General features: G+C 47.4%; 11 protein-coding genes, 3 long non-coding RNA genes, 1 other non-coding gene and 2 pseudogenes across 30 annotated transcripts; 11 read left to right on the top strand and 6 right to left on the bottom strand.

The window, feature by feature from the left end:
• The first annotated feature begins 1,713 nt into the window (after positions 1-1,713).
• On the top strand, positions 1,714-7,410 carry LOC120708295. 2 transcript variants are annotated; one of them, XR_005689314.1, is made up of 3 exons: positions 1,714-1,800; positions 1,871-2,180; positions 2,841-7,410. It is a non-coding gene; the product is annotated as an uncharacterized LOC120708295 (long non-coding RNA). The 2 variants fall into 2 exon arrangements; XR_005689313.1 differs by having other exon boundaries at positions 1,783-2,180.
• A 9,722-nt stretch (positions 7,411-17,132) lies between these two features.
• Positions 17,133-20,761, bottom strand: LOC120708291 (receptor-like serine/threonine-protein kinase SD1-8). Its single transcript, XM_039993490.1, has 6 exons — positions 19,176-20,761; positions 18,601-18,983; positions 18,302-18,512; positions 17,979-18,216; positions 17,741-17,891; positions 17,133-17,639 (listed from the first exon to the last, which is right to left on the bottom strand). The coding sequence occupies exons 1-6, from the start codon at positions 20,485-20,487 to the stop codon at positions 17,334-17,336; spliced, it is 2,601 nt and encodes an 866-aa protein (XP_039849424.1). The 5' UTR covers positions 20,488-20,761; the 3' UTR covers positions 17,133-17,333.
• Positions 20,762-21,838: 1,077 nt separating this feature from the next.
• LOC120708293 (G-type lectin S-receptor-like serine/threonine-protein kinase At4g03230) lies at positions 21,839-30,113 on the bottom strand. 7 transcript variants are annotated; one of them, XM_039993498.1, is made up of 12 exons: positions 29,993-30,104; positions 29,566-29,760; positions 28,974-29,312; positions 28,645-28,824; positions 27,885-28,049; positions 27,252-27,766; positions 26,580-26,681; positions 26,286-26,473; positions 22,994-23,204; positions 22,660-22,897; positions 22,430-22,580; positions 21,839-22,362 (listed from the first exon to the last, which is right to left on the bottom strand). In XM_039993498.1, the coding sequence occupies exons 6-12, from the start codon at positions 27,763-27,765 to the stop codon at positions 22,063-22,065; spliced, it is 1,704 nt and encodes a 567-aa protein (XP_039849432.1). In that variant the 5' UTR covers position 27,766; positions 27,885-28,049; positions 28,645-28,824; positions 28,974-29,312; positions 29,566-29,760; positions 29,993-30,104; the 3' UTR covers positions 21,839-22,062. The 7 variants fall into 7 exon arrangements, with proteins under 7 accessions (XP_039849432.1, XP_039849430.1, XP_039849429.1 ...); XM_039993496.1 differs by having other exon boundaries at positions 27,252-28,049; positions 28,134-28,824; positions 29,993-30,113; XM_039993495.1 differs by having other exon boundaries at positions 27,252-28,534; positions 29,993-30,113.
• Positions 30,114-32,437: 2,324 nt separating this feature from the next.
• Positions 32,438-33,293, top strand: LOC120708290 (calcium-binding protein PBP1-like). The gene has a single exon (XM_039993489.1). It carries the CDS (start codon positions 32,616-32,618, stop codon positions 32,976-32,978), a length of 363 nt encoding a protein of 120 aa, XP_039849423.1. The 5' UTR covers positions 32,438-32,615; the 3' UTR covers positions 32,979-33,293.
• Positions 33,226-35,072, bottom strand: LOC120708289 (frataxin, mitochondrial-like). 2 transcript variants are annotated; one of them, XM_039993487.1, is made up of 5 exons: positions 34,595-35,072; positions 34,076-34,148; positions 33,908-33,955; positions 33,717-33,811; positions 33,226-33,515 (listed from the first exon to the last, which is right to left on the bottom strand). In XM_039993487.1, exons 1-5 carry the CDS (start codon positions 34,843-34,845, stop codon positions 33,389-33,391), a joined length of 594 nt encoding a protein of 197 aa, XP_039849421.1. In that variant the 5' UTR covers positions 34,846-35,072; the 3' UTR covers positions 33,226-33,388. The 2 variants fall into 2 exon arrangements, with proteins under 2 accessions (XP_039849421.1, XP_039849422.1); XM_039993488.1 differs by having other exon boundaries at positions 33,717-33,805.
• A 9,135-nt stretch (positions 35,073-44,207) lies between these two features.
• LOC120708288 (universal stress protein PHOS32-like) lies at positions 44,208-48,288 on the top strand. Its single transcript, XM_039993486.1, has 2 exons — positions 44,208-45,207; positions 47,691-48,288. Exons 1-2 carry the CDS (start codon positions 44,436-44,438, stop codon positions 47,696-47,698), a joined length of 780 nt encoding a protein of 259 aa, XP_039849420.1. The 5' UTR covers positions 44,208-44,435; the 3' UTR covers positions 47,699-48,288.
• A 381-nt stretch (positions 48,289-48,669) lies between these two features.
• Positions 48,670-51,495, top strand: LOC120708287 (annotated as a pseudogene).
• A 12-nt stretch (positions 51,496-51,507) lies between these two features.
• Positions 51,508-55,313, top strand: LOC120708286 (pentatricopeptide repeat-containing protein At1g09900-like). Of its 6 annotated transcripts, XM_039993483.1 has the most exons (4): positions 51,508-53,851; positions 54,028-54,487; positions 54,638-54,737; positions 54,904-55,297. In XM_039993483.1, the coding sequence occupies exon 1, from the start codon at positions 51,652-51,654 to the stop codon at positions 53,668-53,670; it is 2,019 nt and encodes a 672-aa protein (XP_039849417.1). In that variant the 5' UTR covers positions 51,508-51,651; the 3' UTR covers positions 53,671-53,851; positions 54,028-54,487; positions 54,638-54,737; positions 54,904-55,297. The 6 variants fall into 6 exon arrangements, with proteins under 6 accessions (XP_039849417.1, XP_039849418.1, XP_039849414.1 ...); XM_039993484.1 differs by lacking the exon at positions 54,028-54,487 and having other exon boundaries at positions 54,904-55,313; XM_039993480.1 differs by having other exon boundaries at positions 54,638-55,297.
• A 777-nt stretch (positions 55,314-56,090) lies between these two features.
• On the bottom strand, positions 56,091-61,984 carry LOC120708285 (diacylglycerol kinase 5-like). 2 transcript variants are annotated; one of them, XM_039993478.1, is made up of 13 exons: positions 61,782-61,984; positions 60,599-60,809; positions 60,355-60,477; positions 60,116-60,244; positions 59,291-59,376; positions 59,070-59,193; positions 58,352-58,400; positions 58,126-58,208; positions 57,934-58,001; positions 57,689-57,763; positions 57,062-57,149; positions 56,827-56,946; positions 56,091-56,579 (listed from the first exon to the last, which is right to left on the bottom strand). In XM_039993478.1, exons 2-13 carry the CDS (start codon positions 60,794-60,796, stop codon positions 56,262-56,264), a joined length of 1,461 nt encoding a protein of 486 aa, XP_039849412.1. In that variant the 5' UTR covers positions 60,797-60,809; positions 61,782-61,984; the 3' UTR covers positions 56,091-56,261. The 2 variants fall into 2 exon arrangements, with proteins under 2 accessions (XP_039849412.1, XP_039849411.1); XM_039993477.1 differs by lacking the exon at positions 61,782-61,984 and adding an exon at positions 60,896-61,180.
• A 7,132-nt stretch (positions 61,985-69,116) lies between these two features.
• LOC120710765 lies at positions 69,117-70,313 on the top strand. The gene is made up of 2 exons (XM_039996355.1): positions 69,117-69,328; positions 69,764-70,313. Exons 1-2 carry the CDS (start codon positions 69,199-69,201, stop codon positions 69,967-69,969), a joined length of 336 nt encoding a protein of 111 aa, XP_039852289.1. The 5' UTR covers positions 69,117-69,198; the 3' UTR covers positions 69,970-70,313.
• Positions 70,314-86,411: 16,098 nt separating this feature from the next.
• On the top strand, positions 86,412-88,491 carry LOC120708284. The gene is made up of 2 exons (XR_005689312.1): positions 86,412-86,572; positions 87,892-88,491. It is a non-coding gene; the product is annotated as an uncharacterized LOC120708284 (long non-coding RNA).
• Positions 88,492-89,691: 1,200 nt separating this feature from the next.
• Positions 89,692-93,573, top strand: LOC120708282 (cyclic nucleotide-gated ion channel 4-like). Its single transcript, XM_039993474.1, has 7 exons — positions 89,692-90,534; positions 91,185-91,400; positions 91,641-91,960; positions 92,069-92,177; positions 92,289-92,525; positions 92,621-92,707; positions 92,815-93,573. The coding sequence occupies exons 1-7, from the start codon at positions 90,001-90,003 to the stop codon at positions 93,325-93,327; spliced, it is 2,016 nt and encodes a 671-aa protein (XP_039849408.1). The 5' UTR covers positions 89,692-90,000; the 3' UTR covers positions 93,328-93,573.
• A 52-nt stretch (positions 93,574-93,625) lies between these two features.
• Positions 93,626-100,063, bottom strand: LOC120708283 (external alternative NAD(P)H-ubiquinone oxidoreductase B3, mitochondrial-like). The gene is made up of 10 exons (XM_039993475.1): positions 99,854-100,063; positions 97,245-97,506; positions 96,858-97,064; positions 96,216-96,466; positions 95,678-95,894; positions 95,484-95,588; positions 94,648-94,917; positions 94,416-94,537; positions 94,072-94,191; positions 93,626-93,976 (listed from the first exon to the last, which is right to left on the bottom strand). The coding sequence occupies exons 1-10, from the start codon at positions 99,946-99,948 to the stop codon at positions 93,889-93,891; spliced, it is 1,737 nt and encodes a 578-aa protein (XP_039849409.1). The 5' UTR covers positions 99,949-100,063; the 3' UTR covers positions 93,626-93,888.
• Positions 100,064-102,653: 2,590 nt separating this feature from the next.
• LOC120708281 lies at positions 102,654-112,647 on the bottom strand. The gene is made up of 2 exons (XR_005689311.1): positions 112,052-112,647; positions 102,654-105,016 (listed from the first exon to the last, which is right to left on the bottom strand). It is a non-coding gene; the product is annotated as an uncharacterized LOC120708281 (long non-coding RNA).
• Positions 112,648-116,042: 3,395 nt separating this feature from the next.
• On the top strand, positions 116,043-120,594 carry LOC120708279 (probable 1-acyl-sn-glycerol-3-phosphate acyltransferase 5). 2 transcript variants are annotated; one of them, XM_039993472.1, is made up of 4 exons: positions 116,043-116,255; positions 118,030-118,762; positions 119,011-119,141; positions 119,893-120,517. In XM_039993472.1, the coding sequence occupies exons 2-4, from the start codon at positions 118,137-118,139 to the stop codon at positions 120,324-120,326; spliced, it is 1,191 nt and encodes a 396-aa protein (XP_039849406.1). In that variant the 5' UTR covers positions 116,043-116,255; positions 118,030-118,136; the 3' UTR covers positions 120,327-120,517. The 2 variants fall into 2 exon arrangements, with proteins under 2 accessions (XP_039849406.1, XP_039849407.1); XM_039993473.1 differs by lacking the exon at positions 118,030-118,762 and having other exon boundaries at positions 116,052-116,255; positions 119,893-120,594.
• A 1,153-nt stretch (positions 120,595-121,747) lies between these two features.
• TRNAD-GUC lies at positions 121,748-121,819 on the top strand. The gene has a single exon. It is a non-coding gene; the product is annotated as a tRNA-Asp (tRNA).
• Positions 121,820-122,329: 510 nt separating this feature from the next.
• Positions 122,330-126,104, top strand: LOC120708278 (annotated as a pseudogene).
• Positions 126,105-137,816: the final 11,712 nt, after the last annotated feature.

Genomic DNA, 137,816 nt, shown 5'->3' with positions numbered 1-137,816 from the left:
GTTAGAAAAATTAGAGAATTGTGAGATTGCCACCGGAAGAGGTTTAAACCAAGAAAGTAGACTTGCTAGGCCTGGAGATACTAGATGGGGCTCCCATCTTAAAACATTGCTTCGTATTTTGGTTATGTGGGAGGCTATATTGGAGGTGCTTGAGATTGTGAAAAAAGATTCCATTAAACCTACATGTACTGATGGTGCTTTTGGTCTGATTAGTAAAATGGAAAGCTTTGATTTTGTGTTCATCATGCATTTGATGATTGAAATATTGAGCACCACAGATACTTTGTCACGTGCTTTGCAAAGAAAGGACCAAGATATTGTCGAGGCAATGCATTCTATCATGAGTGTGAAAGAGACCTTGCAGGATATGAGGGACAATGGATGGGAGCCGTTATTCAAAAGAGTGAAGTCATTCTGTGATAAAAATGAGATTGAAGTGCCAGATATGGATAAGGAGGTAAATGCTAGAGGGACATATGCACGTAGAAGGCAAAAGGTAACAAACATGCATTTCTACCATGTTGAGATTTTTCTTGCTGCCATTGATGCTATTTTGACCGAGATGAATCATCGATTTAGTGAAGCTAGTTCAGAGTTGTTAGTATGCATGGCTTCACTTAATCCAAGAAACTCCTTCTCTAATTTTGATGTGGATAAACTTGTGAGACTTGCTGAAATATATGCTGAAGATTTTGATGTCGGTCATCTTGCGGTGTTGCCAAGTCAACTTAAAGCATTCCACCAACGTGCTAAAAGAAATAGAGAGTTTCTTGGGTGCACAGAACTTTCAAAGGTTGCTGAAATTATGGTCAAGACAACCATGAATACCTCTTACCCATTAGTTTATCGGCTCGTTGAGCTCACATTGATACTTCCAGTGGCAACTGCTTCGGTTGAGAGGGTTTTTTCAGCTATGGCTCTTTTAAAGACGGATTTGCGCAGCAAAATAGGGGATGAATGGCTCAATGATTTGATGATATGCTATGTTGAGAAGGAGATATTTAGAAGCATTAGTAGTGACAAAATCATACATCGGTTTGAAGATATGAAAAAACGTTGTAGGCTTGTGCCTAAAGACAATTTAGTGGTATGCTTAAATCTATTTGAATTTCATAATTTCTTGACATTATTATTTGCTCGTTCACTTATTTATTTTGTCTTGTGTAGATTGTTCCTCATGGGGAAGATTGAAGAAGAATAACGGGTGTCATTGTCAGCACGCCTCATTATGTTTTGGTTTCATGTTTTTTAATGGGCAAAACTTCATATTCGTCTTTTGCTACTTCTCGTAATGTACTTATCTATGTTTTCATGAACATTTCGTTCTAGTATTGTTCTAGATTGTATGCTGGCAGTTGGCTTCAGCCCCCTATCATTTTGTCCTGGTTTCGCCCCTGTCCATAGCTATACGCAGGCGCAAGCTGCGAGAGGACCAGCTTTATGGCGTGTCATTGGAGCATCGGATCCGACCAGGACGCGCGTCGGCTCCAGCTAACTGGCCAGGACAGCGTCCGGCGGCCGCATGGCTGCGGGCCTGCGGCACCTGCGTGTCGATTCTGGTCAGCGGCCAGGACACGCGGCGCCCGTCCGCGGGGATGTGGCACTCTGCGTGTCATCTTCCGCCAGCGGCCAGGACGCGTGCTACTCGTCCGTAGGGCTGCTTCAGCTTGCCTTGGCGGGGGCTCCTGATGGTTTCCAGATTAAATGAAAATGGAAGGGGCTTTTCTACAAAATTGCCTGCAAGCTTCCGTTGCATCTGGTGGACGCGAGCAAGCAGATCGCATCTGTCTACCGAAAATGGTACGCCCATACCCCCTAATCCTAGCCGCAACTTCCCCTTCCCTCTCAGTCAGCCTCTTTCCTCCCCCAGATTCCCCACCCGTTTTCACGCAGCAGCATGCGGCAGCGCACATCTCGCCCAACGACTGCGCGGCGGCAGCTCCCCACCACCATCGCCAGTGCTGGCCGCAAGTCCACGGCTCTTGTGGAGGCCTGTCCTGCTGGCCGCTACGTCCGGCAGGCTGCCGAGCTAGCCGTAAGCTCTGGACATTCCGCACTGCTCAACCTGCTGAGATCGATCCGTCAAGTCATGGCAGGCATCAGCCGTGTTGATGGGTAGGTTGAATGGAGCGTGGAGCCTCCTCTTGTGCCTTTGCTAATCCGGCTAGCACATGGCAAAGGTGATTGATTTGGTTTTTTTTAATCCGATTGGATATTTGTGTGGCTATAGAACAAAAGGAGCAAGGATGGTGTCTGTTGACTGATTTTGGATTTTTTTTCATCAGATTTAGGGATCCCCCCCCCCCCCCCAAAAAAAAAAAATTAACCTTTGGATTTCAGCAGGGGCTGCGGCAGCTTTGCGGCGGCTCCGGCAAGTGCGCTCAGTGGCCGCTCGCTGGAATGCGCTTAGTAAATAGTGTAGAAGATCTAGTAATTTTCATTGTGTTAGGTAATTAACATTGCCAAACACTGATTCTTTGATATTTGTTTCATCGTTGTGCAGAATTTTGTCGAGATAATGATTTATGATAACTAAAAAATATACAATTTTGGAAAACTATGGAAAATATATTATAATGGTACTGTAAGAAGGCATACATGATGATGTTTATTAGTACATCCTAATTTTTTTCTATACTACTGTTGCGGTGGTGCCTTTTACTCATAGCTTGCGCTGGAGTGTTCCTTTGATCTTATTGGTCACATCTTCTCTGACTGCTATGTGTGCACACCTACACAACAAAAATAATTAATTTATGGTAATTAATTAACTGTTGTAATAAATAATAAAATGGCAATATTGTATTAATCGTTATATACCTAAGATTTATATCTTGCAGGAATTCTTCTAATTCTTGATGATCTGTAAAGAGTTGGAGGATCATCTTCGTGCACCGGTATGTTCTCGAGCTTATTCTTGCTTTCAGTATTCTCCTCTGTTGGAATGATGTTGATATCAGTGATGATCTGAGCATTTTCCTGTTCTAAACTATTTGATTGCTCTTCTTGCTACATAAGAAAAAGGCTTGTTAGTTTAAATATTAATTGAATCAATATAGAAGAAATATGGGTATGTTCTCGACCTTATTCTTGCTTTCAGATTTTTTTTCTGTTTGAATGATGTTCATATCATTAATGCTCTGAGCATTTTCCTGTTCTAAACTATTTGATTGCTCTTCTTGCTACATAAGAAAAAGGCTTGTTAGTTTAAATATTAATTGAATCAATATAGAAGAAACATGGGTATGTTCTCGACCTTATTCTTGCTTTCAGAATTTTCCTCTGTTTGAATGATGTTCATATCACTAATGCTCTGAGCATTTTCCTGTTCTAAACTATTTGATTCCTCTTCTTGCTACATAAGAAAAAGGCTTGTTAGTTTAAATATCTACTATTGATTCAATATAGAAGAAATATGTGGTTGTTAAAGTACCAGATCAGTTGTAATTCTCGGGTCCATCATAGTTATGTTGCCCCTCTTTTTTTTGTAGGAACATTTCTTCAACTTTTTTCTTGGCTTTTCTTTAATATCCTCTGATGAATTAATTTTGATACCAGTGCTGCTATGAGCATTTCTCTGTTCTGAAGTACCTGCTTGTTGTTCCTTCTACATAAGAGAAAAAAGCTTGTTAGTTTTAGTATCAATATAATTAATATAGAAGATGAAACCTGTGGTTTTTGCAGTACCAGATCAGTCGTAATTTCTGTGTCCATCACAATTTTGCTGCCACTCTTTCTTTTGTAGGAACTTCTCTTCAACTTTTGGATTCGCCTTTTGGGACCTTTGACACCATCCTTTAACACCTTAGACTTGCTTTGTTTTACTGGTACATCATATTTATTTTTTTTGGTATTCCTGAGAATAGATTTCTTATTGGTATGGTCGTAGTTGATATCGCTGTTGTCTTCAACATCTATCTCTTTTGAAATAGGTAGGTTTTGCTGCTATTAAAGAAATAGTTAGCACATAACTCAGTTAGCTAATCAAAATTAAATAATATTTTAAATTCATTGGATACCTGATTACCTGTTTATTTAAAACTCCCATATTGATATCGTTGTTGCCTTCAACATCTGTCTCTTTTGAAATAGGTAGGCTTTGCTGCTATTAAAGAAATAGTTAGGACATAACTCATTTAATAAAAAATAGATAATATTTAAAATTCATTGGATACCTGTTTAGTTGAAACTTCCATGTTGACGGTATTTTTTCTTCTTTTTATTTTTCCATGAGCAATGTTTTCTTCTGACCTCTTCAAACTTTTGTTAGCTCCTTTCAGTATCTTAGTCTTTTTGGATATTTCTGGGACATAACGTTTCCTCTGCTGGGTATGATTGTAATCAATATGGGCGTGTTCTTCTAGTCCTTGTGCTATGTTTCTTGATTTGGCATGAGCTCTTTTAACTTTCTTCCTGCAAACTTTACTCCTTTTTTCTTTTTGCATTTTTTCTATGCAATCTTCGTCTGAGTCATCAATTACTACCATAGCTCTGTGTCTTCTTTTATTGCTAAGGTTGTCTTTCATTGATGTTGAAGATTTTTCTCTACATCCAATGTCCTGTCCACTATCTTCCAAAACATCAAATTCAATTGATTCTGATGTATTTTTTGCAAAGTGAAGCTTTCATCTTATGTTCCTGTCAAATGACATTGTATATGGTTAGGAAATTAACATGAAAGGAGGAGAAAAAAATTATTTTCACATTACAGAAAATGACTTTACCTCTAGAACTGGATCACTCGTATGCTTCAAATCATAATTTCCATTTAGATGTTTGCTATGTTGTGATTCTTCAACATCAAATAAATCTGATATATTTTTGTTATGTGTGTCTTCATTGATGTGATCCTGCAAACAAATTTATAGGGGCAAATAGTTTTGTAGAAAAATAGAAATTAATTGTAGTGATGAAAATAACCTTACCTTCTCGGCTTGACAATTTGAATATTGCAACTCTAGCTTTTCATCTGGTTCAAAAGTTTTCTTCACCAGATAGTATTCTTTTCCTTCTGTCAAATTTTGCTCCTTTAGCATGAAACGGAAGATAAGTGTTTTCCCACATAGTTGTTGAATAACCTTAGGGATTTCTTCAAATTTCCCATTAAGTGAATCTAGCAGATCTGTGATGGTCATCTTGAGCATTTTTTGTGCTTCATCATCAAATATACTGCAGGTAGTGGTTGCTGTGTGGTCACTAATTTGGAGTCGAAGCCAATACCTGTTATAGCATGTTAGTAAGCGTAAAATTGTAAATCACATGATTGTTTTTTCACCAGCACCTTTTTTTTGTGTATATATAGGAAATATTTCTAATAACAATAAGAATACCTAGGAGTTGTTGCTTCCGGACATTCATTGCATTTTCTACAATGATACTTGCCGGCTACTTTAGTGCACATTTTGTTGCAACCATTGCATGACATGTACCACCAAGAAGAATTTTCTAGTCGTTCAATTGTAGCTCTTGATGTGAACACAAAATCCTGAAATGTCAAAATCATGTTAAGGTAAGAAAGGCTTAGTGCTCACTAAAAAAGATTAAAATCATAAATTTTTCAAATAAATAATCAGATACATGAATTATATATTGTACCTGATCTGATGGGTTGTCGTGTCTCATCTGAGTAATGTCCTGTAAAGTTCTTCTGTTATAAAACATTTGTTCTTGAATGGTACCTTTTGTACTTTTATCTACCTCCATTAATTTTGGTACAGTTTCTTCATATGGAACACTACAAAATATGTGGTATTAGGGTACAATGAAAAGTTAGTTCTGAATTTAAACTTGGTAGAATGAATAAAGAGAAATTTTTTTTGCATACCTGTCAATAAGCTTCCAGGTTTCAGGTATATCTAAGTCTATATATAATCTTGTGCCATTGGTTGACTTTAGAGATAGTGTACCTATTTAATAATTCATAAAAGTATGTTAAATTTCATGAATGCAACTGTCATTGTGTATATTTGAAATTATAATTTACCTTGCAAACCTTCCACCATTGTTGATGTTACTATAACGATAGTGTGTTTGCCAACAACATCCTCATTCAGAGAATGAGCTAAATCTCCCCATAAAGTTATCCTGACTGTATCATCCCTGAAGTTATGCCATAGTATTCGATTATTACATCAAATGATGGTAATATTATTTCATGTTCCTTCTTATTAATTTGAAGCAAATGAAGAGTCTTACTTTGATATAAGAAGTTCAATCTCCCGAATATCCCTTTTACGTGGATTGGCAGTATTTTTCATTATGATCCTAGATTCAAGTTTCTTAATCTTTGTGAGTAATCCAATAACATCTGCAATAGTAAAGAAAAAGGATCAATATATTAAAAATCCAGAATCTATACATAATTTTAAGATATTTATGATACAAATACCTGAGCATTGTTTATATATATTTTTCCGTTCTAGCAGTGTATCTCTAGATGCAAACTCAAAGTAATACTTTCTAAAATTGTCTGAATCTGCATCCAATTCCTTGACATTTGTATTATAGACAAAAACTATTTTTAATAGATTTTTTATTGGACGATATCTGGCATCTTCTTGGACTTTGAAATTGCTAAGAGCATAGATAGATCCCTCAATGATCCTTGGCTTATAATTGTCAATAAGATTTTTCCAAATAGTAGCACGAATTGTTTCACCCTGTAAAAGAAAATAAATGCTTTTATAGTAAGTACTTAAACATATGATAAGATTTATTGACAAAAGAAAAAAATATGTTGCAAAGAACAATACCTGTTCATCCATAAGAATCATATCTAAGCTCATAAGTTTATCTGTTACAAAATTAATAATTCACATATTCTTATAACTCTCACTTTAATGTTCCATGACTGCCCAACTGTTGTCAGTTGTTTAATTTTTTTGTATGTCATATTTTTAGTACCTGTAAAATGTTTTGCAAAAAGATTATGTGTATCTATACGACATGAAGAAGAGGTGGCATGGGATAATACCTGAGCTTGATGGAGAAAGATAGTTGTAGAAGTAATCTATATTTGAATACCTATTTGTAAAGAGATGATGCAACTTCAATTCCTAGAAAGTACTGGTAGCTAGCAGCACGAATGGTTGGCAGAGGAAGTCTCCAACGCCACGGGCCCTCGGCGTCGTGGTGCTACCCCGGCGTGAAGGGATGTCGAAGATGGATGGACAGATGATTTCGTCCGATGGCAGCTGACACAATATTAGGGGGGGTTGTTTGAAATATGCTAGTTGGTAATCTATTTATTTACATGGCTGTTCGAGTTACTATGGAATTACATGGCTGTTCGAGTTACTATAGAATATAAAATGTTATTTATTTATATGGCTAGAACTCTTGTCCGAGTTACATGTGCGTACATGTACCTGCTATGGAATATCAAATATTTTATAAATTGTTTTAAGCCAAGTCAGAATCATTATGTCATGGTTGGACTTCTTTTTCTGTCCGAGTGGATCCCTTCCTATGGTTGGACTCCTTTTCATGTCGTGGATCCCTTCCAATGGTTGAACTTCTTTTCATGTCCGAGTCATCCCTTCCTAATAGATTTTTGTCATGGTTTTTTAATAACATCGAATAAATTGACATGGACTTCTCTGATTATTTTAGACCGTTAGATCTTCGTATAATCCGACGGTGCAAATTTTTTTAGATTAACGTGAGAATTTTTAGACTCTCTCGGCGAACGTGGTGTCTTTTTATAAATATCAAATATTTTATAAATTGTTTTAAGCCAAGTCAGAATCATTATGTCATGGTTGGACTTCTTTTTCTGTCCGAGTGGATCCCTTCCTATGGTTGGACTCCTTTTCATGTCGTGGATCCCTTCCTATAGTTGGACTTCTTTTCATGTCCGAGTCATCCCTTCCTAATAGATTTTTGTCATGGTTGGACTTCTTTCCTGTCCGAGTCGTTCCTAACAGGTTTTTTTAATAACATCGAATAAATTGACATGGTTTTTTTAATAACATCGAATAAATTGACATGGACTTCTCTGATTATTTTAGACTGTTAGATCTTCGTATAATCCGACAGTGCAAATTTTTTTAGATTAACGTGAGAATTTTTAGGCTCTCTTGGCGAACGTGATGTTTTTTTTTATTTTCTTTTAACACTCTTTTAAATATCAAATATTTTATAAATTGTTTTAAGCCAAGTCAGAATCATTATGTCATGGTTGGACTTCTTTTTCTGCCCGAGTGGATCCCTTCCTATGGTTGGACTCCTTTTCATGTCGTGGATCCCTTCCTATGGTTGGACTTCTTTTCATGTCCGAGTCATCCCTTCCTAATATATATTTGTCATGGTTGGACTTCTTTCCTGTCCGAGTCGTTCCTAACAGGTTTTTTTTAATAACATCGAATAAATTGACATGGACTTCTCTGATTATTTTAGACCGTTAGATCTTCGTATAATCCGACGGTGCAAATTTTTTTTAGATTAACGTGAGAATTTTTAGGCTCTCTCGGCGAACGTGATGTCTTTTTTTATTTTCTTTTAACACTCTTTTATTAATATCAGGTTTTTTTAATAACATCGAATAAATTGACATGGACTTCTTTGATTATTTTAGACCGTTAGATCTTCGTATAATCCGATGGTGCAAAGATTAACGTGAGAATTTTTAGACTCTCTCGGCGAACGTGGTGTCTTTTTTTATTTTCTTTTAATACTCTTTTATTAATATAATAGATAGATAGGGGACTTCCCTCATGTTCCATAAAAAAAAGAAACATGCCAAGTGGATGCGACTAGAATCAGCAGTTCGATCGCCGCGCCAAAGGCCAGCAGTGGACGTGGATATATCGCACCCTGCCATCGACGGTGGCGAGAGCTCGAGCATCCAATTCACCGTGGGAACAGAAGCGGAGAGTCTTTCCGGCCGCATCACGGCGATGCGGCCGGCTGCGGCGGCGGAGCAAGCAGTGCGTCTGGACGACAAGATGGAGCGCTGCGTCGGAGAGGAGGAGGCGTCCAACTATCCAAGCGCTTAGCTTGTATGGCGGCTCCCCCTGATTGATCCCGACCACAGAAAACGGATCGGACGGCTCCACACAACCGGGGTGGACGGTAAATGAAAGGGAAAAATCCATATTTCAACCTCCAACTAACACGTGTGTCTGATTTTCAACCTCGAACCGCAAAACCAGACATCCTGCACCCTTGAACTATTGAAACCGTGCAAATTACCCCCTTAAGTCGAATTCACCCCGGTTTTAGGCCACCTCACCCGTCCGACGTGGCGCTACTTGTCCAGTCAGCTCTCTCTCTCTCTCTCCCCCTCCGCTGCCCGCCCCCGCTCCGCCTCTGGAGACGCCCCCGGAGCCGTCGCCCTCGTTGCAGGCGGGGGACGAGTACCACACGCCACCGCCGTCGCTCGACACGTCGCCGCGGGAGGAGGCCGGTTTGCCCCGCGGCGGGGGGGGGGGGGGGGGAGCGCCCGCCAAGAGCCCGCATCTCTCGCCCGTGCGCCTCCCCACGCCGCACCTGCTGCCGCCGCCGGCCTCACCATCCAGCCAGAACCGGCAAGAAGGGGCGGCTGCTGCGGCCGCGGCGCCGGCGCGCCCGCAGCTTCGGCTGGCAATGGGGCTCTTCCGGCCAACACCGGCGCGAGGCCATTAGCACGGCCGCCATGGCCGCGAGCACGCGAGGCCACCAGGTAGGCAGCACGTCAGGCCGGCACGGCTGCCATGGTTGCGGGCCCACGAGCCCTCCGGCGGGCTGTGCATGTGACCGGTGCGGGGGACGTGCGGGCGTGCGAGGCCGCAGGCCGGGCCGTGCGGTGCGTGAGGCCGGCACGGAGACCGCTCGTGCTGCTCCCCATCGGCGGGTGGCGGCGCCGCCGTCCTGTGCGGGCGAGCAGGGATCCCGAGCGGGCGGAAACTGGCGGCCGGTGCGCGGGGGCGACCGGAGCTAGGCGGGCGGAGTTCGGCGGCTAGAGTCCTTAGGGCCGGAGCTCGGCGACTGGCGTCTGCAAGGCAGAGCATCCGTGGCCGGCGAGCGCAGGGAGACAAGGGGAGTGCCGCATGCATTGGTTGGTGACGTGGACCAAAACCATGTGCCAACGTCGGATCAAAACCAGGATGGTTTGGGTGGGGGGGGGGTAATTTGCACGGTTTCGATAGTTTAAGGGTGCAGGATATCTGGTTTTGCGGTTTGAGGTTGAAAATCGGACGCACGTGATAGTTGGAGGTTGAAATATGGACTTTTCCCTAAATAAAACTAGCAAGGTGGCCCGCGCAAATAGCGCGGGTAGCTAGCTTTTGTTTTTCTTTATTCTCCACCTATATTATACTATAGTGGATGGACCTTTCACCTTTATGGACTCGTGTTAATTTTTTCTCTTTATTCTTTCAATTATAGTTGTTTCTTGTAAACTAATGCTATTAAATTGTGCTTCTCCGTAGCCATTTTGATAATTTTTTAGGGTTGTTCTCATGCTCCCTAAACAACATATGACCAATTTGGTAGGGCTTTGGTAGGGCTTCATCTCTTTCTGAAATTGATTTATTTTGGGCTTCTGAACCGAAACTATTTCAAAAGAATATTTTGGCAAAGTGGCTTTTTAATTGTAATATGATAATTTTGGGTGAAGCTGTTTTATTTTTACCTATATTTACCAAAAAACAGTTGGAGAAATTATTGAAGAAGCCACTAACAAACACACCCTAATAATTGTCAGGGGTTAATATGGTATTGTCAAAGGTTCTAGCTAGTGTTTCATATATTGATAATATACGATGAAGAGCATATCAAGGCTCAACAAATACCATAGTCATGCCACTACTTAGCTACTAATTCATGATGATTGATTTCTAACATTTAATATTTATTATTTGTTTGTTTCTTGACTGAAAGTAGAAGCATGCATCTTTCTAACATTTTCCAAACCAACACTACACTAAAACTGAATGTTAGATGATGTCAATTGTCGTGATATAGTAGTTGTACTCTATTATGCTAGACAACTGATCAAGCAAGTCGTAGATAGGGGGGGTGTTTGGTTCCCCTGGAATTTATTTTAAGCTTTGGCGTATAGGATGTTTGGATGCTAATTATAAGTACTAAACATAGACTAATGACAAAACAAATTCCATAACCCCTAGGCTTTTTCGCGAGACGAATCTATTAAGCCTAATTAATCTATGCTTAGCACATATTTACTTAGTCCATATTAAGGCTAATTATGGACTAATTAGGCTTAATAGATTCGTCTCGTGAATAAACCCTAGGCTTATGCAGTTAGTTTTATAATTAGATTATATTTAACCTTTCTAATTGGCATAAAAAAATTGATGTGTCTCGGCTTAAAATAAGCCCTAGTAAACCAAACACCCCCTAATCGGGGCAATAGTTAACTCATCATAAAGGCAACAAAAGAAGTTGTAGCAGTAGTGATAATACCATAAAAAATTTAGCCGCATGTGCTCTTTATTTATGTAATTCGCTTCCAAATATCAATTGAGACTGGAATACCATTTTTCATTATTTTTCCTTGTAGTTTATTTATTTATCTATTCAGTATTTACATGACCTTTATTTTATTTCCTTCCAAATTCATGTAGAATAGTATATTTTCTTATTATATTATTGTTAAGTTAAAGTATATGCTAAACATATTCAACGAAATATTTGGATTAACTTAAAACATCATATTATTATAAAATTAATGATGTATATATTTTACTATTAGCATGGTGATTTCAAACTATACTTCTAAATGTAGCTTAAATAAATTTTATTTTGTTTTAAAATTCAATTCTTTCTCAATTGAATTTGACACATATTTTAATTTTGCTATTTTTTCATAATTCATCTACAAATTAACTACTAATTGTATTAATTTTAATTCTAGAGTTAGCTATTTATCAACCATTTGTGAATTTGTAATTTCTTTTTTAATTTGAATTTGGTTATATATTATTTGTATTTGACCTGCAACCCAAAAGCTTTAACAGTGATAATATTCATCTTTAAATTTTTCAAATATCCCCGCAACTTCCATCAAGTTATATGTGAAGACATCATTATTTATAATTAATCTAGCTAGTCAAACAAACACACTATACCCACAGTTCGACCTACATGTGGCATAGTGATTAATATACATAGAGTAAATATCACTTTGGTAAATATATCATGGTTTATGCAGAGGAATATAATATACAACTAATAAGGGTAGCTTCTAATTTGATTAAAGTTCCCAATATACAAATATCTTTAATAAATCCAGTAGATAATATCATGATGTTTGTACGTGACTGTTGTCACTTATCTCAATGTATGCGAACCAACTCAAGCAAGCTGCTAGGCACTTTAATTGGATGCTAGTGCCATGAAGATAAGGAAGAGGTTAAAGATATGGAGATACATGGCCTGCTGCAAATCTTCATTGTGATGGCCTCAAGTGCCATATCTAGGTTCTGGCCCCGCTTGCTCGGTAGTCTAGAAGGTGCCAAGCCACATGCAAGTCTAAAAATGTTTGACCCACTTGATCTCCTCTTTAGAGTTCACTCTGTTCGGATGGCTGTGGCTGGTGCTGATTTGTTGTGAGAAAAAAGTACTGCTTGCTAGCTGTGACTGGTCGCTGGTGCTGATTTGGTGTGAGAGAAAAATATTATTGGCTGATTGCAGCCGAATAGAGTAAGATGCTCCAAAAGCATTCGCTCACTGCAACTTTGCCGCACCAAATCCTTCCTGGTAACAAATGCCATGGTGGCAGCTCGCATGGTGAGGAACGACGTGTTGAAGCAAAGATATTCCAAATCTTGCTTCTTAATCACTATACAAATCAACTACTATTATTTTTATTTTTTTATTTTTTGAATTTATCAATTTATTAGTCGTATTCGACATGGACTCGTATTCATCATGAACTTTTTGGTCAAGTTCTACTTTTTTAAATTCTGAATTTAGCTAGTTAGTAATCATATTCGGCATGGACTTGTTAGTCATGTACAAATTTTCTTTAATTTTTTTAAATCCGAAAATAGCTATTTATTAGTCGTATTTGATATGGACTCCTGAGTTAGTTTGGACTCCTCTGATTATTTTAGACCGTTAGATCTTCATATAATTCGACGGTGCAAATCCTTCTCTTTTTTAGATTAATGTGAAAATTTCTAGACTCTCAGTCATGGTGGTTTCTTTTATCTTTTTTAACACTCTCTTATTAATATAATAATAGATACGGTCCACCCTGGTATCTGGAATCCCGTCCTCCACGGGCGTGGCCAACGCCACCCGCCGGAGCGCTCGGACGCGGCGACCCGGAACGCATCACGGCGACGCGTGCGCTTCGAAACTGAAGAGATCACCGGAGGCTGGCGGCGGTGGAGGAAGCAGTAGCGGCAGGACGACGAGATGGAGCGCCGCATTCTTGGGATTGGGAAGGAGGCGTCCAAGCGCTTCTACGGCTCCGAGCTGATTGCAGAGCATCGAGGCGAGTAGGCGACCTCAATCGATACAGGAACTTAAAATTGGAAGAACAGGAGCTCGAACCTGAGATTGAATGGAGCTCTCGTTTCTGAATACTCTGCAGGTTCTCGGTTTGGAATAAGGAAAAGCTATTCCCCATAGCCTGATCCTCGGCGCGCGTATTCCCCAGAGCAACGTTCAGGATTCAGAAGTGGCTCGGTGGTGGTCTAGCTCCTGTCGTCGACGAACATGGCCTGGCTCCTACACCCTCCCCGGGAGGGTGTCTTCAGGTCTCCTCGTCCTCAGCACGGTCATGTGGGCAAGATCTGCGCGCCGCCACCATGGCTGTGGTTGCAAGCACCTCGACCACTGCCATGCCTCGCACTGTCCGCACCTCTCACCGTTCTGGGCTTTGTCTTTTGCCTTGCCTATGCTGCTATGCACCAGATGCCTCAGATGTCAGATCAACCACCGGCCGGGCCTCCGCCCTCCGACGTCAGCGCCACCGCCGTCGCCGTAGACTCCGATCGGCTTGGGCCGTCGGTGTGGCAGAGTCAGATCGCTGGTTGGTGTTGCCCCACCTCGCACGAGGAAGCCAACTAACCCGTCCCCGGCGCCAGTTTGCTTCGCGCGCGCGCAACAATCTGTACGCCGGCGAACATGGCACTGCACGGGAGAGGGGAGGCCACAGCCGGCGAACATGTCCGGCGGGGGCGGAGCAAGCAGCGCGGCGAGGCCGACGAGATGGAGCGGCGAGGGCGACGTCCAAGCGGCTCTACGGCGTCTCCCCTAGATTGATCCTGACCACGGGATACGGATCGGACGGCTTCGAGCTTACCCTGGGACGGTATCTGGAATACCGTCCTCCCCCTGGTCGTGGCCAACGCCACCCGCCGGAGCGCTCGGAGGACGCGGCGGCTCCGCGGCACCAGGCATCTCAGTTTCTCGGCCGCACCACGACGCGGCGCCGGCGGCGTGGCTTCCTTTCCGCCGCTCGCGTCCGGCCGGCGAAGTACTCCCGTGCAAGGCCGCCATGGCAAGAGATGCACTTGCCTATCCGCCGTGCTCGGCCTCGCCATTGACCCCGAGCCCACGGGCCGCAGTCAGCCACAACGGCGTTGACGCTTAGGCTGCCGCCAGCCCTGCGCCGCCGTACAGAATGTAGGAAAGGGGACAGCAGAGATGGAGTCCAGCTGCACGGGCACGGGCACGCACGGCATGATCGGTGGGGACTGAGGCAGCTCTTCTAATTGCTCCAGATGTTCGGCAAATTTTCACTTTTTTCTGAACACATAGTTTCCTCGTCGTGTAAATTCAACATGTCAATGAAGATGCGATTCACATGAAATGTGGTTGCAGACTATTCAGAGTTCGGTGGCAGCGTGGCGTCCGTTGGCACCAGCCATGACTTGTGGAGTTGCAGATCGCCATGCTCGAAGGCGTTGGCACCGGCGGCCGAGAGGATGGGCGCGAGGAACATATCGAGGGCAGGATGCCAATGATGATGAGCGCGCGGCCGGCGGCCTGTGCAGCATAAGTGCGGAACATCAGCGGAGCTCGCGATCGCGGTCGACATTGCTGCGGCAGCTCACGGTGGATGTCATGACGGCACCGACGAGCCGCGCCGCCCTGCGTGCACCAGCACGGTGGAAGGGGTCTGGAACGCGCGCAGAGAAGGTTTTGAGCTCGCGTTCGAGGCCGTGGCGGCAAGGTCCTCCTCCACAATCCCGGCGAGGTGGCCAGCGGCGCGAGGCGGCGGACCCGTGGGGGGGACGGTAGATGAAATACCGTCCGGGGTGCCCCTGGGCCTGTCCTGGTCGTTAGATCGTATATGTACGGCCAGCGTTCGCCTGGCGGGACTCTGACGCCAGACTGTTGTGCTGCACTGCTGCCGCTGCTCGCCAGCGTGCGCTCGCCGTCGCATGGTGACTTCCGGAGCGTCCTCCAAACTGTCTCTGCTGCTCTCCCATCCAACAGTCGCTTCTGTCAAGACGTATGCCGCGCTTGCCGCAGCAGCAGCACGCCGTGAGCAGCACGCGACGCGCCCCGGGAGGCCTGGACCGGGACTCCTTGATGCAGCGGCGGTCGGGGCTCCAGCGGACCGCGCCCGCGTCGGACTGTGCAGATGGACGGAGATGCCGGTGGCGGTGGTGGTGGACGTTCGATCAGCAGGCGGACGGTGGTTGCCGGGTATTCGAATGGGAAGAAGCGTGCGGCTGCACGGTGACGACGCAGATGACGACGGCGTGCGCGGCATCAAGTATTTGTATCCTCGCCGATTGCGGCGCCGGCCGCGTGGCTTCCGTTCTGCCGCCCGCGTCCGGCCGGCGAAGTACTCCTGTGCAAGGCTGCCACGGCAGGAGATGCACTTGTTGCCTATCCGCCGCGCTCGGCCTCGCCATTGACCCCGAGCCCACGGGCCGCAGTCAGCCACAACGGCGTTGACGCTTAGGCTGCCGCCGGCCCTGCGCCACCGTACAGAACTCAGGAAGGGGACAGCAAAGATGTAGTCCAGCTGCATGGGCACGGGCACGCACGCCATGATCGGTGGGGACTGAGGCAGCTCTGCGAATTGCTCCAAATGTTCGGCAAATTTTCACTATTTTGTGAACAAATCGTTTCCTCGTTGTGTAAATTCAGCATCTGAACGAAGATGCGATTCACATGAGATGTGGTTTTAGATTATTCAGAGTTCGGTGGCAGCGAGGCGTCCGTTGGCTCCAGCCGTGACCCGTGGAGTTGCCGAGCGCCATGCTTTGCGCCTGCAAGCGATCCCCGTCAGTCACCGAAGGCGATGGGCATATGGCCTTCAGCCGGATCGCGGCGGCCGAGAGGATGGGCGCGAGGAACATGTCGAGGGCAGGATGCCAATGGTGACGTGCAGCATAAGTACGGAACGTCAGAGGAGCTCGGGATCGCCGTCGACATTACTGCGGCAGCTCACGGTGGAGATCATGCCGACGGCGCCGACGAGCCGTGCCGCCCTGCGTGCACCAGCACGGTGGACGGGGCCTGGAACGCGTGCGCAGCAGATTTTGAGCTCGCGTTCGAGGCCGTGGCAACGAGGTCCTGGTCCACAATCCCGGTGAGGTGGCCAGCGGCGTGAGGCGTCTGGACTTTGGGGGGACGGGAGATGAAATACCGTCCGGGGTGGACGGTATTTCAAATACCGTCCACCCCCTGGACCTTTTCTGGCCGTTAGATGTATATGTGCGGCCAGCGTTCGCCTTTGGATTTCGTAAGAATAGCGAAGGCCCTTTCCTCCTTCCTCTTGACTGTCGTTGACTCGTTGTCCTCGACCTCGCGCTAAAGCTCCGAGCCTCCGCCCTCCGATGACCGGCGCGGCGGCGCCATGGCCAGTGCCCAGGGCGGTCCGAGGTGTTCTGGCTTCTGCGGTATGCCTGCCTCCGGCGACGGCGAGCGCCTTCAAAAGGACGAGGAGGAGGCTACTACCTGGCTTCTTCGACCGCGGCATTGACTCCGACGCCAGACTGTTGTGCTGCCGCCGCTCGCCAGCGTGCGCTCGCTGCCGCATGGCGACTTCCGGAGCGTCCTCCAAACGATCTCTGCCGCTCTCCTATGGCGGCTGTAACCCGCGCCGGCGGGCGGCGGCGCTGTGGGTGAGATTCCCCCCCAATGGTTTGTGGAGAAAGCAACGTGGTCGGCACAGCGCACAGAGGAAAAAAAAAGAGACGTAGCGCTGAACGCTCACATGAAGTCGAATGCAGTAGCTTATCAACGCAGCAATCTTTACAGACTTTTCGATCGAGCTTTACATGGAAGAGTGGCCATTGGACTTGAAACAAACAAAGGGGAAAAAAACAAAAAAAATACAGACAAAATCTGACGCTCAATGCAATTCTCGCTTGACCAAGAAAACATTAAGGAGAAACAGAAATCTGCACAGTTCCAAGCTACCTCGGCTCTAGTCTGGTCACCGTCACGTAGTTGGCGGTGGCGCTCCGGGTCCGGGACGACTCCGTGTCCGACGACGTGCTCATCCCGGGGTTCACTCCGGGCTCGACGGGCTCCGGGAGCGCCGTGTTCTCGCTCGCCAGCATCGTCACCACCGACGACATCAGCGGCCTGTTCCTCGGCTGCGCTTCGACGCAGAGGAGCGCGACCTGGACGCACCGCACCACCCTGCTGTGGTGGAAGCTGCCGCCCAGCGCCTCGTCCAGCAGCTCCAAGCTCCTCCCTTCTCGCCACAGCATCCACGCCTGAAAATCCACCAATAGCATATGAAGGAATGGCTTGGCTATTCAAAATTCAGGAGAAGAAAGGAAAAAAAATTAGACAAGTCTTCTTGCTTGCTACTTACGTATCCTAGGAGGTTGACATCGAGCTCGGGTTCGTAGGAGCCACGGTTCCTCTTGCCGGTGATGATCTCCAGCACCAGCACGCCGAAGCTGAAGACGTCGGATTTTATCGAGATGAGGCCGTCCATGGCGTATTCCGGAGACATGTAGCCACTGAAAAACTCCGAAAATTCAGCTCAAAGATCCAACTTTCAAAAAGAATTGAAACACACATGAGAGCTAGCGAAGGACACTACTCACTATGTCCCGATGACCTTTCGGGTGTATGCGGTTGTCTGGTCACCTCCAAACATCCTAGCGATCCCAAAGTCTGAGATTTTGGGGACCATGTTTCTGTCCAGCAACACGTTGCTAGCCTTGAGGTCCCTGTGGATGATCCTGAACCTCGAATCCTCGTGCAGGTACTGCAGGCCCCGCGCGATCCCCACGATGACGTCGAACCGCTTCTGCCACGTCAGCAACCTGCCCTTCGTCTCATCTGCGTAATGCGTGGACCGCCGTGAATCACCTGCTCACCTGACCTCGTACGGATCCAAGGTGCTCCTGTGTAGAAATGGACTGACCGAAGATGAAGGTGTCGAGGCTCTGGTTGTGCATGTACTCGTACACGAGCATCCTCTCGTCGCTGTCGATGCAGCAGCCGAGCAGCCTCACGAGGTTCCTGTGCTGCAGCTTGGCGATCAGCTTCACCTCGTTCATGAACTCCCGCGCCCCCTGCGTCGATCCCTGGCTCAGCCTCTTCACCGCTACCTGCTGCCCATCCTCAAGGACTCCCTGCCATGGATTCGTCGCAGGTCAGTATAAGAAATGATGTGGAATAGTCGGCGAGCTAATTTTACTGTACTAAATTGTTTTCGTTTACCATGTAAACAAGGCCAAATCCGCCTGCTCCAATCTTCTTGTGCTCCGCGAAGTTGTCCGTGGCGACCAGGATCACCTCCAGATCGAACAATGGAAGGTCGACATCTTTGCCGGCGTATCCCATCTCGCCCGACGCCTCGTCAGGCTGCTGCTGACCCCGTGCTGGGCTCAGCGAAGGATGGCTCCTGGGCTGCCTGTACGGAAGCGCAAATTCTCCGGTAGTGCTCTGCTGCACTGACGCCATGCCGTCGCTGTCACGCTTCTTCCTCCCCTTCTTCATCCAGAAACAGCAGTAGCCAACCGCTGCCAGCAGGAGAAGTACACCGGAAATGGTCGCGACGACGATGATGATCAGCTTGCCCTTGTGTGAGCGCTGGTGGTTATCTGCAACCAATGCAGGAAATGGTCAGGCGTGATGCGGGGCAATGAACAGCCGGTCTAACACTGGAAGGCTTCATGGAGTACCTGACTAGAGTACTTCAAAAAAAGAGAGTGCTTAATAAAGATTGTAAAAAGCAATCCAAAATTGTAAGTTTGAAGTGCAGAATCGAGAGAAATTCGAATCGAAACCAGAACCTGCTGCGGCCTTGAGGGCGTCGATGTCGGCCTGGGCGAGCCGAATGTACACGTCCTGCACGACGATCGGGTACTGCCGCATGTCCAGCAGGTCGACGGTCCAGAGGACGCACCCGACGCCGTCCCCGCCGCTGTTGTTGGCGGCGGCGTACGCCCCGCAGCTGCAGTTGCCGAGGCACGCCTGCCGGCACTGGTCCAGCGTCATGCCGGCGTACACCGTCGCGTCCGTGGCCTGCGGCAGCTTCATCCGGTTCACCACCCAGAACCCGTCGCCGCCGCCGCCGTCGCAGCTCAGGCTGGTGCTCCGGACGCACCCGCCCGACCAGTCCCGCTGGCCCCACTGGTCCGGCGACCGCGGCACGAACCCCGGGAGGCAGCTGCAGACCGGGGAGCGGTCGGGGTCGCAGTACCCGAACGCCCCGCACTTGGCGTACAGGTCGCACTGGTCCGTCGGGTAGTACCAGAAGCTGCTCCACGCGCCGTTGTTGAGGGAGAAGCGCTTCAGCTGCGCCGCCGCGCCGTCGACGACGAGCCGCGACAGCAGCGACGGGTCGCGGATGAAGTAGCTGTAGTAGGTCTCGTCGGCGCTGTACACGACCCGGAAGGTGAAGGCCTGCGCCTTAAGGTACGGCACGCCGGTGAGGATCTCGCCGTTCCACGGCCCGCTCGTGTAGATCCTCTTCGCTCCGCGGAGGAGGAAGAACTGCGGGAGCCCGCCGACGACGAGCCTGAACGTGACGTCGCCCGGCGACGGGTCAGATGGGCTGCGCCACGCCGTGATGTTCCGGGCGATGCCGGCCCTGGCGTCCACCCCGAGCTTCATCCCCGGGAGCAGCGTGTCCGTCGGGTAGTCGAAGCTCTGCCACGCCACGCTGCGGTCGGAGCCGCTCCCGTCGGCGCTCAGGACGAGGTTGCCGCTGTCCAGGAGCTGCGCGGCGGCGCGCGCGGTGACGTTCCCGGCGGTGGGCGCCGCGGAGGACCACACGGTGCCGTTGTTGCCGTCGAGGATGGCGAGCCGGCCGGCGGCGGTGAGCTGGAGGGCGGCCGGGGAGCTGCGCACCGGGCTCTGGCGGTTGGCGACCCACACGACGGTCGTCGGGCCCGGGATGCTGGCGTACCAGATGCCGAGGTACGTTCTGCCGCCGGCGCCGTCCGGGCTGAAGAAGCCGAGCGCGTAGACGCCGCCGGCCGAGACGATCGTCTGGTTGCCGGTGAGGGTCGTGTTCCGGTAGATGCTGTCGGTGGATGCCGACGGGGTGAAGGCGGCGGCGGCGGCGAGGAGGAGCAGAGAAGAGAGCGTGCGTGGCCTCATGCTGTCTCCGGCCCGATTCCCGAACGGGGGCGCCAAACCTGCCGTTGACCTCTCCTCTCACGGCATGGCCTTATGACTTTCCCTTTGTGAGACAGCCTGCAGCAGTCTGCACGGGCGGGTGGCGGTCGTCGTGCCCACAAGACGGCAGGAAATGACCGCGGCGGCGGCGGTGTGAGAACGCGAGGCTGTTCGCGCATTTGTTACGCCCACATGGCCACGTCCATGGCGACGGCTGCAGGTGCAGGCGAGCAGCGGCAGCATATGAAGCTTGGTCAACGGCTCGACGCTCGCGAGCAGGGGCAGCTAGCTGGCGCCGGCCGGTCAGATGCCGCGCACGCCGCCGCCAACAAACCGGCTACGCACGGCCGGGCTTGCAGGCCGTTGGATGGAAGGTCAGCCTGGGACCAGCTTGGGGTTGCGCGTGCAGCGCCCTTGCACAGGGATACACAGAAACAGTGCGGCTCTTGTTTGCAACTACAAAGCCATGCTCACGGGTCGGATGCAACTTGCAAGTGCAACTAGGCATATCTTATTGCTCTTGACCACGAGAAGATAAATTTATTGCAACTACGAGTATACGACACGACAAACCTAAATAAAAAATAATGCGCGCTCTGGGTGTGTGGATCTAGCTCAGTTCGTAGCTGGAAGCCTGGAGTGCAGGCTGTTTAACGTGCCCAACAGGCAACAGGCCAGAGCACTCTGAATTGTTAACTGTTCACCCGCGAATAGCTAAAAGCGTGGCCTTATCTATGCCATCGTCATGCTGTAAATTGTACTCGAGTCAAACAAGAACCAATCAAATCTCAAACCATCGGTGTCATGCAACTGATGGTTTGATCCACTTGCACACATTTGAAACACTTGTTTTTTTGTCAACTGTGTGCAATAAATGGAACACACCCCTTAACTCTCTGCACCAATCAAAAGTCAAAAACGAAGGATAGATGCATATGAACAAGCCGCGGCTGGCATCGTCCCAGTCATCCTCTAGATAATGGGTGATCCCCATCAGCAAAAGTATTTCTGGCGATTCAGTTGTTGTTCGGATCCGCAGGTGTTGAATTTTGACCAAGGAGACTGAAGCGATAATTGGAATTCAGAACCAAACTGTGAGCAATTGTCCTTTGAATTGAAAAGCAAGACAGTAACAGCTACTCTACTCTGCTGGAAAATTCAGTACCAACAACGGGAAGTTGGCATTGTGATTTCCGAAAGCCAAAAAGTCCTCAAAAGCCATAAACACCCTGCCATATGCTTTTCAGCTTCTGGCTTTTAGGGGCATTTGATTTTTGGACATCCTGAAAGCTAGTAGTCCAAAAAATGCTCAGAAGCCCAAACAAACAGGGACTGAGTCACCGCAAGAGTCCAATTAATATTTGGATATCCAAAGTTTTGCTCCAATTGAATCCAAAAGTCCATACACAGCCTTTTTTGAGACAAAAATTCCATACACAGCTTGGATGTCAAGGATATGGATATCCACATCTAAAAATGAGTGAAATGCAAAGGGAAAAAAAAATGTCCGGCTGGACTTTGGATTCTCAAAATCCATTCCCACGTCCAGAGACAATATTATCTACCATCCAGATTGGTGATTGTTATTTCGTTCAGGGAAATGGATTCCTCATGGACAACAGTTTCGGATGGAAGCACAATGGAGAGGAAAGCAGGTTGTCTGGGATCTGGTATGGTGATGCTCTCACTAGTAAGCATAGATGCAACCTCGTTCATCGTGGGCCGATCAGAAGCCTTCTCCTGGACACACATCAGGCCAATGTGAATGCATCTATGTACCTTATGCTCGGGACATGCACTTCGGTATGATGGATCAATGAGATCAGACCATCTATCTTCTTTCCATAATTCCCAAGCCTGAACAAAAATCCAGTTTCAGTATCACATAGTGCATCATAAATTACGAGAAGATACTTTTGCTCACATGGCCAAGCAGGTTAAGTGACTGGCCACGTTGGTGCGATCCTGCATTTCTTGTTCCACTGATGATCTCCAAAAGTAGCACACCAAAGCTGAAGACATCAGACTTAATTGAGAAAATGCCTTCCATTGCATACTCGGGAGCCATATAACCACTGAAAGAATAATAGTCCAATCAATTCAACATTTAGTTGTCCATATACACCATCGCAAATTAAAGAATCCAGAACTTACAATGTACCAACAACTCTGTTCGTATTAGCTTGAGTTTCATTGGAGCCAAATATTCTTGCCATGCCAAAATCAGAGATCTTAGGGTTCATATCACTGTCCAACAGGATGTTGCTTGCTTTCAAGTCCCTGTGAATAATTCTTAGTCTAGAGTGCTTGTGAAGATAGAGAAGACCGTGAGCAATTCCTTCAATTATATGCATTCGCATTGCCCAGTCAAACACCGCTCTTCTTGATTGTTCTTCATGAAAACAAAGTAGATTCATTCATTTGAGAAAAACAGAAGAAGAAAAAAAACTACAGAGCAGGAATGCTAAGAAAGGAAGAGAAAACAGACCAAAGAGGAAGAAATCCAAACTTTTATTTGGCATATACTCATAGATAAGAATCTTTTCTTCCCCTTGAATGCAGCAGCCTAAGAGCCTAACCAAATTTATGTGTTGAAGCTTGGCTATCAGCAGGACCTCATTCTTAAACTCAACTAATCCCTGTCCTGAATTTGCTGCAAGTCTCTTAACAGCGATGTCCTGACCTTCTGATAAATTGCCCTGAAAAATGGTTTCAAGAGTATCCAATATTGGAAACAGAAGATATGTCTTGAAAGACTTTCAAGGAAAATAATTGAATTCTATGGAGCTTACTCCCCTAGGGAAAAGCTATATATTTAAACAGTTAGATCAAATTACTGTTGACTCTTAAATTTCGCATTCTACAGATCAAGAAAGGAAGATTTTTTTTAGAAACTCAATGCCGTAGGAAGCAGAAAAATGGTCCTGAGTCCCAATTCAAACAGAATGATGTAGGGATGTCAATTGAGTATGCCGCCTGCTTATTTTGCCTGTGGCCAGGGCCCACTGCCACATCTAGCATAGAATTTGCTCATCGCCTATGTCTGCCATCTATGGGAATGCCTACCAGGTCAATACCTCACAGTTGCAACTTGCAAGGAACTGGGCACAGATAACAGCATAGGTATTTTCAAAAAAAAAACAGCATAGGGGGTCTAGGCATCTAGCACCAACGGTACAAGATACCCGGGGAGAAAAATAGAATCAATATCACGTACTGTAGGTTTTCAAACTACAAGATAACGTTACATGTCTATATAAACTTGATAAGAGTAAATTTCAGACAACATCACTTTTATGTCCTAAACTTTTGCAAATCGACACCTTTTAAATCCATTCACAAAAATGCACAAACTTTGCCATAATATCACAAAACTCCTTTTTTTTCCTAACACCATTAGCTTGAACATCAATTGATACCCCACACCCATACATAAGGCACCAAGTTTTATGTGAACGGAACTACTACTTTTTGTCTTGCAAGCCTGGGTTTGTTAGTTGAAGTTGAAACCAGCAGTGTTAACTAAAAGTATATGTGGTGATACGCAGATACGGGTCTGTATTTCTGTCAAATAAGTTACAAAAATTGCAGATTTGCAATATGTGATAATTTTGGACCACACAAGTTTTTCTCTCTCTTAAATTTCCTCTAAACATGTCTGCAGGCATATAAATGGGCACTAAGGCTGCGGAACATTCCTATGGCCGCTGCGCATCTCTCTATTTTCTTGGCCATGAATATGCCTGAGAGCATGAGCCTGGGAATCAAGCTGCTTGTAATAGGGTGTTTACACATGTAGCCAGTGCATTGAGTATTATTGGGAGGCTTGCTATAATTAATGTTGGGAACAAAGATCCAGTATGATGCTGGGAAATTTAGGAAACTATTGGTGTTATGGTGCAGTAGGAAGGAGCAAGTGATGGAGTTGGGGTGAAGGAGAAACAAGCAGGTGTAAGGAGCTAGAATAGGATTAGATATGAATGGGGTATGGGGAGATTACAGAACATTGAAGGTGTTAATATTGAGTTGCATGCACCAACCAATTCAACTTAAAAGCTTAAGATGATGGGAAGAAGTGGGTAATTTACTTATACTTCAACAGTTAAGCAAACCCTGTTTGTGTAATGATTTACCAATTTCAGATAATGCAAATTACCTCATATTTCTCCATCTTCGTACACATCATAAACAATTTTGGAGCGTTTATATAAGACTAGAGCATTTTAAGGGCTCCATGTTGAAGTATGAATTGCACACCTCTCCCTATCAATTTAAGCTTTTGGGTTGAATTGGTCTGTGCATGCAATCAATATGGTATCAGGGACAGAGGTCTCGAGTTCGAATCCTGGCGGGCGCAATTAAATAAAATAATTGTAGCTGACTTCTAATTTCCACGTTTAAGGCCTGAGAGAGCCTACACGTGAGGGGGAGTGTTGAAGTATAAGTGAATTCCTCACATCTCTCTATTAGCTTAAGCTTGTGGGTTGAATTAGTTGGTGTATGCAACTCAATACTCCCAACACCTCAATTTCAGCTATCGTGAGGCTCATTAGATCTAACTATACAACAACAACAACAACAACATAGCCTTTTTTCCCAAGCAAGTTGGGGTAGGCTAGAGAAAAAATCGGGTGTTATTCTGCCCTCTAACACCCGGATTTTTTATTACACCATCATTACTCGGAAATTTATGTGAAGTAATATTAATTCCAATATAAGCCAATTGCAAGTGTAGTATAAACAAAAAAACAGGTGTCATGAGGCCTTAAAACACATGGATTTTTCTTATCTCATATTCAGTATTCACCGTCCCAAAATCACAATACTTGGTACACATTTGAGGCAGCAGGATTCATGTGTTGGAGCCCTCAGAAATACCCCAACAATTTACCGTAACATATCCGCTTACATATCAATATTCCCGTTTTGCTATCAAGTTACTCCTGGTTATCACTTTTCAAGAAACAATTTTTAACAAGAACTACCCGGTAGATGCTTGAACCTTGAGGTATCTGCTCGATATTTTGGTTTCCCACATAAACAACCACAGGAAGAAAGACAAAGAGAGGCAGACATAGGTGATGTTGTGCTTTTGGGCAACAAGTTATTTTTTATTTTAAAGAGACTTGTTAAATTAAACTCGGCATATCTTTTCCATCGTAATGGTCTTGTCCACCAACAAATGACTCCAGTATTCGTTCCAACACTCTCATTAATAGGTCTAAGCATGTCTATTCTTCAATATCTAATAGTAATATTTTGAATGGTTCTTACTTAAAAATCCATATGAGGAAAGGAACAAAAGTTAACCTAACAATCTTTTTTACAGGACCTAACAATCCCAGTTTCCATAAGTAATTTGCATTGCACAAGGGATTTAATATAGAATAGTATTAATATTTTGAAAATTAATTGTTATTTCTTGTCAATCAGAGTTGTATACCCTTTGTACACTTCAAATGCACAACACCATAAAAGAAAAGTTCCAAAGGGGGTTTCGCCTGCCAGGAACAAGCAGAGTATACATGGATGGATCCAACATACATCTCTCCTCTCTACTATGCTCTCCAAGTTTTCTCCCTTGCAAATATGACTCTTCCAAATTAACCGGGTAGGTGTGGCAGGGGCCTAGATTACTGTGACTTGACTAAAAATACTGCAGATGCATATTTAAAGCTTCGTTATAATTAGCCCACTTTTCCTTCAACACAAGTGAGTTAATGTTGAAGAACATACCTCCTGCATATTCGAGAAAAAAAAAATGTTGAAGAACATACTACCTTGTACACAGGACCAAACCCCCCTTCTCCAAGTTTATTCTGAGAAGAAAAATTGTTGGTAGCATTTGCAATTTGGGGGAATGAAAACAACACTAAGTGTGAACCTGCATCCTCACTCTCCCAAAGTTTGATCGCACTATCCGTATCCAGAGCCATCAAGGAGTGGTGAACATGTAGGTTCCCTTTCCCTGATTCATTAAAAAAAATCATACATCAATAATACTGTGCACATTAATGACATGAAAATTTTCCATCTGTTAGCAGTAATCAACTTATGACGAATTATTTTGTCACCTCTGCTTCTATGTTGCCTTCGCCAAAGAAAATATGAAAGGGAGCCAAAGCAAAGTAATGCAATGGTAGGAATAACGCCAGCCATCCAGAGCATTTTGTGACCTGAGAGGAAAAAATAGCTATTTGTTTCACTTGATTCCCCAGCATTTCCAAGTTTTCTAAAATTATCATCAATCAAATCAAATTTTCAAGCAACTAGCTCAGTCGTCCCATAGTATATGAAACTCTCTCCAGTCATGAAAAAATGTTGTCTGGTGCATGGAGTCAACTATTCAGCTTGAACATTTCAAAACGGTACGAGTAGATTGTTGCTATGTCTTAGGGCCTGTTTTGGCATAGCACCCACTCCAAGAATTTCTGAAAATGGTAACTCCTAGGTCCAGAAATTCTTGGAGCCGGAGCTGTGCGCATATTGGGAGTATATAGATGAGCCATGTTCTTATTTTGGATTAAACGTAAAATTTTAAACCAATTTAATTGATCAAACAAATTCTAAATTCTGCATGGATCTGGAAACTGCAGCTGTGCCAAACAGGGCATTATCAATATATTGCTACATAACTAGAGGTCAAAGTTATGTTTTAAAGGTGGGACTGGTGGTCCCAAACAAAACTTTTGCGGACAGGGAGAGTAAATTGCAGCTAGGATCATCCTACAAAGTAAATATGTTACCTGATTTACCCCCAAAGGATAATTCTGAGTAAGCCAGACGAAGGCATATTGTTCCTGCTCCATCCCCATAATAAGCATTTTGCAAGTTCATAAGATCAACATACCACAAGCTGCAGCCTTCCGATTCTGAATAAGCATAAGCTGTGCAAGAACAGTTTCTCAAGCATGCAAGTTTACATTCTGTAAGGCCTACCACAGGCAGCTTCCTTCTATGGTCAGGAAGTCGCATATTAGGTATCTCAAGGAACTGGTCAGTGCTACATTGCAGTCCAATGACCCTTCCACACCCATCCCTGGCGTATCCGTTGGTATGTGCTACTATGTTTCGTGGCTCAAATCCTCTTAAACATGAACAATTGGACACTGGATTGTTGTTGCACACACCAAAAGGTCCACATAGGTTAGGCACTTCGCAAGTACTTGGATGTTTCCATAACAAACTCCACGACTGTGCTTGGGAATCAAACTGCATGATGCTTAATGATCCAGTTGAATTCAACACAATCTTTGTCATCCTGTCAGATGGGTTAGCGGAGTATGTGCAAGAGATATCACTGGTATGGTTATTACATCTGAAGAAAATAGGGATATTTGTAAAAAGTTTAAGTTCTGGGATGAGAGAAAACATGTCACCGTTCCAGATTCCACTGGTCCAAAATGTATGCCCGCTCCACCAGATAAAGAGTTGTGACAACCCAATAGGATCAATTCCAAGATTGTAGTTCCCCACTGCTGGGTCACCACTGCTCCTCCATGAAGTAAGCGATTGGTTTGTTCCACCAAGCCCAATCTTCATTTCTGGAAGCCATGTATCAGAAGGATAGTCAAAACTCTGCCATATGTACCTTGATTGGTTAGCCATACTACTCATGACAAGATTACCAGAATCTAGGATTGTGGCCTTTGTGTCTTTGGCTCCCAACCCATAAGCCACTATAAATGATCTGCCACCATGTGCAATCACCAGATTTCCACTACTATCAAACATAAGGACTCCTGAAGCATCTAATAGCGGATACCCCCGGTTAGCTACCCATACAATTGTTCTTTCTGCTGAGTTGTTGTACCAAATACCAACATAGCGGTAGTTTGAAGCTCCAGGGAAGAAACCAAGCACAAATCTCTTTTCCATGGATACTATGGTCTCCCCATCTGGAAGTGATTCATTTGCAAAGATGCTGTCTCTTCCTAAACATCTTGTTGTCCAAACGGACATAATTAGGAAAGTAACAACTCTTACGAAGCAGCTACTTGTCCAAAACATTTTCTTCAAGCACAAGAAGCTAGTTGTGAAGCACAATAAGTAGGTGTCCTTGTAAGCCAGTTTGAAGCAAAGAGAACTAAGGCAGGGGCTGGAATGATGAAGTGAACAATACAACCATTACTCACATACCTCAAGATCCAGCCAAATCCGTTTAAAAAATAAAGATCCAGCCAAAGAACAGATCAAGCGGAAACCATGGAAGCAGAGTATTTCTTCTTCTGCAGTTCCATGAAAATAAGTACTAGTAGAGTCCTCTGAACAACCATACACGGGACTTTTCAGCTTGAACTTTCCACGGTGGTATAAAGTCTACGTTGCAGTCAACACATAGAAACGAAATTAATACTTGGATGGGACTCAAAAATCAATATCAGCCAAGGGTACAAGACAATGAAAATGGACTAGTGTTGGAATAAATGATGTTGTCTGACTAGGTCAAGGTGTAAGTTTTTCCATACCTCTTTCGATTCTTCCAGGTGAAACTTTCCTGCAATCGCTGTGTGTGGCCCTGTGGGGTGCTGGTGGGCTCTTTTTGGGTGTGGGTAGGGGGTGAAGAAATTGTTCGTGCAGATATCTCCAGCATCATGAACATCCAGAGTTGCCGTTTGAACTTTCCATGGTGGAACTTTGAGCCAACTTTTCAATTGCCAGTCAAGCAGTAGTCACTAGTCAGTGCTTGATAGTGACTGAAAATGTCTATAGCAAGTCAAGGTCCATGCTTGTAATACAGATGATTGGGCAGCCGGTTCTTCCAATGGAGGGGGATATTTTGACAGAGAACTGACAATCTTTAACTCCTGCAATCATACGCCAAATTTTCCAACTGTTTGATTTGACCAAAAACATTCAACCCTATGAACGTTTTGAGAGAAAAAAAAATGCATAGGAGATAAGAAATCGAATAGAGAACAGGTAACTCCAGCTTCCCAGTCAAAAAATTTGAGTACTATGCTACACAGATATTACAAAAAGAACAAGTATTTTTTTTATTAATTCCTGTTAGGTGTGAATTGATGCATCTGGCAGCTATTTGTGGGTCTGGTGAACTACCTCATACCGCTGCTGCTGTTTATGAACCATGAAGTGTTGGTTAAATGCCGAGATACCATCGCCAGACATTTGGCCAAGTGGAATCCCGGCTTTCAGCCCTTTCTTGAAATAGAGAGAGAGAGATTTCTCTTCTTCCTCTTCCACCGGCATAGCCATTCCTTTTTAGCGCGATCTGTCATCTTCTTCCTTGGACCCCTTCCAATTTCAGTAACGGCGTAAATGAGCTACCACCGGGAAGTACAGAACAAAAAAAAATAGTATAAAATCATATCTGTAGCAACAATTCTAATTGCGAGCATCGCGTCACAATATCTTAAATCATGCCACTAATAAATCGGTGAAATAATTCACTCCAACGCATCCTGAGACGGTGAGACCTCCGCCAAGAAAATGATGAGACAAGACTGCCACTACCAGCTTAGCTCACCTCCGTCGCAGGCATTCTGGTCATGACGGAGTCGGTGCCCACACGGCACGGCTGCGCCCTGGCCCTGCGCAGGCGGCGCGACTGGGAAGACCGAAGACCTCGCCTGCTCCATCGGCGTCACTGCGTTATTCGTCGACGGCCCATCCGTTCTCATCACGGCACGGGAACTGCCTCAAACCGGTCCGGCCCGGGTCCGGTTTGGACCGGTAACAAACCGGCCCAAATTCAAAATTTAAATTTAAATTTAAAAAAAAGAAAAATTCTCAAAAGATTCTTAAAAATACTTCAAGGTGCGACGAATTTAATGGTGTCAAATTTTCTCAAAAATTCGTTCATTTAGTATAGTTTGCGGGGATTTGAAGTTAAACAAAAAAAGCATGCATACAAAAATATACTAATACAATGTAAAAATAGTAAAAAAAGAATTGGGAGTTCATTTAGACTAAAACATGTTATACAAATATTCATTTAGTATATTTTACGGGCATTTGAATTTAAACCAAAAAAAGAAAAAAATTGAATTTGGCCGGTTACCAGTCAAACCGACCGGTTACCAGCCAAACCGGCCGGAATACCGGTCAAACCGGCCGGAATACCGATCAAACCGACCGGTATACCGGTACGAACCGGTTGTACTGCGAAATTTGAATTTAAATTTGAATTCCACCGGTACCGACCGGTTTCCGGCCAAACCGGACCGGTATACCGGTACCAGACCGCACCGGTTTGGCCGGACCGGTCGGTAAATAAAACCCTAGATCCGAAACCGACTAGGGCCCATGATACCGCAGTCAACAAAATTGGCCCAGGGTCAGCTAAACCACAAGACAGCTAGGCCCCCGTTTGGAGTGGGCTCAGGCCGGCTGTTTATTTTGAGAGCCCGCCTGAGTAGAACTACTGATTAATGAAAAGAGTTCGGCCATAAACGAGCATGAACGCAAATATTAAGAGTCGCTCGTGTGACTGGCAGTTAAATCATCACACAAAATTTAATAACTATCTTTTATTCTAAAACAATTGTTGGAACAATTGTTATTGTTCATGCAACAAATTAAAATTATTCCGGAAAAAAAATTGTTCCGAAATAAATTTGACTGATTTTCACAAGTGGGTTTATTTGTTGGATCCGTTTTGACCCAAAACACTGAATCAGGAGTGGGAGGGGCGCGTACTGCTCGGAGTAGCCCCCAGCAGTAATGGCAAAGATCGTGATAAGAGCAGAGTTTGCTATTTATGTGTCAACCCTGTTATTTAGGTAAGTACAGTGGTGGTCATTTTTCTATTTTTTTGGCTAAGTTCCTCTCATCTCTTTGCCTTTAGTTTACCGCTTCCTACATCTTTCCTTGTTTAAGATGATACTTTCTATGTCCCATTTTTATCGTCAATATTTTTACTTACTGAAATTGCGGATCCAATATTTTGTAAGCAATATTGATTTTATATTTTCACGCTGATTTAATATTTCTTTATTCAACTTTTTTTTAATTATGACTGGTTGGTCAATATTTTACAAGAAGCATTGATTAAACACTTTCCTGTTGACTCAACTTTTTCATTGATTTATCATCTTATAATTTAAAATAAATATATTTTTCTTTTTAGATGACCACTACTAATAAGCTAAGTAATGATCCAAACTAAATACAAATCCCAAAGGGAAGCAGTTTCCACCATATTTCATTGGAACGAGTTGCAGGCAGCAAGCACGCTCAAAGGAGCGGTGATGGGCAAGGACGAGAGGACTGCTCTAGTGCTCTTTATTGCCGTTTTCAGCAACTTCAGCTTCGTGAAAAAGAAGGCACGCAATTACAAACGATGGCGAAAAGCACTAGGAAAAGATTATTTTGCTTTCTTAGCGACGGCTTTCTTCAATTCGAGTAGCCTGGGCGAAACCAAGCCCGAGATTGCTTCATGGCAAATATGCTGCAATTGACAAGGAACCGTAAGCAAAATCCAAAATCGAGCAAAGCCTTGAACGAAATTTCCTGGGAATTATGTCAGAAGACCGTTCCATAGTGCAGCCTCATCGGTTCATACTTGCTAGGTTGATTCAAACTTGTCTCCTGTCTTGGAATCAAGGCAGCAACAATATCCCTTGCTCGTAGTCAATTAGTGGCCTGACACTTTGGGCCCACACGTGACACCGTCTAGGATCCTATCATGAAGGATCAATTAAAAAAAACGAGAAACCAACGCCACCTTCGGCTCTTCCCCGCTTCATTTGTTAACCAGCCACCTTGACCTGCTTGTGTTCATACACAACTTTCCATCACCGCCCTTATCCATTTCTTATGTGATAGTTAAGCCCCTGATTCACAAGTCCACTGCAAAAAGAAACATGACCCATTCAAGCAACTAGTCGTGGAAGCCAACTCTGTCCCTGTGTGCTATTTCGCAGAAACCAAGCGAAAACCGCCGGATGCAGCAATCGCCAGGAGGAGCAAAGCCTGCAATTACCTGTACTTCGGTTGGCATGCAACGGGGAGACTGCTTCCAAGAAGCTCATGGACTCCGAGATCTCCTTCCACCATCCCCTTATATAAACTCCTCTTCCTCCATTGCCCATCAACCACAATCCCACGCATAATTCTTGCCATCTATTCCCAGATCTTCGATCTTCACCATGATCTCGCGGGATAATTCCAGTATGGGCTCAGACAAGAGCTCCTCCGTGCAGTTTCAGGATTTCCTGCCGTTGATGGCGAGGAAGCTCAGCGTGGAGGGGCTGATTCAGGAGCTCTGCAAGGGGTTCCAGCTGCTGATGGAGCCCAGCAGGGGCAAGATCACCTTCCAGAGCCTGAAGCGGAACGCATCCAGGCTCGGACTAGGTGAGTTCCGGGATGATGAGCTCCTGGATATGATGAGGGAAGGGGACCTGGACGGGGACGGAGCGCTGGACCACATGGAGTTCTGCATTCTCATGGTCAGACTGAGCCCGGAGCTGATGGAAGAAGAGGCACACAGGGCGTTTGACTTTGAACACTGATGCAATTTGATCCTTGTTTCTTGAATACAACAGAATACAGTGATTTGTCGTCAATTTGTTTGTCCAACTCCATTGTGGTTCTGAATTTTGAAACTCAAATGTAGTCTAACAGACTGACATTGCTCATATTATAGGATTCTAACACAAGGTAAAAGAATAGGCTATAGAGTGCCACGAGGATTCACTTTGCAGTCACTGCATGTAAGACCACTTCATCTCTAGTCTATCAATACAAAGATACTATGTATTGTGATCAGCAAAGGGAAGTTATTTATTCCAAAGTGTGCAAATGTGTAGAACAACAAAATTTTGTGATAAACCATATTACAAGAGTGTTGTCCACCACATACTTTACCTCAAGCACACTACTCTCCGTCTAATCTAGATGTGTGGCATTTCCAGTGATATTATTAAAGTTCTACTGGGGTACCACAGAGCTCACCAATCTCCTTTTCCAGAAGCTGCACAAGATTTGCTCCAGTCCGTTTGTATATCCAACCATCTGTTGATGCATCCCAATCAAACCTAGAAGGCCCACTGCATTGATATACAATAACATCTTCACTAAGAATAAGCATGTTATCTACAAGTGCAACACAATATCAACCTTGAGCTTAATAAAGGAGGACGTACACTGTCTATGACAAACAAGAACAAGATAATGACAGTAAAATCCATGTATCTTATACATGCAATTAAACAAATAGCGAATAAGAAACTAAGATAGCATTGTAGTACCTCACAGGTGAAGATAACCAGATTTGTCTGTTTGGTGTTTGCTTGTTTACAACATATGTTCCCAAATCCCCGAGCCTCAATGTCAAAACCTGATTCTGGAATGTCAGAGTAAAAGAAGGATGCATCAATAATCCAATGTATGAAGACAAATAATAGTAAGAAACGATGCCCCATCGCTAGTTGTAACTAACCCCGTAGTCAATGTCGAAACCATCCATTTGAATGGAGTCACCATATTCCTAAAACAGACACAAGAATAACAATATAAGCTAAAGGTATTTCGATTTAATATCTTCAGTCTTCACAGAGAAGCTTTCCTTAAGTGCTAAGACCTGAAGGCCATATCAAAGATTCATTACCTCAAGTTTTTCAAGCAAATCGTGAATCGTCTCATCTGCTAATTTATGAAACTCGTCCTCAGGCATTATCAACCTGTTTAGTGTACACAATCATAAGCACCAACTATCTGACGCGACAAAATAACAAAGATATTACAATGCCAAAATAGACTTATGCATAAAGCATAGGCCAATAAACATACCAAATATCGGAATTTGTATTCTAAATTGCTGCGATCAGCTTATAATCAGTATCCAGCCCAACTCTCCACATTTTAAAACTCTCGCGCGCACCTGTTGATTTCAGCCACTACAATCTCACCCAACAGCCTATTATCCACTATTCCACTGCCACTATATTGACAAAATTGGCAGCGCTCAAGTAACTAATTTAGGCCTATCAATTGTCACAGGTAGACCACAAATCGCAACAAAAATTGCTGTAGATAATTTCTCTATGGCCCTCATTCCCACTTGAAAGCTTTGGAAACTACTCTAGAATGCATCAATGGACTAAGACTGCGAGGTCGAGAAACCAACTTGTGGTCCACCGCAGATGAACCGGGCGCATCTCCAGCGGACTGCGTCGCGGGGCGCGTCGACGAGATGGTCCTCGAAGAGAAGAGGTGAGCCACTGGAGACTCGCCCGACTGCTGCGCCGCGGCAACGGCGGCCGCGAGGGAGCGAGAGGTGGCAGCTTCAGGGAGGCTGGCGGCCCAGAAGAGTTGCTGAGTGCGGGACCGGAGCCGCCTCCCGGAGGTGAGGCTCAGGAGAAGCTTGCGCGACGCCATGGCCGCCGCCGCCGCCGCCGCCGCCGCCTGTGTGTATGTGCCTACTGCCTACGCAGCAACCTTCACAAGTCGGAGAGGTGGCGGCGTGGCGCGGCCCTGCTCCGACGGCCACGGGCGGTGGTGGCGGCACGGCGACGATGGAAAGCTCGCGTAGGGCCGCAATCAGGTCACGATGGCTCCAGCAAGATCCAGTGGGAACCCTAGGCTGCAGTTCCCTGGACGCTGGCCCATCGCGTGCCAAAGTATGGGCCGTTTTGAGCTGGACCCAACCGAGGCATGGCAGCGCAGCCCACCAGCCTTTATTTTGTGTGACTTTCTTCATCATTGCTAGAACTTTATATAGCACCCCTAAAAAAACATATATAGCAAAAAAGGAATTATTTTTTATTTCATGATAACTTTAACATCCCAAAAATCCATAAATTAAATCACACGCTAAGTTATTTTCAAAATTATTTTTCATCGTTGAGCTCAAGACACTCCTAAAGCCCTAAACTCTAAATTCCGGGAATTTTTCCAGTCCCGAACGACCGATGTCCCATCTCCTTTTTCCTCTCCGCGCGACGCGCAGCGTGCCGCCCGACAACGCGCGCGTGGCCGACCAGCCCGCGGTCGCCGCCGCGGATTTCGCTGGCACGCGCACGATCTCTCTTCTCTCTCCCTCTTTCCCTTTTTCTTTTGATTTTTCCGTTTTCCTTTTTCTTTTCCATTTTCTCTTTTCTTTTCTTTTTCCTCCCTCCTCCCTTCTTCTCCCTCCTCTGCCCCGCTCCCGCGCCCCCCCCCCCCGAACGCCGCTCGCTGCCGCGCCCTGCCCAGCCGCGCGCCTTGCCTCCTGTGTGCGCGCCCCGCTCGGCCTGTCCACGCACACGTGCGCGCGCGCGTGCACACGCGCTTGCCGCGCACGCCGCGACGCCCGCGCCGCACCATGGCCGCCCGCCCGCGCGCCGGCCCTGCTCCTCGCCCGCGAATGCACGCACGCGCACCGCGTGTCTACGCTGCAAGCCGCGCCACTTGCTGCTGCCGCCCTGCCTTGACGCTGCTCCCACGTGCGCCGCCTCGCCATCACTGCCGGCCACGCCCACGCACGGCACTACTCGCCGCACCGCCCGTCGTCAACCACAGTGCCGCTGGCCCGCTCGCCAAGCCTGCTCGAGCTGTCCCTTCACCCTGAACCGGCCTCGCTACCCGTGCCGCCGCGTCACGACACGAGCAAGTAGTCGGAGCGCCATTAAAGGCACTCCGCGCCGCTCGCCGGCCGCCACCGCCGCGCTCGACCCTTCCCACCGCCTTCCCGCGGCTATAAAGAGGCCCTGCCCCGCCTCCGAGCTCCGCAACCACCACCACCACGAGCTGCGCCTCCTCCCAAGCCCTAGCGCCGCCGCCGCACGCAACTCTACTCGCCGCCCGCCGGCCACCGTGGACCGACCCCATCGCAGCGTCCCAGCCCGAGCCTAGGTGGGTAATAGGTCCCTCTTGGCGCCCTCCTCCGTTTCCCTCTCCTTTTGGCCGCCACCGAGCTCAACAGCGGCGCCACCCCGGCCGCCGCCGCTCACCGCCGCCCGCCCTAGTGGCCAGGCTACCTCGGGCCGCCTCTGTCCGAGCTGCGGCCAGGTATCAGACCCCCGCACCTCCCCGCCCCTTTCCCCCTCACTCCCGGCCGCCACCGTGGCCCAGAACGGCCGGATTGGCTGCCGCCGACGCCCTAGCACCCCTCCCCTGTTTCCCGGTCGAGAGGAAGGGGATGAAGGGCAGTTTTGCCCTTAAGCCCCTCCCTTTCCGTCTAGTTCCTAAAGAGTCCCTTCCCCTTTTAGCCATTTTGCAAAAGAAACCCTTCCCCTTTATATATTTCAAAATAAACCCTTCCCTCATATAAACTTAATTCTAAATAGACCCCTGACCTTTCCAGAATGGTCCAGATGTTTCCAAAAATTATAACCAGGCCCCTGTCTTCCCGAGAATAATTACAAACAGGTCCCAGACTCCCGATTTAACCCCTAAACCTTCATGTAACCTATCATTTCATGCGCCAAATAACCTCAGATCAACCTGAAACTTTATCATGCCTCTCATGTCATAGTTTTGTCCATGCCATTAGGAAACCGCTCAAAAATATTACTCCGAACTCCATATCTTAATTATTTTCGATTTGAGCTCAACGATAAAACTTTTATTTCTGTTTCTTGATTGTGTGCATGTTTGTATGCATCGTAGATCACGGTGTGAACGAGGGAGAGCCCGCCGACGAACAGTTCTGCAAGCAAGCAAACGAGGACCAGTTCCGCGACCCCGAACCCGAAGGACAGTGCTTCGATCAGGACCTCCTCGAATGCTTCGAAGACGGCAAGTTCAATCCCATCCTTTGATGCATGCTTCTGTCCTAGTTTTTATAAACATAACCCATTGGCCTGTTTTATAAAATTGCATATGTTTTGCCTGCTGAAAACACAGTTGGATAGCCACCCCTTGATTTGTTATAACCATTCCTTGACCACCTAGATTAATGTCTGATCTTGCTTGGACGTTAATCGATGCTAGAACGCTTAGGACCTTATACAACTTGTTTTATAAAGAAAACGTGTGCGTGTGTGTGGGAAGGGAGAAACGTGGAATTTCGAAAGATGAGTCTAGACGGGATGGATGGCATTTCTGTGTGATTTGCCGATTGGTGTGCTCGTGCCTGTGTGGCAGAGCAAGGAAGGGAGATATCCATCTTGTCACCACTAAGGACTGAGTTGGTGTGTCATCTCACCTAACTCCACTATCGTGCAAACCACTCGACCGTTGAATGAGCAACGGCTTAGCATAAACCCCACTAGTTAGTCTGATAGCCATCAGGAGAGCTGAGGGCAACGGGTGATCAAGGAGAAGGGATTAGCTCTGTGTGACTTATGCCCCGGTTAGAACCTCTGTGATAGGTCGATAACCCCTTGGTGCATTCTGTGATGGCTAGTCAGGTCTAGCTAAGGTGGGTAATGGCTTTGTTGGGATCTGCACCGACACTAAGGTGATCGAGTTGCGGTACCCCGCTTGTGGGTAAAGTTGCACACCTCTGCAGAGTTAAGAATCTATTCAAATAGCCGTGCCCACGGTACTGGGCGAGTTACGGTGTGGTCACATAACTAGTGTTTATTTTGGGATGGGTTGGCGTGAGTTGTTTTGGGAATGTGTCTGGCAGTTGTGCCGTGTGCTACGGCGGATGAGGAGTCCGGTAGCAGCTAAAATTTGGATCCTGTGTGGATCAACCCTTTGTGTTACTCGGTATAAGAAAACTGGTTTTGGAAATGTGTTCTTTCAAATGAACCCTTGCATAAAATATTGCTTTCCGCAAAAGTAAACCTTAACCTTATTCTTGATTTACCTTGTGCATTATACACTGTTTATTCCCCCTCCGTGGGTGTGGTTGGACTTGCTGAGTACGTTTGTACTCACCCCATTCTTAATTTTTACAGAGAAAGACCCAGACTTCGTTCCTGACGACGTCGAGTAGGGTACCGTCCTGCACCCAGCTTTGCCTGTGGATTAGTGTCACCCGCAGGAGATACCGCATGGCGCAAGACTCTGATGACCCTCTTTTTATAATTAATGTCGTTGTGTGGATGTGAGTTGTAATCCTCGCGATAGTGGCGCTTCTCTGCCCATTACTGCGTAGAGTTGTACGGTGATGAATCATCTGATGTAATAAATGTGTCATCAGCCTCCTGGGACTGATGTTTGTATCACATTTAAATCTTCTCTTATGAGGGCACGCTTCAATAACCAATACACCCACGCCTACAAAAAAAAAGTACTTATATGAGTTTTTTCAAAAACAAAATCACCATTTGATTCTGTGATTCATACGCATACCTGCAGAGGTTCTGCAGCTTTTTCTTCACAATATATGATGAGACTTATTTCAGTATCTGCTCATGCTTTCACCTTTTCTAACGTAGCAACAAGTGCCCCGGACAGAATTTTAGGTAAAAGGATAAGGAAAGTACCATAGGATGTATCTAAAGATTTTGTTCCTTTTTGTTGGGTGGGGGGGAGGAGTTGGAGAACCGCTGGCTTCTGATTGTTGAACGGCAGTTGCTCGCCCACGACGCGCCACTACGACGCCGGCCGCAGCGCGTTCCACAACCACCGCATCCACGATGCTGCGCTCCCGTTCGTCGCCTGCGCCAACGGCTCCATGCAGAAGGCTCGCTCGCCTTTGGAAGACTCGCTCACCACGCGCGCTTCGCGCCCACGCAAGCCTTGATTGGCTCACCCATTGTACGCTATATATGTAACCATATATGAATGAATACAGTGGTCGTTGATCCAATCTCTCTTCTACATGGTATCAGTGACCGAGTTTTCAACTCTGGAGAACCCGTTCGCATCTGCTTCCGCTACTCCCTCCATGGCTTCCCCTGTTCACTCTTCCTCCTCCTCCGACGATGGCGAGCCCCTTCTTCATCCTGCGCCTGCCACCGTCGTACAAACCCTCTGCATCCGCTCGCATGTGCCGGTCGTGCTCGACCTGGCCGAATCCAACTACAGCCAATGGCGATCCGTCTTCGACTCCACCCTCGGCAAGTTCGGCCTCACCGCGCATGTTACTTCTCCGGCGCCAATCGCTCACCGCGACGCCGAGTGGGTGATGCTCGACCACACCGTGGTCCACTGGATCTACAACACCATGTCGAAGACCGTCTTCGACATTGTCTACCAGCCGCACGCCTCCGCGTTCTCCATCTGGTCCGATGTCGAGGGCCTCTTCCGCGACAACGAACTCCAGCGCGCTGTCCTCCTCGAGGCAGAGTTCCGCAACCTGCAACAAGGCGACATGTCCATGATGGATTACACCACCAAGCTCAAGAAGCTCGCCGACAATCTTCGTGATGTCGGCCAACCCGATGAACGACAGTTGCTCGCCCACGACGCGCCACTACGACGCCGGCCGCGGCGCGTTCCGCAACCACCGCATCCACGATGCTGCGCTAATGGCTCCCGTTCGTCGCCCGCGCCAACGGCTCCATGCAGAAGGCTCGCTCGCCTCCGGAAGACTCGCTCGCCGCGCGCGCTTCGCGCCCACGCAAGCCTTGATTGGCTCACCCATTGTACGCTATATATGTAACCATATGTGAATGAATACAGTGGTTGTTGATCCAATCTCTCTTCTACACTGATCTTGTTGACAAGCAAAAGCTAAGGTTATCATCACCGGATTGTGGAAAGCAAGGGAGAGATAAGCAAAGCGTAAAGTGAGCAGTAGCTCAGTATGAACATCTCATCCTCCCCTTTTTATTTGTTCATCATATTCATTCTACTCGCGATGAGAAGGCGAATATAATATTTCGTGCATGCCACTATGAGGGCGAGCGCATTTCGTGCTCTTCGCAAGAGGATATCGAACCATCCCCGAGAGTGGCAGGACCACCACTGGTCGGGGAATAGCTCGTGCAGGAGAGTGCGATCGATGGAGTGATGGAGCGACACCATCACAGGCAGCACGGTCGTCCCCCTCTTGCTTTCGTCATCAATAGATAGAACAACTCCAACCACGCTTTCTTCACGCTCTGCTGCTGCTGATGGTTCGCACGAAGGGACGCCGACGATGCTGGGAGGCCGGTGTGCCACATTTCTTTTCCGATCGTATTCTACTGATGATTAATCGTGACTTGTGAGGTAGCAGGATCTTTGGACATGCTGGAAGAATATCCGGGTGGAACTTCAGGGGAAGAGACGCTCGTCCTAAGCCTCAACCACCTGATGATGGAAGAACGCCGGACGGCACGGCACCGGACGCCGGTGGTGCCACCGCCCCTGTCGCACCCGCGCCCCCGTCCCCTGCGGGTTAGCCGGTTTGGTGCTCCGCCGTACATGGCGCGAGATCTTTTTTTTTAATAGGAAATGTTCCCTTACTCACTGGCTCTAGGCAAGTCGCCAGATACCAGAGCAAGTACAAAGTCTGGAGCATAATTCATATACATACATGATCCCTTCTCTAAAGTACACCCATAGCTAGCTAGACTATCAGCCACCTTATTACATGATCTAGCATATACAGAGACAGAACAAAAAACAAATTGAGACATCATAAGCTCATGTATCTGCCTAAACAAACATCCATTTGGACTTCGATCAAAGTCTGTTGACATAAGTGCTCTTCCCACAATTGATGCATCGGTTTCTAGTACTATTCTTGTCATTCCCAAATCAGCGGCTCGTTGAAGACTATACTTAACTGCTAGAGTTTCAGCTTGCAAAGCATTTGCAACTCGAGGAAATCTTCCAGCTCCCCCTTCCAGAAACTTACCTTCACAATCCCTGACGACAAAACCCCATCCTCCAGCCCTTGTAGATTCAAAGAAGGAGGCATCCACATTAATTTTATAATGATCAACAGGAGGAGGCTTCCACTTGGGAGCTAGAATATTTGGCTTTGTTATGCACTTGTTTGCCATCTTCTCAAATTCCATCATGTGGAAGGAAACAGAATTACTGATTTCCGCTGCAGTGGCCATCCTTTCACCCACATTCACCTTATTACGCGCTGACCACCAACGCCAAAGCCATATAAACACTCTATTCTGATCCTTTTGCTCAAAATTCAATATTCTCATTACAGTTTCCTTCCCAGATCTGCATTGCTCTAGTTCAGCCCTTATATGCTCCAAGTTCATCATTCGCCAACATTCCTTAGCCATCTTGCATTTGAAAAAATAAGTGGCCACAATCCTCATCTAATCGATAGCACACAGGGCAAACAGTTTCAGTTTTTACTCCTCGCCTAGCCAAGTTTCGCCTTACAGGAAGGCTATTATGTGCCAGCTGCCATATAAACATGTTGACTTTGTTTGGAAATTTCAGCTGCCATATTTTGTGCCAGTTACACTCTGCATTACTACTCGCAGCCGTTGATGATGATGCATCCCTTCCCAAATTTTGATCCCGAATCTAAATAGCTAGCTTATAAGCTGATTTTACCGAAAACTTCCCCATTGGATCAAAATGCCATGCTGGCCAGTCAACCATATCTACATCAATTGGAATTGTCAAAATCACACTAGCATCCTCTGGCCAGAAAGTATATGTGACCAATTGTTCATCCCAATCCCCTGTGCTAGGATCAATCAATTCCGAAACTTTGGTCAGGAGCGATGAACCTCTTGGTGTGATTAGTTTTCTTATGCATCCACGAGGAATCCATGGGTCAGCCCAGATATTAGTATTGTTTTCATTACCAATTCGCCAAATCAGACCTTGTTTTAGGAGCTGAAGTCCCTGCAAAATACTACGCCATGAGTATGAAATGCCTTCTCTTGCTGTGCATTGCAAGATAGTAGTGTTTGGAAAATATTTCGCCTTTAGAACTTGGCCACATAGAGTATCGGGGCTGGTTAAGAGTCGCCATGCTTGTCGTGCTAGCATTGCCATATTAAACAAATGTAGATCACGAAAACCCAGACCCCCCATCTTCTTTGATCTCGTCAATTTCTCCCAGCTTAACCAGTGTATCTTGTCCACTTTGTCTTGTTGGCTCCACCAATACCGACCAATAATTGTGCTTAATTCATCACACAAACCTTTTGTTAGATCAAAGCATGACATCGCATAGGTCGGAATCGCTTGTGCTACTGCTTTTACAAAGATCTCCTTCCCTGCTTTAGACAATAGCTTTTCCTTCCATCCTTGAATACGTGCCCAAACCTTTTGTTTAATGTATTCAAAAGCTTTCTTTTTTGATTTACCCACTGAAACTGGAAGCCCCAAGTACCTCTCAGCGCTTGCCTCCCGATTGATGGACAAAATTAATCTCATTTGTTGTTTTGCATGATCTCCAGTATTTGGGCTGAACAAAATAGATGATTTATCTTTGTTTATTACCTGACCGGATGCTAGTTCATATTTACACATAATTTGCTTCAGTGCTTGAGCACCAGAACACACTGCCTTCATGAGAATTAAAGAATCATCTGCAAAAAAATAGATGATTGACCCGAGGGGCTTCACGACGTATTTTAATTCCTTCAATCTTCCCATCGGACTCAGCTTGCTGCAACAAAGCTGATAGACCCTCTGCGCAAAGAATAAATAGATAAGGTGACAATGGATCGCCCTGACGCAAACCCCTTTGAGGGAAAAAACGATCCGTGTACTCACCATTCACCTTTATGCGGTATGAAACTGTTGTGACACACTTCATGATGAGATCTATCCATTTCTCTTGGAAACCCAGTTTTTGCATCATTTTCTTCAAAAAGGGCCATTCATTTCTATCATAAGCCTTGCTCATATCGAGTTTGATAGCAGCCAATCCACCAGCCCCTCTTCTATTATTTATGTGATGGGTCAGTTCATATGCCAAAAGCACATTGTCCGTGATCATACGGCCTGGTACAAAACACTTTGCGAAGGAGAGATAATATCCGGTAGGATCTTTTTCAGTCTATTTGCCAGCACTTTAGAAACCAATTTGTAAAGAACATTACACAAGCTGATTGGCCTCAAGTCCTTTAATTTCTCCGGTTGCTTGACCTTAGGAATGAGCACAATAATTGTATCATTCCAGCCCTGTGGCATATCACCGCCATTCAGCACCTCAAGCACCTCCTTCTTCACCCGTTCACCAAGAAGTTGCCAAAATTGCTTGTAGAAAATTGATGGCATCCCATCAGCTCCCGGCACTTTCAAGTCTCCAATACTCAATACTCTGTAAGGCTGCCCACACCTCATCGCCAGTGAAAGGCGCTAATAAAGCTTCATTCATCTCCGGTGAGACACGGCGCTGAACACACTGAATAACATCACTTTCACGGTCAGGTGGCTGAGATAAAAACAAATTTTACGACGCAACCGGATCAGGCGACACTAGATCTCGCCTGATTGACCGGCCGCGGCCGCCGGCGCGTGACGCAGACGGCCCCTCGCCTCCTCCTCCTCCTCCTCGGAGACGGATACTAGATCATGTGGCAACTAGTACTAGTGTTTGGCAACTTACGCGTATGAACTGGCGGCAACTACGAAGGACCATGTGGTAATAGTAATGCGTTTCCACGCCGGCCTTGCTGAAGAACAGCCACGTCATGCGCTCGAGATTGGCCATGGCCATTGACCAGAGCGGGCAAGGGCGCAAGGCATGCCCGTGGATCAGACCGCCATCTGGAAGTGGAAACTGTCAGCAAAATAAACAAATGAACACCAAAATATGCTGTATAGCGGCAGTCGGCAGAAGCACCATTTGCCAATTTGCAAGGAATTCCCAGAAGAAAAATCATCACACGGGTGAAAACGAGCTGGAAAAAGGATAAGAAAAGCGAAACAAAAAGGACAGACAGTGGGGCACCACTAGGCCGCTACGTGTACACCAAGCTATTCTTCCCCAAATCTGCAGAGACAGAGGGCACTCGCACAGTCGCACTCACCCCTGGGCTAGTTGGCTTGTGTCCCTTCCCGTTCGAACCAAAACCCTCTCTCCCCTCACCTCCGTCCCGGATCAAACGGCCACCGGAAAATCCCCGAAAAATAACTATCAGCTCGTCGCCAGAGTAAACGCCGCGGCAGAACCCTAGCGCGCCCTCCCTCCGAGATCGGCTCCCCTCCCGCCCGCCCACCCACCCCGCATGGCGGCCAACCCCTCCTCCGGCGCCGACGCCCCCCCGGCCCCGGCGCCGGTGCGGCTCTCGGCGGCGGCGCAGGTGGCCGCGATCCAGCCCTCATCCCCGCGCTTCTTCTTCTCCTCGCTCGCGGGGACCAACCCGGCCTCCCCGCACCGCCGCATCGCCATCGCCGTCGACCTCTCCGACGAGTCCGCCTTCGCCGTCAAGTGGGCCGTGCAGAACTACCTCCGCCCCGGGGACGCCGTCGTGCTGCTCCACGTGCGCCCCACCTCGGTCCTCTACGGCGCCGACTGGGGCTCCATCCCGGTCTCCGTCGCCGACGAGGCCGACGCCGCCGAGGACGCCGCCGCCGCCGCCCAGGGCGGCCCCACCGAGGAGGAGCTGCAGAAGAAGCGGGAGGAGTACTTCGACGCCTTCACCTCCACCAAGGCGCAGGACCTGGCGCAGCCGCTGGTCGACGCGCAGATCCCCTTCAAGATCCACGTCGTCAAGGACCACGACATGAAGGAGCGCCTCTGCCTCGAGGCCGAGCGCCTGGGCCTCTCGGCTATGATCATGGGGAGCCGTGGTTTTGGTGCCCACCGGAAGGGCGGCAAGGGGAGGCTTGGGAGTGTTAGCGATTACTGCGTCCATCACTGTGTCTGCCCTGTTGTGGTGGTTCGCTACCCGGATGATGCTACAGGTGCTGGTGGAGATGCAGCAGGGGTGATAGATGAGCTGCACACTGTACCGGAGGATGAGCCTGTTTACCACGACGCCCCTGAGGTGCAGAAAGGTCTGCTCCCTTCCTTTGCTTAGCTCCTGCAGTTTTGACTTTGCATGCTGATTGGCTAGTTTGACATGAAGAACTTTCATGAAATGATTAAGTACAGACATATCACTATATCAGATATGGAAGAAAATGGTAGTGCAGATTGCAGAATTAGAAGTTTCATACTTTCATTAAGGGATTTCCTTCAGCAACAAGTTTCATGGCCTAGTGTTGTTTCACGGTAGCTTGTGTTGAATCAATCCACTTGCTTCAGACTTCTGTTAACAGTTAACAATGCTGGTGTGTTACTAGATGTTTGACGCTGGCAGTTCTCTTAGAATACTGAGATAATAACACTATGCTGCAGAATGCATATATTCACTGATAGTCTTTAATTGTTTCTTACCTTGCTTAATAAACAGCTTGCGTGTGTTCGTGATAGAAAAACATTATTGGCTGATTACTTAACGAAAATAAGGAAATGTTTTCTCAATTTGGAAATCTGACCTTGCATAGAGTAAGCAGAGGAAATGAATATTGCAGTGGAATTAGTGCCAATACTTATTTTCTTGTGTTGGATGTGACCCTTACATGGAGGGAAGGGGTAGGGTGCTTATTTATGACTCAATTTCAATGAGATGTCTTGCTATGTTATATACATGTAGTTTTTAATCATGAATGTGGATAGAATGCTACTAACTCTTATTTTAGCCTAAATTTTCCTATTGTTCAGCCCATGTCAAAATGGTTGGTTATGCTTACTGGTTAGATGTGTGCGGACTGCAGAAGTTGCTCATTGTTACTTAGCCTTATTTCCAATTTAATCAAAATAGTTCAGTTTTACTTGATTCAAGTTAATCTCTCTTTAGGAAGGCCTAAAATAGAACTTATTTCCTTGTCACCTTCATATCGAAGTTGTTACAACTTCAACGTGTTGCCTTTTGGATGGTTTTATCTAGGGATGCTGACAATTCAAAATCATCACCTACTTCCAGTGTAAATTATCGATTATCTTTTGCTCTTAGCTCTTTGTGCTTCTGATGGAATATTGATGCGGCACTTTCATCATATCTTTGGTATCAATATCTTCCTTCTGTCTTTTGATACCGTATCCCTTGATAAGGGGCATGCCTTTCTGTAATTGACTTGAGGTTGCCGGTTACTTCTAGAAGCATCTCATGTTATTCTAATTTCTTTTATTGCCTTGATGTTTTCTTACTTTCTCTCTTGTTGTTACTTCTTCATAGCTGCGTAACATACTTGCATAATAACTGCCATTGCCATTATTGAATATTGATCGAAACATTATATTTGTTCCACTTATGCTTTATTTCAACTGACCTCATAATGGATGTAGTTACTGTTGACTGTGGTCTGATATGTCTAGGACATCTGCGGGACTTCTTACTTGGACATTGTTGTTTGATAGAAATGGATCTGGATTAGGGGCCTCATTAGTTTGTTGGCACTGTTGCTCGGTAGTGCTGGCTGTTGAGCAAGTAATTTTTACTGTAGATGTTACTTGCTGCAGCCACAGCCACAGCCTAAAAGAGCTGAAGCGAACAGATCCATTCTAGTTGGCAAATTGTGACAATTAGCTTTATGGAGTATAGCATGTTTTACTTGCGGAAAAGTATAGCAACAAATCAAAAAGGCCCTGGACAAAGATACTTTCTCTACACATCTGAACTATATATATATAATGTGCTAGGGTTAGAAATGTCCTAGTCATTTCTAAGTGCTGGCAACTTACTTGGGAAGTTGGGATAGTTTGAGATGCCAAAGATGCTTTGGTCCATGTGTTTGTGCACATTAATTGTTCATACGTAATTATCCATAAGAACAAATGATATTTCATCATATTTTTGGTGTACCAACTTGTAGCAGTGCCTTTTGAATATCTTTCAATTGTATGGGGCGATTCGATGAAACCATGCTTATGGAGTATATGCTGGTGCTGATATGTGATGCCATTTTTAAGGGATGATTGGATTCATGTAATTGTAATTTGTAGAGTTTTGAAAAATGCCATTACTATTTTGATACCTGGGACCATGCCATTATACAACAACAACAACAACAACATAGCTTTTTTTCCCAATCTAGTTGGGGTAGGCTAGAGATGAAACCCGAAAGAATAATTTGAGTATAATTTGAGTATTTTTAAATATGCCATCACAATTGAATTGTATTATGAATTATAACATCTGTTTTGAAGGAGCATTGCCACTACATTTGCACTGTGTTCACTTTTGTTGTTTCATCCGTTTACATGTCATTCATTTGCTATCTTGTATTGCGTGTTGAGTGTACCTGTTTGGCATAGGCATAATCAGTCGCTTACTCATATCAGATTGCCAGGTTTCATTTTCTTGAGCCTCGTGTATTCTCACTTTGAGAATCATGTCTTTCAAATATGTGTCTGTTATCAACCACTCCTGTGCTGGGGAGGTTTGCTTGTTGCTACTGGATTTGGATTTTAATTCTGCTGTTTTGGTGCACTGCAGAAAACTGAGGCAATGGCAGCAGCTGAAGCACAAAGGAAAACATGCAGCTTTTAGCAAGGGCATCCTTGTGTACGTGAAGATGCAACTGGTTGTTTATCTTTGCTTCTATGTCCACTGCGTATCATAAACTGGGTTGATCAGCAGGCTGCTTGCCGTTTTGAGTTTCATATCGGAGTCCTAGATCATCGGAGTCTTTGTTGGTTTGTTTGTGAGATATTTATGTTGGCGATGCAATGTAGAGTACACTTCTTCCAGTAGGCTGGAGCTGTCTTATTATGGTCTACGGATGCTTATGCTGTGCTCCCGAATCTATCTTGTTTTGCAAGGCCAGTTGACCGTTGTATTCTCTCGTAGTTGTCTACACGGTATCAGGACATCTATTCAGCTTGCTGCTGTAATGGATACTTGGTTAATGGAGGACCGCCACTTCTCTGTATTTACTACTTTATTGGATGGAATAATTGTCTAGTCGAACGGTTTCAGCTGCTAAAAACACGAGCTTGTGCTTGTGGGTTTCATGTCTGTATTTGTAAGACCGGTCTGTGAAGATTTTATTAGAAATAAATTTGTCAAAATAAATGCAATGTTGGCATTGCCATGCCCGATGCTTGTTGGTCGCAATTTTTTTTACAAAAATCCTCGCTTGCGATTTGCGAACCTACAGCTACAGCACATGTTGAGCTTAGGGGTGCAAATGGATAACTTTTAGGTGCACTTCTAATTTTCTTTAGTTTAAAATTTTGTACTATTTTTTCAAAATGTGTCTATTTAAAAAAATAGTATAAAATTTTGAGCTAGAGAGGGTTGAAGGTTGCTCTAGGGTTACCCATTGGCACCCTATGTTGAGCCATGTACACGTTAGCCTGGAACTTTTCGATATTTTTTTTTAACTTTTCGATTTGGGACACCGACACCGGGCGGGCTCGCGCGGTCGCGCCCATCCGCTTCTTTCCCTCCTCCCGTTTCCAAGCGAAGGCCAAAAACTCCAGGGTCGCAGCACAGCAACCGCTCGCTGAAGCGAGGGGCATGGGAAGCATCAGCTCGGCATCGCCATTGGGTGAGGCGGGAGGCGGCGAGCCATGGAGGAGGGCCTGGTGTCTGTGGACAGGTTCTGCGCTGGCAGCCAGGCCTACTTCCTGACGCACCTCCACCAGGACCACACCCGCGGCCTCGCCTCGGCGGGCGGGTGGCGCCACGGCCCGCTCTACTGCTCCCCGACCACGGCGCGCCTCCTCCCCGCCCGCTTCCCCGGGATCGACGCCTCCCTCCTCCGCCCGCTCTCCCCCGGCGCCTCCGCCTCACTCTCCCTCTCCTCCGACTCCTCCGACAGACCCCTATCCCTCCGCGTCACCGCCATCCCCGCCCTCCACTGCCCAGGTATGTTACCCTCACCCTCCCCTCCGCTCCCGATTCGCTCCCTTCACGCGCTTCTCTACACGGCTGGTTCTGAATTGCTGACCCGCGGCGCGATTCGGCTGCGGTCTTGGTCCCTCCGCTCAGGCTCGCTCATGTACCTCTTCCGCGTGGACCTCGGATGCATGCTCTACACGGGGGACTTCAGGTGGGAACTCGGGTGCGACAGGGCGCGGCGGGCGAAGCAGGCGCTTCACGACGCGCTCTGTGGGGATACTGTCGATTTGCTCTATCTGGACAACACCTACTGCCACCCGTCGCTCAACTTCCCTCCGCGCCCCGTCGTCGCCGAGCAGGTCAGTTTCGCTTAAATCAGCGTGATGAATCGATGATCGTGCCAATTTATGTCGTCGTCGCATGATGTTTCCGTTTGACGAACCTTCGGGTCCATTTCCGCATGATAACGATGTGCTTACTCAAACAATCTAGCATCTAGGACGGCTTCAAAAATTTGCAAGGTAAATTTCAGCGGAGCACCAAAGCCTGAAAGTCATCAGAATCAGTAGATACACTTATGTGCACATTTTAGAGCCTGTCGTGAGTTGTCAATGAGAAATGGTTGGTTGCTTAAATCTATCTACTCTAGATTCAGTTTTGCACGCAACTTATTCATGATTCATGAAGCAACTTATATTAGTGACCCCTTAAAAAATTGGTGTAGCACTGTAGCATAGCATAGCTTGTTGCTATTCAGGCCAAAATGTCACTCGTGAAAAAGTGAAATCCTAAAGCTGCAGCAGCCAGCAGGAAGAGAAACCATTAAATCATGCAGTTCATCATGCCTGAGTGAGCATGGATTAGGGATGGATGCCCTACTAGTGCTGCCATTGTGAACATGCCAACTGCAATAAGATGTCACTAGCAACTTGTAAGCAGATTGCCGACGCTTATGTTTTTGTGTGCTGAATGCACTGTACTGTCCAGAATAGAAATCAATGCAGTTCATCATGATGTGATTGCCGAATGCTGATGCTTATGTTTCTTAATATTGAAATGCAGATGGTTAATATCATTCGGGCACATCCTGATCATGAAGTTATCATTGGTGTTGACACTCTTGGGAAAGAGGACCTGTTGCTACACATATCTAGAGCACTACAAACAAAGGTTGCAGCCTCTTTTTCTCAGTATACTAACTCCATGTATTTTCCTTAGAGCCTTGATGGCATTCTTTTGAGAAATTATTGGAATGCCCTTGGCAGATTTCTTACTGAGTGATGTTCAATGGTTAAAGTTAACTTGCTTCAGTATCAGTGTTTGCCCTGATCAGCCTATGTTTATGTGTTTTTTCTAAACATTGCATGTTCAGCTTCCTAATTCTGAAATGTTTTCCTTCGATTTTTTTTTCTATCAGATTTGGGTATGGCCCCAGCGCCTACTGACAGTACACCTTCTAGGGATTGATGAAAACCACGAGATCTTTACCACGCAGACCAGTTTGACCAGAATCCGTGCTGTTCCAAGATACAGTGTCACTATTCAGAGTCTTGAAGCTTTGAACACGGTGTGTCCCACCATAGGGATCATACCTTCTGGTATTCCGTGGCTTTGGAAGAGTGGGGAAGGAAAGGTCAAGCCCAAGGGTAGATCACCAGCAAAGTCTGTTAGGCGCAAAGGGCGAGATGAAGGCCTAATAGAAATGGACTTTGATCCCTTGTCACCACCAAAGCTGTTTGACAAAGATTCTTACACCTTGCCATATTCCGAGCATGCTTGTTTTTCAGAGCTGGAGGACTTTATGCAGACAGTGCGGCCGTCAACATTCGTAGGAATTGTCAGCACATCATTCTGCTATGTGAATCCCCGTCACCACTTCAGACATCTTTGTTCAGATAAGGATGACGGACTCCGACAAAGAACAAGGGCGGAGATACTGATAACTTAACACCAAAGAGAAGGCAGAATGGTTCAGCGACTCCTGAAGAAAGGAAGGTCAGGATCTCCAGTTCAAGTCTGTATAGAAGCAAAGTTACAAGGAAGAGGAAGGAGGGCTGCGATGCGAGGATCGATGGCACTGAAGAACTCGTAGGTGTCGCCTGAGTTATCTCTCCCCAAGTAATATTATGCTCTCCTGTATAAAGATTAACAACTGGGTGGTGAAAGGCTTGAAAAGCAGTGAGATGGGATGTGCTGTTCAAAGTCCAAACTGAACGGCTTGCTGGTCTGGAATCTGGATGCGGTCGCTCCATCTGTTCTTTAGAACCTTGTTTTGCTAGCATGATGCATTTCAGACTCGTTTGGGCTGTAGATTGTAGTTCCTTTTGTGATGCTGTCCAATAGTTGCTATTGATAGTGTTGGTTATTCGTGCTGTATATATGCGTCATCAAAAGCGAGTGGAACCTGTAAACAAACTGTAAATTTGGAGTTCTGGACTAGCCGAAGTCTGAGACAGAGAGAGGCAGCCCAGCCCGAGCTGTGAGGAAGGAACCAACCGTTACTCATCTGATCCGGTCCCGCCCAATCTCCACGGGGAGTCACCATGACGATGCTCCACACACCACACGCCCGCCTCGCCGCGACCACTCCCACCGCTACCCGGTCGCCACCATGGCCGCGCTCCTCCCCTCCTCTGTCCCCTTCCCCCACGCCTCCTTCCCCAACGCAAAGCCCCACCAACTCGCCACCCCCGCCGCCACGAGGCCCGAGTCACCCAACGCGGCCCCGGCGCCCAACCCCGCCAGCGCCCGCCTCCGCCGCCTCATCGCCCGCGAGGACCTCGCCGCGGCCGCGCGCCTCGTCGAGCGCTCGGCCTCCCGCGATGGGGAGGCCCCCGACGTGTACCTCTGCACCAAGCTCATCCGCAACCTCTGCCGCCGGGGCCGCACCTCCGACGCCGCGCGCGTGCTCCGCGCAGCCGAGGGGTCAGGCTCGCCCGTCGACGTCTTCGCCTACAACACCCTAGTCGCGGGGTACTGCCGCTACGGCCACCTCGACGCCGCGCGCAGGCTCATCGCGTCCATGCCCGTCGCGCCCGACGCGTACACGTACACGCCCCTGATCCGCGGCCTCTGCGACCGCGGCAGGGTCGCCGACGCGCTCAGCCTGCTCGATGATATGCTCCGGCGCGGGTGCCATCCCAGCGTCGTCACCTACACTGTGCTACTCGAGGCGTTGTGCAAGAACAGCGGATTCGGGCGGGCCATGGCGATCCTGGATGAGATGCGTGCCAAGGGATGCACACCCAATATTGTCACCTACAATGTCATCATCAATGGCATGTGCAGGGAAGGCCGTGTTGATGACGCCAGGGAGCTCTTGAACACGCTGTCCTCTTACGGCTTCCAGCCTGACACTGTCAGCTACACCACCGTTCTGAAGGGCTTGTGCGCTGCTAAGCGGTGGGATGACGTCGAGGAACTCTTTGCTGAGATGATGGAGAGGAACTGCATGCCGAATGAGGTGACTTTTGACATGCTAATCAGATTCTTTTGTCGAGGAGGTATGGTCGAGCGAGCGATTCAAGTTCTTCAACAAATGGCGGAGCATGGATGCACAGCCAACACTACCTTGTGCAATATTGTCATTAACTCTATTTGCAAACAAGGGCGGGTTGACGATGCCTTCAAGTTCTTAAATAACATGGGTTCCTACGGGTGCAACCCAGATACCATTAGCTATACTACAGTGCTTAAGGGCTTGTGTCGCGCCGAACGATGGGATGATGCCAAGGAGCTTCTAAAAGAGATGGTCCGAAAGAATTGCCCCCCAAACGAAGTGACATTCAATACATTTATCTGCATCTTGTGCCAAAAGGGGTTGATCGAGCAAGCCATTATGCTTATTGAGCAAATGTCAGAGCATGGATGTACAGTGGGTGTCGTCACATACAATGCTCTTGTTAATGGATTCTGTGTGCAAGGACGTATTGACAGTGCCCTAGAATTGTTTCGCAGCATGCCCTGCAAACCCAATACCATCACATATACTACTTTGCTGACAGGTTTGTGCAACACTGAACGGTTAGATGCTGCTGCAGAGCTCGTAGCTGAGATGCTTCATAGAGATTGCCCTCCAAATGCAGTGACTTTCAATGTACTCGTGAGTTTCTTCTGTCAAAAAGGATTCCTTGAGGAAGCAATTGAACTGGTTGAGCAAATGATGGAACATGGTTGCACCCCTAACCTGATTACATATAATACACTACTTGATGGGGTTACCAAGGATTGCAGTTCAGAAGATGCTCTGGAGTTGTTGCAAGGCTTGGTCAGCAAAGGGGTATCGCCAGATGTAATTACATTCTCTTCAATCATTGGTGTCCTCTCAAAAGAAGATAGAGTTGAAGATGCCATTCAAATGTTACACGTAATGCAAGACATTGGAATGAGACCCAAAGCTGTGGTGTATAACAAGATACTACTTGGTCTCTGTAAAAGATGTGAAATAGATAATGCTATCGACTTTTTTGCCTATATGGTATCTAACGGATGCATGCCCAATGAATCAACCTACACTATACTTATTGAAGGCCTTGCTCATGAGGGTTCGTTGAAGGAGGCCCATGATCTACTGAGTGAGTTGTGTTCAAGAGGAGTTGTAAGCAAGAACTTGATAGAAGAGTGGCATTAAGGTTTAAGATCAAACTGTGCATATCCTTTGAGTCGTGACCGAACTGGACCACTAAGTGCGTATTCATTATCCACGGTAAACTGGATGTGGATTGATGGCTGCCTTCTGTGCTCAAGCTGCAGTGCTTCATGTAGATAGTTGTTTGATGGCCCATAACTTCGTACAGAGGAACCATGACAATGTGAGTTTCTGCTTAGATGTATTTATTGTACTTTCGCCCTGGGGAATATAAGGTTTCCAATTTTAGCTTGCTCTTATACCAAGAAAAATGTATACTGTCATGTATTGCGAAAAACATTCTATATTTGAATTGGCTTAGACTGTAGAAATCTCACTAACAACACTAACTTTATTCAGGAACCTTACTTAGAAGTTTCAAGACGAGGCCAAGAGATGAATCTGGACTAAAGCACAAGCAAAAAAGTTTGGTGCTCATAGATTTTTACTTTTACAGTAAAGAATGCAATCCACTTTTTTTTTTCTTGACACTCTTGTGTTTTCAACTGACACATTGACTTGTTAAACTGTAATGCATCATACTTACGATGCTTTTGGGCTTTTCTTTCATCAACTATGGTATGTGTACTGTTGCTTTTCCCTCCAGGCCTGTGCGAGACAGTAGCTTTTATTTTTATTTCACTCCGTTGCTCAAGAGTGCAGACGACAACATCCCTCATTGATTAGTGGTTTTACCCAGGTTTCTGTCACTTAAAATTGGCTTGTCAAAGAATTATTAGAATATAATGTTATCTGGATTTTTTGACTTTGAACAGGTTAGTGTGCTTTTACCATCTTCATTACCGAAAATTTGTATGCTGTAAGTTTTTTAGCTCCCTTTTTTAGTAGCTGTAGGTTTATGGTGTTATTTTTTACTGGCCTCCTGGAACCTCAGAATCTAGTGCACATGCTTTATCCTCAAAGAGTCAATTCTGGTATCAGATTCTAACGCTATTATATGTTTCAAAAGGTGATCGTTGCCTATGATGGAGATGTAAAAAACTAATCAACAATTCAAGATGCAGCAGACCCAAGCAAGTGGTGGAGGAGATCAGGGACCTATTCTGCAGGTAAGCTCATAATCATGCAGTAACCTTTTATCATTCCATTTCAGCACGGCACTTAAATTGGTTGGTAAGCCAACATGGTGACCAATGAACCTCATGAGATGCTGAAGATCAGAACTGAACAAATTTAATTGCCCAGATGCCCAGATTCTAGTGTCCGATTTTACAGGTAGAGGGAGACATGGTCAATAGAGTTATCTTCAGAGAAGCTGGGTTCTATTCTAGATGCACACCAGCTTTGACAGGTTGAGGGAGACATAGGTGTCAACGGAGTAATCTTCAGAGAAGCTGGATTTTATTCTAGATGCATACCAGCTTTAACGAAGTTCAGTTTCAGCAGTGTCCCAGGAAGAGTAACCAAGTGGCGCATGATTTGGACAAGCATGGCACGGCGGTGAAGATAGAGAGTTCAGGTGCTCCCGTGCACCCAACGGATTGCTGAAAATGGGTGAGATGAGTGTCTGAAATGCTGTATCCAGGGTTTGTACAGAACGTGGTGGCTAGAGATTTGTCTAGCACCAGGGTAACGAAAATTCACAAGAGAGTCAATCCATTGCATACTAGTACAGTTTTAAGTCGCATCCCTCGTGCAGCCTGAAAATGCAACGCGCTGCTGTACCTGCCACTGAGATGATTTTATAAGTCTTTTACTTATTTAAAATAATGATACAAATCCAAGTTAGTAATGCTGTATCTTATTTAAAATAATGATTCAAATCCAAGTTAGGCCTTGTTTAGTTTGCGAAATTTTTTGAGTTTTAATACTGTAGCACTTTCGTTGTTATTTGACAATTAGTGTTCAATTATGGACTAATTAGGCTTAAAAGATTCATCTCGTCGTTTAAAGTTAAACTGTGTAATGAGTTATTTCTTTCAACTACATTTAATGCTCCATGCATATGTCCGAAGATTCGATGTGACGGATACTGTAAAAAAAATTTTGGGAACTAAATAGGGCCTTAGTAGTTAGTACTGAGCTCAGTTCAAATCTGCCGCTAGACTAATCAGCTACGATTTCTAAGATTGAAATACCATTGCTTCGATGAGTCGCTGAAGAAAAACTGCATTGAAACGTACTCCCTCCGTTCTAAATTATAAGTCATTCCAAGAATTTTGGAGAGTCAAACCATCTCAAAGTTTGACTATAGAGAGAAATATAAAAATTTATGACATCAAATAAGTGCACTATGAAAATATAGCTAACAAAGAATCTAATGACATTTAATTGGTATCATAAATGTTATTATTTTGTCATATAAATTTGGTCAAACTTAAAAAACTTTGACTCTCCAAGATTCTTGGAATGACTTATAATTTGGAACGGATGGAGTACTGTACAAGCTGGTCAGTCACCCAGAATCCTTGTATGGCTGTATGGCACAATACAACTTTGTTATATCAAAACCAACTTGTCAACCAAAGTTATCTTACATGGACGCCTTCCAATCATCCGTAAATTAGCGCATCTACCTACTTCCTACAGCCTACGCAAACAAACTGTACAAGGCTCAATAGAAACATGACCTTTTATTGTTTGTTCACATCGCCCGTGTACCGAAATGACAAGGCGGCCCCAAAGTTCCTCCTCTCCATCTCGAAGTCATCGTCCGTGTCATCGCTGGAGCTGGACTCTGGATGAATCGTTGAAATAGCTGGGCACGACTCATGGATGCCTCTGGCTATGCAGTCTTTGGTCGCGAGCATCTTGACCTGCCCAGCATGGGAGATCTCTACCACGACCTTGCCGTCATCTGTCGGAAGAGGCTGTTTCCAGGGCTCCCCATCCATTCTCATGTAAGCATGATCGGTTGCACCTCTGAGGAACTCGAATCGAACACGGTGAGCCTGTCAATGAAGAGAATTTCAGTTTCATGAACATGCAGAAGCATAAAGGTTTGAGTTAGCTCCAGAGTGCAGTTTTAATTTTTTCTGTCCTGCTGCTAAGGCTCGTAGTTGAACTGGCATTTGAATCCCTGGCCTGTCCCTAACTACTTTTCTGCATCACTAAGATCCATCTAATGACTGATATTAATGCATGTGGGTTTGGATGGGAAAAATACAGCAACTAATGATCCAGTCTGCAGTTGCAAACCTGTGCAAGACGAGTTCCATGGCCTTTTGGGGATAGCAAGACAAGCCCATGCCAAGCATCTTTGAAACCCACAATCTCTAGAAGGCCATCATCCACAAGCGGAGGCATTACCAAGTCTCTCTGCAATGGTATAAAACACATGAGAGAATCAAATATGATATTCACCTAAACAGTTTTGTTTTGTGGAAAGTTCTGGTATAAAATAAGTCTTGTACAAGGAATGTCTTGAACTCACTTTTCTTTGCTTCCTCTTACTTGGTGTTCCCCAAGGGTTTAGTCCACCAGAGAAGCTAGGCAAATTGAGACAAACAATGGACCGGATACTGCATTTGTGTATAAAAAAAAACTTTGTCAGAGCATTATAAAATAGTACCTGACTCTAAAGCAGTAATCTGGCATCATGTCACCAAGGGCAATTATCTGAAGATTACTATAAGCATCTAATGCTTCTGCCATGATGTGTGCATATTAGAAAGATGGTTCAGAAGACAAACATGATTATATGCTACAGCATTATCTATTCTATAACAGAAATTTCAATGTTCCATCAGCGGTCAACATTGATCACATAGCATCCAAAACTCTTTGATATGCTCACCATTTATTTACCATTTCAAAATATTGAGTTGGTGATTGTGCAGCCTACCATCATCACTTTAGAGGACTTTCTACATATTTATTTACACATACATATGTGTGTAAAATGTGTGACCTATAATATGAATATTTTTGGCTTCATGCATGTTGAAATTTTACACGTAACTTCTAGATTAAGCGGCTCGAGTACTTGTTTATTTGACATCAGATAACAGAATGGCGTGCGGCAAGTTGATATAGACAAGGAAGAGCACAGCAGCCTTACCTCTGCGGAATTTCCAATGTTTCCCATTTTCCACATTTCTTCATTATCTTTACTTTTGCAAGGCAAGCAATGTTCCTGAAGCCCGGTGAAAAAAATGGGGAAGTGAGCTGATTACAATGTTATTAACAAGCCATGTTTTTTAATGAATAGAACAAACACCAAATTTCTGAACTGCGACTTGTAACTAATATTCCTTTTCACAACACAAGACAGTTCCACAGCCAAAGTGCCACCAAGGAAATTACCGAGACATTGGATGAAACAGAGAGGCACAGAACCATCCTTGCGTGCATGCGAGCTTTAAATATTGTTTCTGCAGTACAGAACAGCAAAGAGATTGGTTTCTGTATGGCTAAACATATACGTAAATCATAAATAACAATGAATCATAAGGAACAACCAGCACTACGAAAATTGAGAAAGCACAGCAGCTTCACCTGATTGGACAACTGATTCTTGAACTTCTCTGGATGCAGTTTCCTCTCAGAATGAAACACATAAGATACTTGGGCATCCATTCCTGTGACAGAATAAAGAGTCTCTTTCAAACTGCCTCTTTAGGTAAGGAGAGTTTCTTCTGTCCATTTTATAAGAAGAGCAAAGAGAAAATGTATTAACAACTACCAAGCAACCTAAAATTCACCTTTTGGAAAAGGAACTTACCCATACTGAAGTAATTCCAAAACCCACCACGATATGTGTAAGAATATTCCTGGGAACAAAGAGAAAAGAGTATAACCTTCCAGGTTCAAAAAAAAGAGAAAAGAGTATAACCAAAAAATAGCATAGCAAAATTCAAAAGATTGATTTTTCTCGTACTATTTTTTTAAAAAATAATTCTTGAACTTTCCTCATATTCTTTTTGACATGAATTTTATATTCGATAGCTGGCATTTACACGACTCAACTAATGGAGAGAGAAAATATATAGCACAAAACAACTATCTATTCAGGTAGATAAAAGAGGAAAAGTAAAAAACGACAGGCATCATTCAGCAAGTTGAAAATATTAATTAATCATTATGTAATATTCAACAAGTTGTAAAGATCCCAGTTAATATTTTGAATCCAAGAAATGGAGTACGTAATAGCACGATAGCACGAGACTACATGCAAAGCGTATTTCAAGAAAGGAATTATATTTTCCTTGATGCATGATATGTGCTATCTCTACCTCTCTTTTCTTAGAAATAAGCATTTAAGATATTAGTCTAACATATCAGCATGGCAATCAAAATACATTGAAGGTGATAGATCATATTCTTCCAAAGGAAAAAGGGGGTAAACAATAGCTGTGTCCAAAAAGAAAGCAAACTGTAACTAAATGCGGTAAATATGCTTGCATTAAGGGAAAAAAAGGGGTAATGTCAGGCATCGATACCATATCTTGTGGATCTGTCTTTGGCATGCGGCGAAATGCATGCAAAGAATGAGGCAAGTCTGGAGGTGCAATTGGATCGCAAGGCGAACCTTTTGGGCTTTCCATTCTCATGACAATATGCCAGCTGAATAATTATATGATTACCAGTATTAGTCAACATCCATATACCATACGATGATTTCATACTGAAAGATAGCAAAGGCTTTAAAAAGCAAACCCACCTATCAATGTTGATCTCTCTGGATTCTCTTACCAGTTGAAGAAATGACATGACCGAATCCTGATCTGTTCCAGGGTTTCTCTTCCCCTGCATATTAATTGTTTGATATTATTGACATCTACTCATATAAAGTGTTCCATAGGAGCTAGCAGCCAACAAAAGAGCTGGCTTCACAAAAGGCAACATAAAAAAGGACTTTCCTAACCACCATCAGAAAACAGTTGCTTATCTTAAAAGATTATGTAAAATTCTACGGACTTACTGAACATGCTAGAAAGTTGGAAAATCACAATGGAAGGAGAAAAGAACTACATAATATTTCATCTCTGCGTAAGGTCTGAATTCATTAGAGATCTTATCATCAACTATATATGTCAAAGCAGATAAAACATAAAAGGATCATGCAAGTACAGAACACTGCAGTAAAGATTGTCTAACGGGAGGGGGGGGGGGGGGGTTGGGGGGGGGATTCGACCAGCAGGGGAAAGCCTCCCGGGCATTGCATATAGATAGGAATGCTGGTCTAGAAAAGCCCTGAACACTGTACATATGCATTGGTATCTGGGCCAGCAACATAGTCAGCCAGGCACAGGACCAGCACAACTGCACAAGATACAGCCAAGCAACACCAGGTCGGTGCCAACAGGCAGCCAGGATTTCCAGGCCCAATGCCCCTCTACATGTTTTGGGTGGCGAGCAAGGGACCTTTTTTGGTGCGAACTGGGATCAAATACCGATCAGCAGCTCGCAACTATGCTCCGCTAACGCTGCACTACACGTGCATTCACAATAGGAAGGAAAAAGATTGAATTGATCTTAAACTTACCCATCCAAAAGAATATGGCAAGTTATTTCCAGTTCCCAATGGAACTGTAGCAACAGGAGGTGGATGTGCTAACTTAAGATCAGATACAATTCCAAGCAACCAACCAGCCGTTCCATCACCTCCAGCAACCTAATAGGATTTCCATGATATAATAGACACATGTTAAGACTATCCAAATAAACAAAAATACAAAACAATGGTGGAAATATTAGCAAGAGATATTGCCTGGTTGCACTCACTATTAGTCTTAGTCTCCTGTAGATTTCAGAAGCAAGAGTATCACCACCATGCTTGAGCCTTTCCAAGTTGCTATATAATTTGTGCAAGACCTTATCTGGAGCTTCATCAAGCAGATCGAACACCTGAATTTTACACAGTTAGGCCTGACCGCAAAACGACAATTTAATTTACTGCTGTAAAAACGTAAGATCATTATCAATGTGATACCAAAAGGGTACATTTGCAGAAATAGACAAGGTCTACCTGAGCATGGTTGAGAAGCTTACGGTATGTGACAATTAAATTACGTCCCAACTGGCCACCGCTTTTGGTGTTGATAAAAACAATAACAGGACATGTTGGTATCTGAGAAACATGCTCCACTGGAGACTCCGGCGTGAAAATATAAGTTGGGATATATAACTCTTTCATCATGTTATTTCCATCAACGTTTTTCTCCATTGAAGTCTGCAACCTGCAATATTCATGCTATGTTAGAAACATGATTATACACTGCAAGGCTAAAGGTTCTAATGTTTGTTTTGACTTATATGTTCTTACACTCGGAAATTCTAGCTGGTAAATTGCAAATGCAGCACTACATTTTTGGCGAAGGGTGTGATTCCGTTCTATTCCAAGTGGTACATGCTTCAGAACGGGCAATATAAGATCATAAACAAAACTAGGTGATACTGAAAGCAGTTCATGTTCATGGTCAGCTGCTTTGAAAAGAGCCTGCCCATGACGTACATCCCTTCAAGTGCACGGAAACAGATGCCAGTCGCTGTCAGTCTGACAATAAGACTTACAATCAATTATCTGAAGAAAAAATCGCTGTTGTTGTTATTGTGCCAATAAAATCACGTCACCTGTCAATATCCTACTAGAACAATCTAAAACAAGTAGCCATAAATCCTTTCGCGGAAAAAGTAGCGATAAATGATGAATCGATCAAAAAAGGCCCGAATCATTTCATATCAATCAAAGCAGCCGAATTAAATCGGGAATCAAACCAAGGTGCACTGATCATGACAACTTATATAGAAAGTAAAAAAATCAATAAACTCAATGATAAACCACAGGTAACACTACAAATGCGTAACGAACCTCAACGAGATTGTAGAACCCGGAGCGCTCAAACAACCGACAAGATGCGCTCTACTCAGCTAGAATCGAATCATCGTCGAAGAACCACGGCGGAAAACCCCACCCATACCGGGCCAGACCAAAAGCGCTCGCGCGCGCGCTCCTATTTGCAGAGCTATTCAGGACCCCAAACAGCGCGCGTAAAACTAAACACACGCCGCCACAAAACACACAAAAACACACACAAGGTTCCCTTCGCAGGATCGCGCGGAACCTTCCGCTACTGCCGCGTAAAGCAGGATTCGAAACCTCACGAGACAGATTAACAGAGGTTCCAGCTCAGGGGGTCGCGCGCGCTCACCTGGGGGGCGGTAGGGAGGGATCCGAATCGCTTGCGGCGGACGGCGCAGGGGGCCCTGGAGCGAGCGGCGCCCTGGGGGCTCTGGTCGGGCCGGGGGGCGTGCCGCGGGCGGGGGGAAGGAATGTGAATGGGGAGATGGATTCCTCTCTCTCTCTCTCTCTCTTCCGCGTGCTGTGTCCTTGAGCGCTTGAGCTCGCGGAGGGAAGAGGGGGCGGGTTGAAAAACACACGGGGGTGCCGGAGCGCGTTGCGCGGCTAGGTTTGTTTAGGACGTTCCACGGTCTTACCAATTATTTTCCGACGAAATCTTACCAATTTGAAGTACTAAATAAAATTTATTTAAAAAACATTTTTTACAGATGAGTTGTAAATCGCGAGACGAATCTAATGATGCTAATTAATTCATGATTAATTAATAATTAGTGGATGTGTCGTGGGATTTCTAGGGTATCCACAGCCGGGTGGCGGAACGCACCCGCCTATTCCCAGTGAGGAAGAACTCGGGGAAGTACTAGGCAGTTAGGCTAATCTAACACTGAAGCAGGCACGCAAGAACACACGATCTAGAGTGGTTCGGGCCGCCGGAGCGTAATACCCTACATCCACTGGGTGTAGTATTGTTCTTGGTTGGGAATGAACCTATCCTCTGCCGGGTCTTAGCTTTCACCCAGTTTGAGGTTTTCTTCTAGCGGCGCCCCCCCTTTTATAGACCAAGGGGTGCGGATACATTGGACGTTGGGGCCTCGACAAGTGGGCCCAACGTGCTGTGCAGCATACTGCGCAGAGTACTCAAATGACTACAGTGGTTACGAATCTTTCCTCCGATATGCTTCCATGCCCTGCTGGCTCTCTGACGAAAGGAGGTCTTCTCTTGTCCCGTCAGCAAGGTGACCGTTGGGGGAACGTAGCGTGCGGCGTGACCTGTTGAGGCTATTATGTAGGCGTCATAATGGGTGGAGCCGAGCCGTCGTATCCACCTGTTATGGCAGACTGACAGGCGCGGCGTGGGCGGCGCCAGCGGTTCCACTATGCACCTTGATAATACGCGATCAATAGTGCCCCCTGGTCAAAGAATCGCCTCGCCTTCTACTGCATCAATGCGGGCGTCCACCTTCCTCAATGAATGCAGTGGTGGGTGAGGCTTAGTATGGAGACCAAGCGGCCTTGTACACGTGTCCGTGCTTGTAGACACGTGTCGGCTCCGGACCACCCCGAGGCAGGGCGTCGACTTCTTCCCTTAGCGAGGGGTCCGGTTACCATACAGGGGGTCCGGGACCCCATGAGGGGTCTGGGACTTCCGCGGGGTCCGGATCCCCCGAGACGTCCGGACCCCCGGCTGCTCGGGCTGCCCGCCTCTTCCGGGGCACGCGTCGCTCCCGGATCTTTCCCAGTCGTGAGGCAGGTCCCGATCCGTTGCCGAGAGATCAGGACTCCGGACCACAGGGGTCCGGCTGTTTGGACGTAGCCAAGGAAAACTTCAAGGCCCTTGCCTAGACATAGCAAGAAGGGGTACCCCAGTCCTGGGGTACCGACAGGATGGTTACTGTAGCATCACTATTGCAAATCATGGATTAAGTAGGCTTATTATATTCGTCTCGCGATTTACAGCCCATCCATGCAAAAAGTTTTGTAAATAGACTTCATTTAGTACTTCAAATTAACAAGATTCCTTCGCAAAATTTTGCGTTTTTGTGTTTTTGCGTTTACGGGGTGGGAAATAAACAAGGCCTTAGATGCAAAATCTTTCTCTTCAAATTTTACTATTCATCTATCACATCAAATATTTTGCCTCATGCATAAAAAAACTAATTGCATAGTTTTGATGTAAGTTGCGAGACGAATCTTTTGAGCCTAGTTAGCCTATGGTAAGACAATATTTACCACAAACAAACAAAAAGTGCTACAGTGTGCTATAGAATCCAAGGTGATTCTTTCTACCACCTTTTGCGGATCTAAACACTTGCCTCGGCTGCCACCTGCCAGGCGGGCGAGCCGCCTCGCGCCGCTTGGTCCACGCGCGGCGGCGGCGACACGTGGTCGCGCTGCGGGCCCAACAGAATGATGCGGATGCGGGCGCCGCCGCGCCGGTGCAGGGACCGTTGGAACTCGGTCGGTTGGGCTGTGTTTAGATTCCTGGAAAACGGGTAGAAAAAGTCACATCGGACACTATAGTACTCTGTAGCACATTTCGTTTGTTTTAGTAAATATTGTCATACCATGACCTAACTAGGCTCAAAAGATTCGTCTCGCAACGTACATCAAAACTATGCAATTAGTTTTTTTATTTACCTATATTAGTACTCCATGCATGGGTCATTTGCTATATTTAATGTTTCGATGTGATTTCGATGTGATGAAAAATTTGGAGTTTTTGTGGGATCTAAACACACCCCTTGTCTTCTTGACCTGTTTGGTGTGACCGCCTGGCATGTGGCCCCGGGCGCGGCGTGGGGCACTCGTGTCAGGTTCGTGGAGCTGGTGGAATGGTAGCCTGGTACGTACTGACTTTTTTCAGCCTCTGGCCCTGTTTAGTTCCCTTTACATGTAAACACAAATTTTTTTTGCGAAGGAATTTTACCAATTTGAAGTACTAAATGAAGACTATTTACAAAACTTTTTACACAAATGGGTTGTAAATCGCGAGACGAATCTAATGATGCTAATTAATCCATGATTAAGCAAATAATTAGCGGTTGGTTACTGTAGCATCACTGTTGCAACTATGGATTAAGTAGGTTCATTAGATTCGTATCGTGATTTACAGGCCATCCATGCAAAAAGTTATGTAAATAGACTTCATTTAGTACTTCAAATTAGCAAGATTCCTTCGCAAAATTTTGCGTTTTTGCGTTTACGGGGTGGGAACTAAACAGGGCCTCTTTCTGTTGGGGTGGTTGATCCCCGTCGCCGGCGGAGTAGTTCGTTTGTCCATGGGCTTTGGCTCGACTCGGAGAGAAACCACGCTAGTACAACCTAGGTCGCGTTTGGATGGTCCTTGAAAAAAAATTATGAAAATTTTTCAGCCCTTTGACCACTAGTTAGAAGTATTAAATAAAGTTTAATTACGAAATTATCTCCACAACTATGGTACTGCAGCAGTTATTGTAGCTAATGAAGCTTTTGACCGTACAGTCTGAGGATAATTAGGCCTGGTCACTGTAGCATCACTGTAGCCAATCATGATGGAACTTAACTCATTAGATTTGTCTTAAAAAGTTACACCCACGTGTAAAAAAATTTTACAAATAAACTTCGTTTAGTACTCCATGCATGCATTCATGTTTTTATAAAAAAAAATTCAGGGCATAAACCAAACACGGCCCTAGCGGGCAGACCGGACGTCCCCACTCCCGACCCGCCTGCGGTGCGGGCTCCTCCGGTGGCCGAGATTTTCCTCCCTCCCTCGTACCCGCCGGCACTTGGGCACTTTGCAGGTGCGGGCAGTGGCGAATCCAGCCCACACAATTAGAGGAGCTCATCTCCCTTGTCATCTTATTCCTCTCCCTCTCTTCCCTTTAATCTCTCCTTCTTCATTATTTCTTTCTAAAAATTAAGAGAGGGCTTAGAGGGGGATCCATTGATTTTGGGAGGTAGGGGGGCTTATCCCCCCGATCCGCCCCTGGGTGCGGGCACACGCCGGCACCGTGTACGTGGTGCGTCGTCGCTCGGCCCGGGGCAGACCAGATCACCAGATCAGTGTCCAGGAATCTTGGCAGGTGATTCGCCGGCAGCTCCCACGTGAGCCCCGATCCCTGGCTGGGCTGGTGGCTGTGTACGTATCTCTAATCTCGAGCTTTTTGTGGGGGCGAGCGTGTACCCTCAGGTTGGCACTGATGATCTGACTTCCGAGATGTTACACGCCGCCGTGTTTAGTTCCCCATATTTGGAATTTTAAAAGAACATCTTTTCATATTTAAAGTACTAAATATAGACTAATTACAGAACTCATCTATAAACTACGAAACGAATCTAATGAGTCTAATTAATATATCATTAGAGCATGTTTACTATAACTTTATTATAGTAATTTAGTGTTTAATCATGGCCTAATTAGATTCATTAGATTCGTATCGCGATTTACAGTCCATTTGTGTAATGCAATTTTTTCGATTATATTTAATACATCATGTAGATGATTTATAAAAAATTTGGAATTTTGAAGAATGGATTTAAACACGGCCTCAAGCAGAAATACGAGTAGTACCTGAAATCTCCCGGGCGTGGAAAAATCTCCGTGGCCAGGAAAGACGCAACGGTCACATCTGCATGGTGCGTACGATAAGCACCCAGCAACTGACGCTACGTCCGTCTTTTACCATGGGCAAGCAAAACAAGCAGTCACGATGCTCAAACGGTTCCAGTTTTGAAGAAATCAGTTTACGAAAAGAACCAAGTTGGGCGACTTAAGTGGCGTCGGAAAGTAGAGCGAGGATAGTAGGGCCTACCAGCGCGGAGCGAAAAATTCTTATTCGCGAACTCGACGCTAGCGGGCGGTGCCCTTCTCTGTTTCACGAGCAAGAGGAGATTCCTCACGATGTGACGGAAGCATCTCCGTTTCCTTTTTCCGGGCCCGTGCGTGCGCCGGTGCTGGCCAGGTACTCGTGTTGAAAAAAAGGGATCGGAATGTGGAGAGAGCGAACATGTTAGCTGAAAGGTGGTGCCGGAAGCTCGTGCCGACAGTGTGGCGACATTGTCACGGCTTGGCTTGGTTGGTGTCCGGCGGATGCGGCAGTTGTTGACGTCTGACGACTTGGCAGCCGACGGAATTTCAATCGTCGACCGCTTCGATGTTCTTGATCTGGACAGAGAGTTGTGACAGGATCTGTAGAAAAATCAGTTCCATCATTGAGGGCATCTGGACTGATGGGCCGGCTGTCATCCTCGGCTTGGTGGTGCGCGAGCAGCTTGCGGGTTTTTAGAGGTGAATCACGCGTATTTTGGGCCAGTTTGCCTGCTGATGGTGCTTTGTTCTGCGGGTCGGCGGCGGGCCGTGCGCGTTCGGTTGGTGTGCGTCAGGCTCATGTGCCACCGGTTGCGTTTCGCGGCTCCCGTCAGGCCCATGTGCCCAGGACCTCTAAAACAGAGACAGATTAGCAGGAGTGGTGCGAAAAGCCTTTAGCCTAGTGGCTACAAGAGCCTCGGTAGCATCTGAGGTTCTGAGTTTGATTTTCTATGAGAGTGAATATTCTGAAATTCAACAGCGTTGTGCATTCAATGGTAGACCTATCTGTGTCATTGCATCCAGACGTTCCATTTCCACTCTGTTCTGCTGGCTGTGGGTTTTTTCCACCAAGGGCCGCGCCCGAACTTCATTACTTCAAGAAGTAACGAAATTACAGAAGTACCAGTTTATAGGTTCCGCAAAGAAAAGAAAAGGAGTAACCAGCAGATTGCTGTCCCGACCAAAAGGCTAAGGAGCCAGAGTCTACCAAGCGGGGGACACAGCCACCCAAACCGAAACAAGACCAAAACCTAAGCCAACAAAGACTACCACCAGCCGGGAATGCAGAGGGCAAAAAGTATTGAAACTATCTCCTGCAGAAAGATGGAAGCCAGCTCGCGTCTACCGAAGAAGAACCAAACCCGCGTCTTCAGGGGGAGCTTTCCTGTGGGTGGAAGGACAGAGCAGTGTTCTGCTGGCTGTGGGTAGTGGCTGGTGCTGATTTATTGTGAGAGAAAAGTACTGCTGGCTGGATGATACTGATTTGGTGTGAGAAAAAAAATACTATTGGCTGGTTGCAGCGAACAGAGTGTTCGCATGAGGTCAGGATCGTTGCCTGGCAGCAACTGCCTCGTCCAGGGTCACATCCAGAAGCTCTGAAACAAAAAATGTTCAATTTACTTCCTTTAAGTTAAAATTTGAACAACCCTCTAAAATTATAGATTGGTTCAATTTGACTCTAAACTATGCCATTTAGTCCATATAAAATTTATCTTTTTTATTTCTCCATACACAGATTGAATTTTAATTTAAAATTTTTCATGATAGTAGTAGACATCATAGTGCATATTAAAAAATATTTTTATTTTGTTATCACTACTTTTCATATAATTTTGAACTTTAATGATTAATTTATTATTAAATATGCTAATCTACCAAAATAATTATAAAAATTATGATGTTTTTTTCTAAAATGTGTTATGATGTATACTATCATCTTATAAAATTTCAATTTAAAACTCCATCTATGCATAGAGAAATAAAAAGAATAAATTGTATTAGAGTATAGTTTTGGGGTAAAATTGAACCAAATGATAGTTTACAAGATTATCCAGACTTTGGCTATAGTTAATGGGAGTAAGTTAGACTTTTTCATAAATTATAAATCCAAAATCATGGTCGAGAATCCTTGCTTGAAGAAAAGGGAGAAAAGCATGGAATAATCCAGGTCATGCGCGCTCTCCGGAGGTGGCCTATCGTAGAAAGCGGAACAATATTTTTGATTGTTTCTGATTCATAACAAAATTATTCTACATTTATAAAAAAATTGTTTAAAAATCATCCATACATATTTAAGTCTAATTTTATTTTGACGATCTCGTCATAAATAATATACTAGTTCAATCAATTTTTAATTTGCATATTTAAATTGGAAAACATATTTTTTTTATATTTCTATGTTAATTTTTCCTCATAATGGGTCACGTGTCTGCCCCACTTATCCCTCTTCTGCGACGGGACGAATCATGGTCACGCGCTCTGCTCCGCGAGTAGCTCCTAGAAAAAGCAGGCACATACATATGGCATTTAAGAAAAATATCTCGGCCTAATAAAGTTTTGCATTTCATATCGCTGCTTTATATGACTTGTTCGTTTCCCAGTTCAAGAGCTCGAGCAGGCAGGTTTACGTCGATCAATTCGAGACAGAAAGGGTAAAATTTGGCCAGGAGACGAGCGAGAGACCTTTCATCCTCCTCACAAAAGCCTCAGCGTATCCGTAGGAACGAACTGGGAACACAAGGCAAATATTTAATTATAAGGTGGTTGCTTAGTCAAAATCCTAACTGTAGATGCAATTATGGATCACATGATATTCCATTCCAAGTGAGTTCCATTGGATTCATAAGCACCCACTTCATGTTTTCACTTGGCCCCGTACGTGCCAAATTGCCGGAATAATCGCAAGTGCGCCCCGACGACACGTCCACGAGCTGCATCTCTGGATCACCCGTCCCAGTAACGGTATTCCCAAAGGCCGTGCGAGCCCGCTTCTTGCGTCGTCGTCGTCGTCATGTCGCGCGCACGCTAGCTGGGCCACGCGCACGCTAGCTGGGCCACGCGCACGCTAGCTTAGCTATAAGAAGGAGCGAGCCATGGCCTCCGTCCTGCAGCACGAGAGCACGCCGAGCACAAGTCGGGCTGCCACACAATATATCCCTTTCTTCTCCACACGCTAGCACGCAGCCGTACGTTCGCAATGGCCAAACACGGCGCCGCCGCCGCTCTCCTGGTCGCGTCCCTCCTCGTGGCCGCCGCCCTCGCCGCCGGCACCGACGCGAGGAGGCCTCTTAACGCGAGGCTCGCCATAAATCGCGGTGCATCTCGAGGTGATAAATAAATTACTGAATAATGTTACCACGCTAGCTGGTACTTTCTATATTTTTATTTACATATCGTATTAGTTTTTTGAGTAAAATGCATCGTCGGTCTCTGAACTTGGCAGCAGGTGTTATCCAGATCCACAAACTTCTAAAATGCATATCTAAATCTCCAAATTTGCTAATTGGTTCACGTGAAGTCCAAATTACCACTAGACTTGTTTAATCACCGGCGTGTCAAATTGACTGGGTGTTGACATGAACCTGATATGTGGCCCCACATGTCAGATCCATCTCCTTTCTTATCTCTCGCTTAGATGACACCTGAGTTTTATCAACTTCAACCGATTTTTTTTAAAAAAATGGAAGGCGGCGCCAGCATGAAAATAAAAATGGAGAGAGTATCTGTTCATTCTCTTACTCTAGAAAGTGTTCTGCTGACAGTTTTCGCGGTGCACGAGGAGGCCGTGGCGGCGGTGCCGACGCTGAGCTGCAGCAAGGTGCACGGGGTGCAGGCCGGCGAGACGTGCTTCACCGTGGCGCAGGCGGAGGGGCTGACCCAGGACGTGTTCCTCAGCTTCAACCCCAACATCAACTGCCAGAGCGTCTTCGTCGGACAGTGGGTCTGCCTCGCCGCCACTTCCGCTTGATCACTGCTTTGTGCTGCCTCGTCCGACGACCCACCGTGTAACCACGGTCGTGTCATGATCATGATGACTACGAATAAGGAGAGGTTAAGCTAAGTTCCCTTGTGTTCGCCTCCACAAGCCGCCAAATCAAATTTCTGCTGAAGTGTGATTGAGGTTGGCTGTCAGTGTCAAACTTTCCTGTATTCTGGGTGACGTGTCACTCTTCATAAAAATTTCCATGAAATGATTCCATCAGTCGTCCAATTTTTGTTATGTGCCGCGTGCCGTGTGCGTGTGTCACCCGTGTGTATGGCTGGGGTTATATATTATAGTGAATTGGACGACCATCTGACGTTGCTGAAGAAGTTCATTTCGTCATTTGTATGCATGCGTTTGTGGCTTTTCAAGTTAAAACGTAACGCCACAAAGTTACACTTTTGGCGAAGGCAAAGATTGTTCAATCAAACTAAATGCGTTGTTTCCACTAGTTCAGCTTCAGTATTCCATCGTATTATTGTTAGGGGAAAAAGAGATCTTGTTTCTCATGGGTACCAACACAAAAGCAATGAGCAGGCCAGACCATTAATTGAGGGGAGTGAACTATAAACGGGGAGTGAACTATAAACGGGGTCTATTCCTCGCGCCAGTGCATGGGGGGCGACGCGTCGCTTAAGGTGGTCATCGCCGCCGTTGGTCATCTTCTTGGTCTCCGGCGGCTCCCACCGCCGGATCCCACCACTCTTGCCCCTACTTGTCGCCTAGCTACCGCGCCCCTCCTCGCCTCGTCTTGGTCCCTAGCCCACTAGCTATCAAGCCGCCGCCCCGCAATCCGTCGTCATCGCCGCCGGTCTTCACTGCCACCCCTCCCCCCTCTTCTAAATTCGGCGAATACCACAACCCCTGGCAACGCCCATCCCCTAACCCTAATCCGGCGGCGACGCTATTACGGTGGCGGCGGCGGCGCGACTGTGATGCCTTGAATCGCAGTCGCATATGCGATGAATAGAAAATTCCGGGTGTGAACGCCCTGGGAAAAGTGGGGCAGGATATTTTTCCTTAACAAACTGCCATTGTTAGAAAAAAGATGTCCTAAATCAGTCTCTCTATTTTCCCCAACGATTATTGATTTGTGACAATATTCCACCTCAACTTCCCATCTATTTAGAGGAGTTCCTATTCGCCCAATATTATAGTTGTATTGGAATAAGCTTATTGCGGAATTGTAAAATGACGTCTCCCAATAACTAATTGAAATGGTATCGGATCATCTTAATAACGCTTTATTGGGAAGGGTTTATTGGATATCAACTAGAGATGCTCACTACCTCAATAATAGAGAGCGAGCCTTCATAACACATCATCATTCTAGCCCAATAGAAATCAAATTATACACATCATCACTTGATATCAGGCAATCAAAGTGCAAGCATGTGACACATTGATTCACATGCAGATCAGAATGATGAGGTAGCCCCTAGATCAATTAATTACTCCATCCGTTCCAAATTGTAGGTCGTTTGACTTTTTTGACCTCAAATTTAACCACTCGTCTTATTCAAAAATTTGTGCAAAATATTACTTCTTTTGTTGTGGTTGCTTTATCAATATACAATTTTCGAAAATAACTTAAATTTGGCAATATTTGCATAATTTTTTTGAATAATACGAGTGGTCAAACTTAGGATTAAAAAAGTCAAACGAACTATAATTTGAAACGGAGTTAGTAGTAGTATTTGGCTTGTTGCATTTCCTGAGGAAAAAAAGAGAAATCCAGTTTCGCGCGCGAGCGCTAGCGAGCATCCGAGCGGTCGAATTTCCGACCGCATCCCGGGCGTGAGTTCCCCCGGTAGCTTATATTTTTCATTTCCTTTTTCTGACGAATTCACACAACAGCATAATCCATCTACAATTATCTCAGTGGGAGAGGTTGGAGCTGCCGAGCTGGCCGCTGGGCACAGAGCAGCCAAGGTCCGTGCTGGCTGTGGGGCCTGCACGCTGCGCCCAGTAGCTTCGGTGCGCCGCGCGACCCGACGAAAACGAGGGCGCACGCCTGCTGAGGTGGTTCAGCTGGATGTACGCCGGCGGTGAGCTCAAGCTTAAGCGTAGCGGCTAGCAGCGCTACTGTGTGGCAGCAACAAGTTTCCTTTTATTCGAAATTTTTGTTTTAATATTTTTCTTGTAAACTTTTATCATAATATTTTTATCCAAATATGTTATGCATAACTTATGAACCTAAATTTTGTTTTAATATTTTTTTCTTGTAACTTTTTTATCATAATTTTTATTCAAATATTTTATGCATAACTTATGAACCTAAATTTTGTTACCGTACAACTTATTCGTTAGAAATTTTATGGACAAATATTTTGCTCTTTATGCACAATTTGTAAACAAAAGTTTGGAACTTAAATTATGTTTTTTTATAAACAAAGTCATATATAACTTTTTGTTGTATATCTTTTTTAAATAATTTTTTTCATATATTTTTTACATTGAATGAGAAAAAAAATGGGTGCCCGGGGACAGTGCGTAGGCCTGCAGCTGCAGCAAGGGGTCTCGACAAGCTGCTACGCCAAGGGCAGGTGTGCGGAGGGGAGGGGGCTCAGTTTAATTAGATTAATTGCCTAATCTTAAAGGAAAACGACAAAAGAGGAAACGTGGAGCAGTGGGACTATGGAAGGGTTGTCTGATCGTTCGCCAGGAGACGTGCTGGACGCGCCGCTCTCTTGCACTTCGATTTTCGCCGTGTGGGGAAAGGGAATATGCAAAGGGAATATGTAAAGGGAATGACACCCGATCCACTAAAAAGAAAAGTCAGCAGTTGTCCGAGATCGCTCGCCAGTTCAGTTGCTGGCGCGCGCTCGCTAATTAGCGAGCCCCGGAAAAAAATTGAAACTTCAAATCAAATATTCATATTTTAGGATGGAGGGAGCACATAATACCATGATATCAGTGTATGGGAGCAGCGAAGTAGCAGGGCTGCAGGAGACTAGCCGCCCGAAACAGCCACGAGGGCCGGCACCCGCACTCCAGCTCGCTCACCCAGGACGACCTGCAGGCTAAAAACCCTTTCCGGAGGGTTTTCGCACACAGAAGCTGCCCTAGTTTCAAGGCTAATCAAACCTGTATGAGTTCGTCCGTACACCCTTGCCATCAAGGCCAATTGCTGAATTTTTTCTCTCTCTCGAAAAGAGGCCCATCCCCTAATTCCATTCCAATCGAGAAACGGAATTAAAAGTTCAAAAGCACACCAGAAGGATACCAAAGTCCCCACTACCAAGCACTCCTAGGCAGAGACAAAACCACACCATGGCCAAATGAGCTCCATTGGAATCATAACCACCCTCTTTTGCATTGTTCAGTTGGTTCCTGGCCAAATGGTGAAGGATAAGCCGGCTTACAAAGAGTCAAAGACACGTCCACGAGTACCATCTCCGATTCACCCGTCCCCCTTGTAGCAACATCCTTTTCCTTTATTTTTTTTTGAAGGATCTTGCAGCGACATTCCCAATGCAAGTTTTTTTTTTGAAATGGATTCCCAATGCAAGGTCATATGAGCATCTAGCGACTTCGTCGTTTCGTTGCGCACATTTTATTAATACCCACAATCGCTGCTGCACTGCTATAAGAAGGCGCGAGCAGAACCACATCGCACCACCAAAGCAGTAAGCACGCACACAACCCAAGCTTTACACACGTACGTGCTTACACACTTCCAGCAGCACCATCATCTGCAATGGCGAACCACCGCGCCGCCGCCCTCCTGGCGATCGCGTCCCTCCTCGTCGTGGCGGTCGCCCTCGCCGACGCGAGGCTCACCGTGCACCTCGACAAGCTTGGACGAGGACGAGGTATATACATGGAGACATCACAGGCATGCGTCTGTCAGTGTCGGGATTCTATTCTAACAGTCGGAGCTTGCGCGCAATGAAATCTCTTGCTTGCAGTTTACTTCGCCAGTGACGCCGCGGCAGTGCCGGCGCTGAGCTGCAGCAAGGTGCACGGGGTGAAGGCGGGCGAGACGTGCTCCGCCGTGGCGCAGGCGGCGGGGCTGACCCAGGACGTGTTCCTCGGCTTCAACCCCAACATCAACTGCGAGAAGGTCTTCGTCGGCCAGTGGGTCTGCCTCGCCGCCACTTCAGCTTGATCAAGCAAAGTCTGCCGGCGCGCAGCCACTCTTTAATTTCCCAGCAGCTTATTACGACGTTTGTGCTATGAAATAAAGGAGGTTTCCTACTTTCCTATAGAATTAGCTTACTGCTGTGAGCCAAATTTGCTAAGGTTGGCTCTTGGCTGTGCCACTTTATTTACTGTATTCTGGAATCATGTATTACTCTCCGTGTGAGGCTGCGACAGATTTGCATTGAAAGAAATTACATTTTTCCAACGGTTGGTGTGCTTGTGTAGTTGTGTTTTCACTCTGCATGCACATTTGTTCATCATTTAGTGTGGTTAGGGTGATGCTACCAATCTCTAACTTACGAGATGATTTTTCTTGAAAATACTAAATACCAATATAGTAGGCTTGCCCGGCAGAGGTGATGGGTATAGAACCATAGAGGTGTGGTGGTAAGGTGGTGGAGGACTACCGGTTAGCTAGAGTAGGTGCAAGGTACCATGCATGAATCGTTTGGTATTGACATAATGAATTAATGACGGAGGGTGCTGGCGAATCCGGTAGTGATGAACAACCAAATATGGTGGGGGTGGGGGGGGGGGTGCTATAAGTGTCTGTGTTGTAGTATTGTGTGCTGTTAAAAGAAAATGAGAAACGAAATGGTACCTAGCTAGCTCATCGAGATGGTATGATAGTGTGGGCTTATGATGAGAAGATCGACGAGCTGAGGTGGTGATGGCAATTGGCAAGTGAGATTAGGTCGCCACCACGTTATGCAATTGAGACAAACAAGACGGAAATGATATAGACTAGGATTAAGTGCTATTCATAATATAAACCATTGGATGGCTCGAATCAAAATCGGGTACAGTAACAGGTTAAACATACCCGATTGGCCACCTATTGATAGCCCCTTTATCTTGAACTCTAGTGATCCGTCAAATAAAATAGTCCCTCCGCACTGGCGGAGCGTCACTTGGGGCCATAGAGGGCCATGCCCCCCCCCCTGTCTGGTAAAAAAAAAACAGAACTGCAATTCAGCCCACAAACATGAAAACAACAAAGGAAACATCAGCCTACTCGGACGAGGCGACGACCTCGACTGTCGGCGTCAGCCCTTCGCAGGATGAACGCGACCAGTGAGCCAGATCTGCGTCCGCCAATGCAAGGGGCTGGGATCCTTCGCTTCCTTCATGGTTGACGGCCCCCTTCCACTTTGCTTCACGCTCCGCCACTGTCCCTCCGTCCTGAAATATGAGGCATTAAATGGTTCAAAGTTTATACTTCAATGTAGCGAATTCTAGAACTTTTGAATAAGTATAAAAGAAAATCATTAAATTTTCCTTACCTCTTAGCTTCGTACTTACCTTTTTTTATTCCTTCCTCCCCTGCTTAATCTTAGGAACAACTTTAATATAGTTGGTAAACGAAGATGAGAGGTCAAGTTGACAAGTACCTTGACCTCGTATATTGTGATGAGTGATTGTCGTGATGACTTGGAGGTTTTGGCGTGTTAGCTTGATTTTGGCTTGTGTTTGTGTCAGGCTAACCGCTGTGTGTGCGTTTTGCTTATGTTCTTGTGTTTCCTTCTTCAGTGCCCGTGTGGAGCGTTAGGTGTTGACGGGTGGTCAACACGTGGAGTGGACTAACCGTGGTGTAGTCGCGACTCTGTGGAGATTGCGCCGTGTGCTTGGTCTTTGGTTGCAGGTACATGGGCGTCAAGTGTCGACGGAGAGCTGCCGTGGAGGTGCTGTGGCCGATGGACCGTGCGGTGGACGGCGGTGAAGGGCAGCCGGGACCGGAGCTCATGCCGGGCGGTAGCTGTGGCGTCCACTCCTGGATCGAGGGCACAAGCGGCGACGGAAGGCAGGTTTCTTGGTTTGCGCCACAAAACCAAGGAGGCAGACGGCGGTTGAAGACGCCAAGTCATGGAGGCACGGGCGTCGGTCTCGGGACTGGTGGAGGCGACGGGCGTCGACGGCGTCTAGGGCCTCGCTGCGGGCGAGGAGGTGACGGGCGTCGGGCGGCGTCTAGGGCCGTCAGAAGGCCGAGGCGGGAACGGCGTCTAGGGCCACGGCGTGGAGGCGGGAATCTTCCCACGCGAGGAGTTTTGGCGGTTTTCTCAAAACCGGCCATCTACCCGGGTTTCACGAACCTTCCAAACCCGTGGACCAGATCTTCATCAAGATGGCGGCATCGTGGAGAAGACTTCGTTCCGAAGAAAGAACCTCAGCCGTCAGATGGGATCGTGTACATGGGGATGCTGCAGACCAACCGGTCTGACCGGTCTGGAACCGGTCTGACCGGTCTTCGCGGGTATAAATACCCCTTCACTTGTATTAGGTTAGTGCGGCTTTTGTATTCCATCCGTGGATTGTTCTGCTCCTCCCAGGCCGGCGCCCCTGTGTCTCTCTCCCCGTTCTTCTCTTTAGAGTAGGATTTGATTATGGATTTGTGAGACTTTGTATTGGATTTGATTGGGAAAGGAGGCCCCATCCTCCTTGTGCCCTCTGGGCTTTTGAATCAATCCAATCCCGTCCCTCTTGTGCTCTTTTGTGATGGATTTTCGTTTCGTTTTTTATGCACATGATCGTGACGGTTCGTAGAGCTCTTTGTAGTGATTCCCGTGCCCCTAGCTTCGTGCCAAACCCTCTGGAATCACGAGTTCCTACGAATTGAAGTTTTTGAGTTCTTGAGAAAACCCCAATCCTTCTTGATCTTCCCTCAAATTCTCAAGTTTCATTGATCTTCTGGGAAAGATCTCTTGGGGATATGTTTGCAGGTTAGTTGCGGAGGTGTCCTCCAAGTTTCGCTGGATTTGGACTTCGTTTGCTCGAGATTCTCCTTTTGAAGTCTTGTTCACGGGTTTTTCTGGGTGGCACCGGTCAGACCGGACGGCAAGGCCGGTCAGACCGGTCAAGACCTGTTCAGGCCACGACCGGTCAGACCGGTCCGTTGCACCGGTCAGACCGGTCCAGGCAGACAGTTCTGTCTCGTTTTGCTTCCGCGAAGTTTCCTAGGGTGTGCTGCTGTGAGATAGCTAGTTCATAGCTATTCTCACATACCTTAGGTTGAAGGTTTGCGGTGATTTTTGGGATATAGGCCGACGGATCGATTTCGAGAGAAATTTTGATTGGCTCCCATTCACCCCCCTCTAGTCGCCAGTTTCGGTCCCTCAATCGAAGATCTCTCGAGGGGTACATGCATCTTTCATTCTCTTTCTTAATCTATCTTAGAATCGGTAGAATACCTTATATTATAAGACGGTGAGAGTATATGTCTAAATTGCCAATGGTAGCACATAATACAAAGTTAAGGAAGTGATCGGCCATATGTGACAGTCCCACACTTGTCACTATGTTTTTTTTTGCGGGTTGTCACTATGAAAAATTGATCCAACACACTCTCTAATACCTGCTACAAACTATATATCAACACTTGTCTCTATAATAAATTTAATTTAAAATGGCATTGCTCGTATATATGGTTTTGTACGCCTTTTATCTAAATATTAATTCAGGTCTCCGTCCGCGTGGCAAAGTGCTTGGAACTATAAAGGTAAATGAATAACATGGACAAACATATAATAAAGAAATATATTAAGAGCTGTCACGTGCCTTCTATCCCAATACAATTAGCGTGTTGGGAGAGCATGTACTCTCCCTTTATTCGTAGGGAGTTAGGGTGAAATATTTGGGTAAAATAACTTATGAGCAAATGAGAGGTATTGTGAAACTGTTGGAGCACATCCTTCCCAAATAATATTCGTTTATTGGGGAAAGGGGATCGGACAGACTGAGATGCTCTTAACGTGCTATGGTAATGTGATAATCCATAAGCATGAGCGTTCGTCTTGGCAAAAAAATATCCATGAGAATAACCAAAGAACACATGGCACAAAACACAAAGACACAACATATAACCATTTTCACGCCATATCTGTTACAGGAAAAGAGTGACAAATGGCTCCATAACAGTACAAGGAACGTAGTAGAAAATTCAGGCGACCTTAGTTGTAGTAACTAAGGCTACCCGTAGAGGTAATAAGCATACATAATTAAGAGACCTCCTTATTCATTGCACAACGACATTCTTTCTTGGCGAAATAAAAAGCACGAACCTTAACCTCCTTGTACTCAGGCTTGCCTGCAAGCTCGGATCAGGCGCCGGGAACTGCAGCGAGACAGACCCACTGGCCGATGAAGAGGTTGTCGCAGTTGATGTTGGGGTTGAAGAGGAGGAACTGCTTCAGGGGCAGCCCGGTAGCTTGCGCCACCGCGAAGCACGTCTCGTGCTGTTTCACCCCGTACGCCTTCTTGCAGATCAGCGGCGAGGCCGCCGGAGCCGGACGGTGTGCGTCCGCCAGGGTGATCACGGCGATGAGGAGGAACGCGACAATGAGAGCAACGGCGCCACGCTTCGCCATTACAAGTGCTGTATGTGGGGCACGTGAATGAAGCTAGGAATAATAAGCATTGCAGATAGGTGTGTGTAAGGTGGAGGCCTTGAGCTCTGCTTTGCTGCTGCGACTGCGAGTGGCTTGCATTGGCTACGTTGGAGTGCCTTCTTATATAGCATAGCAAGTGCAAAAATAGGCCAAAAGGTGATTACGTGTAGGTGACAACATCAAGTGTGTGCAGGGGCGAAGCCACGTTCATTTAAGGTGGTGCACAGGCACCAGGGTCCAAATCAAATTACAGTGTTGTTTATTAAAGCTTTGCTTGGAAATTTTGAGTCTAGTGTAAAAATGATGAAGTCGGGCACCAGGGTCTTTCTCTGATCTAGCTTCGCCCCTGAGTGTGTGTATCTTCGGTATTCCATGACCTTGGAAATGGAGCTGCGGTCAATTACTGGTGATACTACTTACGGACATGTCTTAGTTTGTATTGTTGGTCACATTTGCATGGCGGCCATTCTTTTCCTTGGGTGAAATAAATTGAGTTTAATTTCTACCGGCTTTGCTTGGGAAGCCAAAAAAGGATTTCAGGCCAACCATTCTTCTTCGACTCTGGCCAAGGACCAAGCAGCTAGCTAGCCTGTGAAAGCAATCTCAGGGAGTTATAATTCCTATGAGAGTACATAAATAATATAATATATACCATCTAACTTTGAACGTGTAACTTACTAGAACTATGGATTATTACCCATGGACCGTTTTACAAGTTGTCATTGACATGAAAGTCACAAGATTACTGATTTTCATCGTCTAATAATAAGTAGGCCTTAGATAGGGAGTTTAGTGTTTATAATAGCGCATCCGTATATGCTATGCAACGATGATGCTAATTAAGCCTTCAGTTGTCCACGTACTGGTGGATACTAACAAGACATTGTGATAATGCACTAATCTGTTCGGCTTGCATCACTGGTTATTGGTTAGCAATGTAGGAATTATTAAATCGATAGACGAGGCTAGCTATAGATAAGGACTAAGAGCCAGAAATGACACAGGCTAAGCCCAAGACAAGCGTGATGATTAGGGATGCAAGTCCCACCTTTTTTGGGTCATTGGGTCGACCCAAAATTTGATAAAATGAACTAAAACGGCATGCCATGTAATTAGTTTGGGAGAAAAAATGAACTAAAATGAAAAATCCAAAAACACCAATGGATGATTGATGTGACTAGAACATTTTAGTTCATTTTTTCTCACTAGGGATGCCATGTAATTAGTTTGGGAGAAAAAATGAAATTAAAAATGAACATGCATTTGATCCCCCACATTTGATAAAATAAACTAGAACGGCATGACATGAACTAATTACAATGGTCTAAAGCCATCCACTTGCATCCCTAGTGATGATTGATGTGACTAGAACATTTCACACGCTTTGCACGCCCTATCATATAAGAGATGAAAAAAATAAGAATACTATAGATATAGCTCACTTACATTTTAACATTTATAACATCACGTGTTAAAATTGCAGGATATTCATATATTTGACAAGAAAAAGACAGAAAATGAAACTAAAAATCAGAGAACGCTACTACAGAACATGCCTTTGATCCCCCACATTTTTCCCGATCACCCTCTTTAGTCCCGGGTCCAATAGCTTGGGGTGGCAGGGACCTTTGGTCCCGGTTGGTGGCTCCAACTGGGACCAAAGGTACCGGACTTTTAATCCCGGGTGGTAACACCAACCGGGAGTAAAGTATGACCCTTTGGTCCCGGTTGGTGATTCCAACCCGGACCAAAAGGGTCTTTAGTCCCAGTTGGTGGCTCCAACCAGGACTCCAACCAGGACTAAAGGGTTCTTTACAGGTTAGTTTAAAAAGAAGGCATCACATGGAAAGTCATAAGTGTTGTGTAGGTGGGGTGGTAAGGACTTTTTACGCGAGGCAAAAGGTCATGAGTTCGAATCATACTAGGTGCAGAATAAACTTTTTTTGCATTATATGTACCCTTTTGTCCCGGGACTAAAGATCCGAGTCTTTGGTCCCGGACTGATAGTCCCGGTTCCAAAACCGGGACCAAAGGGCCTAATGAACCGGGACAAAAGGCAGGTTCTGTGCCAGTGAATGAAAAAATAAGAATACTATAGATATAACTCACTTACATTTTAACATTTATAACATCATGTGTTAAAATTGCAGGATATTCATATATTTGACAAGAAAAAAGATTGACAATGAAACTAAAAATCTTGTGGTGCTAGTTACATCCACGAGTCACTCTTCAAATTCAACAACCAGCTTCCTTATATCTCCCACCAGCCAATGTGCCAACCGTATTATTAACATGCAAAATACTATTGGATGAGTTGTGTGAATTATTTTCTCACTACTATAATTATTTACTACTACTATTTTTACATCAACTCCTCCAATATGGTTGTTGGATTGGGAAAAGGAAATCTATTGAAGATGCTCTATTGTGCCATAATCTGTAGCTAAGTGTTAGACATCTTGGAGAGTAACTTCCTTCATGGGCTACATCCCCGGCTTATTCCCCTCTCGAAGTATACTCATCAATCCTCACGCCTGTCTTGTTAGCCTCGTCTATCAATTTAATAATTCCATCATTGTTAGCCAGTGATGCAAACCGGACAGATAGTGCATTATCACAATGTCTTGTTAGTATCCAGTACATGGACGAACATCTTTGTTCCATAGCATAGACCCATGCGCTATTATAAACACTAGAATCCCTATCTAGGGCATACTTAGACAGACGATGAAAATCAGTAATCTTGTGAGTTTCATGTCAACGACAACTTGTAAAACGGTGCATGGGTAATTCATAATCCTATATGTTTATTACACGTTCAAAGTTACACGGTATAAATTATATAGTTTATATACTTTCATAGGAATTATAACTCCCTGAGATTGCTCTATGTTTTGACTAGCTAGCTGCTTGTTGGTCCCTGGCGGCCAAAGTCGAAGAAGAATGGTTGGCCTCAAGTCCTACTGTTTGGCTTCCCAAGCAAAGCCGGTAGAAACTTCAATTATTCATTTCACCTAAACAAAAGAATGGCCGCCATGCAAATATGACCAACAATGCAATGACATGTCCGTAAGTAGTATCATCCAGTAATTGACCGCAGCGCCATTTCCAAGGCCGTGGAATACCAAAGACACACACTTGATTCTGTCATCTACACGTAGTCACCTTTTGGCTTAATTTTGCACTCGCCATGCTATATGAGAAGGCACACCAACGTAGCCAGTGCAAGCCACTCGCAGTCGCAGCAGCAAAGCAGAGCTCAAGGCCTCCACCTTACACACACCTATCCGCAGTGTGCTCATTGTTCCTAGCTTCCTTCACACGTGCCCTACAGCACTTGTAATGGCGAAGCGTGGCGCCGCCGCTCTCATTGTCGCGTTCCTTCTCATCGCCGTGATGATCACCCTGGCAGACGCACACACTCGGGCTCCGGCAGCCACGCCGCTGATCTGCAAGAAGGCGTACGGGGTGAAAGAGCGCGAGACGTGCTTCGCGGTGTCGCAGGCTACCGGGCTGCCCCTGAAGCAGTTCCTCAGCTTCAACCCCAACATTAACTGCGACAACCTCTTCATCGGCCAGTGGGTCTGTCTCGCTGCCGTTCCCGGCGCCTGATTCGAGCTTGGAGGCACCCTGAGTACAAGGTCGTTACGTTGTTCGCGCTTTTCATTTCGCCAAGAAGAATGTTGTGCTATGAAATAAGGAGGTCTCTTATAGATGCTTACCTCTACGAACCTTAGTTATTGTAACTAAGGTCGTCGGCTGAATTTACTACTACGTTCCTTGTATTGTTATGGAGTCATTTCACACTCTTTTCCTGTAACAGAATATGGCATGAAAATGCTTATAATTTGTGTTTTGTACCACCATGTGTTCTTTTATTGCCAAAGACAAATGTTCATGCTCATACATACACATATTACCATATGCACGCAAATAGCGTCTCCAGCAGCACCATTTTCCATAATAAACTATCATTATTGAAGAAAGATACTTTGGCAGTTTCTTAATACCTCTCCCTTCCCCCAATAATTAATATTTCAGGCTAACTCGCTCCCTCCTAATAAAGAAAGAGTAAATATTCTTCCAATGCGGTAGTTGTATTGGGTTGAGATTATTGGAAAACTATAATAATTATAACCTCTAAGATTGAGCCGAAATCTTAAGGTTGAATAAAACTGTTATTAGGAGATACTTACTAATTAATTAAATATCAAAACCTGAAACCATCAACAATTCAGCACACGGGCAACAATAATTTATCTGGAACAGTCCAATAATAGAAGTTATTTGATTTGTTCTAAGTTAAAGTAGTCTAAGTTTGACCAAATTTATGAAGAAATATTAACATCTAACACATTACATAATTAAGTAAATTATATATATCATAATGATCTAATTCATTTGACAATTGAAATATTATTAATCTTTTCATTAATTTTAATTAGTCAAACTTAAATAGTTTGATTTATAACAAACTAAAATATCTTATATTTCAGAATGGAAAGAGTATTTAAAAATAATTTGCTATGGCAGTAGCTATACCGGAGCAGTGGCCCACTGGTACCGCATCCCAGCCATGCACGGTACCATGTTACCTCTCTGATCCTCTTGGACAGTGGGTCAGCCTTGCTGTCGTTCACGCTTGACTGAGAGTTTCTGCAAACATCCTACTATGGCGTAATACAACACCGTTTTTGATATATACGTATATATCACATAGATCCCCACAAATTAACACACGGACAAAGTTTGTATAAATATCGGATACGTATAAGTGTCCATGCGTTATTTTGTGGGGATCTACGTGATCGTCGTGATCGTCATGGATGGAGGGTGCTGGTTCGACTCGCATACGAGATGGACTAAGGCCTCACTGTCAATAACAAGAGACGAACCAAATCAAATGGACCAAACAAAAAATTTAGGTGGAAATTTTATTCGCTTTAGTAATAGGTATAGATATAGATTTGATGATACCTCTCAGGAGTTTTGAAAAAGGCATGTCGTTTTCCTTTTTATCTGGAATAACACCATATTTATGTAAAAGGGACTGTGCACGATATCAGACAACAATCTAGACGGTGCAATGTAATTAAGATGCTCTCTGCGCAAGCTAACGAGACATAGATTTTCAGCTCAACATTAAGGAACAAACAGATATATTATTCTGTCAAAATTTAATTTCAAATGGTTTGACAACAAAAAAATTGTCAATATTGACATTAAATAAATACAATATTGTTGTTAATATATTCAGAGAAAACTCTATAAATCATTCTAGAAAGCTTCAGAAATATATATGTCCTAACATTCCAGGCACCTGTGGCTTATTACCCTAATTAATAAATATTTGTGGTAAATGTATTCAAATTGTTTGAATTTAGAACTAATCCCAATTCCACTTATCTGTACCTTTCCACTCAGTTCTTGGGAGAGGAACTTCCTTCATGGGCTACATCCCTGGCCTGCGCCTTGACTATGATAGATTGACTCTTTCATTCTTGCAGCCTATTCTGGTTCCAATCCCCCTCTCGAAGTATATATCATCACTCATCAATTCTCACGCCTGTCTTGTTAGCCTCGTCTATCGATTTAATAATTCCATCATTGTTAGCCAGTGATGCAAACCGGACAGATAGTGCATTATCACAATGTCTTGTTAGTATCCAGTACATGGACGAACATCTTTGTTCCATAGCATAGACGCATGTGCTACTATAAACACTAGAATCCCTATCTAGGGTCTACTTAGACAGACGATGAAAATCAGTAATCTTGTGAGTTTCATGTCAATGACAACTTGTAAAACGGTGCATGGGTAATCCATAATCCCATGTTTATTACACGTTCAGAGTTAGACGGTATATATTATATTGTTGGGAAAATTGCAAGGCTACCCTTATTTTGAAGTCTAACTACATGTTTACCCCTGTTTTGCAAATGGCTCATTGTTGGGAAAATTATACTTTCATAGGAATTATAACTCCCTGAGATTGCTCTATGTTTTGACTAGCTAGCTGCTTGTTGGTCCCTGGCCAAAGTTAGATGGTATATATTATATTATTGGGAAAAGTGCAAGGCTACCCTTAATCTGCATTCATCCAAGAGGCAGGGATCAGGGATAGGGGGTGGAATTGTAGCCCTCATGTAGGCTTTTAGTTCCAATAAACTCCTCCAAGAGGGACTTCTGAATTTTTAGCCACAACTTGCACTTTAAGTCTCCATTAGCCCCTCCTGTTTGATTCTTTAGGCCATCCCCAACCCATGGTGTCTATAGGTGGTGTCTAAAAAAAAAAAGAGGACAAGAAACTACCTATAGACAAGAAACTACCTATAGACACTACCTTTCTAATGCATAGTTTCTATGATAAATGAAGAAAATAAATCTCATCCAATCCTCTCTCTTCTCTCTCTTTGCCTCACCCTATCACTCTTCTATTTTTCTTGGTTCTTGTGTAGACATGGTGTCTTGCATGAGAAACCATGTCTATGTTTTCCCACATTAACTCTCTTGCTATATGTCATCAAGTTGCTTATATGGCAATTTCATTAATGCTATGGACACCATCCTACTAGAAGGGTTGGGGATGGTCTTAGGGACTAAAGTGTAGAGATTTTTGCATAAGTCTCGTGAACCAAACAGGTCCTTAGTCAGGCATGCAAAATCTCATCGGTTATTCTTCGTCGCTCATTGTTTGTCGGCAAATAATGTTCAAATAAGACTAGATTACCATCGGCCATTAGTCCAAAAAAATAGTTAAGCGCTGAAATCCCAATCAGCCACCTGCCAAAAACGCTCGGCAATTTTTGCAGATGGAGTAGTGTATAACTGTATACTCATGTGCTATTATAAAGACTAGAATTCCTATCTACGGCCTGCTTAGACAGTTAGGCGATGAAAATCAGTAATCTTTTGAGTTTCATTTCAATGACAACTTGTAAAACGGTGCATGGGTAATCCATAATCCTATGTTTTATTACACGTTCAAAGTAGCACGGTATAAATTATATTGTTTATATACTTTCATCGGAATTATAACTCCCTGAGATTGCTCTATGTTTTGACTATATAGCTAGAGCTGCTTGTTGGTCCCTGGCCAAATTAAAGTCGAAGAAGCTAAGAATGGCTAACCTGAAGTAACTTCAATTCATTTCACCTAAAGAAAAGAATGACCGCCATGCAAATATGACCAACAATGCAATGCAACGACATGCCCGTAAGTAGTATCACCCAGAAATTGACCGCAGCGCCATTTCCAAGGCCGTGGGATACCGAAGACACACACTTGATTATGTCACCTACACGTAATCACATTTTGGCCTACTTTTGCACTCGCCATGCTATATAAGAAGGCACACCAACGTAGCCAATGCAAGCCACCACTCGCAGCAGCACAGCAGAGCTCGATCAAGGCCTCCACCTTACACACATCTATCTGCAGTGCTCATTATTCCTAGCTTCCTTCACTTCACGTGCCCTACAGCACTTGTAATGGCGAAGCGTGGCGGCGCCGCTCTCGTGGTCGCGTTCCTCCTCATCGCCGTGATGATCACCCTGGCGGACGCACGCCCTCGGGCTCCGGCAGCCACGCCGCTGATCTGCAAGAAGGCGTACGGGGTGAAAGAGCGCGAGACGTGCTTCGCAGGCGCAAGCTACCGGGCTGCCCCTGAAGCAGTTCCTTAGCTTCAACCCCAACATCATCGGCCAGTGGGTCTGTCTCGCTCCCGTTTCCGGCGCCTGATCCGAGCTTGTTGCAGGTACCCTGAGTACTCACGATGCAGGTGGGGCGGGCTCTTAAACGAGCCCGCATGGCCGCCCCGCGAAAAAAGCTCTTGTGGCTAATGCGGTCCAGCTGCAAAAATTTCGTGGCCCAATATTTACTACCCTACCTAGGCCCGTGGACAAAACAAATCCGCAAAGAAAAATCTCGCAGATCCGCTCCGCTCCGCCGCAACCTCCTCCGCACCGGCATCTGCTCCTGCTCCTAGGAACCATCCGCAGCACAAGGGGAGTCCGGCGGCGCTTACTCAGGGGACGCCGCCGGTCTGCTCTACAGGTACGGTCCCCTCTTTCTCGCCTCGATCCTCTCTCCCTCTGTTATTTGCCTCTCCATGCGGTGGTGGTGGGCAAAGGCCATGGGCGCACATCAGAATTCATGTCAGGTCGAGCAGAGCCTTAATCGCTTGCTGCCCTCACCTACCATCTGTTTGGTTGGAGAGCGACACCAGCCAGGTCGGAGCGGACCCATCCCCGCGGTTGTTTGGATAGAAGAGCAGAGGGTTGGGTTGGCTCCAAAAGAGAATATTCCTTCTAGATGCGGGTTTACCCCGTCCTCCGAAAACTGGCGGACGGAGCCAACCCGCTCCCGTCCGTGCCTCTTCCGTCCGTTCCGTCAGCAGCCAGGAGGTGGGGGCGGCGCCGGCCAGGAGGCAGCCCGCGGCGGAGCGGCGCCCGGCCAGGGAGGGGAGGGAGAAGGGGGGAGGAGAAGGGGGTGGGGGGCGGCGCCGGCCAGGAGGCGGCCCGCGGCGGCTCGCGCCAGCGGCGGAGCTCGCCCGCGGCGGCCCGCGGCGGAGCGGCGCCCGGCCAGGGAGGGGAGGGAGGAGAAGGGGGTGGGGGCGGCGCAGGCCAGGAGGCGGCCCGCGGCGGCTCGCGCCAGCGGCGGAGCTCGCCCGCAGCGGCCCGCGGCGGAGCGGCGCCCGGCCAGGGAGGGGAGGGAGAAGGGGGTGGGGGCGGCGCCGGCCAGGAGGCGGCCCGCGGCGGAGCGGCGTCCGGCCAGGGAGGGGAGGGAGGAGAAGGGGGTGGGGGGGCGGCGCCGGCCAGGAGGCAGCCCGCGGCGGCTCGCGAGCAGAGGATGCCGGGGCACACGGGCTGAGGAAGAAAATAAGGGAGAGAAAAAAATAAAAATAAAAAGAAAAAAAAGTGAGAGGTTGACAGGTGGGGTCCATTGGTGGTAAGTGGGACCCTCATTAACGGTGTTATCGTGCCATCCAACCCGTATTCCCAATTCCTCCAACCAAACATGAAATGGGTTCACTCCGTCCCCAAAATCAAAAGTACAACCAAACAATGGATGGGTCGACTCCGTCCCCAAAATCCGGGTTGGATCCAACCCAACCCATTGATCCCGCAACCAAACACATGGCTAGTTCCGCATCCATCTGGCCCAATATTTTCTTGATGTATTCTAGTCTGATTCTCGATTGAATGTGTTCCAAATCTCACGTGGAGGGAAGAATAATATGATTCACAATTTTCATTATTGCTTGATTAAATCTTTAGGTGGAACGGCTTGCTGCCTATGTGGTATTCTTTTTTTCCCCTTGTTCCCTCGTGTGATATGCTTGCATCTCATAATGTTCATCTTTGCTGGACCAGATGGATGCAGCTGACGGATGCGATCTGTTGGGCTGGCACTCCTCCTTGGCAGTGATGGAGGACAGGGAGGAGGACACTGGCGGATTGGAGCCTGCAGTTCGACCGGGTCATGTTGGATTGGATCAGCAATGGGGATCGCAAATAGGAGGTTGAGTCCACCCAGTCAGATTCCAGCAAGCAAGCGGGCTGCACGAGGGCTTTGCGGGTCTGCCGCAAAGGCCACAAATTAGTGTTGTCCACTTTTTCAGAGATTGCGGCCAACCGCCAGCCCGCAAAATTAGTTAGCGACAGAATTTGCGGGTTTGCGGCTGCCCACAACCCGCCCCACCTGCATCGTGGCTGAGTACAACCAAGGTGGTTACGGTCCGTGCTTTTTTATTTCGCCAAGAAACAATGTCGTAGTCGTGCTATGAATAAGGAGGTCTCTTATGTATGCTTATTACCTCAACGGTCCTATCTGCGCGTATAGCCTTGGTTACTGTAACTAAGGTCGGCTGAATTTGCTACTACGGTCCTTGTATTGTCATGGAGTCATTTGTCACTCTGTTCCTGTAACAGATATGGCTTGAAAATGGTTATATAAGTTGTGTCTTTGTGTTTCGTGCCATGTGTTCTATGGTTTCTGTCATGGATATTTTTGCCAAGAAAAACGCTCATGCTTATAGATAATCACGTTGTCATAGCACGTCTCAGTCTATCCCCTTTCCCAAGTGAACGAATATTATTGAAGAAAGGTGTGCTCATGTAGTTTCACAACACCTCTCCTTTTTGCTAATAGATTGTTTTACCCACATATTTTACCTAACTCCCTCCAAATAAAGTGAGAGTATATGCTCTTCCAATATGGTAATTGTACTGGGATAGAAAGCACGCGACAGCTAGTCCTGAGCGGTTCGTACACTATCAACTAGTCCGATATGTAACAGAACGCACGTGACACAGCAATGCGGATGGATTAGTAGACACACCATAGAGAATTTGGCATGATAGGGGTGGTAATGGGCCATAGCTCTAATGACTTTTTCACAGCTCAACATAACCTTTAAATTTTTTAATTCAAAATTGTATAGAATTAGAATCCGGCTCTTTTAACACCCAACTCTTAAATTCTCTAAATCAAATTTTAAGACCCTTTACCACCTAACCGCAACACATACGTGAGCAGTGGGCGCCCACTGGTACCGCATCCCAGTCATATACACCTCTCAGATCCTCGGTTCGCCTCCCGATGGAAACCAGTAGCCTGCACCTTGTACCACGCTAACGCTAGAGGTTCAGTCGAATAGCGGCAGGCAGGCGCGGACGAGACTGGACCCGACCACCGGACCCGAACCCTGCTGATCGGCAGTCTCAATGGCCTGATGATGAACACCGTCACACCAAATGATTGACGCATGCATGCCGAATTGCGGCATGGTGGCTTATTTGATTTGAACGGCTGATGTGGCCACCTAGCTTGTTCGCTTGTTGTTGTCCCGGCTCCCGAGGCTAACACCCTCCTCTCGGCTTTGCTTTTCCCTCCCGACCGATCCGCTGTCATCGTCTTCTACCTCGCCGTCCAGGCCCGCTCAGCTCGCAGCGCCTCTCACTCTCTCTGTCAGCCTGTTCGGTTGGCTGATCAGCCAGCGTTGGCACGGCTGAAATCTTACGAGAGACAACGATAACAAGCCACCACTGTGTAACGGTCATCAGTCCAGCCAAAAATCAGCTAAAAATGTCCAGCCGAACAGGACCAGTGTCGATAAGCTGGCGCCAGACGCGAAGCACGAACTTTTTTTTGGGGGGGGGGGGGGGGGGGGGTCGAAGCACGAACTTGACCACCAGGCAGTAGAGCACGCGCGCACGATGACAGACTGTCGTATACGTGCGCGCGCGACGAGAAGCGGAGGAGAGAGAGATACGCGCTACGCTCTTGCTAACTAGCGCCGTCTTAGCTGCCCACCGCTATATGCCCGTCCATCTCGCGTAGAGGAAGCCCTGCGGACGCCGTCCTCTCTGCTCCATCACCCACATGCCACGGCCTCACCACCACCACCACCTGCTGACCGCGCACAGTCGCCGTCAGTCCGCATCAGCATCAGCTGCTGCCGCCGTCGACGTCGGCCGATCATGTTAGCCGAACACTCGGCGCGCCCGGCCTCGTCGTCGCCCTCCCCGCACGGCGCGGCGCGGAGAGCGGCAGCCGGCGAGGGAGATGAGAAGGCGACGTCGCGGGGAGCAGGCGGGGCGTGGGCGGCGGCAGCGGCGGCGGCGCTGGCCCCGCGGGCGCGGTGGGCGCGGGAGTGGGACCGCGCGTACCTGCTCGCCTGCGCGGCGGGGCTGGTGGTCGACCCGCTCTTCCTCTACGCCGTCTGCCTCAGCGCGCCGCTCATGTGCGTCTTCCTCGACGGCTGGTTCGCCGCCGCGGTCACCGCGCTCCGGTGCGCGCCGGACGCCATGCACGCCTGGAACCTGCTGCTGCGGCTCCGGGACGCGCGCGCGCCGCCGGCGCGGGCGGACGCGGACGAGGACGAGGAGGCGGCGCGGCCGGGGCGCGACGACGACGCGCGCGGCGGCGGCGCCGTGCCGGAACGACGGGCGAGGTTCACCAGGAACAAGAGGGGGATTCTCCTGGACGTGTTCGTCATCCTACCGGTGATGCAGGTGCGCCGTTCGTCCGTTTCCGTGCATCATCCTCGTGCATTCTTTGAAATCTGGTTCTTCCGCTCTTGGGCAAAAAAACACGGAACATTTGTTGCCGCGTAGAAACAAAGCAGCATGAACTGCCTCGGTGAGCAATGGCCTCTAGTGACAGATTGGAGTGCCTGTCCAAAAACCCTTTGCCACAGCCGAGAATTTTGGAGCCTTCGTCATCATACCTCGTACACCACCATACTTCTTCCACACCGTGACCGCATGCAGCCTCGCATTTCTTCCCCATCGCATTCTGCCGAGCACCAGCCACGTCAGCCCGGCCTTCGTTCTGGAGCTCTGCTCCCAGCAACGTGCCGCGACCTGCCATGCGGATTCCTAAAAGTTTTATTATAGGACCAGGCAGCGATGCGCGCGCGTACGATGACGGTTTCGCTGCAGACTGGGTCTGGGGGACCATGGCGTTTGCTCAGTAGCCTGCATAGATTCAAACTTCTTTTCCGTGCAAGCGATGTGAACCAACAATGCGCTGCATCAATCAATGCACGATTCAAACTTCTTTTCCAGGACGTGAGGTCCAAACGATCTGTACTGCGCTCCGCCCCCACAGGAAAACCGTCCCAGCCACGCCGTGACCACCATTTCCGTGCTCGCGGACGCAGGTGATGGTCTGGGCGGCGGCGCCGGCGATGATACGCGCGGGCTCAACGACCGCCGTCATGACCGTGCTGCTGGTGGCGTTCCTGTTCGAGTACCTGCCCAAGATCTACCACTCCGTTCGCGTGCTGCGCCGGTCGCAGGACGCCTCCGGCTACGTCTTCGGCACCATCTGGTGGGGCATCGCGCTCAACCTCATGGCCTACTTCGTCGCCGCTCATGTGAGTCCACCTCGCTCGTCTCCTCCACCATCTTCTTCTCCGCGCACATTGATGTGCCCCGTTGAGGCAAATTTCTTGCCCGGCCACCGCGTTCTTGGGCAAAAATACAAGGCGAAACTGGCCACGCACGCTGTCGTGCGCGCGAGGGTATCTTACCCGGAACGGCCTCGCCAGGTGACGACGCCCGCCTGCGACGCCATGATTCCGTGACAGCTAGGCCCTTGCCGTTCCTGGTTGCAGGCGGTGGGCGCGTGCTGGTACCTGCTCGGCGCGCAGCGGGCCACCAAGTGCCTCCGGGAGCAGTGCGCCCAGGCCGGGAGCGCCGGGTGCGCGCCCTGGGCGCTGGTGTGCGCGGAGCCGCTCTACTACGGCGCCACCGCGGCGGCACCCGGCGCGGGCAGGCTCGCCTGGGCCGGCAACGCCACCGCCAGGGGCACGTGCCTCGACAGTGGCGACAACTACCAGTACGGGGCCTACCAGTGGACGGTCATGCTGGTGGCCAACCCCAGCAGGGTCGAGAGGATTCTGCTGCCGATCTTCTGGGGGTTAATGACTCTCAGGTGAACTCGCCGTTGCAGATTAATTAATAGCAGTTCATGGCCCTGGTTAATGATGGTCTAAACTTCTTGTTTTCACTGCTGCTGCTGCTGCTGGCGCTAATCGATCAGCACGTTCGGGAACCTGGAGAGCACGACGGAGTGGCTGGAGATCGTGTTCAACATCATCACCATCACCGGCGGGCTGATCCTCGTGACCATGCTCATCGGCAACATCAAGGTAGTAGCAGAGGACTGCGTTCACATCGGGACGTACTGATCCTCGACGAGGTCTTGGCTGATGATCCATCGACGCCGGCGAACGTACGGCTGTCTCTGTGGTTGGCGGCAGGTGTTCCTGAACGCGACGACGTCCAAGAAGCAGGCGATGCACACGCGCCTGCGGGGCGTGGAGCTGTGGATGAAGCGCAAGAACCTGCCCAGGAGCTTCCGGCAGCGGGTGCGGCAGTACGAGCGGCAGCGGTGGGCGGCCACGCGCGGCGTCGACGAGTGCCGCATCGTCCGCGACCTCCCCGAGGGGCTCCGCAGGGACATCAAGTACCACCTCTGCCTCGACCTCGTGCGCCAGGTACGCGCAGCCAAACGCCTTCCTGCCGTCCTGGACCCCCGGTGCGATGAGCTCTGCCCGTACTGGTGCGTCACGTGCTGCTCGTCGCGCTGCAGGTGCCGCTGTTCCAGCACATGGACGACCTGGTGCTCGAGAACATCTGCGACAGGGTCAAGTCCCTCATATTCCCCAAAGGAGAAGTAGTAAGCGCCGCACGAACACGATCTCCCCTACCCTTTACTGCATTTTTGGAAGCGATGCAACGGCACAAACCAACAGCGAAGTGATCTCTGTTTTCGAACTCGATCAGATCGTCAGGGAAGGGGACCCGGTGAGGCGGATGCTGTTCATCGTGCGCGGGCACCTGCAGAGCAGCCAGGCGCTCCGGACCGGCGCCACGAGCCGGTGCACGCTGGGGCCGGGCAACTTCAGCGGCGACGAGCTGCTGTCGTGGTGCCTGCGGCGGCCGTTCCTGGAGCGGCTGCCGGCGTCGTCGTCCACGCTGGCGACGCTCGAGAGCACCGAGGCGTTCGGGCTGGACGCCGCGGACGTCAGGTACGTGACGCGCCACTTCCGCTACACCTTCACCAACGACAGGGTGCGGCGGAGCGCGCGCTACTACTCGCCCGGGTGGCGGACGTGGGCGGCCGTAGCCGTGCAGCTCGCTTGGCGGAGGTACAAGCACCGCAAGACGCTCGCGTCGCTGTCCTTCATACGACCGCGGCGGCCGCTGTCGCGGTGCTCGTCGCTGGGGGAGGAGAAGCTCCGCCTCTACACCGCGCTGCTCACCTCGCCCAAGCCCAACCAGGACGACCTGCTGTGACTGCAGGGGCCGCCGCGTGTCTCGAGTCTGAACAATCGCCATGCCTGTACAGTTGTACGGGCTGACGGGTCAGGTAGAAGCAAAATGCAACAGGCGACTGCTATAAGTGAATGCCAGGTTGAACTCAATCATTGGAGCAGGAGCTCCAGGTGTACGGCTTTACTGGTTTGATACGACCCGTGCTGTGGTCAACCCAACAACCCGATCAGCAGCGTAAGATGCCTATGCAATCATCTGCATGCTTCACTCGTGGTTGAAACTTGAAAGTTACAGCGAAATGGAAACTTGCAAAAAGATGGGGGGGAAAAGTAAGATATAGCTAAAGCATGACTATATCGAAAACATATCCTCGCAAAAACATGTATCCCAAGTAAGCCAGGAATACTCTCCGAACCACTCATAGTGGATCACATGGTAACAAAAGAACTGGCAAGGTCAAAATTTGGTATAGAAAACCTTGCTAGGCTAGGCTTAGAAAGTAGTGGGGCAGCAAAACTGATGCAAGTAGGAGCATCTAGAATATTACTTAGGAATTCAACTACGGAATTGGCCGAAAAGAGTTTATAGGCTGCTAGAGTCCCTTCCAAAGATGAACCGCCTCCCCCAATCTGAAACGACCAGCATCCTTGTGCGCCAGCTGAATTGCATGCTGTATTTAACAAACAGCAAACGACCATGAAAACCAGCATTCAATCAGATGTGTGAGGGCCTGACCAAAGGCGTATAGAAGTGTGAAATACATACCTTGCATAGGCAGAATACCACAGCCATTGGGTGCTGTGGCCAACATGTACCCAATCGCCCGGCAATTGATAAGCTGTTTGCTCTCCACCCAGTGGTGCAAATTGTCCAAGATGCCTGTACCTGTGGGTCACACAACAACAGACTAGTTACCGCTTGGTTCTGGAAGATCAATCATAGCCACACAAAACAGCACTAATATCTAGTTACACATTGTGCCAACAACTATGTCATTTGTGCACCTACAACAACAAAATTACATGTATGTTTTCGACAGGATTCTGTAATTTCAAAAAAAAAAATTGAGCTGTTCCCGCAGATGCATATCACAAACATGGAAGACGAACCTGAAAGGTTTGAACCGATGACGCCCTGAACCTCTGATCCTCAAAGGACCCTCAGGATTTTCTTCACAAATCTTCATCCTATTGAAGCATTTTGCTAGATATAATCCCTCTTGTGCAGCAACCTGAAGCACCAACAAGTATTCTTATACAATGTCAGCACAAAGAGGGCAGAAGTTATATTGCCACTCTCTGGACTATGAGTTACTCGGCTCTAAAGCTACATGTGCATTACCTGAGCTGTTGCTGGGAGCATCTTGACTTGAGAATCCACTTGAGCAAGAGCCTTTTTGAACTGCTCAATGTCCAGTTCTTTCAACTCCTTGGAGTTGCCATCCGAGTCCTTGAGTAGATCATGGAAGCCCTTCATTTGGTTGGATTTAAGATACAACTCCACTTGTGGGTATCTCTCACAGATGTCTCCAAGAACATCTTTTATTTTCTTCACAGTTAAAGTGCCAGAGTTATCCTTGTCTGCTACTCTGAATATGGCAGCAACATCTTCCTGAAAATATTAATGACCAAATAAATATGTAAGAACTAAGAACACTCTAAACAAATGCTAGTTTATGCCTACTACTCTAAATATTGCAGACACTTCCTGAAAATCAATTAATACAGCCCAATAAATATGTAAGCACATAAACAAGTACTAGCTGACACAAGAAGAAATTTTTTTTGTACAAATATATGCATTCACAAAACAGCAACATCTAGAAGTAACCAATGAGTAGGAATTAACATGACCTTGTTGATGAAGCATCTAACAGACCAAGGAATATGACCGAAAACTTGGACTTAGGAAATCTGGCAGTTTGGAACTCCAGAGTAGTAGCAATAACACATTTCTAATTGGTTTTTCTTGTTTGTAAAAAATTCCAGAAAATTTTGGTAGAGCAAATTAGACATTTTATTAGTAAGGCTGATACGCACAATTGCCTTTCTAACAGAACAAGGTAGACGCAGGTGTCACTTTGAACTAACAGAGAAGGCAATGAATAGTGATTCTGCTAAACATACATCCCAAACCATGTAACATGATGTTTTAAAAAATGGGTAGAATGAACATACCATAACTTTTCTTTGAGCTATCGTTGCGCAATCACCAAGAGCATATACATCCTCACACCCTTGAACCCTGAGCCACTCATCAGTAGCTAGCACACGACGGTTCCCCTGCAAGAGTTTATTGATACTGAACTTATAACAAGTGGTACAACGAAATAAGTTTTTCACCCCTGGATGGAGGAGAACAAGATAAATACCTGACCAACTTGCTTCATGAAATCCATAATTATGGGACGAGTTCCAATTCCAGTTGACCAAACAGCCATGCCATAAGGAACAGCAATCTCTCCTGTTGCAGGATTGGTCATGGTAATATCCTTATCAGACACCTTCACAACCTTAAAATTTGTCTTCAAATCTATACCATCCCTCTTGAACTTCTCTTCTGCAAATTGGGTGATTCTTTTATCGAACCTAAACAAACCATGAAATATATTGGAAAAGGATCACAACAGAAGTTATATCAGGAGGCAAAAGGTGCGTTATGCATATAATAATATACTGTTAAAGATTAACAAGATATTTTTTGAACAGCTCATATCAACTGCATAAACATAAGAAATGCCGCATAAAAGCATCAAATACTTACACCAAATTTTCGCAAACACTTTTTGTTCTTTAAGAAAAGAGGAAGGAAATTGTAATCACTTCATTGGTTGTCTCCCCATTCTGTGGATTAACTAGATTGTGATGGAAGTAGACATGAAAGGGCTACAAATCATTTAAAGGACTTACATTGTAAGGATATGACCACCTGCTTCAATTACTGAAATGTTAACATACTTCCTAACATCAGGATACAACTTCGCCAAGTCTTCATTCACAAAGTCATGCAGCTCCGCAGCAAATTCTACTCCCGTTGGGCCACCACCAATAACAACAAAGTGAAGATTCTTCTTCCACTCTTCCTCGGAAAGGTTTGGAAGGGAGGCTCTTTCAAAACATTTCAAGACACTCTTCCTGATGTTTTGAGCATCTTCTACTTCCTACAGTAGTGACACTATCAAAAGGTATTCCATAGGACAAAATACATAGAAAGCTTTGCACCATTATACATGTTACATTAAGAGAAATAAAAACAATAAATTATAAGAGATGCTAGTAGACCGAATCTATTATCCTACTGCAGCAGTCAAAGGAACATAATGATTGAAAATAATAAATAATAAATAAATGCCTAGCTCTATCAAGTTAACTTGACATGGAATGAGACGACAAATGCACAAAGCAGCAGGTACAGCAAGGTAAATAAGAAATTTTGTACCCAAGGTACTGTTGGGATCAACAAAAATATGGTAAATTGTTCTAAAGAATAGCTTAGTTTATCAATTCAATGTAAGGATTCCATTTCTTCACTAGACCTGACATGGTACTTACCTTTAGGAAATGGCAATTCTCAGTAACACCTGGAGTGTTAAAAGTATTCGGTCTAGCCCCAACACCGACAATCAGGTAATCATAATCCACAACAAATTCACCGTTTCCATCAATATTTGTCCCAACATCTGATCTGCAGTGGACCTTTTTGTTTGCTGGATCAATCTTGAAGCACTCAGCTTCCCAAAACCGGAATGCACCATTTCTCTACAGAATGATATACAGACATAAGATGTGCAACTCTAGCATTTTATTATACATATCAATGGTATGGTCCAGAATATATCACATATATACACTACTAATACGGAAAAAACAAAATAAGATGACAATCAGCCATATAAGTGCTATAAATTTAGTGCATATTCCCCATGGATAAGGAAATACCTTTCTCACAATATTGCGAACTGGCTCCACGATACTACGTGCTTCAACTGTGCCACATGTCACGCTTGGCAACAAAGGAGTGAAGGTAAAGTAGTTGCGAGGTGATACCACATGGATATCATACAAAGATGTGTCAATATTTCTCAAGAAGCTTGCTCCTGCCCACCCAGTTCCAAGGATAACCACCTTCTTCTTTTTTCCGGTCCCATCACAAATTTGAAGAACCTGATTATCTTGACAAGCATAAGTCAAGGTTCCAACTCTACAAAAGGTTAAGAACAGAAGTGTCAGTCCTGAAATATAGAATAGCAATTAAACTGAGGTAAAAGGAGTGAATGGCGCCTGTAGGATTGCAGCAACATCTAAGGTGGAGTTTCCTTACACTATTTGTGGGTTACAAATTGTCACTTCTAGGATTCATAAAAGTATTCTAGTACAATGGCTAAAGATTATTTTCTTAAGTACATTATGCAACACCAACGCAGACAGCAATTGCGAACTGCTGAAAACCCTTAGCTACTTTACCGATCGAACAGCATGACTAACAAGTAAATTGTACAGGTGCATGATTAGAGCCACATTCCAGGTATATAGGAACTAAAAAGTAGGAAGAAATTCCTCCCCTACCATCACATTATCTAGATGATCAAAGCACATACATATATAATTGCAGTACAGATATGGCAGTTCCATTCTCATGAACAAAAGGTAGACACTATAATCAACGAAAATATCTAGAGCGCCTTCATGTCATCTAATATGGACACCCATGTGTCAGTTTTTTTAATCCACAAAAAGGATGAGCTGTACAACATGGAAGCATGATCTGATATGCATTTCATATATAATTCCAGAAAAAAATCAATTAATAATTCAAAATAATAAAATTGGATACAACAAATGGGGAAATGATTGGATCCATATGCTAATTCTAACAGGCCTTTAGCACATTTTTAACATGTTTTCATCAGTCAACACTGACTTCATTAATCAACATGGTGTGGTCTTAACAAACAAAGCACGTAACAATGAACAGGCGTAGGTAGATGTAACGGAGTTGCAGAGTTGGTCATCATCAATCAAAGAAATTTAAAAGTTCGTGCAATGTGCCAAGCAGAAAAAAAAATCTGCCAAATCTGTTGCTCTGAGACTAAAACTGAAGTATTATGGGCAAATCAAGTCACAAAAGCTAACCAAACTACAGGAACTCAATAAGCATCACAAGGTGGTAGAATATCGAAGTATGACAGCTACAATATATTGCATTTTTAGAATCACATTTCCAGATATATTATATGGAAGAAAAGTAAAGGAAGAGTTTCATCTTCTACCTTCTCGTTCATCCAGATGAGCAATAATAATAAGCAATACAGTATATAGCATTGCCATACATAATATGTAAGTACATAATACGGCAGTACACTCTCATCAGAAACAGGTAGACACCATAATCAACTTAAATACCTAGAACACTTACTGCCTGGTCTAGTCAAGGTTAACCTAACCGGTGGGAACCGGTCCGGTTTGACCGGTTACCGGTCAAACCGGTCCGGTCCGGTTCCGGTTCCGGCCGGTACCCAACCGGCCAAAATTCAAATTTTAAATTTGAATTCAAAAAATGAAAAATTCCTAAAAATACTTCAAGGTGTGATGAATCTAATGGTGTCAAATTTTCTCAAAAAATCATTCATTTAGTATAGTTTGTGAGAATTTAAAGTTAAATCAAAAAAGAAAAAGAAAAAAAATGGGCCGGCCCATGAAGGCCCACCGATCAAACCGGTCAAACCGGCCGGTAAACCGGTCAAACCGGTCGGTAAACCGGTAAAACCGGCCGGTAAACCGGTTGCACGGGAGCGTTTGAATTTCAAACCGGTCAAACCGACCGGTAAACCGGTAAAACCGGCCGGTAAACCGGTCAAACCGGCCGGTAAACCGGTCGGAACCGGTTGCACGGGAAAATTTGAATTTATTTGAATTTGGATTTGAATTCAACCGGTTTCCACCGGTTACCGGCCTAACCGGTCCGGTAAACCGGTACCGGAGGGCGGCGGTAACCGGTTTCCGGTTGGGAAATAAAACCCTGGGTCTAGTACGTACATTGCACACATCTTCTATATTAAAGTAATTTGCTAGAATGCTAATTCAAAATGTCATCGAATTCTTGTGCAACACCCTAATATAACGCACGGCAGAATGATTGGATACATTAACTATATCAGGCTGTACTATAACACATTGAACATGGTCAGACAGTATGCATCAACGCAGTGTGGTTTTAAGAAACGAAGAGATCTACGATGCCGGAACAGAGTTGCCAAGTTACAACTTACAAGTCGTCTCATATTCGAAGCAATTTAAATCTCAATCGACCGGCCCAATAAACGCGACAATGAACAATAAAACTCTACTTAATTATGTTGCCCCGGCCCGCGCCACGAACTGTGCAAGGGTCGGCAGAATGAACCAAAGCACACGGCCTCGCAAAACAAGTCACCACGAGACGACGGCGGCGAGGCGCCACACGGATCAATCAACCAGAAGGGATGGAGAAAGCAGTAGACGAAAAAAAGGGGGGGAATGCATAGGGGAGATGAAGCCGATGGACGCACCCGATGGTGAAGAAGACGAGCCTCTTCTGCCAGCGCGGCGTGCGGCGCACCGCCTCGGCGGCCCGGCGCACCAGCGACAAGCCGGTGCTCGCCATCTCTCGCTCGCAACAGCCCGAACTCCCTCGATCGCGTCGAAGTGGGGTGCGAGCGGGGCAATGGTGCAGCAAGGGTGGGGAGGAGCGGTTTGCTCGCTTCCCAAACACGCGGCGGCGGACGGGGACGAGGGCGAGGGCGAGGTGGGCAGCCTAATATAGGAGTAGTGGAGTACAGCACGAAGCCTTCCCCTGGCGTGGATATTTTTCACTTCAACCCTCAATTGAACGAGAAATAGTGTAATGCCACGCCATCGCCACACCACACTAAAACGCAGGGACCCATTTGACCAACGCAGGGATTAGTTTGGAAATGTGAAAAAATGGGCAGGCGAACCAGGGATATGACCCGGTACAGCTCGCGCCGCGGTTGCTTCCATTTTCGTTCGGTCGCGGCTACCACGTTCGTACATGCCCGCCCGAACCCCGGCGCGTACACGATCCGACGTCGCGGAGACGGTCGGGGCGTGTGCGTGGACGGCTGCGATGCTCGCAGGAGGGCAGAGGAAGTGGCCGAGGCGTGCGCCGGGCGCTGAGATCTTTTGGCTTGGAAACCAAGAAAGAAAGGAGCGGGCAGGGGCATTGAGGGAACTGCGGAGAGCCGGAGATCCTGGGTGTTTTGTGGCGGAGACCACCACCAGGTCAGAGGGAGGAGACCACCACCAGGGAGATTTGTGGCGGCGCAGCTGTCCGGCCGCTAGGGTTTTCTCCCATGTTGTCTAGGAAAACATGTGACTATTGTTCTTTCTTTTAAGGCAAGGTTTGAATTGGAGATCTGGTGTGCTTGAGCTAACTTAATTAGCTGGAAATATGGAATCGAATTTTGACTACTATAAACTTGAACTTAGTAGGCGGACCAAAAGATCAAAAGAAACAAAGGTCCCGTTTAGATCCACAGCCAAACGATTAGCTGCTATAAAATTTGTTGAAATCCACAACTATTTTTTTCGGCAGATTCATTCAAAAATCTTACCACTAAGACAATTTAGTTCTGAATTAGCTCCTTATTAATCATACATCATGAGTTAATCTAGACATTTGAGATCAACAGTGGATATTATAGTTTTTTCATTTAACATGCAGATATATCAATACTAATCCTGAATATTTTCTACTAACTGTTTTATTTTGCATGCGCTTTGTTCCTTTGCTTAAAGTAGCAAAAGAATTTTTCATTAACTTAAAGTAGCAAAACAAATTTATATTAAATTAAAATAGCATCTTTAGAGTTTATGGATTTACATGACACCGCGGGAGAAGGTTATGGGCCTAAAATACATTTTGAGATATTAGGGACCTATGCGACACCTTGGAACAAGTTTAGAGATCTAAAAATACATTTTAAGAGTTTAAGGATCTAGATGACACACCAAAATAAATTTAGAGACTGCTGGTGTACTTTACTCTTGTCTATTTACCACCCCAGCTAAAACTTAGCTAATACTAGCTAGTTGCTCTAACACAACTAATAGTTAGTTATTGGGATCCAAGCTGCTCCACGGCACCTTTGAACCACTAAGCAATGTATACATGTGTTGCATAGTTTGATTATCCGGCTTTTGCTCTTTTGTATGTATTTTGACAAAATTATGCTTGTGTAGCAATGTATCCTCATTCATGCAAGCTCACAAATGGCATTACGACCTATTAAGGATCTGTTTAAATTTAGCAAATTATATCTTTCAAACTAGAATGAACACATCGTTTCGACTACTATATGATTGTCCTCCCGTGGTGACCTTTTGTGTGTTCAATTGTGCAAATATCATCTTTGTGAATGATGTGTAAATTGTTTTTATTTCATCATCAGACCACGCATGCTATATGTAATAAGTCGTGAGAAATCGAGCACACTATCTTTTTTTTCTGTTAGATTTTGTTTCATCTCCGGGCTATCCTTTGCAATACCGCACTATCTATGTTTACAGTGAAGGAGAATACTTCACTTGGAACCATTATTTTGAACTAGGTGTATGCCCGTGCATTGCTATGGGTGAAATGAATTGCCTGCATACATATAAATATGCATGGAGCCAAATTTTAGCTTTTCGGCAGCTTGCTAGAGTGTGTAACATACATTTGATTCTTCATTTGGAAATTTTAAAAAGCTTGCTAGAGAGCACATGGTCTGGATGCTTTCGCTGCTGTCGTTCATGTGATTTAGCTACAGGAGATCTTGGCCGCATAGCTCTAGCAAGCTTTTTAAATGAGTTAAAACCAATCTTTCTTTCAATTCTTCTATATAAGTTTGACTTTGCTCAAATACTTTTATAAGCTTGTCTCTCCTCAAATGCTTGGCTTGTTGATCAGTCCAACACACCTTAAAGTACTAAAGCTATGAGGAACCATTATTCTTAGACAAAAACAAAGTTAAACAAGGAAAAAAGTTGCTAGAATGTAAAATAAGAGAGAAAGGGGTAATAACAATGACACTTCGGACTTCTCAGTCACTACTAAAGAAAAAGAAAAAGGATACAAATTGAATAAGTAAATAATACGGTATTAGATTTATTAATAGATGAGTAAAATGCACCCTGGGTACCTAAACTATTATGTGGGTATCAGATAGGTACTTCAACTCGAAAACGTAACAGACATGTACTCAAACTATTCTATGGGTACTAGATAGGTACTCTAACTCAGAAACGTAACAGTCAGGTACTTAAACTATTCTGTGGGTACCAGATAGGTACTCCAACTCAGAAACGTAACAATCAAGTACTCAGTTTATTTATGTTGATCACCCGTCAGCTAGCATGCTGCTGCATGATGTCCGTTTAATGTCGAGCGCAAAAGAAATGAAATCATGCATGCGGCAGTAGCAAACGGTGGTGGCATTTAATTCCTCATCGATAAATAATAATGGTAATAACAAAGCAATTCCTCATCCTGAGATTATTGTGCAAGGGCTTGTCTAGAATTATTTATGGACGAATTTATAATATTAATAATAAAGATTTCCTCATCTAGAATCAGGTGGAGTTAGTAATTGTTTTTAATATCATATAGGGTTTGTTTTTCATTCTTGTGCTTGACCATATTAATAGTTTAGAAAAAAACTGCACAATTTACTTGCCTAAATATTCTTGCATCACGGCTGAATATTATGAATTTATAATAACACTAGCCTGACATGGTTCCTGCAATGCTGTTGTAAAAAGCGCCAGTGCCTTTTATTATTTTCGACCAGCATGCATGAATCACTAGGAATTAGATAACACCACCGTTTACTATTGCCGCATGCATGATTTCATTTCGTATGCGCTCGACATTAAACGCACTCGCTCGGACGTCACACAGCAGCATGCTAGCTAACTAAACAGATTGAGTACTTAACTGTTACATTTTTGGGTTGGAGCACCTATCTGGTACCTACAAAATAGTTTATAGTTTGAGTACCTATCTGTTATGTTTATGAGTTGGAGTACCTATCTAATGCCCATGTAATAGTTTAGGTACCCAAAGTGCATTTTACTCTTAATAGATCAACTGAAAAAGCATACCTTAGAAAAGGGCTATATACACGTACAATGCAAGCATATAAAGAAAGCACGTTCACTCAATCATACAATGTTTCAAACAAGAATATATCAAGATTCCTTCTACCTAGTAGGCCACTTGGACCAAACATGCATGCTTCTCTGCTGCTTATATCAGTAGATCAACTGAAAACACACAAGAGTTTCATGTATCCTCGATGCAAATAATGTCCTATGTGTAAAGAAAATAAAAACATAATAAATCTAGGTGGGATTACAAAAAATTGATTTATTTACACAAATTCATCTCTCTTTTATTACCAAATATTATTATCTTATTTTGCCCATCCAATTGCAACAGCACCACAGCTGCCAAGGATGCCACCATGGCCCCTCATGCCTTCCCGATGACACAATATGATAACTTTTTTCGATCAACTGCCTCCATGATAACTTTTTTCATCTTATTAGTAATGCAATATGCCCAATTTTTGTTGATGTGTATATAACTCTATCTATACCAGTTGTAGTTGAGGTATGTTTGGCATACAAAATTTTGGTTAAATAAACCTATCGCGGTAGAGATTAGCTGAACTTAATAACCCAAACAATTTTGTATGATTTGTACAAAGCTGGCACAGAGAATTTATTCACCACACTCCAAATACCTGAGTTCCTAAATTTAGGCCCTATAACAGTAGAGGAAATCTATTAGCCATGGCAATAAACATTATTCAAACTTCAAGTTCTAGAAACAGAGACAAAGCATGGCAAAGTATGTTATCATTCACCACATGATTTTTCTTTCTATTGATTCCATTAGCCTTTTCTTTCACTGCAAAACGCTGATATAATATAGCACGCTATGTAGCACCGATACGGATAGGCGTATCAGTATCGGCCCGATACGGATACGTGGATACGTCAAATTTCTGCAAAACTTAAAGGCACAAAGGTGTATCGGAGTATCGGATACGGATACACAGATACGTATCGGATATGTGATACGGGGTCATGTTGAAGTATCGGGGTTACAGAGATAGCACGTGTCAACTTTATAACTAAGTCCTGAAGTTCCAAAAAGGATTAAAGTAGTCTCATGTTGGATATTATTACTGCAGTAAAAAGCTTGTCGCAATCAATTTACAGCCTCAATTGTTTTTCTATTCCAGTATATAACCATGGTTGCTTTTGTAGCCGTCCGAAATTCAAGCTTTCAATCACAGGAAATCCTGATTTTGAACTGAAGGGTGTGAACCATCTCTGTCGCAGGAAATCCTGATTTTATAGCTGTAAACTCAATGTTTCAAACAAATGCATATGCACTCTACAACATGAAACAGTGCTACAAATGCATCCCTAAATCCTGAAACTGAATTAGGTGTACTGGAAATTCATATGGTAGGATGCACTGAACCGATCGAACAACAAAAGACCATGTCATAACCACGTACATGTAGGTCGACGTTTGACGATGGATCTGTCCAGGTTAAACCCGCAGACCAACATTGATCACCGGCGGATGGAAAGGGGGCTCAGGTCGGTGCAGCTCGAGCCGGTGTCAGTCGCCGCGCAAACGCTGTTGCCAGCCACTGCCCAATAAGATGATCAAACCCAATTAGGATGACTAAAAGGAGCGTACCTATATATGCAATCAATTACATGAATATGTTGGAGTAATGGGCTTGGCCCATTTATTCTAAAGCATTAAAAGAATTTAAAGCCCACTATTAATGCTAGGGAATCAATGCTTAATTCCGTACCGGGAATTGAGGAGGATCTCAACCGACTTAAAAGGTGGACTTCGTGTACACCACTTGTGAAGCCGGTAAGAGGAGGACGGTGAACCACACGCGCGCGCGCTCGCTCGCCTCGCCGAGCCCGGCCGGGCCGGGCCGTGGCCGAGGCCGAGGCGCGGCGCGGCCGGACGTGCGCGTGCGCGTGCGGACGTGGCGGTGCGATGTGATGGCTATTTTGCCGTTGACAGCAATTAATCGTGCGATTAAACGTGCAATTAAATCTGTAATTAATGGCCATAACCGCATCACCTAAATGACTCTGATGGTGTCCAGGTTCAACGATCCTGAGCACCTGAGTCACTATATAAGGAGTGCCATTCCCCTCATCCATTCTGCACCAGAGCACTGAGGCAACTCGGCTCCTCTCTTCTCCCTCTCCAGTTGCAACAACTGAGTTCCCCAACGCTAATTTCTGCGCGCACAGAATTAGCGTGAGCAGGCCTCCGAAACCTTGCTCGCCTTGAGATCCTGCACGGGATAGGCGGGCAATCAGGTTTTTGGGTAACGCTTTAGCGTGACTGCTCAAAAATACTAAGGCTTTGCCCGATTGAACGACTACTTCCTGGTGGACGAGCCGAACGACTACGTCGACTACATTCTGGTGGCCGAACGACTACGTCGACTACATCTTGGTGACCGTTCACGGGACTGCACTGCGAACTTCTTCCTGCACCGATTTAGTTCGACTACTTCGACTGAGGCCAACCGAGTAGATGTCTACTCCAGTTGGTAACAGCGCAGCCAATGCCTCCGGCAACGGCCCCGCTTCAGGGTACTCCCTGAAACTTTGGTTATTTATATTGTTTATGCTTATATGTGTGATAAGTATAAACATGTTCACATGTTTTATTTTACTCCTTAAAGTCATAGAAATATTGCTAGTTTATACATTTAATTTTGGAATTAAAATATACCGAAAATTGCCTAGATATCTAACAATCCAAAAACCTGATCGTGTTAATAGGCTTTCGGTATCTAGCTTTGCTGCATCAATCAAACCATCACCTTTTGATGGTTCAAATTACAAACGTTGGCAAGAGCGGCTTATACTGTGGTTAACACTATCGAGAGTGATCCATGTGAAAGAGGGTAAGCCTGAACAATTCTCTCCAGAGGAAGGGAGTGCGTTCGATGAGACTGATATCCTCTTTCGAGGCTTGATCATTAGTGTTCTCGGTGATAACCTGGTGGATTCTTATATCCGGCTGCCAACTGGCAAAGCATTGTGGGATGCTCTTGAGGCTCAATATGGAGTATCTGACGCCGGGAGTGAGTTGTATATCATGGAGCAGTTCCTTGAGTACAGGATGGTCGAAGACCGTTCTGTAGTGGAACAGGCTCATGAAATACATACTCTGGCAAAAGATCTCAAAAATTGCAGCAAAGAGTCCCCATGTGTGTTACCCAATAAGTTTGTGGCTGGAGGTATAATCTCTAAGCTGCCACCTTCTTGGAGGGACTTTGCTACTTCTCTAAAACACAAGAGATAGGAGTTCACAATAGATGGACTCATAGGGACTCTTGATGTTGAGGAGAAGGCGAGAGCAAAGGACATACGTGGGAAAGGAGTTGTTGGTGCTTCAAGTGCCAATCTTGTTCAGAAGAACAACTCCCACAAGAACAAGAAAAAGCCACCGCAGAACCAACCAAAGACTAAGAAGACAACCACTTTTAAGAAGAAGAAGAAGACGGGAGCTTGCTATGTGTGCGCTAGTACGGATCACTTTGCTGCAAAGTGTCCGAACCGCAAAGGCAACGACTCCACCAACATGGTTATTAGCGAGCCTGGAGGAACTTCGGGGTACGGTAATTTATTACCTAATGTTCTTTCAGTCTTTGGTTCACCCGAGTGGTGGGTTGACACTGGTGCTAATATTCATGTTTGTGCTGATGCTTCTTTGTTCTCTTCTTACCAGACCGGCGGGACTTCCTCCTTGCTGATGGGGAACGGATCACATGCGCGTGTTCTTGGTGTTGGTACGGTAAATCTGAAGTTTACTTCGGGGAAGACCGTGCAGCTGAAGAACGTGCAGCATGTCCCCACCATCAAGAAGAATTTAGTCAGCGGCTCTCTACTGTGTAGAGATGGTTTCAAATTAGTCTTTGAGTCCAATAAATGTATCTTGTCTAAGTTTGGTACTTTTGTTGGAAAAGGTTATGAAAGCGGAGGCTTGTTCCGTCTTTCTTTGTCAGATGTTTGTAATAAAATTGCATACAATGTTATTAACGTTGATGAAACAAATGTTTGGCATTCGAGGCTTTGTCACGTTAATTTTGGTTGTATGATGCGCTTAGCTAATTTGAGCTTAATTCCAAAGTTCACTTTTGTCAAAAATTCTAAGTGTCATGTATGTGTTGAATCAAAACAAACTCGTAAGCCTCATAAGACCGCGGAGGCAAGGAGCTTGGCACCCTTAGAATTAATTCATTCCGATTTGTGCGAAATGAATGGAGTGTTGACAAAAGGTGGTAAAAAATATTTCATGACTTTGATTGATGATAGTACTAGATTTTGTTACATCTATTTGTTGAAGTCAAAAGATGAAGCTTTACATTACTTTAAAATCTATAAAGCTGAAGTAGAAAACCAACTTGAGAGAAAGATCAAAAGAGTTAGGTCAGATCGTGGTGGCGAGTATTTCTCAAATTTATTTACTTTATTCTGCGAGGAACATGGTATTATTCATGAGAGGACGCCTCCCTATTCACCTCAGTCAAATGGGGTTGCCGAAAGAAAGAACCGCACTCTAACGGATTTGGTTAACGCCATGTTAGATACAGCGGGACTTTCCAAGGAATGGTGGGGTGAGGCTATATTGACTGCATGTCATGTCCTAAACCGTGTTCCTACAAAGAATAAAGAGATAACTCCATTCGAGGAATGGGAGAAGAAAAGGCCAACACTGTCATACTTACGTACATGGGGTTGTTTGGCAAAAGTGAGTGTGCCAATAACCAAGAAACGTAAGCTTGGACCTAAAACTGTGGATTGTATCTTTCTAGGTTATGCTATTCGCAGCGTTGGATATAGATTTTTAATAGTGAAATCTGGAGTACCTGACATGCATGTTGGTACTATAATGGAGTCCAGAGATGCTACATTTTTTGAAAACATTTTTCCCATGAGAGATGAAACAAGTTCATCTAGGCAAGAGTTCATCGAGGATGATGGCTCTGCTGAGCCGATAGAACACAATGAACATACACTTGTAGAAAATCCTGAGGAGGATAACAATGATGCTCCGAGAAAGAGCAAGAGACAAAGGACTGTAAAGTCTTTTGGTGATGATTTCATTGTATACCTCATAGATGATACACCCAGAACTATTGAAGAGGCATATTCATCTCCTGATGCTGACTATTGGAAGGAAGCAGTAAGGAGTGAGATGGATTCTATCATGTCTAATGGAACCTGGGAGGTCGTTGAACGTCCTTATGGATGTAAACCGGTTGGATGCAAGTGGGTATTCAAGAAAAAGCTTAGGCCAGATGGTACTATTGAAAAGTACAAGGCTAGGCTTGTGGCCAAGGGTTATACCCAAAAAGAAGGAGAAGATTTCTTTGACACTTATTCACCAGTTACCCGATTGACCACAATTCGAGTGTTACTTTCCCTGGCAGCCTCTTATGGTCTTCTTGTTCATCAGATGGACGTTAAGACGGCTTTCCTCAATGGAGAGTTAGAAGAGGAGATCTATATGGATCAGCCGGATGGGTTTGTATCAAAGGGTCAAGAAGGAATGGTTTGTAAGTTGTTAAAATCTTTATATGGTCTCAAGCAAGCGCCTAAGCAGTGGCATGAAAAGTTTGATAGAACTTTGACCTCTGCCGGCTTTGTTGTGAACGAAGCTGACAGATGTGTGTACTATCGCTATGGTGGGGCTGAAGGAGTGATTTTGTGCTTGTATGTGGATGACATACTGATCTTTGGCACTAGCCTTAATGTGATTAAGGAAGTCAAAGAGTTTTTATCTCAAAATTTTGAGATGAAGGATCTGGGAGAAGCTGATGTTATCCTTAATATAAAACTGGTAAAAGAGATCAATGGTGGGGTGATTCTTACACAGTCTCACTATGTGGAGAAGGTGTTAAGTCGCTTTGGTTATAGCGACTATAAACCTGTCTCAACACCATATGATGCCAGTTTAATTCTTAGAAAGAACAAAAGGATAATGCGAGATCAGCTGAGATATTCTCAGATCATTGGTTCATTAATGTATTTAGCGAGCGCTACAAGACCTGACATCTCGTTTGCTGTAAGCAAACTGAGCCGGTTTGTTTCACCCGGGAGATGATCATTGGAAGGCTCTTGAAAGAGTAATGTGCTATCTGAAGAGGACAATGAACTATGGAATTCACTACACCGGGTACCCAAGGGTACTAGAAGGGTATAGTGATTCAAATTGGATTTCTGATGCTGATGAGATAAAGGCCACAAGTGGATATGTGTTTACACTTGGTGGTGGAGCTGTTTCCTGGAAGTCTTGCAAGCAGACCATCTTAACGAGGTCAACTATGGAAGCAGAACTCACAGCATTAGATACCGCCACTGTTGAGGCTGAGTGGCTTCGTGAGCTCCTTATGGACTTGCCGATAGTTGAAAAACCGTTACCGGCAATCCTAATGAACTGTGACAATCAAACGGTAATTGTCAAGGTGAATAGTTCAAAGGATAACATGAAGTCATCTAGACATGTAAAAAGGCGGTTGAAATCTGTCAGAAAATTGAGAAACTCCGGAGTTATAGCCCTGGACTATGTTCAGACGGCTAAAATCTGGCAGATCAGTTTACAAAGGGTCTTTCACGAAATGTGATAGACAATGCATCTATGGAATTGGGCTTGAGACCCACGTGAGTCATTCTATAGTGGAAACCTGTCCTATGTGATCGGAGATCCCGTGAATTAGGATGGTGAAACAAACTAAAGTCTGACAGTGAGAAGAGAACCTTTGTAAAAAGGGCTCATTCCGTGTATAAGGTGCATTTCTCTTCTAATCTGTATGGCAGGTTGGTCTATACCTTAATGTGTGCCAGGTGGTTTCTTTTAAACAAATGAGTTGTTTTCTTGAAACAAAGATGTTGTCCTACAGAACATCTGAAAGGAACACACCTATATGAGTTTGACCACTGGTCGTGGTCTATGAGAATTGGGTATTCTATAGAAACTCATGAAGGGCCTGGAGTATGACTTATAAGCTCCAAACCGCGGGGATGCTTTTGCAGCCTAGTACTAGTGTAGGGCTCTGGTCAAACTTGTTTGCACAAAACTGGCAATTCAAGGCATAGTCCATTGCACAGTTGTGAATAAGTGTAGGCTTTGTCCTAGATGGAAGTTCAACTTAACAGTCTCTGTCGAATACTGGTATATCAATGAGGGAATGAGGATATTTCTAGTGTGGCTTGAATTTCTTGGTGGGGATTGTTGGAGTAATGGGCTTGGCCCATTTATTCTAAAGCATTAAAAGAATTTAAAGCCCACTATTAATGCTAGGGAATCAATGCTTAATTCCGTACCGGGAATTGAGGAGGATCTCAACCGACTTAAAAGGTGGACTTCGTGTACACCACTTGTGAAGCCGGTAAGAGGAGGACGGTGAACCACACGCGCGCGCGCGCTCGCTCGCCTCGCCGAGCCGGGCCGGGCCGGGCCGGGCCGGGCCGTGGCCGAGGCGAGGCGAGGCGCGGCGCGGCGCGGCGCGGCCGGCCGGACGGGCGGTGCGCGTGCGCGTGCGCGTGCGCGGCCGGACGTGACGTACAGGTGCGGTGCGGTGCGGCGCGGCGCGATGTGATGGCTATTTTGCCGTTGACAGCAATTAATCGTGCGATTAAACGTGCAATTAAATCTGTAATTAATGGCCATAACCACATCACCTAAATGACTCTGATGGTGTCCAGGTTCAACGATCCTGAGCACCTGAGTCACTATATAAGGAGTGCCATTCCCCTCATCCATTCTGCACCAGAGCACTGAGGCAACTCGGCTCCTCTCTTCTCCCTCTCCAGTTGCAACAACTGAGTTCCCCAACGCTAATTTCTGCGCGCACAGAATTAGCGTGAGCAGGCCTCCGAAACCTTGCTCGCCTTGAGATCCTGCACGGGATAGGCGGGCAATCAGGTTTTTGGGTAACGCTTTAGCGTGACTGCTCAAAAATACTAAGGCTTTGCCCGATTGAACGACTACTTCCTGGTGGACGAGCCGAACGACTACGTCGACTACATTCTGGTGGCCGAACGACTACGTCGACTACATCTTGGTGACCGTTCGCGGGACTGCACTGCGAACTTCTTCCTGCACCGATTTAGTTCGACTACTTCGACTGAGGCCAACCGAGTAGATGTCTACTCCAGTTGGTAACAGCGCAGCCAATGCCTCCGGCAACGGCCCCGCTTCAGGGTACTCCCTGAAACTTTGGTTATTTATATTGTTTATGCTTATATGTGTGATAAGTATAAACATGTTCACATGTTTTATTTTACTCCTTAAAGTCATAGAAATATTGCTAGTTTATACATTTAATTTTGGAATTAAAATATACCGAAAATTGCCTAGATATCTAACAGAATATGTAGCAAGGCGCTTTGATCTATAACAATTTCAAAGTTTAGAGCCATACAGTGGTGGAGTCGCTTCATGTTAATTGGGTGCCGCAGAATGATTTAACCAGAAACTTTTGAAAGAATGCACATCTCAATTAGATTGGCCATAATTAAGGTTTATCCAGAAACGTCTGCATGTATATGCACATCAGAAATTTGGATCGGCCAGGAGAACCGTAGGAATTTTAGTGCATCGGATTGATTGGCTATAAAATCAGATGCCAGCATACCTTGGTAGCCCTCTGACGGATGGAACTTTTGCTTAGACTTTGAGCAATCATTTTTAATAGTCATGGCTCTCCAAACTCCAAAGTCATACGCATGCACTGCCACGCTGGAACAAACTTGCTGCTGGAAACCTTTTATTGGATCGGCCAGCCAGAAACTTTTTAGGTGTACGCAGGCAGTCGATTGGATCAGCTAGGCAGCTAGCAACATGCACACATTTGAATGGATCGCCCAAAAGTATACATACCGTCGGAGGATGTTCGAAGGTGATTTGAAAGCAGGCAGCCTGGGCGGAGGACAGTGGCAGGCATCCAATTTGGATCGTCAATGGAGACCCACGTAGGTACGGAGTGGTTGAGTGGTCCGCGATACGGTTGGTGAGTACGGGCGTACGGCGGCGGCGGCGCAGTGCGGATCGGCGTGCGTGGTGGTGAGAAAAAGAGGGCGGCGGCGACGTATTATTGTTCATGCGAGGGGACGTAGAGGTTGATCCCCATGCAGGGCCGAGGACAGGCGAGGGAAGAGCAGGCACCGACGACGACGGCGAGGGAGGAGCTCGCGACGACGACGGACGAGCAGGCAACATAGAGAACAAGCTGGGGAGGTTACTACAGATTGGAACGTGAGGCGATCTATACGGGGAAAGACCGCAAGGTAGACGATATTTTCGGAGCAGTTTCCATCCCGGACGGCCCCGCAGCATCGCCTGGCCAAGAAACAAGCCGCGCGGCCAGAGATTGAGCAGCGTTTTTTTGCGGAGAAAAGATCAGAGGCGGAAGGGGGGCGACGGGTCGGGCGACGTACGACGGGGCCGAGGACGGACGACGAAACGAATGACGACTGAAAATTTTGTCACCCTTAGCCTCTTTTTAGTAGTAAAGATAGACTGAAAATTTTGTCACCCTTAGCCTCTTTTTAGTAGTAGAGATAGAGATTCAACTCAGTGCGTCTAAAGTTCCGTTCTAAAGAGATTTGAACTATCTTGAGCTATACTCGAGTTGTACGTGCGTCAATACTTGCGAAGGTAAATACTTTACCTTTACCTGACAAGCTTGAGGTACAAGGTACTATTGTGAGCAACCCAAATATCAGAAAATCATAATCACATTCCGTTCACGGTGAGCCGGAAAAAGGTGAGTGTTGTGTGAAATAAAAAAGCGAGGCAAATAGACCGTGATAACTATTTACGCTTGTCCCACTGCGAAATTTACACGAAATGTTATTTATTCATATTCAATTTATAAAAAGTTAAAACAATTGAAATCCTTTTTCACCAAGATTAGGTCCACCGTACTCCTCGCAGAGGCCCTACTTGTCAGTCCAAAAAGTTTGACAAAAGAGAGGGGGAGATTGGTTTCGTCAATGTTTTCCACCAAAATCTTAATACTTTTTACACCAGCAATTTTCTATACTCATCATTAATTTATAAAAAGTTGAAACAACTGAAACCCTTTCTCGCCAAGATTAGGCCCACCGTACTCCTCACGGAGGCCTCATTTGTCAGTCCAAAAGGTTTGACGAAAGAGGGGGAGATTAGTTTCGTCAATGTTTTCCACCAAAATCTTAATATCTTTTACACCAACAATTTTCTATACTCACCTCTTATACCCGCATATTACTTTTCTTTAGCATATACTTTTACTTTCTTTTGCACATACGAGATGGATTAAGACCCACTTGTCAATAACACATGCGGACCAGACCAACGTACCAAACCAAAAATTTGGGTGGAAACTTACTCACTTTAGTAATAATATATAAATCTTTTAATATTATTCTTTCTGTGGCAGGTGTTATATATTGACGTGAAGCGTGTACTTCTTAATTATATTATGAATTTATTAGTATTCTTTGAGGGACATATTTGCCCGCTGTGGAAGAGACTCTTCACTTGTGGTATGGAATTCCTGGTTTTGAACCAATCTTTTTTTTATAGAATTTTAATGGAGTTTTTTATATGTAAGACTGTTTAAGATTCCCTTCCTAATAGCCCGGCATCTTGTGCGGGAGATTTCGCATTGAGCACATCATCATCAATTCATCAATCTTTTCTTCATCAATCATCATCATCATCATCAATCTATAAAAAGTTGAAACAACTAAAACTCTTTCTCACCAAGATTAGCCCCACCATACCCCTCATGGAGACCCCATTTGTCAATCAAAAGGTTTGACGAAAGAGAGGGAGAAATTAGTTTCGTCAATGTTTCTCATCAAAATCTTAATACTTTTTACACCAACAATTTCCTACACCCACCTCTTATACGTGCATGTCACTTTCCTTTAGCACATACTTTTACTGTTCTTTCCACATACATTCACTCATAATTCATGTCATTATTTATTTTGGAAGATAATAATTGACATCATTTTTTATGGAAGAAAAAGAAAGACGTGTATTATTTTTGAAAAAAAATAACATCATTATTTGATGGAAAAAAATTAAATACGTACATGTGGCACGTACATTTCTGCTAGTACTCTACAAGGGAAAAAATGTCATTTAAACGTCGGAGAGGAGTTCCAGCAGTGCACACGTGACACGCCTCTGTAATTCATGGCTCAAAGGGCATATATTATATTTCGTTGGCCAAATTCATTTCTCCGAGTGTTTCGTGGGTCCGATTCACTGTGCTGGGCCAAACACAACCAACAACAGCCTCTCTCCGTGGCTGCTTTCGCACACACGTCCAAGAGTTGGGCCCAATACTGCTAAAATACTGTAGCAGGGCCTTGCACCACACAGTCCCTGGCCCCCGCGGCGGAAGGTCTCGCTGTAGCCCAACTCTCTGACAACGCCGTGGCAACTGAGGGCGCGTTTAGTTCCCCGTCCAAAAATTTTTGGATGTCAAATCAGCACTTTGACCGGATGTCGGGAAGACTTTTCGGACACTAATTAAAAAACTAATTTCAGAACTCACTTGGAAACCACGAGACGAATGTTTTGAGGCCTTTGACCGCGTCATTAGCACATGTGGGTTACTGTAGCACTTATGGCTAATCATACACTAATTAGACTTAAAAGATTCGTCTCGTCATGTACATCCAAACTGTGTAATTAGTTTTATTATTTAATTACATTTAGTGCTTCATATATGTGTTTAAAGTGGAGGTGAAAATTTTTGGGAACTAAACACGCCCTGAACAAATGCAGACACAGATATTAGGAGCCGTTCGGACGAGTCAAACCATCACACAAGATTTAATAAATATTTTATTTAAATTTATTTTTATATCTAAATAAATGTTTTGTATTGTTAGAATAAATTTGACTGGATTACATATGTAGATCAATTTATTAAATTAATTTAGATTCAAAACATAAAATTTAAAATGGATAGAACTAGTGTAACCGATTTGAGGGGTCACACAGCAGCGCCCGGTAGGAGCGCGGGCGGAGTGGACCATGACGAACGAACCCGCACGGCCACACACTCCCATGCCCACCCCCTCGGTCAGGGGCGGATGCACACCCCGGGCCACCCGGGCCGTGGCCCGGGGTTCGGCCCAATTTTTTTTTATTTTACAGTAGTTTTTACCTCTTGATTTGGATCAATTGCTGGAGAAGGACTTGGATCAATTGATGAAGAAGAATAAATATATTACTTCGCGATGTTGCTTTTTGTATGTTATCTATCTTTCCGTTTATATTTTCATGTATCTTTTGAACTGTGAGTTTGTGGACGTCTATACTTAAAACTCGGCCCGGGGTTCAATTCAATCCTGGTTCCGCCACTGCCCTCGGTCCGCAGCCCCAGCGTCGCGACGCGCAGCCGGCCGCCGCGCGAGGCGCGACCACGACCATGCCGTGGCGCGGGGCGCTCCCGCACCGCACCCCGAGAGCGGTCTACCCGTAGGCTGCAGCCACCCACGGCCGGCCAGCGGCTGCCTGCGGTGGAGTTCCGTTTCCGCTAAACACCGGGATTTGACCGAAAACGAAATGGTTAACCCTGCAGTGGACTGATGAAGTCATGATTACAGCGCGTGCGCAGTAGGCCGCAGTATAAAGCTCCGCTCGCCCCGGGGGGCGCGGCTCCGGTCTGCCGCCCCTTGTTCCTATCGCGTGGTGCGACCCGGGATCCCCTCGTGCTCCCCTGTCCCCCTCCGCCGCCCCGAGGGCGAGGACCCCGCAGATCCCATCGAAATTCACGGCCGCATCCAGGCCGGCCCTCACCCGGCTCCCGGCGACGACCAATTCTCCCCCTGGTATGGCATCTCTGACTCGCTGCACGCTACTGCTGTTCATCCTTTCGTTCAAGCACTCCAGTCCTGCGCTTGGACGGCGGTCCTGTTCGCTTAAGGTTCGAGGTCCGCGTCTTGGCCGGCCGATTCGGCGATGCTGGGCTCCCGGGGGCGAATTCTTGTCTCTAGGATTGTTGGTTGGTGTTTCTTGGGTTAAGCGATTTCTGTGAGCTGAGCACTCTGAATCTAACATGGAGGTGCAACTACTGTTGGCCATGGGTGGCCACTTGATGGAGCACCCTAAATATTGCAGAGGCTGAATTTCCCACTGTTAGGGGTATGTAGAATTGGAAATTCTGTGAAAGGAGGCGATATTCCTTCTACTGATTTAGCAGATAGGTAGATCGTGGATATACTTCTGTTTGCCCTCTATGCTTGCTTGCAAAGGAGATTTGTGTTTCTGAACACATGTAGAACTGCCAAACAGGAAAGGCCGTTCTCCTGATATGTTTGAATGGGGGGAGGGTAATTATGTAACTATTGAAGGCACATACAACATATTTATGCAATGTCTTGATGGTACTTTGCAGAAGTAGATTAGCTTTCTGGTGCGGTTTTATGGTTCATAATTAGTGGAGCCGTAGAGAACCACCATACACCAATTACTTTTCATTATAGCTGAACTGCATCAATGATTGTTCCGGGGGTTACAAATCTACGTTACCATCTATTCCTTGCTCTTCAAAAACGGGGATCTTTCATTTGTCCTGTGCATGCTTGGACATACATGCTGCGCAATACGACATAGATGGTTATGTGGCATTTTTGGTATATTTCAGCCTGAGTAATAGAATTTGATTTGGATATTTGGATGTGGGGTGATGATTTGTGCAATAATTGTTGCATCTGATGGAGTGTCGCGACTCATGCAGATGCCCTAAAGGCGTCAATTGGGTCGAGAGCTGATAGTTTGGTAGCCGTCAGCCGAGTGGTTGAGTTGCATATTCTGGGTGGTTGCTTCCATATGATCTTCCCAATTGGAGCTAGGATTTAGTCATCTGCAAGCTTTTGGACCAGCGCAATAACTGATTTTTAGGGCAATAACTGCCGTGTTGGATGGCATTTTCTAAACTCGCACGTATACACTAAAGCTACTAATCATCTCGAGAGTTGAGATTCGATGGAAAAGTGGAAATCTGTCGCTACTTACTAGATGCTCAGCCATACAGCCATGTGTCTGCCATTGTACAGCCTCATGCAGAGTTACGGAGAAGATGAGATAATAGAAAGGCTGGGTTTGTGTATGTGGATCATGTGTTTTCACACTAGTATGTATAAAGGTGATGTCATGTCCTGTAACGGTAGATTGTTGCTGGCCGTGATTGGCGGTCACCTTGCAATATTGCTAAGCTTCTGACGGAACTGAAATTAAGTGATACCATTTCTTGAATAGCAACAGCATGCTTACATCTGATCGGTAATGTTGGTTATTATTGGCAGTCACCTCTCAGTAGTGCTAAGCTTCTGATGGAACTGAAATTAAGTGATAAGATTTCAATATTGCTAAGCTTCTGACAGAATTGAAATTAAGTGATACCGTTTCTTGAATAGCAACAGCATGCTTACATCTGATCGGTAATGTTGGTTATTATTGACAGTCACCTCTCAATAGCGCTAAGCTTCTGATGGAACTGAAATTAAGTGATAGGATTTCTTTCAAGTAGATTGTGCTAACTCTGAAGTCTTGAATGGCAACAGCATGGTTACATCTGATCAGTAATGTTGATTTTTTTTGCAGTTGTCGTTTCTCCTACCTTCATGATGTTTAGATAATCAGCGGTGCTGGGTTTTAGCCCTGTTTTGAAATTTTAAATTCTGCTAAGGATTCAGTCCTAGCCGTGAAAGATGAATGGCTCAAATGGTTCCCAAGAGCATCATGTCAATGGAGAGGAGAAGGTAGTGCATCATGTTAACCGGCCCATTCTGAACAATGGACCAAAGCACCGTCCATTTACCCCCATGAGGCGTTGCCGTGGTGTAGCATGTGTAGCGATTATACTGTCAACAGCATTCTTATTGATAGTCTACTTGGCCCCTATTACTACTTTTGTTGTGCGGCTGTTCAGCGTGCATTACAGCCGAAAGACGACTTCCATTCTGTTTGGAATTTGGTTATCTTTATGGCCATTCTTGTTTGAAAAGATAAACAAAACCAAGTTTGTCTTCTCTGGTGAAAATGTGACTCCAAAAAGGCGTGTATTGTTATTTGCTAACCACAGGACTGAAGTTGACTGGATGTACTTGTGGGATCTTGCACTGAGGAAAGGCTATTTAGGATATATCAAGTACATACTTAAGAGCAGCTTGATGAAGTTACCTATTTTTAGCTGGGCATTTCACATTTTCGAGTTTATCCCGGTAGAACGGAAATGGGAGATTGATGAAGCAATTATGCAGAACAAATTATCAAAATTTAAGAACCCCAGAGATCCTATCTGGTTGGCAGTTTTTCCTGAAGGCACGGATTATACGTAAGGCATAATTATCTTTGAAATTAATTGTTTGTATATTTGTCATGTAATTCACATGCATGACTGAATATATACTTAATCACATATATCAATGTCTTAAATTTCCGTAGTCACTGATTACCATATCAAACATTACATGTGGTCATCCATTTCTACATTGCTTCTATGTGTTGCTTGTCATTTTATTGAATGTGCATTATTCTTCCTCTTTTCCTATATTTGGTTGCTGATTGCTCATTCTATCTTAGTGAGAAGAAATGCATCATGAGCCAAGAGTATGCTTCAGAGCATGGTTTGCCTAAGCTAGAACATGTCCTCCTTCCAAAGACAAAGGGGTTCATTTGTTGCTTGCAACAGCTGAGAAGTTCCTTAGATGCAGGTGAACACCATGTTCCCCCTTCTTGTTCCATGCATTCATGGTACATTTGCTGGCATGATTTGTGTCACTGTTGCTAGATTTTCTTTTTTCCCCCCCTTTAGCAGCAGAGTATTTATCAACTAATAGCTATAAACCTACAATAGAAAGTTCATCTCTTGAGTTTTAGAAGTTGTATCCATTATATGAGATGTTAGTTCTTAAAAATCTATATTCACTCTGTCAAATTGTTATGCTTTGAGTATGTTATAAGCATTCTTAAAACCCACAGAGGTTCTGCAAAAGATCACATGTGGACATGTGGTGTTAATTGTGAAAAATCTATATTCACACTGTGGTATTGTTATGGTTTTGACTTGACTCGAGTAGAAAGTACATGGGTTTCAGCTCCTGACATAGAATGAAATACATTCTTTACTGTAATTACCATCTAATTATAATTTTGAGTTAATGAAACGGGAGTATTTTGCTTACAAAGTGAAGTAAACGAGTCAGGCGTTGTACAGTCTCCGTGTAGTCCAGTTATTAGTATCTGAACCAGTATGTATGTACTATCATTTCCAGAATATCGCATCATTGTTACTGATAGGACCAATATACTTGAATTCTGTAACCTGAATAGTAACTGCAATTTCAACCACATAGCTACTTTGTAGTTTCCGAAGAGGTTCTTTTCCATCTCTGCAATGTGTTTTGGCTAAGTTCTACTCTTGTTTATATTTGACTCCCGAGTCCTGACATGCCGTTCTTGCAGTTTATGATGTCACAATCGCATACAAGCATCGACTGCCAGATTTTCTGGACAATGTATATGGCGTTGATCCCTCTGAAGTCCACATCCACATCAGGACGGTTCAGCTCTCTGACATCCCCACATCAGAGGACGAAATAACTGAATGGATGATAGAGAGGTTCAGGCAGAAGGACAAGCTCCTGTCAGATTTTCTCGCAAAGGGCCACTTCCCTGACGAAGGAACTGAAGGAGATCTATCCACACCGAAGTGCCTAGCAAACTTTTTCACCATAGTCGGCTTGACAGGCATCTGCCTCTACCTAACTCTTTGCTCGTCTGTGTGGTTCAAGGTATATGTCGTAGCAAGCTGCGCTTACCTCTCCTTTGTTACCTATTACTCCATACTACCACCACAACTGGTAGGGTCACCGGAGGGTGCCAAAAAGGCTGTGTAGAAGATGATGTAGCTTGTGACTGAAAATTGTATATCCGCCAAAGATGTTTTTACTGCTGGAAGTCATGGCGTGTGACCTTTTCTCTCTAAGGCGTGTGCCATCTCAAGGTTTCCTTTCTGCTGTAGAGCGATATGTGTATTGAGAATTTTTCTGGTGGTTCATCAGTGTAGAAGGGCTATTATCTGAAGGCAGTGAAACGTGCTGTGAGCTGGAGATTGAACATTAACATGACACAGGACGGAGCTCATTTGCATCCGTAGTTCCATTATATTATGTCTTGACTGGAAATGGCGATGTGCTGATCTTTTCTTTGCTTAAGAGCAACTCCAACAGATTAGGTATATATTCTAGCTAAATGAATAGGTAACAGACTAGGTAAAAAAAATAAAAAGCTTTCCTATTGCCGTGTTAACCAATAGACTCTCCATATTCTCAACGTTGGATCGTTCCAAGAAACCACATTGCGTTGTGGCATTTCCACAAACACCTACCACGCAGCATCCATGTCGTTGGCTCTGACAAGCACATCGAGCCTCCAAGGCGGCGAGCGCAGGTAGCAGCGCCGGGTTGGTGTCGAGGGCGCGCCCGTGAGGTGGACAGCCGCTGCCCCTGCCCCCAGCCCCGGCGGCCGCCACAAGCCAGCGCCTTGGGCGAGGCCCAGATGAGCAGCAGCCTCGCCGGCGCGCCCTTCCTCGACACGCCCGCGCAGCCCGAGAACACGTCGAGCGCGAGGAGCGCGAGGGAGGCCGGCGAGTCGTCGACGATGGGGGATCTCGGTGCGCAGTCGAGGCTGCCGCTGCTGTTGCTGCCTCTTGAGCTTCGTGGGGGCGCCGCGAAGGCCGCCGTCAAGCTCGTCCTCGCGCTGCGCCGGCTGCCCAGCGGCGTGTTCCTCTGCGGCGGGGCTCTGTTCTACTCCTATTACGGGGTGGTCGTCGCCGTCGCTCTCCTCGGCGCCCTGGAGGTGTCTGTCGGGTTCTGGGTCGCTTGGGAGCTCGAGCGGCGAGCCGGCGCGTGTCGACGGCGGCGGCGACAGCGCGCAACGGCGCTCCCGCGGGAGGGCGACGGAGGGAGGACGCGCGGAGGAGGACCGGGCCGAGATAGCGAGGCGGATGGGCTTGGGATAATTGCCGAGCAAGGCCGACGGGATAGCTAGCCATATACATTAGCGAGGAGGATAGCAAGTCTGTTGAATCCAGTTTTTAGTAGAATTTATCTAGTTTTAGCTAACTTATCAAAGATACAGAGTCAGTGGACCGCTGGTTCCCAAGGATGGGCTGGAGGTGTAGAGCTCCGCGCAAATTTATCAACACATTCCTTTTCTTAATTCATCACATATTGAACGCCGTTGAGGTGGATGGTTTCCTGTTGCTCTGTTGATTTTTAATTGATTAATAAATTTAACTCAAAAGCTATCCAACAAAGTCGTTGTAGTATAGTGGTGAGTATTCCCGCCTGTCACGCGGGCGACCCGGGTTCGATCCCCGGCAACGGCGAGTTTTTTCATTTTTTGCTTCTACTTCTTAGAAATGGATTTGAGACGCTTCAGTTTGTCCACTAACGCCTATAACAGTTCACTGTCCAGAAGACAAAAATGCGTCACCGTCTCAATTGAAGGCACAGAAATCAATTATGAAGTTACATGTCAGGCGCTTCCATCTTTTTTGAAAACAGCATGTGAGGAACATGTAAATCCGGGAGATTTTTTTTTTGAAAGAGACGTTTTTCTTCAAGAAAATCCTTGTGAGAAACTGATTCCCTTTGCCTTTCCAACCATCATCGTTCAGCTTTTCCAAGAGTGTAATTCAGCGAAAATCACACTCGAGCTGTTTCACCTGTCCCCTCTCACCCTCTGATAACTCCACAGCCGTTCGCCACAGCAAGACTTTCCATCATACGCGGATGCAGTGCGCAGTGCAGGCTTCTAATCACGAAGTTAATTAAAACCCCCACTGCAGTTTACAGGTTGCTCGCGTAACCCAGAACCATCCCCGTACGCCTCTACCTGACGATACCAGTCAGTACGTGGCCAGCCAGGTCACCGTGCACGGCACGCGAGCTGCCCGGCGGTTTGAACTGAAGCTGATCACCGGATGACATGGAAGGGGGCAGAGGAAGCACATGGCGTTAAGCAATGAGCACCCCATCGCCTCCCAGCTCACAACTGAGATGTGATCATGTGAGCTGGGAGCTCAAGCATGAGCCCTCGAGCTCGCCGCATCTGATTTTATCGCCCAATCCCAAGCTCCATTCCAACGTGGGATTTCCATAACCAACAGAGCAGTGAGCAGCCGCGCGCGCGCGCGCCGAAACCAACTCATCCGCCCGTCGCCTTCGTTCCCGTAGCATCCAGCACGACGCCACGCGACCCCGTCCGCCCCCGCGCATCGATCGCCTCGTCGTGCCCGTCCGCGCTGCCTCCTGCTCCTGCGTGCGCGCCGCTCCCTCGTCGAGGCGCCAAAACCTCCGCCAGCACACGCCTCCGCCGCTAGGCCAGGGGGAGGTGCAGGGCATGGAGGGCCGCGCCACGGCCAGTGTCCGCGTGGACGGCGCGCCGGCGGAGGCGACGCTCGGGGGCGGGGAGCTGCGGTGGCGCCGCGCGGGCGGCGGTGGCGGCGCGGCGGGGGAGCGGGTGCTGTCGCTGGAGCGCGACGTGCTCGGGGTCGAGGCGAGCGGGAAGGAGGTCATCGTGAGGGCCTTCGTGGCGGCGGGCGCGGCCAGGGCGAGGTCGTGCGCGTCCGGCGCGGGCGCGGGAGGGAAGGGAGTCGGGAGGCGGCGCAGGCGGGACTTCGTGCTCGAGATGGCCGACGGCGAGGGCGCCGCCGCGGCGTAGGGCGAGAGGCTGGCACGCTGCCTCGACTCGTTCGGTGCGCGTGCCTCAGCGCTCAGGCTCGACGGGAGACGGCTCCCCTGTCTAGATTTTCACCGATTGTTCACGTCTGTGCTGAAATTTCATCCACAGGCCGCCCGAAGAGATTGTTCGTCTTCGTCAACCCCTTCGGCGGCAGGAAATGCGCGAAGAAGATCTACGACACGGAGATCAAGCCTCTGTTTGAAGCTGCTGGCGTGAGCATCACAGTGCAAGGTTCAGCATGGAAATGTGGATGGTTTTTCCATGAAATTTACCAAGTTTGTTTGTTTTTTGCTCATGGTTTTTGCGGTTATATCGATCCGTTTTGTCCGTGATCTGTTTCAGAGACCGAGTACCAGGGACATGCCCGGGAGGTGGCGTCTTCCCTCGACCTTGGAAAGTACGACGGCATTGTCTGTGTTAGCGGCGACGGTGTCCTCGTGGAGGTTAGTGGCGCATCACCGATGTTGCAGCAGCCTGTGCTGTGCTCTGAATATTTAAGTGCGTAATGTGTGTTCATGGCTGGCATGCCGAGGTTTCAGAGTAGAGCGCTGACTTTGCGTTTGTCGATCCTGATTAGCTAATGCAAGTTGACTTCAATCCGATAAATCTAAAATTTCCTTTCATGAAAAAAGATAAATCTCAAATTTTATAGAGTTCATGTGGAGTGCGGTTGTTTAAGCAAATTTAAAACCGTGCTTGTTGGTTGTTCCACGGTCAACCTTGTTTGCACTTGGCATGATAATCCTTCTGTACAAATGCCTCCCGAAGACTGCCTGAAGTAGTATGTTATCTGAAGTGTACTGTACTAACACTGTGCATGGCATCAGCATGGTCTCCTGATACTGGTTCCGGACTTTAGTCCCTGGAACGTACTCTAAAAAAACATCTGGTTCCAGTCATTCTTACTGTTAAGTGTTAACATCTGCAAGGAAACGTGCAACCTGTTGCAACTTGCAAATCAGGTTTAGATTTGTTTCTCATGCTGTGATTTCTGATGTAGGTAGTGAATGGAATTCTTCAACGAACAGATTGGGAGGAGGCGATAAAGATGCCAATTGGGGTAGTTCCAGCAGGTACGAACAATGTAAACTAAAACAATAGCACATGAAAATTCTAAAAGCGACAAAACAGGCGTGGTCTTGTTGTGTGTACAGGTACAGGAAATGGCATGGCTAAATCACTTCTGCATGCTGCCAGTGAGACGTGTTCGGTTTCAAATGCTGTATTTGCCATTATCAAAGGTCTCAATTCATTTCTTTATCATGCACAAAAGTAGAATCATGGGGATTTCCTGTGGAGATCTTATGGAACACAAACTTCTCGTTACACACAGGTCACAAGCAGTCCTTGGATGTTTGTACCATTTTGCAAGGGGAGAAGAAATTTTCAGTGTCTTGTTGATGACTTGGGGTACGCAACAGACTTACAGACTTTATAAGACAGCAGTGTCAAATTTCTAAGGAACTTTTCTGGTAGCTATCTGATTAACTTTTGAGGGGGGGGGGGGGGGGGGGAATTGTCATATGTTTGGTGGCCGACATAGATATTGAGTCTGAGAAATACCGGTGGATGGGAAGTGCACGCTTCGACTTCTACGTATGTACTGAACCATTCCCATTTCTTGGCAGTTCTTTCGTTTATCATCTCTGAAAGGTCTAGGCTTTGCTTCTTGTCCTTCCTTTTCATTAATTCGTATCCAACTCCTTGCTGACATCATTTGGATTTGTTAATTATAACCAGTAATGACATGGCTGGGACCTATAGGATCAGTTCTAGCTTCAGAAAGTTACCTTCTGGTTTTCTTTTCTTTGATTTGGGTCTTGATGCCTGAAGTTCGTAACAAGCTCTAGCAAGGTTTCAGGCTGTGGTTCGCATTATGAACTTGCGAAAGTACTGTGGAAGTATTCAGTTCGTGCCTGCCCCAGGCTATGAGTCGTATGGAGAACCTGTCAAGCAAGTCGAGAATTCCATCGTAGAGTCTCTGGAGCAAAATGGAAAATCCCACCCGTCTTCTTATCCAGGCCCTTCAGTTGAGTTTCAAGCTTCAGACTGGAGGTTTGCTGATGGTCCATTTGTTGCAGTTTGGATAAACGACGTGCCATGGGCTGCCGAGGATGTCATGGCAGCTCCTGAAGCAAAGGTAACCGAATAGTATCCTCTAGCAATAGTAATACTTTATTAAGGGCGCCCCTTTCCTTTAGTATTTCGAAATATGTGATTATGCATGATTGGTACAAAAACCATCATCTATTCGAGTGTTAAGTTCATATGCTTCTTCAGGAGTGTTTTATATCAGTCTTCAATTTAGTACATTTAGCTCAAGGAAGTGGTTGTGTTGCAGTTCTCAGATGGCTATATGGATGCAATCTGTCGGTACCCCAGGACTGGGGTACCCCCTCTTGCTGTGTCTAGGCAAGGGCCTTTGTAGTTATCCTTGACTACATCCAAACAGCTGGACCCCTGCGGTCCGAAGTCCTGTTCCCCCGACAACAATCCGGAACTGTTCCACGACTGGGGAAGGTCCAGAGACGCCACGTGTCCCGGGAGAGGCAGGCACTCAAACGCAAGTAGCTGGGGCTCCGGACCTCCTGAGGAGTCCGGACCCCCGCGGAGTCCCGGACCCCTCATGGGGTCCTGGACCACCTGTATAGTGACCGGACCCCTCTCTGAGGGAAGAAGTCGACGCCCTGCCTCAGGGCGGTCCGGAGCCGACACGTGTCTACAGGCACAAGGCCGCTTACTAAGCCTCACCCACCGCTGCATTCATTGTGGTAGATGGACGTCCGCATTGTTGTAGCAGAAGGCGAGGCGTTTCATTGACCAGGGGACACTATTGATCGCGTATTACCAAGGTAGTGGAGCCGCTGGCGCCGCCCACGCCACGCCTGCCAGTCTGCCATAGCAGATGGATACGACGGCTCGGTTTCGCCCATTATGACGCCTACATAATAGCCTCAGCAGGCCACGCCGCAAGCTACGCTACTCCAACGGGCACCTAGCTGACGGGACAAGGGAAGACCCCCCCTGGGTCAGAAGAGCAGCAGTACGCATATCGGAGGAAAAGATTCGTAACCACTGTTGTCTTTTAAGTACTCTGCGCAGTATGCTGCACAGCACGTTGGGCCCACTTGTCGGGGCCCAACGTCCAATGTATCCGCTCCCCCTTGATCTATAAAAGGAGGGGGCGCCGCTAGAAGACCTCAGGCTGGGTGAGTGCCAAGGCCAGCAGAGGAAAGGTTCATACACACCACCAAGAACAAAACATCTCCCAGTGGACATAGGGTATTATGCTCCGGCGGCCCGAACCACTCTAAATCGTGTGTTCTTGAGTCCTTGTCTCAGCATAGATTCAGCCCCATCGCCTAGTACTTCCCCGAGTACTCCCTCACAGGGGAATAGGCGGGTGCGCTCCGCCACCCGGCTGTGGGTACCCCTAGAAACCCCACGACATTTTGTGGCCCCCGGGCCCACCTAGGGAGAGGTACGAACCCGCGGGTGGGCCACTATCGTGATGTGTTTCCACGCAAGCTCGATTGCGTTGGTGTGCTCATGCAGAGAGCGGGTGCTCCGGACCCCTGAGGCTGGAACACCTGTTGCCAGGTTCAGGTACTAGAGCGCTCTCCTCAGGGCGACGAGGGTGTAGGCTTAGGGTACGGAACCAAGCTAAGCGGCTACACAGCCCTCGGATCGCTCAGGGAGCAAGCACCACTTTCCGGACCCGGCACTTGGAGCGACCGTGGCGAGCGGTCTCCGCCGGAGCGGGTCACCGGAGTGGACTTGGGGCGACCGTGGCGAGCGGTCTCCGCCGGAGCGGGCCACCGGAGTGGACTTGGAGCGACCGTGGAGAGCGGTCTCCGCCGGAGCGGGCCACCGGAGTGGACTTGGGGCGACCGTGGCGAGCGGTCTCCGCCGGAGCGGGCCACCGGAGTGGACTTGGGGCGACCGTGGCGAGCGGTCTCCGCCGGAGCGGGCCACCGGAGTGGACTTGGAGCGACCGTGGCGAGCGGTCTCCGCCGGAGCGGGCCACCGGAGTGGACTTGGAGCGACCGTGGCGAGCGGTCTCCGCCGGAGCGGGCCACCGGAGTGGACTTGGGTCGTTGCTGACGATCCGATGAAGCATGTTACCGGACCTCATGGTAAGATGCAAAGAAACCAAGCCTTATACTAGAAGGGAGCCCGGGACTCCTAAAGACAGCAGACTCGGATACTAGAGCACTTGTATCAGGGTAGCGAAGTACGTAAACTTAGGGTACATTACCAGGCTAAGCTACGCAGATCTTCTCTACCCCAGGATACAAATACCACTTCTCCAGAGCAGGTCCTTAGGGGTCCGGACTGCCTTCCAGCTAGAAGGGGTGTCTTCACCTGACCACAAGCCAGCAACTTAACTTGGATTGTTAGCAACAAGGGAAACTCCGTTCAAGAGGAAAGAATAGTTAAACCAAGGCGAATAAATGTAATCAGGATGGAGCCTAGGTAAAACTGAGGAAGAAAATCTCCTTTATTATTGTGGTTGTCACGGTATACATCAGAGGTCGGGATTACGAGGTCGGACCTCCACCGCTCCGGACCGCTTTTTGCCTGTTTGTGTGATAGGGCTAGAGGTCGGGTTTACAAGGTCGGACCTTGACCGCTCTGGACACACACGTAGGCGCCACGTTTTTACAAAGGAGGAACTTTCTCTTAGTCTTTTCTTAGGAGTAACCTACGGCTGCATGCTATACAGCATGTCCTTCTCCGGTTGGAAGTGGTGCGACCACTCCCGAATTCTTCATAGTCGTCGGAGGCGAAGGCGCCCTGGATGTGCCTGAACCGCATCATCCAGCATCACCTCGGGAGCTCGGGGGATCCCTCCTTGCCTAAGAGCTGTCACATGCTTATATGGCATGAGACAAATTCTTTGGCTTTGAGTGGGAGAGGCCCCCAGCCGTGGTCGTCGTCTGCCGATGGAAACCAGACGCCCTTGCGCAGCAGATGGACCGGACGTGGAGCGCGGAGAGGTGCGGTCGTTCGCCGGCTTGTCCTTGGTGCTAGCGCCAGGGGTCTCCGCGCCTGGCGACGGGGCCTTGTCTGCAGCAGCACCGAGCTACGCTGAGGCGGATCTCCGGTGCTGGCGACGGCCGGACGACACGGCCAACTTCCTCCGGGATGGCCGTCGGCTCCGGGCTCCATGTTGAGAGAAAGCCTTGAGCCGACGTCATGCCGTCGGAGAGGAAGGATGGCCATTGCTTGAGAGAAAACCTTGAGCCGACACTGGGATGGCACGGGGCAGCACGCGACAGGCGTCGTCCCCGCGCACCACCGTGCCGGCTCTGAGGCATCGCAGTGGCGACGCACAGCAGGTGCAGCTGCCGTGCACCGTCGGACCGAGGGCGCTGGCGCCCCAGTGCCACAGCATGCGGCGTGGGTGCCACCATGCCCCTCTTCATCTTCTTGTCCGTCGTTGCCGAGGATGAACACGGCCCCAGAAGCCTGAAGATCCAGCCAGCGCCTATTCCTCCCCACGGACGGCGCCAAAATGTCGTGGTGCTGCAAACCACAGCCGGGTGGCGGAAGGCACCCGCCCTAGCCCAGAGGGTGTATACTCAGGGGGTAGCTAGTCTTAGATCGGTCTTACTCAAGAACACGAGGAACACAGTAGGATTTTAAAGTGGTTCGGGCCGCCGGAGCGTAATACCCTACGTCCACTGTGTGTTGTATTGCCTTCCCACGAGAGTGAGAAGGTTGCGAGAGCTTGAGTCAGTATGGATTGTCCTGTGCACAGCGAGCGCCTCCCTTTTATATCTCAAGGGGGTGCGTACACAGCTGTTGGATCCCCGACAGGTGGGTCCAACGATGCAGTATAAAATAACGTACTTGTTCATACATTATGGCGTCGCAGGCAAAGGAGATCTCTCTCTTGGATTCCCTCGCCTGCTCCCGGAGCCCTTCGTCCATCATGTCCTGGCGTTGTCTTGTCAGGTCGGGCCTGTCGTAGCTAGCGGCACCGCTCGCCACACTGCTTAAGCGGGTGGTGTAGCTTGCGGCGTAGGGCGGCATGATGGAAAGTGTCGTGCTGTCATATCCATTTAATGCTTGCAGGCGGGCTCTGCGCGGGTGCGGCACAGGCGGCTGCACTGTGCTCCTTGGTAATACGCGGTGCTCAGCGAGGCCTGACAAGGCTGTCTTGCGTTACCGCGGCAGCAGAGCACGCCTTGTCCACCACATTAAATGCGGCAGGTGAGCGAGTCTTCCTGCGGAAGACTCGCGCCACGATCCCGCATCTCCGGGACACGTGGCGGCTCCGGACCCCTACACGGTGAGGGGAGTCCGGACGGGCGCAGGAGGTCCCGGACTCCTCTGGGGGTCCGAGGCCTCGGCGGTCAGCCCGGAGCTTCCCTTCCTTAGAGACACGTGGCGTCACCGGACCCATCCTCAGGCGGGGAACGGTCCGGGGCCGTTGGCCTGGTGAGGGAAAAGCCTGGCCTGTGGGGCCTGGCTAACTCCGTCTTTCCCGCGCAGCTACGGATAACTACGCGGGGTCCTGCCTTGCTGCAGTAAGAGTGGGTATCCCTGTTACAGGGGGTACCGACATACAACACACAGTGGACGTAGGGTATTACGCTCCGGCGGCCCGAACCACCTCTAAATCCTGCTGTGTTCCTCGTGTTCTTGAGTAAGACCGATCTAAAACTAGCTACCCCCTGAGTATACACCCTCTGGGCTAGGGCGGGTGCCTTCCGCCACCCGGCTGTGATTTGCAGCACCACGACATTTGGCGCGCCAGGTAGGGGGATCAGCTGGTCGCAGTTCATCTTTTCTTCGTCCCCATGGTTCGCGTGGATGACGTGGAGATGACAGAGGGTTGTGGCATCCTCCACGCCACATTGCCTCTCGCGTTCCTGCTCCAGGGGCAACTGTGCCTGTGGAGCAGCCACCACTGGCGGTGGCGCGCGCCGCTCGCCGGCAAGAGTCAGGGCGCCCATCAAGGGCCCCCTCACAGGCTGCGAGCGGCGGAGCGCTGGCAGCGGCTAGGGAGTTGCTTCGGCAACCCCCCGGCTGAGGCAGCCTCGCCAGACGCCCTGAAGCAGTGGCGGGACGACGTCGACCGTCTCCTCCACCTGGCTCAGGCCTCCCCCAGTTTTGCAAAGACTGGGCAACGACCTCCGCCTGGCAACGCGGTGGGTACCTTACCACCAGCGTCAGGGCGGTGCGTCGGCATCTGTGCGCTCCCCTACCGTGAGGGGTGCACAAACAGAAGACTTGCCGGCGGAGCTCAACCGCCGGCGCGCGGGGTAGGATGCCCGCATCGCTTGTCGAGAGGGCGCGAGAGCGCTGTCTCAACATTGAGGGACGCAACCTCAATGTTGATCTGGACGCGGCGGCACCCAGGCCTCCGGTGAACGCCCGGATTCAGTCAGGCGCACCAGTGGCCGGGGTGGGCTGTGCTGCACTTGCGGAGCACCTCCGCGCCGTGGCGTGGCCACCCAAGTTCCGCCCCCACCTGCCGGAAAAGTACGACGGTACTACTAACCCGTCAGAATTCCTGCAGGTGTACGTTACCGCCATCACAGCGGCTGGTGGTAACGGCGCCGTAATGGCAAGCTACTTTCATGTAGCCTTGTCTGGGCCAGCCCGGACCTGGCTCATGAATCTCACACCTGGGACGATCCAGTCCTGGGAAGAGCTCTGTGCGAGGTTCACAGCGAACTTCGCCAGCGCCTACCAGCAGCATGGTGTGGAGGCACACCTTCACGCCGTGAGGCAAAAACCCGGGGAAACGCTTCGGGCCTTCATCTCGCGCTTCACCAAGGTCCATTGTGTGCAGATTTGGCGTCCCAAACCGCATCATCGCGGACAACGGGACCCAATTCAAAAGCAGACTCTTCCAAGAGTACTGTGAGGACATCGGCATCCAGCTATGCTTTGCGTCCGTAGCACATCCCCGCAGCAATGGACAGGTTGAGAGAGCGAATGCAGAGATCCTCAGGGGACTCAAGACCCGCACCTACAATTGCTTGAAGAAGCATGGTGCCAAATGGGTTGACGAGCTTCCGTGTGTACTATGGGGCAACCGGACCACACCCATCCGAGCCACCGGGGAGACTCCGTTCTTCCTGGTCTACGGGGCTGAAGCATGCCTTCCCCCAGAAATTCACCTGGGCTCACCACGGGTCCAGGCCTTTGACGAATCCATGCAGGAGCAGCTGCGGTGCGACGACGTGGACTTCGTTGACGAGCGAAGGTGGCGAGCAGCAATCCGAAATGCACGCTACAACCAGGCGCTCCGGCGCTATCATCAACGGTTCGTGCACAGTAGGGAGCTCCGGGCTGGCGACCTCGTCCTCAGACGGATCCTGAACCGAGCGGGGCTCCACAAACTCTCCTCCAGCTGGGAGGGGCCCTTAAAGGTTACAGAGGTATGCCGGCCCGGATGCGTTCGCCTCGCCACAGAAGACGGAGTGCCGCTGCCAACCCATGGAACATAGAGCATCTGCGTAAGTTTTACACCTAGGCAGAGCAGGGAAATAACTTTTCCTTTGTAATAAGATAGAGTTAGCGTGCGGTCCAGAGCGGTTGGGGGCTACCCTCGTAAACCCGACCTCTGGCATCCATCGCACTAGCGGCTAACGCGCGGCTCAGAGCGGTAGAGGTCCGACCTCGTAAACCCGGCCTCTGGCATCCATCGCGCAAGCCATGTACATCGAGATTGCAAAGGAAAGATTTTCTCCTAGTTCTGTCTTTGTGTCAAGGTTAAATTACGCATTTCGATTCTCGGAATTTTCGCTTTTTCTAACCCCCGCGGGACCTCTACTCTTGTTGCTGCAACTAAGATCTGCATTGAGCTGCTGGACTGCCGTACAGATCCGGACCCTCTTGCTGCTGGAGAGGGGTCCGGACCCCTAGGGACCTACTCTGGGGAGCGGATACTTGTTTCCTAGGGAGGTTTGGAGCCCAGTGTAGCCGCTTAGCTGGTTCCGTACCCAAAAGCCTGCACACTCCACCACCCTGTAACGAGTGCCCTAGTACCTGGAGCCGGGTAATTGGGGGCCCGGACCTCGCCCCGCTCAAGAGCTGGCTTCCTAAGTCCAACACGGCATGTCCAGCACTATATCTCAAAGGATCGAGCATAGCAAAGTGACCTCACCCACTGCTGCGAAGGGTCTGGGACGATGAAGCCAGGTCCGGAAAGATCGTGCTGTTTCCTGGAATGGTCCGGAGCCCTGCGTAGCGCCTTAGCCTGGTTCCGACCCTAAGCCTACGCACTCCCCCACTCTGTAACAAGCACAGAGCTACCTGGGCCTGCGCATCTAGAGTCCTGGACCTGGTACCAGCCTGGGATTGGTCAGGAGTGAGCCCCGCGGGTCTGCTACTAAGCTATAACTTTGAAGTGGTACACAGGTTAAAACCTGGCTAGTGGTAGTCAGTCTCCAACCATTGAGCCTACCTACCAGGGGGTCCGAGTATCTGCTTCAAAGCTTTCCTGCAGGATAAGAGCCAGTCTCGATGGTAGACAGGCTCATAGCAACTGAGTCTCTCTCCCAGGGGGCCCAGGGCATCCGCCTTGTCCCAGACATCATGGATGAATTCTGCATGCGTCAAATAGCTAAGTTGCAGTATCGTTGCTACTATATAAGCAAACTTGATTCTTCTATCTGTACTCCTGTATACTACACAGGGAACAAGGCGCTTGATCGTCTTGCAGGCTATGCAGCCCTATGCCAAGGAGGTCCGGAGTATCTTCTACGGCTCAGATGGCAGACAGGTCGGCAACTGAACCTATCTGCCAGGGGCCAGGGCGCCGGGGTGCTGCATATTGCAAGTCAACAACTGACAAACAGCTAAGTTGAAGTTTTTTCTGCTTCAAAAATTTCAGCTAGTACAAAGTTTGTTACATAATGCAAAAGGAAAAAGATACAATGCCCAGCTCAAGGGTCTGCAGGCTCTCGCTTGAAGTAGGCGGCGACGAAGTCAACGACCTCCTGCACGCTGTCCCGAGCGGCGGCCTCCGTCTCCGCTACAGGGCCATCGACCACGGGCGCCAGAGAGATGGTCGGATCGTGGCTCCGGAGGCAGGTCAGGATGTGCTCCGCCACCAGCCGGATCAGCTCGCGGCCCTCGGTTTCAAGCTGTCCGGCAAGGACTGGCCCCAGGCGCTGGGGCCTATCCGAAGCAGAACTCAGCACGGGAGGGCGTCAGCTATTGAAGCTGGCGGCTCCGCCACCTGGATCGGGCTCAGACCAAGCGGCACCAGCGCCAGGCTCGCTTCGGTTGCCCAGTCAGCGATCCGCTGGGCCTCAACGCGCTGGTCTTCCTGGTGCTTCCGGACCGCCTCCCGGGCCGCCTCCCGGACCGCCTATTGCACCCGGGTGTCCAGAGCCGCCTTGGCCACCTCCACCTCGCGGGACCTCTCCTCGAGCTCGCGGGACCTCTCCTCGAGTTCGCGGGACCGCTCCTCCAGCTTGGTCTCCCTCTGCTCCGCAGATACCTTCCGCTTCTTGAGCGAGTCTCGCTGGCGCCCAAGCTCCTTCTCTATGCCGGTGGCGTGAGCCTCCCGCTTGGCGAGGGACTTCCGGCCCTCCTCCAAATCCGCCTCGTCGGCAGTCAGCTGGCGGGCTCTCTCCTGCAGTTGTTCACGCCATCCCTGCAGAGTCGGAGAGAAGACGTCGAGCTCCTGCCTCCGGACCTCGAGGTCCTCGCTGCGAGTCTCCAGCTCTGACTGCTGGGCTGCGAGGTGGGCCTCGAGGTCGGACCGTTGAGCAGCAAAGCCAACAACCTCCAGGGTGAAGTCCCGCTCCCGCTGCGCCAAGGATTTCTCTCGGTTTGACACCGCAAACTCTCGATCAAACACCTTCCTAAGGTTGGCTCGGTAGGCCTCTTGGTCCGCCTTGAGCTTTGACCGAGTTTCCGCGGCGTGGGAGGCTTCAGCCTTGGTGTGCGCCTCCAGACGGGTGTGCCAATCGGAGAGGCGCTGACGCTCGCTCTCCAGAGCAGACCACTCCCGCCGGAAGGCCACCTCGGCAGAGGAGGTTGCCTCCTCGATCGAACGCCGAACTCGCAACAGCACCTGAGGAAGCGGAGTCGCATCCTCCTCCGGAAGTTGAATCTGCAGGAGCCGCCTGCCAAAAACCACCTCCAACTCTCCTCTGCGGCAGGACCGGAGCTGGAGGTAGGGGCTTCTGCCGCAGCACTTGTCTCCGGCGCCTCTGCTGCCGCCGAGTCGGGCGGCCGGGCTCAGCTCCGGCGCCTCCGCTGTCGCCGAGTCGGGCGCCGCCGGTCCCAGCTCCAGCGCCCCCCGCTGCCGCCGAGGGGGCGCGCCGGGCTCAGCTCCGGCGCCTCCGCTGTCGCCGAGTCGGGCGCCGCCGGGCCCAGCTCCGGCGCCCCCGCTGCCGCCGAGTCGGGCGCGGCCGGGCCCAGCTCCGGCGCCCCCGCTGCCGCCGAGTCGGGCGTGGCCGAACCCAACTCCGGCGCCCCGCTGCCGCGTGGCGGACGCGGCCGGTCGGGTGCGGCTGCGCCCTGCACTGGTACCTCCACCACCGTGTCGGTGCGGCTCCGCCCAGCACTCGCGCCTCCGCCGCTACGGCGTCGGGGGCCGTGGCGCCCAGAGCCGGCTTTTCAGCCACCACGGCATCGGGCGCGGCTGCCACCCAGTACCGCCGTTTCCTCCACCGTTGTGTCGGGTGCGGCTGCGTTCAGTATCGGCGCCTCCACCGTCGCCGCGTCGGCGCGGCTGCACCCAGCACCGCCGCGCCGCCGCACTGAGCACTGCGGAGTCTAAAAAATGGCACGCTAGTCAGCTCCATGCCACGCACCATGGGGTTGGCACAAGACGCCGTACCTGAGGGCCCCCACCTGCTGCCGCGTCGCGTCGACGCCAGGGCCGCCGCCGCCTGGGCACCTGCCAATGTGCCAGCGACGGTAGAGGAAACGCTGGGGCGGGAAGCCCTGGTTGCAAAGCAGAAAAAGCCATCAAAAAAGAAAAAAACAGAGCACCGGCACAAAGGAGGAGAGCAGAATGACACTAACCCGGAAGTACCGGGGACCAGCGTCCCCGGAGCCCGGGCCTCTTCTCCTGCGGCTGCTCCTGATGCTGCTTGCTGCCCCGCAGCTGCGATGCAGGCGCAACCCGGGCTTGCTCCCGTGCTGCGTCCTGTGGCTGTGGCATGGGCGCAACCCGAGGTCGCACCAGTTGCTGCTGTTGCCGCCGCGTGCCTGCTACCGCTGCACTTGCGGCTGCTCTTGCTGCTGCTGCTCTTGCTGCCGGCGGGAAGAATTCCTTGGCGGCGATGGTGGTGGTCCAGTCGCGCCAGAGGACCCGTGGGGGCCGGCAGCCCGGGAGCTACCCTGGCCTGCGCCCTCAGAAGACCTCTGGCGCTTCGCGGCGGGCTCCGAGACTAGGGTCCCGTCGCCACGGAGTAGCCTCCGCCGGCCTGCGTCTCCCGATGACGCACCGGAGCTGCTCTGTGCCCGGTTGGAGCCGGCCGCGACGCACTGCTAGCCGCGGCCTGCTTCCCCTTTGTGGTGGCACCGGACCCCGCAGCGCTCAGCGTAGCCTGATCCCCGAACGTGCCAGGGATCCGGAGCCCACGGTTCGGGTCACCTCCGGTCTGCCGTGGGGCCAGTCCCCCGTCGTCCAGGGTCGGCAGGGTAGCCAGCACCGCCACCCTCGCCGGGTCCTCGCAGAGGGGGACTATGCTTGCGGAAGGATCAGGTTCTCCGGGATGAAGGTGTCTCCGTCACGTTCCGCACCAGGACCTCCAAGGCCTCCTGGGTCAGGTCGCTTCCCTCCCCGCGGTGGGTCCTGTTGCAATCGTTGAGGCCGGTGAAGCTCCACGCCGGACGCGGGCCGCTGTTTCAGGGGGGCGATCCGGCGCTTCACGAAGTCGCCGAGCACGTGCCATGAGGTGAGGGCCGCCTCCGCCAGCGACCTGATCTTGTCCAGTACGGAGTCGAACTCCGGCTGCAGCGATGGCTTGGCCCTCCAGGATGCTTTGTCGGAGGCGGGCCCGCGGTCGGCAGGGCAAGGCGCTCGTTGGCTTCGGTGGTGGCGATCACCCAATCCCTACGCCACTCCTCCCACCTTCCGCCAGCAAGGCCGGGAATGTAAGGAGTCGGCAGGTCGCTCCTTATCTGGAAGTAGTACCCTCCCACTTCGTCCCTGCTCCTTCCGGACCTCACCAGAATGAAGAAGTAGCGGAAGAGGATGACGCAGGGACGCACTCCCACGAACATCTCGCATAAATGCACGAAGATGGACGCCAGGAGGAGGGAGTGGGGCGTCAGATGCTGAAGCTGGAGGCCGAAGTCTTCCAGCAGCAGCAGTAAGAATGAAGAAATTGGCAGTCCCACGCCGCGGCGGAGACGTGCGAGGTGAATAGCACGAACTCCCCGGTGCGGAGGTTGCCAAGGGGAACCGAGCCTGCTCGCACCCCCCAGCCGGTCTCCTGAGCACTCCACCCAAGCAGGCGGCGCACTGTGTTCAGCTCTCCCTCGGTCTGGAAGCGACGGGGATGAACAAGGGATGCCATCTCTTGGTGGAGTGAGAAGGGTGCCTGTGTAGGGGGGAGAGAGAGCAAAAGGGCGCAAAGGCTGGAGGAAGAAGACGAATGCGGGAAAGCAACCGCGGAATGTGGTGCGCCCCGTTATAAAGCCTGACTCAACCGGCGCGCCCCGGAACCGTCGCCGAAACTCAAGCGACGCCCGCGCCTAGAGTTAACCGCCCAGTCCATGACGTGGGGGCCCAGGCCCACCTGTCAGGGAGGTAATCAACGGAGGTGTGAAAAGGCGGGATCCGAACCGTCGCCCGCGCGCGTGGAGCAAGGCGGAAGCTGAGCTGACGTGCGCGCATTAATCGCAAGCGTGGCCGAGCTTTTCGGGAGCTGCGCCGGTGGTAATGATCCGTTTACTCCGGCCGCAACAATGCCGAACGTCGCGCGTGTGACTAGGTGAACCACTGATCGTGGGGCCCAAAGTCAGTAAGCCGTTGCGATGTGATGAGGCAGCAACCAACCCGACGGGTAGTCAAAGCCGGTCAAGACCCCTGCAGAAAGGAACTTCGAGCTATATAGAGCCAAATCGCAGAAGGCCCCACCTGTGGGTTCGTACCTCCCCAAGGTGGGCCCGGGGGCCACTGTCGGTACCCTGTAACAGGGATACACACTCTTACTGCAGCAAGGCAGGACCGCGTAGTTATCGTAGCTGCGCGGGAAAGACGGAGTAGCCAGGCCCCACAGGCCAGGCTTTCCCTCACCAGGCCAACGGCCCGGACCGTTCCCCGCCTAAGGATGGGTCGGTGACGCCACGTGTCTCTAAGGAAGGGAAGCTCCGGGCTGACGCCGAGGCCTCGGACCCCCAGAGGGGTCTGGGACCTCCTGCGCCCGTCCGGACTCCCCTCAACCGTGTAGGGGTCCGGAGCCGCCACGTGTCCCGGAGACGCGAGATCGTGCGCGAGTCTTCCGCAGGAAGACTCGCTCACCTGCCGCTTTAATGTGGTGGGACAAGGCGTGCTCTGCCGCCCGGTACGCAAGACAGCCTTGTCAGGCCTCGCTGAGCACCGCGTATTACCAAGGAGCACAGTGCAGCCGCATGTGCCGCACCCGCGCAGAGCCCGCCTGCAGCATTAAATGGATATGACAGCACGGCACTTTTCCATCATGCCG

This window comes from Panicum virgatum, chromosome 5K (assembly GCF_016808335.1).
Source record: "Panicum virgatum strain AP13 chromosome 5K, P.virgatum_v5, whole genome shotgun sequence".
Taxonomy (NCBI): domain Eukaryota; kingdom Viridiplantae; phylum Streptophyta; class Magnoliopsida; order Poales; family Poaceae; genus Panicum; species Panicum virgatum.
This window is presented reverse-complemented; position numbering and strand designations above follow the sequence as displayed.

Bases quoted from the DNA above. Each gene is read 5' to 3' on its own strand.
- LOC120708285 (XM_039993478.1), bottom strand. From the start codon at position 60,796: ATGGAGAAAAACGTTGATGGAAATAACATGATGAAAGAGTTATATATC. The intron at 59,377-60,115 runs GTAAGTTTAAGA...ATTAATATGCAG, and splicing joins TGCCATATTCTTTTGGATGG to GGGAAGAGAAACCCTGGAAC. The intron at 57,764-57,933 runs GTAATTTCCTTG...ACCGGGCTTCAG, and splicing joins CTGTTTCATCCAATGTCTCG to GAACATTGCTTGCCTTGCAA.
- LOC120708291 (XM_039993490.1), bottom strand. From the start codon at position 20,487: ATGAGGCCACGCACGCTCTCTTCTCTGCTCCTCCTCGCCGCCGCCGCC. The intron at 17,892-17,978 runs GTGAGTAGTGTC...GGAGTTTTTCAG, and splicing joins CGAAAGGTCATCGGGACATA to TGGCTACATGTCTCCGGAAT. The intron at 17,640-17,740 runs GTAAGTAGCAAG...GTGGATTTTCAG, and splicing joins ATGTCAACCTCCTAGGATAC to GCGTGGATGCTGTGGCGAGA.
- LOC120710765 (XM_039996355.1), top strand. From the start codon at position 69,199: ATGGCCAAACACGGCGCCGCCGCCGCTCTCCTGGTCGCGTCCCTCCTC. The intron at 69,329-69,763 runs GTGATAAATAAA...TTCTGCTGACAG, and splicing joins AAATCGCGGTGCATCTCGAG to TTTTCGCGGTGCACGAGGAG.
- LOC120708279 (XM_039993472.1), top strand. From the start codon at position 118,137: ATGAATGGCTCAAATGGTTCCCAAGAGCATCATGTCAATGGAGAGGAG. The intron at 118,763-119,010 runs GTAAGGCATAAT...ATTCTATCTTAG, and splicing joins CCTGAAGGCACGGATTATAC to TGAGAAGAAATGCATCATGA. The intron at 119,142-119,892 runs GTGAACACCATG...CCGTTCTTGCAG, and splicing joins GAGAAGTTCCTTAGATGCAG to TTTATGATGTCACAATCGCA.
- LOC120708282 (XM_039993474.1), top strand. From the start codon at position 90,001: ATGTTAGCCGAACACTCGGCGCGCCCGGCCTCGTCGTCGCCCTCCCCG. The intron at 91,401-91,640 runs GTGAGTCCACCT...TCCTGGTTGCAG, and splicing joins CCTACTTCGTCGCCGCTCAT to GCGGTGGGCGCGTGCTGGTA. The intron at 92,708-92,814 runs GTAAGCGCCGCA...GAACTCGATCAG, and splicing joins TATTCCCCAAAGGAGAAGTA to ATCGTCAGGGAAGGGGACCC.
- LOC120708289 (XM_039993487.1), bottom strand. From the start codon at position 34,845: ATGGCGTCGCGCAAGCTTCTCCTGAGCCTCACCTCCGGGAGGCGGCTC. The intron at 33,956-34,075 runs GTAATGAATCTT...TGTCTGTTTTAG, and splicing joins ATTTGCTTGAAAAACTTGAG to GAATATGGTGACTCCATTCA. The intron at 33,812-33,907 runs GTTAGTTACAAC...CTGACATTCCAG, and splicing joins GTTTCGACATTGACTACGGG to AATCAGGTTTTGACATTGAG.
- LOC120708283 (XM_039993475.1), bottom strand. From the start codon at position 99,948: ATGGCGAGCACCGGCTTGTCGCTGGTGCGCCGGGCCGCCGAGGCGGTG. The intron at 94,918-95,483 runs GTATGTTCATTC...TAATATTTTCAG, and splicing joins TAGCTCAAAGAAAAGTTATG to GAAGATGTTGCTGCCATATT. The intron at 93,977-94,071 runs GTATGTATTTCA...TGTTAAATACAG, and splicing joins TGGTATTCTGCCTATGCAAG to CATGCAATTCAGCTGGCGCA.
- LOC120708293 (XM_039993492.1), bottom strand. From the start codon at position 28,515: ATGTTTTGGACAAGTAGCTGCTTCGTAAGAGTTGTTACTTTCCTAATT. The intron at 26,474-26,579 runs GTGACAAAATAA...TTAATGAATCAG, and splicing joins AAGGCAACATAGAAGCAGAG to GGAAAGGGAACCTACATGTT. The intron at 23,205-26,285 runs GTAGTATGTTCT...ACCATTTTTCAG, and splicing joins GGTTTGGTCCTGTGTACAAG to GGCAATTTATCAGAAGGTCA.
- LOC120708286 (XM_039993484.1), top strand. From the start codon at position 51,652: ATGGCCGCGCTCCTCCCCTCCTCTGTCCCCTTCCCCCACGCCTCCTTC.
- LOC120708290 (XM_039993489.1), top strand. From the start codon at position 32,616: ATGATCTCGCGGGATAATTCCAGTATGGGCTCAGACAAGAGCTCCTCC.
- LOC120708288 (XM_039993486.1), top strand. From the start codon at position 44,436: ATGGCGGCCAACCCCTCCTCCGGCGCCGACGCCCCCCCGGCCCCGGCG.